Source organism: Chiloscyllium plagiosum, unplaced genomic scaffold, assembly GCF_037043375.1.
Source record: "Chiloscyllium plagiosum isolate Xiang-an unplaced genomic scaffold, Cpla_swu_hap1 HiC_scaffold_2, whole genome shotgun sequence".
NCBI lineage: Eukaryota > Metazoa > Chordata > Chondrichthyes > Orectolobiformes > Hemiscylliidae > Chiloscyllium > Chiloscyllium plagiosum.
Window position 1 is genome coordinate 80,380,935 of NW_028270140.1, and position 144,179 is coordinate 80,525,113.

Consider the following 144,179-nt stretch of genomic DNA (forward strand, 5'->3'; position numbering starts at 1 on the left):
ATTCTTCTGGCATTTCTTTATACCCTATTACAGCTTCCCTGGCTTCTGACTGTAACTCTCAAAATCTCACTAGCCAGATTGTTTTTTATCATGATAAAACAATCTGTGCAGATGACCAATATTGTTCGCATCTGGAATATCTTTGTAAAGGAGGTAATTGATTATACAGATATTTATGCCTTAAGGAATGTCCTACGAATGTGAAAGTATACAACTTTAATTCCTCCAGCATATGCACATTTCAAAACTGATTCCATTATCTTTGAAAATCCTTCTAGTACAGAGGAGAGTGCCTCATTCCTTCATATAATTACTGACCCTGTAAGGAAATTATGGGAGCGTGTGATTTGTGAGAATGTGGTTTAGTCAGTGGGCCATTAATTACGAGGAAAAAAAGATATTCATAGGTACGATTTTTCACTCCCCTCATGATTGCCAAAAATAGCTCTTTGATTATATTTTTTCTTATCCTCAATGTCTGTAGAACTGGACAGCAAGGAAAGCTTTACTTCAACACCATGAGTGCACAATTTATAGATATTGTGTCATGACCACCAGAGTGTTCAAAGTATCTTTAGAAGTGAAGTTGACCGGATAATTTGAGTGAGTCATGGCCAACCTCAAGATATTTATCACCATGTGCTGGCCACAACAAATTCTATTTATACTGCACATTTAAGAGATCACATCAAGGAAAGAATGTAAGTATGGAACTAAAACAAAAAATTCTCTATGCTTTTCAGGTTTCATGTGGTTAAAAAAAATGTGCTGAAAGGTTTGGACAGTCAATGGCATAGTTAAGAGGTTGAGAATTGTACTGTAAGGGTCATGATACAAGAGGAATATAAACCTCTTCCTCAATTCGAGTGTTGACTCATTCAGCCATGCTGCTGGGGCATGTGCTGAGGGAGGCAAGCGCAAAGCAAAAGTCTGGCCTCTCTTTACAGAGTTAAGAGAAAAATTAGATGGAGAAATACCAGAAGAAGGTTTCCATTCATTTTGTAACACTTTGAGGCAGCTAAGACTGATGGGTAATGGCCCTAGCAAATGCAAAAGATCCATGCTCCTCTTGCATGAAGAGGAGATGTAATATTTTATGTGTTCTCTAAAGCTGCAAATCATATCTTGGCAAGAGAAAAACAATCAGGATATTTAAAATATTTTATTTCTCAGCAATTAATGTGTAGTGGTTGCAAAGTGTTGCTCATGGTAACAACTCCTTCTGTCCCATATGTAAATTAGTCCATGAAATGGAGTAACCCATGTTTATATCAGCATTCAATAGAGTTGGGCAACAAAAACCCTTTTTATAAAGTCAACTAGGAGAAAGTGAGGACTGCAGATCCTGGAAACTTCATGAATTAATATTGATGAAGTAGCATAAAAGAAAAGCCATTTGTACTAGGTTATGAGGTTTCATGAGTTGTATACTTATGCATTTCCTTGAAGTTACCTGAGGTTGCTGTGGGGATTACGGATTTAAATAATCAACACAACTGAATGATGATTTAGAAAAACAAATAATTTGGTATTTCTTTGTTCATCCTGAAGGTGGTGATTCATCTGGTAGCAGTCAGAACCTGTTGAGTATAAAGAGCCAGACACTAACTCTTCTGTTCTTCATTCAATGTCAAATGCACTATCCAAGACCACAAGTTGAATAGGGAACATGAGAGTGAATTCTGTTTCACATCTCTAATTATTGAGTCCAATTGAGTCCAATTGTAGCATTCCCCCTATTCCTGGATGAGAGTAATCGAGGTCTGCAGCACAGAAAAAGATCCTTTCCAGCCCATCGAGTCCACGTGAGTCAAAGATAACATCTAACTATTCTAATTCCATTTTCCAGCACTTGGGCCATAGACCTTGGCATCGGAAGCACACATCTAACTAATTCTTAAATGTTATGAGCGTTTCTGCCTCCACCACCCGTACAGATGGGAGTTCCAGATTGACACCACGGGCTGTGTGAGAAAGGTTTGCCTCACATCTCCTCTCAACCTCCTGCCTCTTACCTTCAAACACCGCCCCCTTGTCATAGATCCCTCCACCAAGGGGAAAGATTGATGCATGTTTACTACTATCTATGCTCCTTGTAATTTTCACATCTCAGTCAAGTGCCCCTCAGTCTCTACTGCTCCAAGGGAAGCAACCCCAGTCTGTCCAATCTCACTTTATAATTCCAACTCCCCAGCCCAGGCAACATCCTGGTAAACCTTCTCTGCAATAAAATAACTTGATACTGTACAGCACAGAAATGGGTTGTTGGGTCCAAAATCCAAGTAGTGTTTTATGCTTTTTCTTAAAAGATCAACTAGTTCAGTCATGTTATTATTGAATTGAGGAACCACTAAGGTAAAAACAACCACAGTTGTAGTTATGTACAGGCCTTCAAACAGTAGCCAGGAGATGGGGTGCAAGATACACCAAGAAATAGAAAAGATGTGTAGAAAAGGTAAAATTACAGTGATCATGATGGATTTCAATATGTAGGTGGACTGGGAAAATCAGGTTGGTAGGGGATTGCAAGAAAAGGAATTTATGGAATGGATACCCGATGGCTTTTTGGAGCAGCTTGTGGTGGAGCTCTCTAGGGAAAAGGCAATCCTGGATTTAGTGTTGTGCAACGAGGCAGACTTGATAAGGGAGCTGAAGGTGAAGGAACCCTTAGGAGACAGTGATCATATTATGATTGAATTTACTCTGCAATTTGAGGGAGAGAAGATAGAATCAGAGGTAATGGTATTACAGCTGAATAAAGGTAACTGCAGAAACATGAGGGAGGCGCTGGGTAGAACTGACTGGGAAATGAGTCTAGCAGGAAAGACAGTGCAACAGCAATGACTGGTGTTTCTGAAGCAATTCAGGAGACGCAGCAGTGATTTATCCCGAGGGAAAAAGAAGCATGGTCCAAGGAGGATGAGGCAACCATGGCTGACTAAGGAAGTCAGGGATAGCATAAATGCAAAAGAGAAAGGATGTAATGTGGCGAAGGGCATGGAAAACCAGAGGATTGGGAAGCTTACAAAGACCAACAGATGGCAACAAAGAATTAACGAGGGAGAATATTAAATAGGAGGGTAAGCTAGCTAGTAACATGAAGGAAGACAGTAAGAGTTTCTTTAGATATATAAAGGAGAAAAGAGAGGCAAAAGTGGACATTGGGCTGCAAAATGACACTGGAAAGATAGTGGTGGGGAACAAGAAAATGGCTGACGAACTGAATAATTACTTCGTGTTAGTCTTAACAGTGACTAACAAGTAATATCCCAAAAATTCCAAAAAGAGTAATATCCAAAAAGAGGGAGGGACCAGTGCTGAGTATGGCAGCCATAACCAAGGAGAATGTGCTAGGAGAAATGAATGGCTTGAAGGTGGATAAATAGTCTGGACCAGATGGACTACACCCCAGAGTTCGAGGGGAGATAACTGAAGAGATAGTGTTAGTGGTGATCTTTCAGGAATCATTAGAATCAGGAAGAGTCCCAGAGGACTGGAAAATCGCTAATGTGACACCCAGTTTAAAAAGGGAATAAGGCAAAAGATGGAAAATTACAGACAGATTCACCTAACCTTGGTCATGGGTAAGATCCTGAAATCCACTGTGAAGGATGAGATTTCTGAATACTTGGAAGTGTATGGTAAAATAGGGCAAAGTCAGCATGGTTTCATCACACCTGACAAACCTTCTAGAATTCTTTGAGGAAGTAACGAGCAGGTGAAACCATGGAGAGCCAATGGATGTCATTTACCTGGATTTCAAGAAGGCCTTTGACAAGGTAACGCACAGGAGGCTACTGAGTACGATAAGAGCCCATGGTGCTAGAGGCAAGGTGCTAGCATGGATAGAAGCTTGGCTGTCTGGCAGAAAGCAGAGAGTGGAGATAAAAGGGACCTTCTCAGGATGGCAGCTGGTGACAAGTGGTGTTCCGCAAGGCTCAGTGTTTGGGACCACAAAGTTTCACTTCATATATTAATGATCTAGATGAAGGAAATGAGGGCATTCTGGCTGAGTCTGCAGATGATACAAAGATAGGTAGAGGGACAGGTAGCATTGAGGAGGTAGGGAGATGGCAGAAGATTTGTACAGGTTAGCAGAATGGGCAAAGTAGTGGCAGATGGAGTACAACGTGGGAAAGTATGAGGTCACACTTTGGTAGGAAGAATAGAGGCGCAGACTATTTTCTAAATGGGGAGAAAATTCAGAAGTCTGAAGTGCAAAAGAACTTGGGAGTTCTAGTCCAGGATTCTCTCAAAATAAATTTGCAGGTTAAGTCAATAGTGAATGCCAATTAAGGTATTTATTTTGGGAGAACTTGAATATAAAAGCAGGGATATACTTCTGAGCCTCTATTACACTCTGGTCAGACCACTTTTGGAGTATTGCAGTTTCAGGCCCCATATCTCTTTAAGGAGGTATTGGCCTTGGAGGATGTTCATGAAAATGGTCCCAGGAATGAAGAGCTTAACATATGAGGAACATTTGAGGACTTTGGGTCTGTACTCAATGGAGTTTAGAAGGATGAGGGGGGATCCAATCAAAACATACAGAATACTGATTGGCCTGGACAGAGTAAATGTTGGAAAGATATTTCCATTGGTAGGAGAGACGAGGACCCGAGGGCACAGCCTCATCGAAAAGGAAAGATCTGAAAGGGGATCAAGGATTATGGGGAGAATGGGGATGAGAAACTTATCAGCCATGATTGAATGGTGGAGCATTTTGATGGGCTTATGGCCTAATTTCTACCCCTATTTCATATACCCCTGTAGATGGGATTGAATGTAGATTGCCTGGCACAGAGGCAGGAACATTACCACAGTATCACATGAGCCCTCTATTGAGCCACTTAACATCTGACAAGGAGGGCCAGGGAATGACTCCACAAGGAACATTGACATAGCACAATCTTACAAGGAATGAAGCACAGTTCTACATTGTATGCATTTCATATTGTTAGAAATGCATTGTTAGAATTGTTGGAATTTATAGCAAAAGATCAAAGTGTTATACGACGATACGATGTATTAGACAAACCTAGATGGCTGTTAAGTTTTTAATCATTTAGAATGGGGAAGCAGGTTTTGATTGATTAATATGTAAATCCCAGAATTTCTTTCAAGTCACAGCCCCGAGATAAGTTAAGATTTTATCAGTGGATAAAAAAAGTCACATCTCAGCTCAGACAATGCATTAAAAGTGTAAGGTTAGAGTCTGTCTGTATCCCAAACTGGAGTTAGACTGGTTGAATTAACAGGTTGACCCTGATCGACATCTTCAGAAAATCAAACATCTATGCCTGTGGTTTGTGAAATGCATTGTGAAAACCACTTAAGTAATCTGCTGGAAAAGCACAGCAGGTCAGGCAGTATCTGAGGAGCAGGAGAATCAACATTTTGGTCATAAGCCCTTCATCCAGGATGCTGCCTGACCTGCTGTGTTTTCCAGCACCACACTCTCAACTCTTATCTCTAGCATCTGCAGTCCTCACTCTCTTTCACTTAAGTAATCTGGTTTGTTTTGGTATCATCTTTTATTTATTCCTTAACTGTCTGTCCTTTGTGTGGATGGACCTGAATGGGTTTATAGCATAGGTAACAATTAGATTAATTTGTTATTTAATTCTTGCACTGCTATTGTGAAATAAATTGCTAAGCCTATTGTTCAAGATACAAACCGGTGACTGGATGTATTTATTCACATAATCTAGGATTGGGGTTAATTTTGAGGGTTTTGAAGATTTTAATTTTACTGCATTATTGGTTGATTTGGTTCTGCTATCTCCATGTCGGAACAACATGTCGGATGCTATGATTGATGTTGATTTAAACTTTTATTGTGAATGCCTGTTGAAAAGCTTCATGTTGTTCATAAGTAAAGCCCAGCTTTCTCTGACAAATATAAAACACTGACTCTGCCCACTCCAGGTGAGGCTGCAGTTACTTTTCATTTGCAGTGCATATTAATGACTCATATGAACATGGAAGACCATACATCTCATGTATGATATAGTGAGACTCAGCCTGGTAATCAAGGGGTGTCTCAGAACCTCCACATCCCTTTCTTTCCAGCTTTCCTGGGTCAGGTCTTGAATATTGATCCTCCAAATGTTTCCACACACCACCTGGAATTGTGTCTTTAACTCTCAACATCGACCCTGAACCCCAGCCTTAAATTTTAGTCATGCCTACCATCATATTGCACAGTGAGGTCACATTGGTGATAGGGTAACATGCCTCCCTCAATATCTGTTATTCTCCAAAGTGCTTCAAATACCCCACCCCCAATGAGATGTCAAGTTTGGTCCCTTCATAATACTTGTATCCTTTATAAGCACTGTTGCCTCACAGCGCCAGAGACCTGGGTTCAATTCCTGCCTCAGGCGAGTGACTGTGAGGTGTTTGCACATTCTACCTGTGTCTGCATGGGTTTCCTCCAGGTGCTCCGATTTCCTCCCACAGTCCAAAAATGTGCAGGTTAGGTGGATTGGCCGTGCTAAATTGCCCGTAGTCTTAGGTGAAGAGGTAAAATGTAGGGGAATGGGTCTGGGTGGGTTGCGCTTCGGCGGGTCGGTGTGGACTTGTTGGGCCGAAGGGCCTGTTTCCACACTGTAAGTAAGTAATCTAATCTAAATAAGTAATCTAATCATAGCTTACTGCCTTCAAAACACAGAACTGAATCCCCCAGTTTCCCTAAAACAGCAATGGTCCAGAACTCTCCTTTGCTTTCCATTGAGGCGAAATTCAGGACTGACTGCGGCTCACCCTGTCAATGGACCAAATTTAAGGAACCAGTCTCACTAATAAATGACATACTTTCCACAACTGACTCACCCTAAATCCCCTGAATGTTTGTATAGGACCTGCAGGACTGATTGCAGCCCACACCCCAGATGATAGCAATATGGACCCCAAACATGTCCACTCCATGTCACAGAATGTGTCCAAGCCTCCAGACAAAGATCAGTTGATGACATTGACTTACTGCGCAAGGAGCACCTGACTAATGCCAGTTCCCCTTGACTTGATTGAGAACGACTCCCTTTAAACTTTGAGAAATAACCATTTGTTTAAAGTCCATGGTGTATACTTGCCACATAGGCTGCTGGCACATGCTGTCAATGTGAGATTGACCTGGCACTGTATCATTCAGTAGCATACCGACTCCCTTGACTAATCACACGTCACAGCTGCCTGGTTTTGTGTCTGCGCTAAGCAGCAAGCCGACACAGAAATACTGTGAGCCTTTAAGCTCTGGCTAAGGGGGCAAAGTGCAAAAATGGCAACAAAGTTGTAGAAGGTGAAGTGCAAAGACATGAGCAAGCAGCTCTGAGATACACCCTGGTGCATGCATGAAAAGGCTGCCGGCCCTTTGTGTAAAGCAGCATTCCAATGAAAGGTGTTAGTGTGCTCCACATTAGAGCACTGAAGCACAGAATTATCTTGCAAGTGAATCAGAGATGTGTCATAAGGTAATGGCAAGGCTGCCATGTGTCAGATACCAACATTCGTGGACAGTGGTGGGGTGCAGTTCCTGCCCAAGGAGTGTGCCCAGAAATGTTGGTACCTGCTGTCAAAGATAGAATTCCATAAGAGCAAATAGCAAACTGGAGTTGGCAGGTAACTGCTCTGATTCGGAATAGTCACCATCTAGCATTTTATGGACAGGGGTAGGAGAATAAGAAACTGCATATTAGGGAGGTGACACAAAGTAATAATGAGAAGTCAATGCATGCAAATAGGCCCCTCACCACTCACTTGCAAGTACATACCAGTCATTACACCATTGGTAAATAGAATGTTTTACTCTTGACATTAAGAAGTTGCTCACTGGCCATCTCTCATGAATTTCCTAACTTTCTTGTCTATGGCTGCATCGCTCAAGGACATGAAAGGTTCGACCCTACATATTTCTATTTGTTGGGGACAATAGACTTGATTGCAACACAAACAGAAATTACCAGAAATGCACAGCAGTTCTGACAGCATCTGTAGAGAGAAAGCAGAGTTAACATTTCAGGTGCAGTGACCTTTCTTCAGAAGTGATTCTAGCTGGGTAAATGTTGGTATATATGCTAAAGGTGGGGTAAGGAAATGGGGAGAAGTTGACAATAGGTGGAGATGCAGCCCAGAGAGAAAACCACAGATGGATAGACAAAGGACTGGATAAACGCCAGCCTGGGAGATTGAATAACTGGGGGAATATTAGTGGCTGACAATGGGTTGGTTGTGGTAACAGACTGTGATGACAAGGCCTGGTGTGTGCGTGTAGAGACATGGGAGAAGGTGCTCAGGCCTTCAAAATATTGAGCTTGATATTGGATCCTGAAGACTGCAGAGTCCCCAAGTAGAAAATAAGCTGTTCTTCAGCACTGACTTTCGCTGGAGCACTGCTGCAGGCCCGAGACTGAGCTGTTGGTGAGGGAATATGGTGGTGTGTTGAAATGGCAGGCAACAGAAAGCTCAGGGTCACTTTTGCAGACAGAATGTGGGCTTTCTGTAAAGCGGCCAGCCAGTCTGTGGAACGCTGAAATACATAGCTGTCTCTATGACTCTAAATACCGAGAGTTTTGCAATGAAGATCAAACAATGCCGATCTTTAGTTGTGTTCAACAACTTTGCTTTTTGAAGCAGCACGGCAGCGAATTTGAGACTAAGTGGCACCACATGTTTTCTGAGTGAAGGAGATTCTGCCTGATGACAGCCTGCTGACTGGTCGAACTGCAGCATGTTAAAAGCTGTAAGTGTCAGGGTAGCAGAGAGAGAAACATCCAGAGGCTGTGATCTGAAAACATCCATCTCTCTCTCTCTCTCTTTATGTATAGGAAAAAGACAAAGTATCAAGAAAGCTTAAGAGGAAGAATTCTCATTAAAAAAAACCTAGGTCCTCACAATCAAGATTGGTGAATCATGAAAACCCTACAGACACAAGCATGTTGCCATTGCTAAAAATTAAAAGGTCTATGGAAGACAACTCACTCTTGAAATCTAGACATTTATTCTTTAAAACTTGCTTACCCCGCCTATATTATTTTTCAACTCATTGTTTGTGGGTCAAAGGTGCCTGTCTTTTGTATTCTTAAACATGAATGTGTATGCGTGCATATTTGGGGTTTTTAAAGAAGAACAGTTTACTTTGCATAGTAGTAGATTAGAAATCCTATCTTTTCCCTGTTTTTTAAGTGTGTTACAATATATCAAATTATATTCTGTTCATGACAAAACCTGGTGTGAATTATTTTTGCCCTGAATAGTGGTCTGTTAGGCAAATTGGTCATCTTCATATCCTGAATGGTATTTTGTACATTTTGGGAAAGTGCAGCATAATCATTAGCACACAGTCCCCAGCTAAGTCAGAACAATTGATTGTAAGTAATTGACGCTCCAACACTGATCCCTATGGTACACCACCTGTCACATCCTGCTAATGTGTGAACACGTTTTTATATACCCACACCCTGCTCCTTATTAGTCAATGAAATCTGTAAACAGGTTAGTATGTTACCCCTACCTCATGACTCTTACACTGCGTTGTAAGCTTAGATGTGGCACCTTATTAAATGCCTTCTGGGAAACTAAATATAATATATCCTTGGTTCCACTTTATCTTCAAAGAACTCTAAATAAATTAATCAAACATTATTTCCTTTTCACAAAACCACAACTCTGCCTGATTGCCTTAAGATTTTCAAAGTGGCTTGGTGTAAAAATTCCAGCAGATGCTAGGTCAACTGCCCTGTTGATCGCTGCTTCCTCTCGCTTTTTCTTGAATCACAGATATTGGTGCATTGTGTCTACTCTGGTTGTCCACTGAGCACTATGACTTAGTGCCCTTCTTCTATTTGTTAAATAGAGACATGTATCTATTTAAATACTCATCTGAATGCTTCAATTGACTCTACCTTCACACACCTTTTGGCAGTGTACAACAGACACTACTTGTGTGTAATAGACTTTTTCACACCGCATTTGCCTTGTTTGTAAATAAAAGAATCCCAGTTGCTATTTTCCAATCTGATGGGACCATTCCAGAATTAAGGGAGCTTTGGAACTGTAAAACCAGTCAAGTACAACATCAGCAGCCACTTCTTTTAAGGTGCGAGGATGAAGTCTATCACAGCAAGTGGACTTGTTAGATTTAAACAACTTCTTCTGAAGTTCTTCTTTGCTGATTGTAGTTATTTTGCATTCTTCATTACCTTTCACATTCTGATTCACATTTATTTCTGGTGTTATTTGTGTCCTCTATAATGAAGTAGACATGCAATATTTGTTTAATGCATTTGCAATTCTCCGATTTTCCAATAGTAATTTCTCAGACTCACTCTCCGGAGGAGCAGCACCAACTTTTGTTGCTCTTTTCAATTTTGCAATACCTGTTGAATCACTTACTATCTGTTTTTATATTTCTTGTTAGCTTTCCACAATACTCAAATTTCACTTTTCTCATTAATCGTTTTGTTACTCTTTTATGCTCTTTATATTCTATTCAAACAACTGACTTACATCTCCTCTTTGTGGAATTATGTTAGTTTTCTTTCAATTTGACATTATCTTTAACTTCCTTAGTCAGAGAAGGTACATCCTACTCTATGCAAAGGAACCTCAAGTACCCAAAGGACACAGGCGGGGAGTATTTTGTTTGGTTAATTGAATTCCGGATATTTGAATGCCACATAACATAGTTTAACCAACCATCCGGACCTTGCGATCTTGCAGGATAATCCGATATTTGGATAATCGAATGCCGGATAATCGAGGTTCCTCTGTAATCTTTTTCTTTGAAATATATAGTCTTGAGTATTCTAAAATGTTGCCTCAAATGTGTGCCTCCATGTTTGCATGACCCCATCCCGTAACCTGGCTTCTCAGTTCACTTTAGCCAGTTATGTTATCATAACCTTAGAATTGCCCTTATTTAAAATTAAAACGCTAGTCTTAGATCCACTCTTCTTTCCCTCAAACTGACTGCAAAGTTCCATCATGCTATGATCATTGTGACCTTGGGGTGCCTTCACAATGTGGATATTAATTAAACCAATTTCATTGCACATCACAAGATCTAGTCTACTCTTCCAATCTTATTTATCCTATATACATGCATAAAAGCACCCATGGTGATCAGATTTCCTTTCTCACATTTCTTTTTGTACACCTTTCCTTACAATATGATTGCTGTTAGGTGGCTGATAAACCACTCCCACAAGCGATAGCTTACCTTTACTAGCTTCTTAAATGTCATGTTCCCTTGAATATTCAGGTTCCAGTCTTATTCATCTTGTAACCATGTCTCTGTAATGACTATCAATTAATTCTTTTTATTGTAATTGGCACTGTCAATTCATTTATTTTATGATTAAAAACTAGGTGCATTTAAATACAGAGCCTTTTGTTCCATCTTTTCATTTTATTCTGAACTCTATCCCCATTAACTGCACTCTTAGGTTTGTACACTTGTGTGTTCCTATCTCGTTTTGATGATCACTTCCTTTATGGTTAAAAAATCAAAGAAACATAGAGAATAGGTGCAGGAGTAGACCATTTGGCCCTTCAAGCCTGCATCACCTTTCAATAAGATCATGGTTGGTCATGCAATCTCAGTATCCCATGCCCACTATCTCTCCATACCCCTTGATCCCTTTAGCTGCAGGGGCCATGTCCAGCTCCCTCTTGAAAAAATCGAGCAAACTGACCCCAACGGTTTTCTGTAGTAGAGAATTCCACAGCTTCACAACTCTCTCAATGAAGAAATTCTTCTCTTTTCAGTCCTGAGATTACCTTGCTCTCTTGCTTTGTCTTGTGTATTTAATTTACAGAATCTTCCCAAATGCTATCCCTCAACTCCAACCTTAAGTTTAAAGTTCTCTCTATTGCCCTCGTAATATGACTTGACAGAAATGATCCCAAAATAGTTCAGTCAAATACTGCTTCAACCACACAGATGCCACTTCCACCAGTACTATTGCCAAAGTTCCGGAAATGAAACCCATTTCTCCCAAACCAATCTTTGAATCACAAAAGTTGAATGGAGTTGAGTTTACTAAGTGACCATTGGAAGGCATGGAAGACTATGTGGTTCCCACTAAGTTCCAATGGGCTCAAGAATAAATGGTGCCATTCGGTTTATTAATGAGTCTAATTTACATCCCCCCCGCCCCCCAATAAGTGGATGAGTATCTTGCTTTGGCCTGTTCCCAACCTCAACTTAGTCACAGGACGTTCTCCAGTTTCCAACAATTTAACCACGGCTTCCCCTGTGATTAAATGGACCCTGACACCATATTTTGCATTGCAATGGACTGGATCAAATTCCTTTTTATGTTCTCCTTTAGCCCGCACGTAAACATGCTTCTGGTTATCAAGGATAGGTGGGACTGTGGATTCTGAAATACAAACACATCAGCCAATATCTGATTGAATGGTGGAGCAGGTTTGAGGGGCTGAATGGCCTATATGTGTTCTTAATTTGATTTTAAATTGCTAAAGATGTGCAGCAAGAACAAGTTACCTATACGGTATGCATCAGTGGCAAAATAATGTTCAAATCTATTGCAACAATGAGCAATTAGATATACTTTTAATATTCAGAAATATCAGGCTATAAAGTATAGCTTTTCTGGCACATGAACATCATTGAGGCTGTGGCCATTGTTCAGTTAATTTAATCTGCCTTTATGTCTTACATGAAGAATTAGGTGTCGACTTGATGGAATGCTGAAAGCTTCACCAAAGTCTTAATTTAAAATGAACAGTACTGTTATTGTCAGCAGTTCCAGTCAAGGATAACTGATGATGTATTTAACAGTGACTACAATTCTGCACATATAAGTAATACAGCAACTCAAAATTTAACCCAGCAAAGATAATTAACAAAAATCAATACTGTGGACACTTGTCACAGTTTTTTTTCCCAATGTGCATGATACGTCAGAATGGCACAACGTATCAGAACACATGTAAGCTTTAGAAAACACTGATTGCTAAATACAATCAATTTAAAATTCTTTGACCTCACATTAACTCAAGACAATAGGCTGAATTCTTCCACTTTTACACACAGTGTTTTTTGAATGAGATTGATGGCACTGGCCCACTATGACCCTTGCCAAATTTTCACATGCAATCTTCACCTTATTAATTATGCAACCAGCCTCTGCAATCCAGGAAGATTTACAATAATAATGCCAGGCTTGGAGGCTTTGAGTTGTAGGGAGAGGCTGATTAGGCTGGGGCTATTTTCCCTGGAGCTTTGGAGACTGAGGAATGAGCTTATAGAAGTTCATAAAATCATGAAAGGCATGGATAGGGTGAATAGCCAAGGTCTTTTCCCCAGGGTGGGGGAGTCCAAATCTAAAGGGCATAAGTTTAAGGTGAGAGGGGAAAGTGATGTAAGGGGCAACTTTTTCACACAGAATGTGCAAGGGATGAACTGCCAGAGGAGGTGATGGAGGCTGGTACAATGACAACATTTAAAAGGCTTCTGGACAGGCATATGAGTAGGAAGGGTTTAGAGGGCTATGGGCCAAATGCTGGCAAATGGGACTGAATTTATTTAGGATATCTGGTCGGCATGGACGAGTTGGATCGAAGGGTCTGTTTCCGTGCTATATAATTCTGTGACTCTATGAGTGCAGGTTGAAGTTCTTCTGCAGCCTGCAAGAATCAGTGTCTTCTTTCTACTACCTCATACTCTTGGGCCATCACCCTCTCTAACTCTGCCACAACACACGCCTCTCCCCTAGGCTTATGGATTACAATTTGCTATTACATGCATCATGACCACACAATGGCTCTCATCCACTGTGTCCTCCCAAACTATTAACCCTTAATATCCTCTGCATTTCCAATTCATTGGGTGGGGCACTTCACCATCCCTCTTTTTTCTATTCATTGGATGAGGGCAATTTAACTACCCATCCCTAATAATCCTGAGGGCGGTTAAGAGTCAACCACATTGCTGTGATTTGGGAGTCACATGTAGGCCAGACCCTAAAGGGCATTAGTGAACCAGACGGGTTTTTCCTTACCATTGACAATGGATTCATGGTCGTTAGACTCTTAATTCCAGATTTTCTTTCAATGTATTCAAATTCCACCATCTTCAGTGGTGAGATTTGAACCCAGGACCCCAGAACATTATCTGGGTCTCTGGATTAATAGTCCAGTGATAATGCCACGAAGTCATCGCTCCCACCCCCTTCCTTGCTTGCTCCAGATTCAACACAAAACGCTCTTGAATCTATTTCCATCATACTCAGTCCCTTTGTTCACTGCAGGAAACATTGGTCCATGCCCAGACTCCACAACATTCTGACTGATCTATGTGTAATCCTAGGACTTTCTTCTTTAGCAGTGTTTGCTGACACTTAGAACTGCAGGCAACTACGCATACACGTTCATTCTGGAGTGCATGTACACTGACACCACTGCACACGGATGTGTGCATTAGTTTGAACTGGGCTTCAGTGGTGAGGATTGGGTTTCTGGACAAGGGTTGGAAGGAATGCCCCTCCAAAGTGAGAATGTAACAGGGCTCAGAAACAGGAAGGTTGGGGGTGACAAGGTGAGTCCAAGAGCCAGGAGGCCGTCTTCCCCTCTGTCTATTGACCATGCATTAGGGAGACAATGGCCTCATGGTATTATCACTGGACTGTTGATCCAGATAACAGTCTTGGAGGCTGGATTCAAATCCCACCACAGCAGCTGGTGGAATCTGAATTCAACAAATATCCATTTAGTATTAAGAATCTATTGATGACCATGAGTCAATTGTCAGTTCATTAATGTCATTTAGGGAAGGAAACTGCCATCCTTACCTGGTCTAGATCCCCAAACAGTCCTTCCAGATGAGACTGAGGTTAATCTGCCTCTCTTCCATCAGGTGCTTCCAATGTGATCCTTGCTACATCAGGGAGACTGAATGTAAACTTAGGCAACAGTTTGTCTTGCGTCTCAGCTGGGCCCGCAGGGGCTGACAGGACATCCCAGTCACCACAAATTTTAATTCACCTTCCCACTCCCTTTCCAACATGACCATCCTTGGCATCCTCCATTGCCGCAACGAACCAAATCGCAAATTGGAGGAACAACACCTCAACTTCTGCCTGGACAGCCTACAGCCCGGATCAACATTGAGTTCTCCAATTTCAAATAATCTCCCTTCCCATCACTCGACTTCCTTCCCAGCCCTTGCCCCTCCTTTCCACCCCTCCCTGCCACCAACCGGATTCATTCCTCCCATTGACCAACCAGGTCGTACCCTCTGCCTGTCTTCATCTATCCCTTCACCACCCTGTCCCCATCACCCATTTTATTTGCAGCTCCCCTTACACCCACCAGCAGTCCTGAAGAAGGGTTACATCCAAAACGTCAACTTCTCCACCTCCTAATGCTGCCTGGTTTGTTGAGTTCTTCCAGCCTCCTGCCTGTCTACTTTGAATTCCAGGATCTGCAGTTTTTTTTGTCTCTAATCCTTATCTGGTCTGGTCTACATGTGACTCCAGACCCACAGCAATGTGGTTGACTCTTAACCGCACTCCGGGCAATTCGAGAAGGGCTATAAATGCTGCCTAGCCAGTGACGCCTTCATCCTGTGAACGTATGAAGAAAAAAAATGCTTACCTCAGCTCCCTCCAGCTCTTCCTTCCCCTCTGGTTCGCTCCTGGATCCCAATCTCCACCTCTCTCTCTTCCCATGTCCTCCTGATTTTTCACCCTACCCAACCCCTTCATCCTCCCAGCCTGGTCCTGATCGTTTTATCCCATCTCGATCTCTTACGCCCCCTACACCTCCCAGTCTTGATCTCTGATCCCCACTCCCTGACCTCTGCCCCCAAAATTGGCGCATTTAAACCAACTCATAGCACACAGGCATCGGTGTCAGCTAACGCAGCCTATTTCTTTATTCCTTTATGGGTTGCTACATTCAATTTTGTTTAAGTAGTTCAATAATAGTTAGGGAGGCTGTTCCAGGATTTTGACTGAATGAAGCACAAAATATTTCCAGTTCAAGATGGTGAGTGGTTTGAAGGGGAACTTGTAGGTGTAGTGCTTCCCTTGGCTCTGCTGCTCTTGTCCTTGCAGATAGTGGTCATGGGTTTCAAATGTGCTTTATAAGGAGCCTTGGTGCATTTCTGCAGTGCATCTTGTAGAGAGTACACACTGCTGTGACTGAGTGTCAATGGTGGAGAGGATGGATCCTGTGAATGTGATGCCATTCAAGCAGGCTGCTTTGTCCTGGATGGTGTCAAGCTTCTTGAGTGTTATTGTAGCTGCATTCATACAGACAAGTGGAGAGTAATCCATCAGGATTTGAGCCTTGGAGGCTATGAACAGGCTTTGGGGAACAGGAAGTAAGTTATTCCCTGCAGGATTCCTCTCCTCTAACCTGCTCTTGGAGACACAGTATTTACTAGCTTGTCTAGTTCAGCTTCTGGTCAATGGATTGATTGGATTCAGTGATAGTAACACTATTAAATGCTTTGATTCTCCCTTGTTGGATGTGGTCATTGCCTGGCACTTGTTTGGCATGAATGTTACTTGCTACCTTTCAGCCTAAGCTTAAATATTGTCCAGATCTTGCTGCATTTGAATATGGTCTGCTTCAGCACCTGAGGAATCGCTAATGATGTGGAACACTGTGCAATCATTCACGGTCATCTTTACTTCTGACTTGATGATGGTGGGAGGGTCATTGATGAAGCAGCTGAAGATGGTTGGGCTGAGCATAAATACCCTGAGGAACTCCTGCTGGGATATCCTGGAGTTGAGATGACTGACCTCCAATAATCTTACTTTGTAACAATGGAGAACTTACCCTCTGATTTTCATTGACTTCAGTTTTGCTAGGGCTCCTTGATGCTTCACTCCATCAAAGGTCTCCTTGACTTCAAGGGAACTCACTCTCACCTCACCTCTGAAACTTAGCTCTTTGCTCATATTTGAATTAAAAATATAATAAGGTCAGGAGCTGAGTGACCCTGGTAGAACCCAAACTGAATGCCAGTTAGCATGTTATTGCTAAGCAACTGTGGCTTGATAGCACTATCGGTGATACCTTCCATCACTTTCCTTACGATCAAGATAGACTGATAGAGCAATAATTGGTTACGTTGGACTTGTCCTGCTTTTTTTATACACAGGACACGGCAACACAATTTTCCATATTGCTGGGTATATACTAATGTTATAGCTGTACTGGAACAGCTTGGCCAGGGAGAAAGTGAGGGCCGCAGACGCCAGAGAGACTGAGTTGAAAAAGCCTGGCACTAGAGAAAGCACAGCAGGTCAGGCAGCATAGAGGAGCAAGAGAGTTGACTGAAGAAGATTATGCCCAAAACATCAACTCTCTTGCTCCTCGGTTGCTGCCTGACTTGCTGTGCTTTCTGTAGGGGTACAAGACGTTCTAGAGCATAAATCTTCAATACTACAGCCAGAATGTTGTCAGGGACCGTGGCCATTACAGTATCCAGTACTTCCAACCATTGCCAGATGTCACATGGAGTGAATTGAATTGGCTGAAGACTAACATCCATGACATTGGGGATCTTTGGAGAAGGCAGCAATGTATCATCCACTCGGTACTTCTGGCTGAAGATTGTTTCAAATGCTTCAGCCTTATTTTTTTGCATTGATGTGCTGGGCTCCCCCATTATTGAAGATGGGGATATTTGTGCGTATCCTCCACCTCCAGTGATTTAATTGTCCACCACACCACAATTCATGATTGGATGTGGCAGGCTTAAACCTGATCCGTTGATTGTGCAAGTTACTTAGCTCTGTCTATGCTGTGTGGCATGCAAGTAGTCCTGCCTGCACCTGCACCAGATTGATTCCACATTTCCAGGGAAGTCTGGTACTTACTTCTGGCTGCCCATACGCACCCTTCATTGGACTGGTTGCAGTTGACCTGAAAGGTTAATTATGGCTTCATCACTGCAAGAACATGGACCAAATGCCTGAACCCTATGATTGGAATTTGATGAGCTCCGTGTCTGACTGGGGCAGTAACCTCTAACTCTTTGAAGATCCCCCTTAACACCACAAAAGGACCACACCCTTTTGATGTTCTGATATGGGCATTTCATTGAAGCACACGCAGTGTGTTTGCCACATAAGCTCCCAGCACCTACTGTGATACAATTATGTAGCACATCGCCGTAAACAATTTGTCCACCTTGGCTGCTCAATGCTCTGAAACCTGACAAGTTGCCATCTTCTCATGCAAGCCACAGAGGCTGGCAGCCTCTGAGGAAATGCAAACTGAGTGAGATATGTGAAATGAATATGTGTCCCCCTGCATGTGAAGCAACCTGACAGCAGCATGTGACTCACAGATGTCAATGATCTCCAAAATAAAGTTCTGAAGTACTGTGTAACACTCTGATGATGATGTGGTGAAGCTGGTGACTTGATGTTGACTAGCACAGACAAAAGACAGAGGAAGACTGTGTCCATGAAGGGTACAGGGATCTTGTGGTGAAGATGGGGTTGGATGAAGGCCTGGAGAAACATGTAATGAGGTACTGCCAACTGACTTTCATGTTGTGAACTGGCTCCATCTCTTTGGAAAGGAGAGAATTGGAATTTGCGCAGAAATGAGGTGGGTTTAGCCAATGATGAGATGATGATGCATGGAAATAAGGTTGTTGCCATTCATTCGCGAGATTCTGAACTTGTCATTTCCACCTTAAAGGTAATATTGGGAATGCTTTTTCTCAACATTGAGACTCTTGATATTTTTATTTTTGTCATATTTTCCAAATTGCTTCCCATTTGCTCATATTGTTTCAGGGAGAGAACATCCTGCCCTATAACTTATTTTTTGTAATGACATCAGACTAGCTTGCTCGACGTTGCCTGTTTCTACGGCATAGAGCTGACAACCCCCTCATATGTGTCTTGATTTCATCCAGTTCTCATTCCCTTCACCCACAAATATGATATTCACCTCAGGCTGTGCAAGTGAGGCCTAGGGTTCCACTTCTAGATGTCAAGGAGACAGTGACATTACAGGACAATGTCATGATGCTGCTGACCAGCCAGGTGTCAAACTTCTGACACTGGAAGTCTACGGCCAGTTGCCTGAAAACAGTGCTGAATGAATGCTGCAAACTGTGCACTTGAAACTGAGCACCTACCACTGGGTGAGTACAGCTGCAGGTGGAGAGAGAAGAAGCAGGCATCATTTTGCTACTGTGTAAGGGTGATAGCAAAAGCCAACAACAAGAGCAGCTCCTATCGAGAAGAGAACAGCAGCTGCAACGATACAGCAGAGGAAAATAAAGACTCAACAACACATATACAAAAACATTTTTTTTTATTCTGATTGCCGAATTATTTAAGGCAAGTATAAAAAATGAAAGCATTCAATATACACTTTACATAAAATAAACTAGATTACAGCATAAAACAAGTAACCAGGCAACTGCGCAAGTTCTTCCTAAATCTGGATAATTGTAAACATTTAAAACTGCTGAACTAGTTCAAGTAATAAACAATCACAGATGTCTTCTTGTATGGGTGGGTGGAAGAGATTATGTAGGCTATGGGGTAATCAGCCATTCAATATCATAAAGACATTTTATATTCACAGATGCTCATTATTTTCCATTTCAAACCTGTACATTATATACACTCACACACACACGCACACACAATCACAATGGGCATTCTTATAACCCTTAGAGCCCTCTGTATGTATAATCTTCACAATAAACAACAATGCAGTGGACATGTGAATACAGTTAGCACACAGACGCATTTAAATAGTGTCTAAGTGTTTTCAAGGGGTCACCAAGTACACGTAAACACTGTACCAAAGTGTTACTGTCACAATTAGCCTCTCTGAGGGTCTAAATGCCACAACCAGTTCAAAGGAACACCTACCCAGAACAGTATGCTCTACAAAACCAAGCAATTGTCATCTTTTTGTTGCTAACATTTTCAGGAAACGGCAAAGTACTGTGACAACTGCCACCAATAATCGACCCTGCATTTGTGAGCCTGGTTACCAATACAAAAAAAACCAAAAGGAATATATTTAAACAAAAGTTTAATTACAGCAACATTTGTAACTCAGTTATAAAATTTGCAATTTACAAATATGAAATGACTGGTTTCGCCTGACATCAAGGCATTTCAAATCAACACCATGGAACTGATGTCTGTATAAACCTTTTCTTCATGTGATCCAGTCACATGATTATGATTCAATATACACTCATGAGGTCATCATTCCCTGCAGAAGAAAAAGCAAGACAAAATGTCAGAAAGGATTCTAGGAATAGGTCAGCCTGTTAATTTGCTAAGTAATGCATCTACACAAAGTACGAGAATCCCAGGTCTGATATGCAATTTGATTTCCAGCCATTAGCCGTTCTTGACCAAAGTAGCCACAGAGATGCTACATTCAGCCTCACTACTCTGGGTTAAGAAGGGAAGGGTCAACCAGGATTGCTGGTCCTGAGTGAACTTTGCCAAAATGACTTGTGGACATTGCATGTCGCTGGGGTGAGGTACAGCTTTGGTCTAGTTGCCCAAACCATGTTCTCAAGTGAATAATGGCCACTTGAAAAGGATAGTGGAAAAAATCAGAAATCTTAGAATCCCTACAGTGTGAAAACAAGCCCCTGGGCCCAACAAGTCCACGTCGACCCTCCAAAGAGTATCCTATCCAAACCCATTATTCCACATTTACCCATGACTAATGCACCTAACCTACACATACCTGAACACTATGGTCAATTTAGCATGGTCAATTCACCTAACCTGCACATCTTTGGATTGTGGGAGGAAACCAGAGCACCCAGCGGAAACCAACGCAGACACAGGGAGAACATGCAAACTCTGCACAGTTGCCTGAGGCTGGAGTCGAACTCGGGTCCCTGGCACTGTGAAGTGGTAATGCTAACCGCTGAGGAGAAAGTGAGGTCTGCAGATGCTGGAGATCAAAGTTGAAACTTTATTGCTGGAACAGCACAGCAGGTCAGGCAGCATCCAGGGAACAGGAGATTCGACGTTTCGGGCACAGGCCCTTCTTCAGGAATGAGCAGAGAGTGTTCAGCAGGAGAAGATAAAATGCTAACCGCTGAGCAACCATGCCATCCAAGAGCAATTCAACCTCAATCAATGTGCATCAATCCACAGGATTGGTCACTGTGTATGAAACAGGATTTGGGTGGCATCACTCCTTTCATAAGTAATGGATATTAGGTCCAAGTGGAGCACGCTCACTACCCCATGGCCTAGAGTCATAGAGATGTACAGCATGGAAATAGACCCTTCGATCCAACCCGTCCATGCTGACCAACTATCCCAACTCAATCTTGTCCCACCTGCCAGCACCCGGCCCATATCCCTCCAAACCCTCCCTATTCATATACCCATCAAAATGCCTCTTAAATGTTGCAATTGTACCAGCCTCCACCACTTCCTCTGGCAGCTCATTCCATACCCGTACCACCCTCTGCGTGAAAATGTTGCCCCATAATTCTCTTTTATATTTTTCTCCTCTCACCCTAAACCTATGCCCTCTAGTTCTGGACTCCCCCACCCCAGGGAAAAGACTTTGTCTATTTACCCTATTCATGCCTCTCATAATTTTGTAAACCTCCATAAGGTCACCCCTCAGCCTCCAACGCTCCAGGGAAAACAGCCCCTATCTTTACTATCCTATCAACCTGCGACTCCACTTTCAATGAGCTATGAACCTGCACTCCAAGGTCCCTTTGTTCAGCAACAGTCTCTTGGACCTTACCATTAAGTGTATAAGTCCTACCAAGATTTGCTTTCCCAAAATGCAGCCCCTCCCATTTATCTGAATTAAACTCCATCTGCCATTTCTCAGCCCATTGGCCCATCTGGTCAAGATCCTTTTGTAATCTGACGTAACCCTCTTTGATTTCCCATGCACAAAGCCATGTTGACTATCCCTAATCAGTCCTTGCCTTTCCAAATACATTTACATCCTGTCCCTCAGGATTCCCTCCAACAACTTGCCCACCACCGAGGTCAGGCTCACCGGTCTATAGTTCCCTGGCTTGTCCTTACCACCCTTCTTAAACAGTGGCACCACGTTTGCCAACCTCCAGTCTTCCGGCACCTCACCTGTGACTATCGATGATACAAATCTCAGCAAGAGGCCCAGCAATCACTTCTCGAGCTTCCCACAGAGTTCGAGGGTACACCTGATCAGGTCCTGGGGATTTATCCACCTTTACCTGTTTCAAGACATCCAGCACTTTCTCCTCTGTAATCTGGATATTTTGCAAGACTTTACCATCTATTTTCCTACAGTCTATATCTTCCATTTCCTTTTCCATACTTGACCGTGAATTATTTTATTCCAAGTAGCTGAGTGCCAAGTAACATGTGCATTTGAGCAATGCTGAAATAATACTCCATTAAATTTTCAGCCTTCCATTGACCTCTAATGTGGCTGTCATGAAATTAGATAGAACCAGCCCACCAACATATAACTAACTAGCAAAAGGAACTGCATTGAAAAATGCATGCTTAAGGCACATTGGTCTTTGGATCTTTAAATTTGTGTTAAAATGCTCAGTCTCGTGTAAATTGTAGATGCAGGGGTTGGTAGTGCTACATAACAGGAATGAGGAGGAGATAAAGGTATTATATTGAGAAAGAAAGAATTATCCAGGAGCTAGTGACATTTTTGGAACAGCTCCACTTCTCAGGAACAAATGCGTGGAAATGTAGAAAATTTAGAGTCAGGTCAGCAATTTTTTTCCCTCAGGGTTGTTTTGTTGTTGGCTGTCCCTCAGTCCTTTTGAGGAATGTTGGTCAGGTCACAAGTAAATATGATATCCTTAAGGAGGCCTGAAATAGTCGCTGGACCCTAACTGGATATTTGAACGTGCAAACATGTGTTTCAAGTACAGGGCCATGTGCCCACAAACTTCAGCTAACAGCTGTCGGGAAGGTGATGGGAGAACATGGACACTGACACCAATATCTACTGCATCAACACACTTCAAAAGCCAGCATTTCACAGAAAAATACGTTTTTAAAAAAATATATACACCTCACCTTCTCTGAGCAGGGAAAATGGCGGATGCAGAAGCCTGCGCAGCCACCTGCTGACCGGCAACGATGGCAGCGGATGCCAGCCCTAAAGGAATTAATGCAAGCAGAGCCAACATTTAGAGTTAGTGGAACATGTAGCAAACACATACTAAATACTGCAGCTGGAACTGACAAGAACTGTAACACTGACAGCATAAAATATTGAGTCTGACTGCGGATTTGCTAGATTAAACTACTACCTTTAGTTACACTGTCTGAATGTTAGGAAGCAGGGCAGCTCTGAGCTTGCGTTCTCTGAGAGATACATTTTCACTTTTCCAGCATAAAAATACCGTGAGCACACAAAATTTCATGCCATGAGTTCGTGGCAAATGAGGCTTCAGATCAGCTGCATGCATTGGGAAAATATACCTTCAGCTGGCATGCTTCAGATTATAGTGTCACTGCTCCAGTGTTTATATTACACCAATACCAAGTTATGTTGTTGCTCATTTTTCATGTGTTATCACATCAGTTTCTCCCCTATCCCTTGTCTCCTGAACAGGGTGACTTACTTTATCATTGCCACTGGCTTGTTCCCTTGTACCGTGCCACTATTATTAGCTTAGGCAGTGAAAGTCAGCAACTCATTTAGCTGCAGGAGATGTCCAGGTCACATTCAAGTTTGCTCTTCAGCATGTTTTAATCAAGCATCGGTTGCATTATAGAAGACAGGGTTGAGTTCTCTCTGTATAAACCAGGGGACTTTAAGTCTAATTGTGGCATGCTAACTGTTACATTAGCTACGTACTGCTAACTCAGCACAGATTAGGAATCCAATCTGGGCCCACATCCATGTGGCTCAGCTACGAGGTGCAGAAACATTCTAAATAGCCAGCGACAATTACACCTTTTGAATTATTTTGAAGTCACAGCCAAATTTAATGTGGAGCAAGTTTCTTTTAACTCACAGTTTGGCTCACCTGAAGTTTAAACTATTGAATATCCCACAGTTTAAAAAAAAAATAAAATGTAATTTGGATGTTTGCTAAGAACTCTGTGATGCAATGCCCCACCCACCCACCTCCTTCATGCCTCAGACTAAAAGGACAACTGAGATCAGAAACTTGGAGCATTTAAGGACCAAAATGCGCATCTGTCTGCAAAGCTATTTGTTGGAAAAATAGATGTTAATGATTTTTTATCATCAATGTAACAGATAAACCAATAGGGGAAACTAAAAAACACATTTATAAAACAATAGTTCAAGCATTACAATGTAATAGTCAGCTTTAACAAAATGAAAAACCCAATGGCTCAGTCAGGTTAGTACCTTGATATGGGTCATATTGGCCTGGTATTAGAGGATAGCCCATTCCAACATGCGTGTGGTGATGGGTGTGTACATGTCGCTGTGCAAAAGGTGAATGACGCTCTCTCTCTCGCTCAGCTTCTCTTTCGCGTTCAGGTGCAGCCTTTTCAGCAGGCTACAGAAGAAAAAAATTGCAACGTTTCACAAAAAAAACAGTTTTGCAGAGTCAGGCTAATTACAATATAAATTACCATCTCCGACTCATCGCACCAAATATTTAACTCGTACATATTAATTAAGTCGCTCAACTTAACATTCTACATGCATGCTAATAAAGCAGGAACAAACTTGAAAGGAACCAGAAAGCCATTTTTTCTCTGTTACCAAAGTCATGAAAAGATAAAGGGAGGCATCGATCTATAAAAATGTGGTTGTGATTTACTGAGTAAAGATTGATGAAGGAAAGAGATCCTGATATTTCAGTCTTTTAACAATGCTAAAACCTGAATCAGAAATTACTCCAGGAAAACCAATCAATCAACCTGGAGCTCAGTTGTATGCCAAATATGGACATTTCTATATTGCTTGAAAATATACCCAATCAACATGTAAAGATTGTGGCTTTGGAAAATATTCCTAAAACAAGTTAAAGACATGAAGATCAACCATATGTTGAGAATTGATTGTGACTATTTGAGACTTTATTTCACGTGTCCTCTATGGATCCCTTTATCTGCATGTTTTTACAAATGTGGTACATCAAGCAGGACATGTTGTCAAAGAAAGTCATAAATTATGAGTTTTATATCTGAGTTTATTGCACCACAGCAGTTTTTATGGTGGTTTTCCCTGTGCAGATTGTCATGCTCGAACAATTTTGGCTGACGTTCGGTCACCCTACTCACCCCAGGAGATTTGCTGCGATACTGGTTGGCATGCTGCTGAAGCAGGTCGAGTGCCTTGGATTCAGCCGCTGGTTTAGTGTTCACGTTGGGACTTGTGCTTGATTTCTCTGTTTCCTCACGGCTGGACATCTTCCCATAGACAGGGTAGTGAAACCCAGGAGAGAGGTATGCCCCTGTTTGATACACACAAATAGGTGAAGTCCTCCCAGAGTTTCAAAGAACGCCCTGTTTGAATGCCACCGACATCAAGATTTTTTGTCACAGATCGGGTTTGCGAGCATTCAAAACAGAGGCAGAAGTCAACCATTTGGCCCCTGAGTCAGCTCCACCATGTTACTGAGATAATTGCTGTTCCAGCAAGGTCTGGCAGCATCAGTGGAGATGGAAATGAGTCCAGTGGATTAGGTCTGCTTCTCTCTCCACAGATGCTGCTTGACCTGCTGAGTTTCTCGAGCTTGTATTTTCAGATTTTCAGCATCTGTGGTATTTTGCCTTTACTTCATGGTTGATTTTTTTGCTTCAATTTCACATTCCTATTGACTCGTCATAACCTTTTTATTCCCTTGTCTGACAAGAATCTATCCACCTTTACCTGAAATAAATACCCAATGACCCATATCTCCATTGCCTTCTGAGGGAGAATTCCAGAGCCACATAGCTCTGAGAATATGTTTTGCCTCATTATATTCCAGAAGAGGAAACCCCTAATTTTACATCAGTGACCCCTTCTGACTCACCCTTTCCACAACCACTGGGTTAAGACCATTCAAGATCTTAAAAACTTCAATCAAGTCACCCCCTCCCAGTCTTCTCAACTCCACTGAAAACAAGCCTAACCTGTCCAACATATCCTCAGAAGACAACCCACTCATTCCAGATATCACTGGAGTCAGCTGACTCATGCATTTGAACACCTAAACCTCTCTGCATCTTGGAATTCTGCAGTCATTCTCCATGTAAGAAATATTCTGATTTCTCATTCTTCCTGCCAAAGTGAACATCTTCACACTTACCCACATTATACTCCATCTGTCAGACTTTTGCCATACAACCACCAATTTAAACTCAGAAGTAAGTCATTTAGTCCACTGAATCAGTCCCCCCCCGGGGCAGTGTGCTCATGATTAATCTGGCAATCCTCAACACCACTTTCCTTCCTTTGCTCCCCCCCCCCCCCGACCCATTGATTTTCTCACTGGTTAAAAATCTGTCAATCTCAGCTTTGAACATAATTAATGTCCCAGCCTCTGTGATAAAAGAACTCCACAAATTCACTGCACTCCGAGAGAGGATATTCCATCTCATCTCTGTCTTAAAATGGTGGCTCCCTTACTCGAGAAGTAATGCCCTCTGGCTTCACAAGGGGAAACAATGTTTCCACATCCACCCTGTCAAGTTCTTGGAGAATCTTCTATGTTTTAGTAAGGTTGCCTCTCAGTTTCCTAAACTCCACTGAATACAGACAAGCGCAATCAACTCAATCTCTACTCATTATACAGCCTCTCCATAACCGGCATCAGCCTAGTGAGTCTTTTTTGAACTGCCTCCAATATCAGTATATCTATCCTGAATAAGAGGCTCAAAATGTTCAAAGTATGTGACGCTATGGTCTGCATAGTTTTAGCAAGATTTCCTAATCTTTATACTCCATACTCTAAGAGATAAATGTCAACATTTCACCTGGCTTCCCTACTACCTGATGAACTTGTACAGTGGCTTTTTGTGATTTATACACAAGGAGTTATCGCTTTATGCTGTAGCTGTCTGCATCTTTGTCCATTTAAATAATACCTAGATTTCTCATTAGTTTGCAGGTTAGGTGTAGACATGGGGTTATGGAGATAGAGCAAGATTCTCCTTGGAGGGTCGGTGCAGTCTCAGTGGGCCAAAAGGCCTCTAGCTGCACTTTAGGGATCCTGTGATTCAGCTCCTTTATTCGTCCTGCCAAGTGCATGAACTCACATTTTCCCATATTATATTCCACAGGTGTAGTTTTTGCCCACTCATTAATTGGCCTACATCCATCTACAGACTTTGTGTCACCCATGCCTTCCCACCTACTTTCCCTGTCACTCAGTCTATCTGTATCTGTGTCCTCATTATTTCTTCTTCACAGCATACTTGTCTTCCTACCTATCTTGGTGTTATCTGAAATTTAGCTACCATGTCTTAGTTCCCCTCATCTAAGTCATTGACTCAAGTTGTAAAAAGTTGAAATCCCATCTCAAAGCCCTGCAGGTCTCCACTCATCACATTTAGAGAAAGACCCACTTACACATATTCAGCTTCCTGCCAGACAGCTGTACTTCTTTCCGTCTTAATATGTTACCCCCTACATCATGAGCTTTTATTTTCTGCAATAATCTTTGACGTGACATCTTATCAAATGTATTCTGAAAATCTAAGCACAATACATCTACAGGTTGCCTCCTATCCACAGTGCACATTACTCATTCAATTAAGTCCAATAAATTGACTAAATATGGTTTCCCTTTGCATGCCTCACTCTCACATTTCTATTCAATTACTTTTTCACTCAATACATGCCGAAATCACTGGCTTAATTTGGGCTGTATAATGCTAGGTTCTGTCAGCCCAGCAACGTCTGAGACAAATGGTCACCGAAAGAGCCTGGACAGCAAACATCAGCTGGTTGTTCAAAGTGCATGCACTGAAGCACAGTGCAAATCTCCAGACTTTGGGAATCAGAATCCAACAGCATTAGTCATCACTATATTTACCTCTTGGAAGCCCAGGAAAAGTAAGGCTTGTTGTAAAGCCCTTATGTTTACCTGGCTGAGATCTGCCCAGCTCTGTACTGGGAGTCAAAGGCTGTCAAACATAGGAAAAAAGAGGAGTTGTGGTCACAGTCAGATCAGCCATAAACTTACTGAAGAGCAGTGCAGGCTAGAGGGGCTAAATGGCTTATTTCTGGTCCTAATTAATGTGTTCACATGTACAGTATGATTGTACTGAATGGGAGCCAACACAGGATCCTCTTGGTTTGTTATTCGTAGTTACACCCGGCAATTACTGAGATTTTCTTTCTATTCTTTATCTCTAATATTTTTTTTTCACTTTCAAATTCTCTTATGACCTCAACTATTATGAACCAAAACTTTCCATAACCTTTTGATTCTTCACACATGTATGCAGACATATAAATGACACACTGACAGACAGAGAGACACATGCACCCGCAAGCACACACTGGAATGACCTACCTGGGTAGCTATGCATTAGCACTGGAGACACTGCTCTGTAGGCTGGATCATACATTTGTGAATAAGGATTATAAGCGTGCAGGTATTGAATGTAAGATTGATGCTGATTCATTGGTGATGAGACAGCAACACGAGCTCCTCGAGACTCCTTTGCAATGACAGGAGTCTTACGATCATCAGTTTTATTTTTATGTTCCTCCAGTGAGAGAGACTGCGATTCAGCCCGTTTGGCATCTTTTGGCTCCTCTTTTATGTTAGTTACTCCCATAGGAATATTAGATACATTTCCCTCTTTGCTGGATGCCTTAATTGGACTGTCTTCTTTCTGCTTTTTCTCTCGCTCAAAATCGTCCATTTTTTGCTGTTCCATGTACTTTGGCTGGTAAACATAATGGGGCCATGGTCGGCTATCTGGCTCCTGTGTATAATCAGAGAACATGTCACCGAGATTTCACATTCCATCACCTCATTAAATCCGTGCAATAAAACTCTCCAATTACCTTACACTCTCGCGCACACACTCATACACATTTCTATATTAAACTGAATATAGAAATATAACTGTCTTGCTAATATGCCATGTTCACATTTATTGCTAAATATATAGCAATCAAGCTTCATCCATTGTGCATAAAGGATTCTGCTCACCTCATAGGAATTACCTGGAATGGACTTAAAACTGATTTCTTAAAGCTTTCCATGAAGTATGGAACCGAAGAAATATTTTTCCAATTATGTTTCTTTCTTCTATGCAGATTAGAATCAAGGAGAATCCAATTACAGTCATGATAACTAGCTCATCTGCTCAATCAATACTTAAAGGTCCTTTGGGCACAATTTTATATGAACAACCTATAAACTTTCTGCAGATATCTTGAAACACATTACATAAAAGTGCAACTGAAAGATTTGGACATGTCCTTTTACACCTAAAAGGTGATTCAATCACTATCAGTAATCAATTTAAGCTAGGTTGATTTTCACTAGAAACTGAATCGTAGTGTGTAACTGGAATGCTGTAAACATAGAACAAATTTATTTGACACTAATAATTCAAATAAGTGAACTATCAAAGATTTCATAGAGTAGAATTCCTACAGTGTGGAAGCAGGCCATACAGCCCATCAAGAATGAAGAGCATTCCACCCAGACCCACTCCATCCCTGTAATTCTGCATTTCCTATGACTAATCCACCTCACCTATATATCCCTGTACACTATGGACAATTTAGCATGGACAATCCACCACACAAACATAGGGAAAATGTGCAAACTCCATACAGACAGTCACCCAAGGGTGGAATTGAACCTTGTTCCCTGGTGCTATGACGTAGTAGTACTAACCACTGAGCCATTGTGCCATTCTCAAATCAGCATTCTGATTCTAGGATACAGTGGAGGAAAACAGGCTGCATATCTTACGGCTAACCTCAATCCAAATACCCATTTATCCGTATCACTAAATATAACAGAAACCTATCAGTTAGTAATTAGCATTTTCAGAAGAAAATCTGTGTAGAAACGTTAGCTACCTTTAATGCAAAGGAATTTCCTTGCCAAGAAGTAGAGAATGTCTAGAATTCTCTACCATAGACAGTGTTGAAGCTAGATCACTGAAAATATTTGAAAAGAAAGTAGGTAGATTTTTGAAATATTGAGGAGTTGAAGCCCGGGGAATACCAGCCATGATTTTATAGAATGTGGGATAGGCTTCAGGGGTTGAATGGCCTCCTCCTGCTCCTATAGCTTGCGGTCATATGTTCACTCCTGAAAGATATGGCTAACTTTTACATGATTCTGGATTAGTGGTGCTGGAAGAGCACAGCAGTTCAGGCAGCATCCAAGGAGCTTCGAAATCGAAGCTGCCTAAACTGCTGTGCTCTTCCAGCACCACTAATCCAGAATCTGGTTTCCAGCATCTGCAGTCATTGTTTTTACCTCGTTAACTTTTACATGATACCCACCAATCCTAGACCTTCCTAACCAATGGAAATACTTTCAATCTATCCCATCCTTTTCCCTCCTTAATACCTTGGACACTTGGTGAAATCATGAATTAACCTTCTCATAGTGCTCACTTACAGGCCTCACCTCACTACAACTGGTAGTCACCTAGTAGCAGGAGGGGTCTCATCATAGGAGATGCCTGTGCAAGATTCAGGAGCAGGTTCATCCTTCAAAGACACTCAAAGGCCTGAACAAAGGACCTAGTATTGGGAAGAGAGACATTGCTGAGAACCAGCCCTCCACCTTTGCAGCAAAACCCTATCCCCCACAGTCGCCATGCTGTGATGCCCTTCCTGTCGTCACTCCCCTGTAGTTTTGGTTCCTCGCTGACTGTGGGTGAGTGCATTACTGCCAGTTCCCCACAGTGTGCTGCTGGTCACTGAAGATTATCTCAGTGGGCAGGACTTCTGATTCTTGATCTTTGATCGCCATGAAAGGCCTCTGTTAAGTGCCTGACTGGGTCTTTCTACAAACTACATTAAATCCTCCCCTGAGGAGAGACACAAGACTGGTCACAGCGTTTCAGGTTTGGTCTAAGGCAACACTGCAAAGCTGTGGCATAACCAACACCCCATTTTTTTTTGGTCTCTCTCTAGATATATCGATCATCATTCATTAACCTGTATGATTACATTCTGTAAATGTTCTGACATTTTAATTAACTATGTACATGGACCCCAAAGTTTCTTTGAACCTCAACTGTTTTTAGCTTTTCATTCTCTGTTCAATCCTTTCCAGTGGGTGTGGAAAATCCCACATTTACTTATTTTGAAATCCATTTGCCACATCTCTGCCCATTTCAATTTATTGATATTTCTGTCCACTTCTAGCAACCATGGTTACAAAGTCACTTATCTCTCTGTCATTGTGAAGTTTGAATCTCTCATTCAGTACTTGGGTAATTTCAGTTACAAGAGACTAACTTACAAGCTCTCTGCATAGCTGAAACTGGTTTCCTTACTTAGATGGCAGAATTCTTTTCCAAAAAAAACATCAAACACTAACAGCCTTCAATGCTGACAATTTACTCCACAGCAGGGAAGCATCAGAGACTAGCATCAAACTCATTTCAGCCACTAGTCAAAAAGATGTTTTTCAGCAGAGACTGCAGCACAGAAATCAGGACAAGAGGTTTTCCCTACACTGACAAGTGTGATCCCAGTGGTAATAATTCCATTATGATCAAAAATGAACTCAGTGAACGGGATTTGAAATTGTAATCTTATTTCCTTCCCTTCATCCCATCTTCTCTTTGGGACCAAAGCTTTCAGATGGCTTCATCCTAAACTGCAGAATTCCCTCCTTAAATGTCTCCATCTCTTCACATAACTGTCCACATTTATAAACTGCTGTTACAAACCTTTCACCCAGGCATTGTGGCGTGGCATCAATTCCTTCATCTATTTTCACTTATTGTACTGTAATGTGTTGTGTAGCAATTCTACATTGAAGGGATTTTACAAACACTGTAAAATGTACGGCAAACGTTTTTTTATTAACCAGCACCTGATGGGATGTGCCATTTGGTCAAGTGGTCGACATAATCAATGTAAAAACACACATTAAAAAATAGAAATGTAATGCAGGGGATATACACATCAGTTAATTTCAGGATATGTCATTTAAGTAAAACTTTCCAGCACAGAGCTTTTCATTCTCACCCCGAACTGACTACTCAGGCATCGTGATAATACAGTAAACTTTGTGGTACTTAAGTATATAATTTTGGCTGGTTTATTGAGAGTGCCTGTTCATAAAGTGCCGATTAAAACAAAGCTTGCTTTAATTTTATTCACCCTGACCTCAACTTCAAGCAACAAAAACTTAAGTTTACCTGTTTAAAGCGGATGGTGGGGTCCACTCCTGTCTGCTTCATAGAATCCATCACAGATTTCATTTCCACCGCCTCCTTGATGAGCTGGTGATTCTCCATTTGCTTGGCTTTAAACCCGTCCATTGTCAGTTGTTGTTGCTGCTGCAGAGGCTGAACGTGTGATTTCCCTAGCTCATCTGCTTTGTTAGCGATACCAGGTTTTGAGGAATCTGACAGCAAGAAGGGATCCTTAGCTTTTGTGCTACTTTTGTTTGGCTCAGGGGTAGAAGGGGCTTTTGAGATTGTGGCGGTTGGAATATTTTTCTGTTTTAATTCATCTTTTCCCAGATCCTTCTGCTGCCCTTCACCTTTTCTTTCATTATCTCTACTCAACTGCTGCAGTTTCTGCTCTGCAAACCGCTGCTCCTCATAAAATTTTTCATATTGTTGCCTGTAAGAAGGGTTTGTCATTATTGATTTCTGGTCAACGTAACATAAGCCATATGCATATTGTCCATAATACAGTGACTGAGCAAGTGCTGGATGTCTTTGTGTAATAACAGATTGGTGCTGAGCCTGGACATTTACTGCACTTGTGTCACTTTTTTTAACATCCAAAACCTCCACCTTCTCCTTTTTCTCAGCATCTTCATCTGCCTCTTTTTTCACTTTGATGCTCTGGGCTGAAGAAAGATTTCCAGTCGTGGCATTACTGACCTGACTAGGGTGCATGTAATTAGGAGAATAGTAAGGCTCGTAACCATGGTAAAAAGGTGAATGAGTCTCTTTACTTTGTGCTGGCTGAGAAGAGGCTGAGGAATGAGTTTTTACAATAGTCTCCTTGGAGGAAATTGTATCTGCAGGAGAATTAGTCTTTGACCTTGCACCCTCTGACCTGCTGTCAGAGCCACCATCATCAGCAGCATCAGAAATATCAGAGTAAGCCGGGCTGTTTGTTTTGGTAGCGGTCCCATCACCACCATTTTGTGTTAAAACATGCAATGGTGTCATGGGAGATTGTCCATTAACCAGACTGCTGCATTCCAGCCTACAGGCACTCCCAATAGAAGGGCTGGGTGCATTGTCTGTGAATGTGTAAACCTTATCAGCCTCGGCTTTTATGCTGGCCATTCTGCTCTCCTGAGAGTCACATAAACCATTCACAAGCACTTCATTTTTATTGAGATGCTCTTTTAAAAAATGTGCAGTCAGCTCTTTTGCAGAAGCCTTTAAATCCTCAGGTTTCCCGAGCTTCGAGTCCATCTTGGGGCTGACTGTCTCTTTACCTTCTTTGTCTTTCAGCTTTCGCTTCTCTTTCTTCTTTTTATCCTTGAGGGAGGACAGAGCTGGGTTTACCACGCTAGGTTCTCCCATAATTGTAGGCTTTGGTTGAATAGGTTTCAGCGGTGGACTCTTTGGTGTTGCCTGGACAACTGTTGTAGTCAGAGAGGGTAGCCCTGGTATTGTTCCTGCAGTGGTGGTTGTGAATGTTGCTGTGGGAATAGCAATCAGCTGTGGTGGGGGAGGAGCCGGAGCAATTGGCCTTGTTGTTTTAGGCTTTGATAACGTTTTGTCCACTTTGCCATTGTTGCTCTTTTTCCCTTTTTCTTTGTCACCCATATTTTTCTTATCTATGACCCCTTCCACTTCAAGTTTGGGCATTTCTGAAGCAGACCCACCATCAGGAACTGAGCAGCTTTCCAAAGCTGCAGTCATGTTGGAAATCACAGGAAGATTATTCAGGTCGTTATGCAGTCCTTTCCTTTTACTAGCATTCTTCCCAGATTTAGAGTTGACTATTGGGCTCTGGGCAGCGTTAGCCAAGTCTTTGCGGCCCTTTGGTGTCCCTGGGGTGCTAGTGATAGGTGACGGAGGAGCTTTCATTGGATCGTAACTCAATCCACTGGCAGAAAGCAAGCTGCCATTTCCTGGCTCAGCAGGTTCAACACCAATTGCCACGTTACTCAAAGCCTCTTCACAGTCTGACATTTTGTCTTCAATGTCCGGCTCAAATTCCAATTTATTCTCAGGATCTAAATGTGCATGAGCCTGGTGGTATCGCAAACCATTGATGTGCTTGTACTTCTTACTACAGTTTGGATGGGGACAGTCAATTAATACGGGAGAAGAGCAACCTTGATCCACAAAAGTAGTCTCGGGCTTCCCCTGTGGGGTGGTTGGAGTGCTTCTCGAATTTGTACGGACCCTCTTCCCGGACTTGGTATCCTCGGAGCTGGAGTTCAGGTCCAACTCCATGGGTGGCTTGTTCTTCCTTTTGGTAATGGGGGAAGGGCTGGTTTTCACATCCTCCATGGTACAGTTGGGGGGTGTCCTACGCCCGCTCGTGTTAAGACTCCCCCGCCGACCTTTCCCATTCGCCCCGCCTCGGTTCTTGCTTTGCATGCCCCTGGACTCTGTAAAACTGGCTTCATTCATCGGAGCGCTAGCCACAGACCGCGCCCTTTTCCCTCGCCCTCGGCTGGCTCGCATTTCAAAGTCACTCGTGGGCGATTCACAAAACCTGTGGAACATAAAGTACACTTCAGGTTAGTATTAGCCAGAATCGTGAACGTTTGTAGCTCAGTCAAAAGTAAATGAGGACCAATAAGAAACAGAAAAGTGACCGTTAACACAACTTCCTTTTCATTCATTCACAGGGTGAGGGTGTTGCTGACCTGAGCAGCTGTTCCTAATATCCTCTGAGAAGATGGTGGTGAACTGCCTTCTTGAGCCGCTGCAGTCCATGTGGTGTCAGCATACTCACAGTGCTGTTAGCAAGCGGGTTTCAAGAATTTGATCTGCTAACTATGAAGGAACTGTGTTACAGTTCCATATAAGGATAGTGTGTGGTTTGGAGGAGAAATTGCAAGTGATGGTGTTCACATGTATATGTTGCCTATGTCTTACTAGGTGTTAGAGGTCATGGGTTTAGAAGTGCTGCCTAAGGAGCCTTGTTGCAGTGCAAGTTGTAGATGGTAGACACTGCTGCTGCTGTGCATTGCTGGTAGTGGGAGCAAATGTTAAAGGTGTTAAACAGGGTGCCAGTCCAGAGGGCTGCTTTGTCCTGCTTTGAGTGTTGTTGCAACTGCATTCATCCAGGTAAGATGGGGAGTATTCCATCAAAGTGCTGCCTTGTAGATGGTGCACAGACTCTGGGGAATCAGAAGGTGAGTTACTCAACACACAATGTCCAACCTTTGACATACTCGTGTAGTCACACTGGTTTCATGACTGATTCAGGTCAGTCTCTGGTAACTTCCAGGATGTTAAAATTTAGAAGTTCAGAAGAGAAATGCCAGCAAGGTGCCCCATATGTTTTCAGATAATGATTTTATATTAGATTGCAAATGAATGGTCAAAAGAAGATGTTTGCAATAATACGCTTTTTTTAAATATAAAGGGCTCCCTGAAGACTCATCAATTTCTATCAAATCCTGATAGGAAGACTGAATAGTCGTGGGATACAGGCTAGCTCTTTTAATCCGGGAATCACGTACAAAGTCAATTTTGGCTAAAAAGACGAATGATCCCACTTTTGTCTGTTAGGTCATTATATTGAATGAGTCTGGCTAATTTCAACACTGGGACTACCTTACAATAGAAACATTATTGCTTTATAAATGGCAGCCACACATGCTGAATTAATGGAGCTGAACCAGATAAGGAAAAGAAGGAAAGAAACCTTGGATTAATTACAGACAAATAACAATACACATAAAATGTTTAGCATTATGTCTAAGATTAGTAGAGTTATAATTCTGAGGCTGTTATGCAAAACTTTGACTTTATTATGGTCAGACTGTGCCTTGAATATGGCACTCAGGTTTGTCATTAACAGAAGAATCACAAAGCTAATCCCAGAGGATAAAGTATGTAGGCAATTTAGAAAAGCTTGAATTCAACCTTCAGTTGAAAAATACAGGCTATTTACATTTCCAAATTGATGAAAAAGGTAAGCAATGAACACAACTGAAAGTGAAAATCAAAATTGCAGAGCAGGGAAACAAAGGCACAAACGAGGGAAATGCAAATTCAAAATTGAGGTCAGGAAGCACTTCTCAGTCCAAAGTTCTTCCAAGTAGGGCAGTAAGGTCAAAACCCGTGCATCATTCAAAAATCCATTAAATCAGAGTGATAGGGTGGTTTAAGTGTTAATGAATATCAATTGAGTGTTAATTGTATTCAAGTGAGAGACATTAATTGGAAACACTCCTGTGTTTTTAATATATGAAAGGGCCACGATGTGAAATGTGTGTCCCTGTATTCACTTAAAGGGTTTTATTTAAAAGATCAGACACCAATGCCCTATTTTTCACTAGCAGTTTATTCAACCTTTAACAGTTTTCCATGTAAGAACAAGATAGATGGGTTGAATGGTCTCTTTTATCTTTCGAATACATATTCGGTATGAAGTTTTAATCAATCTGTTCAGAAATGTTGTGAGACACTTACTGAAGAGGTGGGACTTGAACCTTGTGGCCCACTACTATGATGCCCTCACATGCTTGGTACCATGCTCTATTGACGACACAAAAGTTACCAGCAACTAGGAGCTAGGGATATGCTTTCTCCATGTAGGATATTACAACCAATTGGGGCAGAAGGCCCAGGTTAATTTCTGAACAGTTTGATTAAAACAACTGCATTAGCACTAGTAAAACTCTTCAAAATTGTGATTTGGAAGAGCCGATGTTGGACTGGGGTGGACAAAGTTAAAAACTGCACAACACCAGGTTACAGTCTAACAGGCATCCAAATAAACCTGTCGGACTATAACCTGGTGTTGTGCGATTTTTAACCTTCTTCAAAGTTGGGACAATTTCAGGTTGTGCCATGTTGAAGTCTAAAATCCTTCTCCAATTTGCATTAGGATTTCAAATACCTTGAAAGCAGGCTTACCTTGGAGGTGCCCAGTCATGTTTAGTGCAGTCCAGAAGTGTCCCAACATATGTTTTATTTCGCCAAGTCACATTTACCACTAGAACACCTGCAGTAGATATGAGAAAAAGAGAAGTATTTTTTTAAAAATCCAACATCTTTACAATGGAAGTCCATTTTACCGTTTCCAGTCATGCACTTAATGCACATTTGTTTCTGTGGCTGTGGTTTTGCTTTCTTCCTCTTTCTGGCTTTGCTGACCTCAAGTCAAGACCGACAGGAAATTGTTTTTTTTAAGTGTGTAATCGAGATACGGCTGACAGAAGGAAATGGTTCTTGCCACGTCCTGCTGTAAAACGGCAACACTCACCTCTTAATTTTTGCTGTTATTACACGTAATTGCTTTTGCTTGGCAAGCTGCCAGCACACACTGAGTCATGCTGCAGAACTAAAAAGCTCTCTGAGTTGACCATAAGCAATCTGTGAACTTTTCCTTTTTGGGTTCTTGGTGAATGAAGAGATGGGTGGGGTGGGGGTGGGGTGGGGGAGGGGGGTGTTTGGAGAAAGGGAGTTATGAATTAAAAACCCAGTCAATGTTGCTACATGATGATGATTGTATAATGCAGCACAATTAAAAATGGCAGGAGGAGGATATGGGATTTATGTAAATTTAATCTTTCCCCAACAGAAAGATGTGCATCAATCAATTAGACACCTCCTCAAAGCTTTAATTCACATTTCCTTCCTTCGATGTCTGAATTCTTGCCAGAAAAAAGGTTATTTTTCTTCTCAAACAAAATCCATGCAAGTAACTCAGTTGCCAAATGATTTTAAATTGACTCCTGCACAAATTACAACTCAATGCAAAATTGTTCGTTTCAAATTATGAATTTAAAGTTGAATGCTGTGAACACTGTTATACACAAATTCTGGGAGAGTAAATAAATGGCACCCAACGTAAGACCCATCACTGGAACTATTTTTCTATGAATTAGCTTTCCTTCATTGCCTAAACGATACACAATGTTAGTTTGCTGGTGTTTAAATTTACATAAATCCCATATCCTCCTCCTGCCATTTTTAATTGTGGTGTATAATACGATTGTCATCATGCAGTAACATGGACTCTGGGTTTTTATTTATCTACTCAATTAGAACTACATATCATCATTTGATATGATTTATTTTTCATATCCCCTTCACCACTCTGTGGGTTTCTTGCAAACAAATGAAGCTCTTCAAAAATGAAGAGGAGAAAAGTCAAGGACCAAATGATTTCTCGTCAGTTTTTCCTTACCTGTACATGTACAGGATAAATTTTTCAAAATAATCTCAGCACTGACAACACATTTCTCCTTATACAGTATGGAATGTAAACTAATTTATATTTCACTCCTACCATAAGGTTTGACCTTTTTTCACATTCAATTACAAACAAATATTTTAAATTTTATTTTAAAAGTATGCATTTTGTCAGAAGACATCAAAACTACCTTTATAGCCTTCAGTTATCGAGAGTTTAATCTGTACTGAATAAAACCACAAAACATCTATCTTACACTGCAGTCACGTGGAACAAAACAGATTTCCCAGCTGGGTTTCCAAGGGCCTGTAAGCAGAACAATCCTACAATTTAATTCCCCAAATGACTGACAAAATGCTACTGTGGAGAAAAACCTAAACATACCAGTATTCTTATCTCTACGTGACACTGGTGCATATTACTAGGTGAGAAAACAGGTCCACTATATACTGTATTACAGTAAAACAGTATTGTGACTGCAATCAACTTTTCTACTACTGTCCATCCCCCATAAAGAAAAGCCCCCCATCTGGAAATTCTATGAAATAGGGCATTCTCAGACTACTTGGCCTTTTTTCCTCCTTTTACAATACTAGCTATGGTATCACAGAACTCTCAGCTGCGTTAAATTCTTGAACATGTCAACAATATTTACAACACTAATGCATTTGTATCGCCAGAGGGTTTTTTTTGTCTCTCTCTCTCCCTGGACCCATCCCAGAGATTGCTAGTTCCAGTCACTACTGACTGCAGCAGCGCAGCTGTGGCAACAGAGAGGAGAAAAACTCAGAATACAAACATATAATTAAAATACCCACCACTCCCCCACCCCGCTAAAAAAAAGCTTTAGAATTTTGAAGAGAAAGGGACAAGCAAGTCCTTTCAGAGCTGCGGCAATAAAACCGTGGAAGACGAAAGACCAGTGAAGACACTTAACATTTGTCTGCAGTGAAAGTCTTTGTTTAAGCATTTCCCTTCAGGGTTTTGTGTTGCCAAACCAAAGGAGCCACTTCATTGGCTTGCTCCTGTTGCGAGCGCTGCAAGCTGATTGGTTCCTCCTCAGCTTTGCAGCACAGAACACAAAGAGAGAAGCTTTAGCAAAGAGATGGGTACCTTGGAGAAAACACTGCAGCACCATAAGCTGAACAATACTGTTTCTAGGCTTTCAAAAAAAAACCCAAATGAGAACCTGCAAAGAAATTTACTTTTCCTTCATCCCTGACTTAAAGGCTGCCCTGTCGCTTTTGGAATCACATCAAACATGAATATAATGGCTAATAGTTCAATCGACCAAAGAAGGCATAAAAAAAGAATCGGTTTGATCAATTGGAGCCTGCTGCCAAAACTCATGCATCAAATTAACCTTTCCTCACATGGATACGGCTAACGATAAATCAACACTCCACAAACCAGCACCTTATCCAAATCGGAGATTTTCCACAGAAACCAGCAAGCCTGCAGCTTATTGTTGGAGGAGCTGTGCCAGGTCCGGAATTCCAAATATCCTCACGTAAACAGCCTCTGACCTTCTCTTTTTAACTGCTAGGTTACTGAAGCATGCTGCATGCCGCCATGGCTTTTTAACCACAGGACTCATAAAAATTACACTGTTAAATTACAGCCATGAACACCATACACTGAGGCCCTGTCAGAGCTCCACTGAACACTTTCAATCTGTTTGCTATGACAAATTTAGCAGCGGAGTGCAGTAAAGAATCCTTTCGTAGCTCACAGACCAAACAACTGTAAATGCCTCTCAGTATTTAGATAATGTCAAGACAAATAAAGCTTCATGGAAAAGTGCAGGCTGCCAAGCTTGTCCGGCTTTCCAAAAGGCAAATAAGAACCGACTACCAAAAACATGTTTTTCTTTAGTGACAGGCTGCACAAGGTGTGGAGAGTTTACAATGTTTTTCAGATGTGGAAACAAAGCACCAACTTCACTGACATCAAAGTTACTTTTGGCTGACAGTTCTGTGCACTGGATGAACAATGGGCCTGTGTCCCATTGCAAAGGACTAAGTTTTTAAATGTGAACTGGTAGTGGGTGGGCATGATAAATACTCCTAGTTAAATGCTGTGTAAAAGCAAGGGAATTAACAGAGTGTAGGATCTTACTTTTTTTGTGATGGTGGAACAAGGTACAGCAAAAGGTAACTTGGAAGCAGCAATATCTCATACATTTAGCCTGGTGGCCTGTTGGACTACAGAAGAATTTGAACAAATGAGCAACACATTTCCTACTGCTCAAAAGTATGTTACAGTAAACCTGCTTCAGAAGATGCAGACATCTGAATTTGTCCCCAGCACGGACTAGGTTTGTCAAGAGTTTCACAAGTATTAATTTCAGCATTGTGATTGTTGCCACCAACAGGAACAGGAACAGGAACATAGCATCAGTTCCGACCGCAGGCATCAGTTGCACTATTGAACCCCAGCTCCTCCCTACCCACCTCCCACCTGCTACACTACTCCTTCCCACTCCCTGTTACTTGTGTTTTTCAGGAAATGGACAGCCAGAAGGAAGAGCCACTAAGAAGGAGTTGAGGTTTGGGGGTCAAAGCAGAGTGTGCAATGGAGCAGCAGGAACTGGTGAAGAGAGTGGGTGATGAAGAAAGTAGTGAACAGTTTGGGCTAGAGTACAGATCAGGACAGAGAGGTAAAGGAAGCAGTAGACAGTACTGAGCAGGTAAATTCATGACAAGGAGGAGGAAAAGGGGAATTAATAAAGGGAATTAGCAAATGTAGTCTCATTTGAATATACTTTAGGATTACCTCATAGATGCAAGTGTAATATCTTTCAGAGCATGTAAGAGTGCAGGTAAGATGCAATCACTGCAAGACAAGTGACTGGAAACTTCTTGGAAGTCATTTGTGCTGAGCATATCTTTAGCTGCATTTCCTTGCTGCCAACCTTCACTACAGCCTGGGAACAGCTTGGGGATGGGAACTACTGAAGTCACGAATCTCTACTCTGTTCAATGTACTCTTTACAGAATGTCAAGAAAACTCCATTGTTAGGCTCGGACCCCTGTCCCGAGGACGCAGCTTGGTTTCTGGCCATTCTTGTTAAAGTGACGTTGTAGAATTGCTATGGATTTTAGGAGCCTGCATTTTGTATCAACCAGACTAAAGATGCTGTATTGAAGATTATAGGTCTGCGTAAACTAAAGGTAGTAGCAGGAGCAATCTGATTTGACAAATGTAAAATATCACATTAAAAAAAGCATAAATAAGTGTATTTATATTATTTTATATTTCTACCAATATACTATGTAAGCCCTCTAAGAACATTGCAGATATTGCTCTTATACACTTAGGTACTAAATAATTGTCTGGGCAGAACACATCTAACATGAAGATCAGACGTCTGGAATTAAGCACACCTGCCCAAATGTTCAAATGGAAAATGAATGCCATACAGCTCGTTGCAATTGTGAAAGGCTAGCATTGGTACATGTGGATGCCTCATGTCTTGTATGACTAATGGTTCTTTAAGAACTGCAGGAGTTCCTTATAAAAGTACAACACTCTTAAATATAATTGTGCTGCACAGATCTGAACCTTTAGGTTAGAAAAATGTCAATTATTGCTCAGAGTCAAACTATATTGAGTACAAAGTGGTGATTAGTAACCCCTTGTAATGCTGAGGACAAAGCTTATCTGAACAAATAATGTGTTGCAGTATAGTGGAGGGCAACAGCACAAGGAGAAATAGAACGAAACACTTTATGCTCTGGTACACATCATGCTATAAATTGTAGGGCTGACTCTGTCATTTGTCTTTTGTGAAAGGATGGATGAACACTACTAGATTATTACTGATCGGCTCATGACTACATCTGTTCATGTACTAAAAACAGAAGGGGAATTTTTGAGAATAATCTGACACAGTAGATGTTTTACTTACAAGGGGTACACACATTAATGTTTAGAAAAAAAATTACATTTACTTTCACTGTTTTTCGGGCTTTGAAAACTGTGAAGTGAGTTTCTGGTTTGATAAAAACATACCTAATGACAGACGTTTCTGTCACTTAAAGCTTAAGAATTGGACTGCATATTGACATTTAGGGAAAGAGTGAATTTTAATAGGAAAACTCTTGCAGTTCTAACAGTAGAAGGCATACATCGTACATCAAGGCAGGATTTCACAATAGGAAACAGCTTCCTAAAATCTCAGCAGACTCCTCAAACGAGCACTACTTGCAAGTTCCCAGGTGAATTCCTAAATTTCCTTCCTAAAATTGCCATCTTTGAGTTTTAGAGAGGGAAATTTTATTTAGCCAGGCTTTCCAATCGTCATGCACAGCCAATCATCTCACGACTATGCATGGACATACAGTGCAACATCAGCAGCTACCAAATTGTGCAAAAGCATGATTGAATAACATTTACTTTTGCTAAAGATCTGAACTCAGTTATATCTCAGAGAATATCCAATTTCAAGGAAAATCAGCAAGTGACAAAGTTCCAGTCTTAATAAACACTCAAAAATGCAAGCAACCTCCACCTTCTGGTTAATATATTTCCTATTATCTTTAAATTATGAAACAGGACTCTATTTGCAGCCCTCCAGGACAATGAGGGTCATATCTATTTGACAAAGTCTGCGTCTACCCATCTCAGCCTGTATCATGTGAACAAATGAAAAATTGCCACCAGCCACCAAAGCAACATTTGTTAAATTTCAGCACAGTCCCCTCCCCCACCCTTGTCTGTTATTTTCATGTGAAACTTGTTCTCAGCTGCAGAGAATACTGTATCCACTGAAACAAAACTCCAAAACATAAAACAAGGAAGAATGTTTGCCTCTGGGGACTTTGTGTTCCAATGCAGTGAGATTTTCACCATTGTCATATCTTTGCAGCCTTTGTTGTGCAGCTTGATGTGTAATATTGATCAAAAAAAATCATTGCAATGCTACGAAAACTATACTCAAGCTTATTCATTGCTTAAAGCATAGAGACATCTCTCAGTGGTTCACTAACGTCTGACTTTAAAGAAAGAGATATGCCTTAACACTCTCCCAATTCATATCCATTTGCAGCCATTTATTTTGTGGCAAGAGATTGAAAACTGTAAAGAAGACATGGAAACTTTTGAATGTGGACGTAATTATCAAGTTAAATTATCCCTTTTCTGCTACAAGATCAACATTCCCTAATCACTTGGTTGCCATATCGAAATAAACACACAATCACTGCGCCAACTTACAACTAGAAAGTACGATTTGTTTGTGTCTCAGTATTCTGAATTAAATTCAGATTCTTGCTAAGTATATTACAAGTGTGCTTGAGAGAAACCTATAAAATTGATGAGCAAGATCTATGGTTAATAATCCATATCATATCATTAAAAATTGCATTAATATATATTGAAAGCTTGCTTTTATTCTACAAGTATCACATCTTTTTAAGATATTCTCAAGTGTCTTATGCGCAATGGATGACATTTTCTGTGCAGCAATCACAGTATTTTTATTCACTGGCATAGCCATCCATTTTCACACTGAGAGGCCCCAGAAATACCAAATGAGAGAAATGACCAGTTGCCCTGGTGGACAATTCCTGGTGGACATCAAAAACTGCCAGTTCTGGACTTGTGCGTAACATGCATGTTAATAGGTAGATGGATTTGAACTTCAAATCTGATGTTACAGCTGCATTGTGCAAATTTACAAAGGCCTTTATGTAAATCATTATTTAAACAGTCCTGTCACAGATTGTGAGTCTTAATTTAGCAAATGCGTTCAATCGTAATACAGCGTAAAAGAGCAAACAAAAAATAAAACTGCAAATTAAGAATACCATTACATCTGCTTGGATGACAGTAATTTTGGTTTATTTTACATCCTCTTTTGGCAAACTAAACCGGAAAATGTTGTTCAAATTACACATTGTCCAGAATTTGGTACATCCTTGACAAGGACACACACCCAAAACATGGGGTTCTGGAACAAGAATTTAGACAATGCATGTCTTCAGGGAGGTAGTCTTGTAAATTCAAAGAGAAGTTAAACTACAATAGTGCTTCTTAAAAAAAGTCACATTGCAACAGCAAAGCACAATGGTATTTTTGTGTTTCTCAAAACTTGTGCTAAATGCCACTCCGAAATGAAACCTGCTACAAGAGTTTTGGCTTGTCCCCTATACAGTTCAAGGCCTTTCACCATCAGTTGTATTCTTTCATTTCAAGAGCTGACCTTTCAACTTTTTCTTGAAGGTCTTCCACTCTCTGTAAATCACACACACAATTAAATATCAATATCCTATCCATATTAATAAGCCTTATTGTGCTCCATGGATGAGTGGGAAATGGTACCATGGCTGAGGCTGCCCCTCCTCTATTCCCACTGCAATATAAAAGCCACAACCGCCCTTTCTTACAGCCTTTCCTTACTTCTACAAGGCTGCACATCAATTATCATGAACACTCACATGCAGGGCTTTCATCGCCTCTGTCATGGTTGCTTCCTGCAGCTTCATTAATTATAGGATCACTGCAACTGTTTATTGTAAGAGATTTTGTGCCATTATCCGTCAAACCAATGCTTCCAGGAGCTGAATCTTTTCTCTCCCTCACAACCAAATTCAGTACTGCTGTTACAAATGTCTTCCAAACAGACATATACCTAAATACATATCAAGCCTTAACAGATCGTGTACAATGTGAGGAAGGAGATTTAAGTATTTTAAGTTTTTAAAGTAAAATGTCTACCCCGTGATTGAAGTGTTATTGTTCCAAATAGACAAAAACAAGTCATGTTTTCTAACTCTGCTCCTTAACTATTTCTTAACTTGTCAATCTGACCGTTAAGACTTAAAGACTCTTACATCCTGCATGTCACTATCTGGTGAATGTGACTTTTTGCAGTGATGTTAAGTCATTTATCAGAATACAACAAGCTATCTAAATGCCTTCCCCTTGTGCATCTTCACAGGAAACATACAAAAATCAATAAGTTGGACAAATTGTTTCAACAATCTTAATATTTTGACACTTGTTTTTTTTAAAATAAAACTTCTTTTGAAAGCCTTGTTTACGAAAATAAATTCTGGAACATGACACTGTTTATAGTTCCAGAGCTACAAGGGTTCATAGATTCCAACATGCCTGAAAGCCCATTAATGTCTTTTTTAAAATGCTGTACAATTTGTGCCAGCCCCAGGCTCTTTTTCAATCAGTTCCAAATGAAACAAAAAGCATTCATAATTCCTCTTGGCACCCAGCTGCTGTCTTCCTAAATCAGCACTCTCTTAACCAGCTCTTTATTAACATTGCCAAAGAAATAACTTCTTTTAAAATGCAATGCCTTGCTGACCACAGACCTAAAATCATATTTATCTTTAATACTACAAAACCAAATACAAAAAAAAGCCTTTTATAGAGTCATAATGTACAGCATGGAAACAGACCTTTCAGTCCAACTCATCCATGCAGACCAGATATCCCAACCCAATCTAGTCCTTTTATATTTCAGAAAACTTTCTTACGTGCTATTAAACTGCAAACCTCACCATGTTGTAACTTTTAAAGAAAGGTCCTGCCTGGTTGTTCAGGTAGATGCAACAGATCCCAGCAGCGGAACTTCCCTCTGACCATCGCCAACGTTTATCCCTCACCCACCAGAAGAATTAGCATTAGATTTTATTGTCATGTGTACTCAAGTACAGGGATACAAAAGTGTAAAAAGTCGCCACTCCCAGCACCATCTTAGGTACAAAGGTACCTAGATACAAAACCATTGGTAGAAAAAAATAAAGTTAAAAGTTAAACAGGATGCAGATTAACTGGTTATTTATCTCCTAAATTTTGTGGGACCTGCTGTACAACTTATCTGCTGCAGTTGCCTAAGTTACAACATTTGCACTTCCAAAGTAGTTCATTGGTTGTGTAATGCTTTGGGATCACATCAAACTGTGAGAGGTAGCATAAAAACTCAACCTCTTTCTTCCAATGGCCTTCATCATTCGAGTATTTCTACAAACAACCTCTGCTTTTCCCTCTTTTGAACAGTCTAATCTCTCCCATTACTTGTGAAAAATGTTCAGAAAACATAAAAGTGACTTATGATGCTCCTAATTATCAAGATTTTGCCCAGGTAAAGAGAGGGTAATGACAGATAAATCAGTAGATTTGAATGGGCTCATATTGCAAGGTTATGGACATTACTGAAATGGTAAGGAAAGGAGATTATCAAGTACATTTTGTTCACTAATCTCCCCTAAATCCACAGTTTTAAGTCATAATTACACTCTTAGATGAAAGTCGCCAAACAGCTGTATTTACCATTTCAACAAGAGTTTAAAGTGAAAACAGCTACTGTGCATGCTTTATTTTGCTTTCAACAATGGTCTGGATTGCACATCAATGCCAAGAAAAATTCGTTCAAATGCTGTGTCTTTTCCTGTATGCATTTGTTTAAATAAAAGTCAATATTAGGTATGCAATGGACAGTGCTTTACCATGCTACAGTCCCTTATGCCTTGCATTCCAAAGTTCTTCATCCTCAGCATAAAATTGAACTACAAGTGCTTCAATCATGTGCTTAGAGACCAGAGCTTTTCTGTAAACAAGACTAATGGAGTGCAACTAATAGACTTCTCCCGGAGCGTGGTTAGTTAACAGAGTCTTTGTCAGCACTCACTGATGCAAAGTCGCCTTTTGCTTGGATAGTAGAAAAAGCACTATTCCTAGAAAAGCCTTCAGTTTGTTGGTTACAGATTGACTTGCCTGAATATATGTCAGCATTATACAATCAACACCTATCTTCTTCATAGAACACATGTACAATTCAAAAACTCAACTCTAGTTACCACAGTCTCCCCCAAGTTCATAGGCAGTACAATTTAATACTATAGTGTTAATTGACCATTTATCTCATACAATGCAATTGGGCAGATTTTGTTTTGCAGAACAACCAGTCACTTCAACCCGATCCTAGCAGTAACAATGCTCAAATGAGGTTTGGAAATGGTGGGATGAGCAAGCTTGATCAGTATCATGTTTCTCAGGGTAGATATTTTCTAGTCAACTTGTTCACAGATATTATTCTACACTTTCCTGGCTGGGTAGTAAGGACACTACCATTACACCACAATAACCTGCTATTTCTTACTATATTTGGCTGCTCCAAGATCTTTTATATTACTTACTGTGTGCCAAATGCTATAGCATACTTCCTGCCCAGCTTGATAAGTCTTATCATACATTGCTTGGAAGGTCCCCACTGCAGCAATATCTTGAGCTAAGCTTTACATGTTAATTGATATCCAACCCTCAGCTAACTGTTCAGAAAATGCTGAATTCTGGCTAAATCTTCCAGAAGATTCAGATCTCTAAGTCATATTTTTCTTGGTTTTCAATTTGAATTTACCATCAGCATAGATATTGGAAGGTCTCTAGTCTTGCATATTGTGGGCCAAGGATCCTGTGCTATTTTTGATGTATTCATGAAACAAGCTGGATTTCTATAAAATGTGTAATTAAATATCCATATTCCCTTACACTGCATAGTCTCTGCATTTGTCACAGTATCTTAGAGATGCATAATACAGAAACAGACCCTTTGGTCCAACTCTTCCATGCCGGACAGATATCCTAAATTCATCTAATCACATTTGCCAGCACTTGGCCCATAACCATCTAAATCCTTCCTGTTCATATACCCATCCAGATGCCTTTTAAATGTTGTAATTGTACCAGCCTCCACCACTTCCTCTGCCAGCTCATTCCACACACGCACCATCCTCTGCGTGAAAAAGTTGCCCCTTAGGTCCCTTTTAAATCTTTCCCCTTTCACCTCAAACCTCTGCCCTCTAGTTTCAGTGAGACTTATTTAGTGTTCTTACCTGCAGTCTAGATTAGTTCCAAAGTCCAGCAATGCTAATTTCTACGGCAAGTAACATTTTCTGCCTGTTCAAGAGTACTGCTATTATAATGAAAGTAGTTGGACCTTGTGGATCCTCACTGTCGACATACACTATGACCAACAAAATACAAAGACTAACCTGGGCAGACTGTTATGGGTTTCATAACAGTTTCATAACTGTTTTGACTCTTTATCTGCCAAATCCACATCAAAAAATTAAAATATTTGTAGCAGGTCTCTTTTGGAGTAGTTATAATGTACCTATCTCTGAGCCAGGAGGCTTGGGTTCATTTTCTACCTCAGGACTAGAGGGCTTGAGTTATAAGGACAGGCTGGATAGACTGGTTCATTGCAGCATAGGAGGATGATAGGTGACGTGATAGACATTTATAAAATCATGAGGGGCATAGATAAGGTGAATAGCAAAGTTCTGTTCCCTTGGGTACGTAGAATATAGAACAATACAGCGCAGAACAGGCCCTTTGGCCCTCGATGTTGCGCCAACCTGTGAACAAATCTAAGCCCTTCCTCCTACCAGCATCCATGTGTTTATCCAAGGATTGTTTAAATCTCCCTAATGTGGCTGAGTTAACTACGTTGGCAGGCAGGGCATTCCACACCCTTACCACTCTCTGTAGGGGACATATTTTTAAGGTGAGAGGAGAAAGATTTAAAAGGGACCTGAGGGGCAACCTTTTCACACTGGGGTGGTTTGTATGTGGAATATATTACCAGAGGAAGTGATATATGCAGGTACAGTTACAATATCTAAACGACATTTAGACAGGTACATGAATAGGAAAGGTTTAGAAGGATCTGGTCCAAATGCAGGCAAGTGAGACTAGTTAATTTTGGGAAACTTGGTCAACATGATGGAGTTAGACCGAAGGGTCTATTTCCGTGCTGTATGACTCTATAAGTCTAAAACTTCCAAACTCTAAAATTCTACTTCTGTTATAGATCCAATAAAAATCATATGGGCAGTTCATTAAAATCCTAAAAGCGAATTATGACCATACTGCCAGTGGTCATTAGAAGGTTATTAAACAAATAAGCCATAAACACTGGGCAAGAATTTTCATTTTGGATGCAACTTGCAATCTCGGTGCAAATAACACCAGAGTTGCATTGGTTTCCAAAAGTGATTCCTTGTGCTTAATTTAATATTTAAGCTTATCTGCATTTCACCGAGTATAATGACTTTCAGGAACAAAACTTAAATTTTTTTTACACAGCTGGTATAATTTAGAGTGGTAACCTGGTGAAGTCGTATTGGCAAACCTGAACATGGGTCCGTCACAAAAAGTATTTTCAGCAAATATTTCAAGTCAAGCAGCCATAATATTCATTGATGTAAGATATAATTTACTAAGGAAAATGCTTTGCTTAATTTATAAAATTTTTAAAAAGATTCCCATTGTGTGCTTGCACCTTTCAAAAAGCTTTCTTTTAAGAGCCCTTTTGAAGGCTATAAATGGGCACACACAGTGGATACTCACAATGATGATAAGGAAGAGCTGAGTAGGGTCTGATAAGAAGATACCGACTCCCACAGTCGATTGCTTTGTATTCAGTAGTTTCACTGCCTCCTCTTTGGCCTGGATAATGGTAACAGAATAAACTGCTACAAAAATCACTCCCTGCACTATGCATTGACCACAGGAGTTAATATATTTTCTATTTAAAACATAGAACAGTACAGCACAGTACAGGCCCTTCGGCCCATAATGTTGTGCCAAGCGTTTATCTTAATCTAACCTACACACCCCTCAATTTACTGCCGCCTGTGTGCTTGCCTAGCAGTCGCTTGAATGTCCCTATTTGTCTGATGTTCCCCAATACTGATAACCAGAAAGTAAAATCATCTCACTGGGGTTTCACAGAATTCATAGTTTTGTTTAAATGAACACTTAGCTGGTAGGCAGATTGCATTCCTATTGGCAACACTAATTTGTACACATAACTCAAACCAAGTGAACAACATCCAAGACCAAAGCAAGATTTCTGTATAAATTATTGATTACACTTTGCCCTCATCTCAAACACTGGCCCTGCAGCTGATAAGCTAAACCCTGATGGCATATCAAGCCCTTACAGAACAGGCAAGAACATTATTGCCTTGCACGAGGGACAGCAGTGTGAGAGCCAATCAATCAGGCTTGTGACAGCTTTTACAGCCTCTTTACGCAGCCCAATTTGGCCTGCAAGATTCTTTTGTTCGCTTGTCTCTTTCTTTTCCTCAAAGATTTACCTTACATTTGCAGAAATACAACATCATTGAAAATAGAAGAAATCTTTTTTTGTTATGAGCATTAGTATAAAGATTAAATTCAAAATGATAATAGCAAATTCGCAAGCTGCAAAATTAAATACTATTTTAAAATTTAATGTCATGAAATAATAAAAATCACTGTGAAATGCCTTTTTTTCCCTCTCCAGCTCCTTTTGCATAAACAAAGGACAAGCAATTTGAAAAAAAAACAGTTGCAATGCAATATGTCTGGTTTAACATTAAGCCCGAAGGTTTGAAGTTTGAGAGTGGAACAAACATTTGAACAATACTGCAATGTCACAATCAAGCATCAATCCCCAACAGTACTGATCAAGAGGGAAACCTTAAAAATTTTCAATAAATTGTAATCAAAATAGGAAATCTAATCCAGTTTGTACCCTTGTAGACACAAAATTGTACCAAATGAGGCTGGAATGAAGTGCAGCAACCAGGAGAGGTCAACTGAGCAGATCAGGTTCTAACAGTAAAACATATTTGCTTGCAGAGGAACAGGATAAAAGTACTCCTGGATGTGGCTGTCACAATAGATCAGAGGAAAATATTAGGAATGTTTTTTTGTTCAATCTCAAGCCTGCGTTGAATTAGTTGATCTTTAGTTGACTTGAGGCAGTAAAATTGGTCACAGCACTTCCACATTCGAAGGGAACATCAACCACTGTTCCTGCTCCTGATTGCAATACCATCCAGTGAGCAAATGAAGATAGGATCATGCTCAGCTGTCAGACAGCCTGCCAACATTCAACGTCAAGGTACATACATGAATAGTGGTTGTCTTGACCAGAGTCCAAGGGACGCCTGTGAAACTATGAACCTGAGAAGGAGTGAGCACCTTCAATAAAGTGGGGTGGGGTAGCATGCGTGTCAATGAACACTTTTAATTCAATCACGTAATAAATAGATCAAATATTTATTTAATTCATTCCACTCCAACTTAATACACGAAAAAGTCCATTCATGGAGCTATATACTAAAGCAAAGGCAAGCTTAATATTTAACCGTCCAGGTTTGAAGCAGCAATCAGGATTTGAATAGGACACAGATGCTGTCTACAATAAAGTGAAGGCAGCTGATAATATATATCCTGCCTTGTTTCAGTGCCTGTCACACCTGCTTCATTTGTTGTGACCGAGTCCTCCGATAAGACATGACAGCTCATTTCAGCAAACCTGTCAGCCACTGAATCCATGCAATCACTGGAAGGCAAAGGAGGGACTCTGCATGCCAACTTGATCCAGCTTTCACTCTGTTCAACATTAACTGACGACACCCATGGCCATACACTAAAGATGGCGTACCAATTCCTGCTCAACTGAAACAAACTTTTGTTTATCTTTGCACACAAATCTAAAAAGCTGTGCCCTGTGAACAAAGCGACTGAATAAGTAGAAAGTCTCAAATATCAAGACAGAAGTAGAAACTATTATATTCACAGTGCTATAAAATAGTTGGCTTCATTTACAGCAACGTTTCAAAGACTTCACAAACACCAGAAATTCTACTATCTAGAAGAACAATGGCCCAGATGCACAGGAACAATATTTAGCATTTGCAAGTTCAAACCATTCGACATGACAACTTGGCACTGTATCATACTACTGATCCAAAACCATGGAAATCCCTCCCTATTTGCATATTAGCATGGTGGGGTGTACCAACAACCACAAGAACTGCAGTGGTTCAAAAAGATGGCTCATCAACACCCAAGTGAGGGCAATTACGGGTGGGCAATAAATACTGGCCTCTCCAGCAATGTCGCACATGAACATTTTATTGCTCGAAAGCGAGTGGACAAAGTCTCAAAGATCTAGTACCTTAGTTGCAATTACTTTAAAATAAACTGAAGTGGAATTTCTCCATTGTATTATCAGAAGACTTTCAGTGATCCACAATTTTTATTTGTTGATTCATTTTTCAAGCACATACTGAAGTGTGCATGCGCTGTTAAAAAAAATAATTTGTTTTCTGCCAGTACACTATAATATCCTTCCTGAAGAATGGACAAGTCTGATGGGGTATTTAAACAGATTAGTGGAATTCAGCTGGCCTAGAGAACAAGAGCTTCCATCTGTTAAATCCCCCAGATAGAGAGCAGCCTGTCTTTTGAACTGTCACTCACATTTGAACCAATGGTTCAAAGAGAAGGTGGGGGTAATGGGATGGAAGAGCTGTCGCCAAGCGTGCTCCAATTGCATTGGGTGCCGATGAGGCTGAGGTAAATGCTGCAACAATCAGTAGGCCAAAAACAAAACAAAATTGATCCACACTGAATGAAACTTATGATTTTCTGTCACATCAGCAAGTTTCAGACAGTTCATTCTGTCTGCGTATGCTGTGAATTTAATGAACAGCTAGGTTCAACGCTGTTTGTAAGAGCAGACTGACATCAGTAGCGCATGAGTTCTATTCAGATGCTGAGCTTTGGTACAGAGTTGTCACTTTTTTCTTAAATAAATCTGCAGATGTTCTACAGAAACAGCTATAAAAAGGAGCTTCTTAAAACAAAGCCAACAGAGCAGAAAGCTATTATACCATAATGGGTGTAAAACTGTGGCAGCCCTGAGGCAATTTCGCTCAAAAGTGATTGCACATTTTCATACTGTATCTTTAATGCCAACATTATAAAACTGAATGCATTTCATTTCAATGCCACACAACACTCCTCCAATTACGAACAAGAGTGACTTGTTAAAATCCTTTGAATCCTGAACTTTCTTTATTTGGACAACATATCAGGCTTTGATTAATGTCTGTTTAATTTATTCCTGAATCCTGTGCTCACATATTCCAGACAACATATTATGCACACAAACCTATGGCTGGAATCTTCTGGTGGCGACAGCGATCTTAGCTGCCAGCTGCAGAGCCAGTGAGAGCGCAGTATCTGCTCCACCTCGAGAAGCCCCGTCCCATCTTGTGCCATTCAGGCATTCAACAGGCAGGCCATCCCCCAACCTGACCCTCACCCTGGGGTAGATATACTGCCTCCTGCCATCTAAACAGAGGGGGAGGGGTATTGGGCTCTCAGCAGCCCCAATGCACGGTCACTCGATCACCAAGTGTCATTGAATAAGGGGGAGCTCCTTCCCACCCCCATGCAAACACACCAGCTTTCACTATCTGCTTCCAACACTCCTCAATAAATTAAGACTTTGCCAGAATAATGCTTCTTCCATACATACATGTTCAACACTACTTTTGCTGGAAGCAGTAGTTTTTCAGAAAACAAAGCATTTGAGGCCCAGAGCTTTGCATCTATATTGATAAAGCTCGTACCAAATCAAATACTCCTTCATTATTGAGTATAGGAGTTGGGACATCTTGTTGCAGCTGTAAAAGACAGTGGTGAAGCCACACTTAGGAGGGCTGCATGCAGTTTTGTTCACCCTATATAGAAAGGATTATTATTAAACTAGAAACAGTGCAGAAAAGATTTACTATGAAAGTGCGTGTATGGAATGAGCTGCCAGAGGAAGTGGTGGAGGCTGGTACAATTACAGATTTAAAAGGCAGCTAGATGGATATATGAATAGGTTTAGAAGGGTTTAGAGAGATATGGGCCAATTGCTGAACAATGGGACTAGATTAGGTTAGGATATCTGGTCGGCATGGACGAGTTGGACTGAAGGGTCTGTTTCCGTGCTATACATCTCTATGCCTCTATGACTGTACTTGGACTGGCGGGTTTGAGTTATAAGGAGAGGCTGGATAGGATGGGACCATTTTCCCTGGAGTGTAGGAGACTGAGGGGTGACCTTATACAGGTCTATAAAATCATGAGAGACATAGATAAGGTAGATAGCTACCAGCTTTCCCTATGGTACGTGTGTCTAAAACTAGAGAGCAAAGAGAGCAAAACTAGAGAGGGGAGAGATTCAAAAGGGTCTAGAGGGGCAATGTTTTCACACAGAGGGTGGTGAGTGTTCGGAATAAGCTGCCCGTGGTAGTGTTTGAAGTAAGTACAATTTCATCATTTAAGGAATATTTAGACCGGTACATGGATGTAATAGGTATGGAGGGACATGAAACAAACACAGGCAAATGGGACTAGTTTAAATTGTGAAAACTGGGCAGCGTGGGCAATTTGAGCTGCTGGGCCTGTTTCCATTCTGCATTCCTCCATGATGCCATAAGCGAGGGAAAAAAAATTATTGTTCCGACCTTCCCATCCAAATCAGACATAATTGACGGGATGTGGATCTCAGATTGTCTTCACCATTTGCTCATACTGTACCATCTGATTTGACTCTTCAAGCTAATATCTAACTAAGTCAGCCAAGACATCAAATTAGCTTTTAAGGTGGAAACTTTTACAGTGGAAAGAACCATGATTAAAAATGGGATAAAATCAAGAGTCATGCAAGGCTATGTTACAAACAGGTGGGACACAGCTCAGTGTTCACCTGATGGGGTGTATATAATATTAAACAGTGCTACTGAGTATTTTTATTGCAACAGGAATGGAACTGGAAAGCCTGGCTGTCTTCAAAACATCCCAACAAGTAACTTATTGACCTAAGTGTCATCATGGTTACTTAGGCAAATATCACAATCAATTTTACACAGAGCAAGATCTCATAAATAGCAATGAAATGAAACGATTAAATAATTGGTATTGTTGTTAATGGATTGGTAAATGTTGACCGTGGAAACTACCGTGTTCTTCTCTGAATGATGTAATTGGATTACTTATGCACACTTGGACACAAAGGTACCTGATTAAGAAGTTAAAATAAAGGACATTAAAATAGAGTCCATTATGGGAGGAATTTAATGCCCTCCCTCCCCTGTGTTGAGTTTGGTGGCAGGGGGAATTTAATTGGGTGGGAGGCTGGTGGGTGGAAACTGCCTTACTGCCACTGACCCAATTAAATCAGGACAGCCTTTCCAAAGATAATTATGGTGTTTATGTGGACTATAAATGCCACTTAAGGCTATCATTCTGTCAGCACTGGCATTCACCTATAGTGGGAGATGAGGTCTCTCCCTGCATAAAGTCATAGTGGGGTGTTGGGTTTGGATGGGATGCTCTTCAGAGGGTTGGTGCAGAGTTAACTGGACGATAGTCTCTATCTGCACTGTAGAGAGTCTATGATGACCTCCCATGACACTGACTCTAAGACCTTCTCCCACCATGAGTTCCCTATACTTGGGTCCATGGTGAGCCCAAGCCTTAGTGCCACCTCCCCGGTGGCACAGTTGACCAATAAAGAGCTGCTGGCTTTGGTCTCAATCGAAGCTCTGAAGTGGAGGGATTTCTGTCTGCAGATCCTTGATCCCAGGAATGGCCCACTTCTGCCTACTTAAGTGTTTCAGTAGCACACAATGCAGGGAGCAATAAAATATGATGGAGAAATGGTGGGGGGGGATTCTTGCTAGCTCTTCCAGCTGGCAGCCTGTCACCCTCCAGTAAATACCGCTCCTGTGTGTGTATTTTTGTTAAATATGAAACAATTTGACATTCTGATAAATTGTCCAGAATTAAGTGCATGTGCCTTTGTACTGGAGGCAAGAAGATGTAACAACACCATTTGTTACAATAAAAGGTCACAATAACAGTACGTACTGAACAATAAAATTGTTCTCAAGCACCCAGCTTTAACACAATACAGCTTGACTCTGCCATCTGCACTGGCTACTGTGGTCTCTCAGCTCCCAACACAGCAGTATGAAAAAGGTAGAACTTGAAATAAAAATCCTCCTTTGAAAATTCTTGAGGCAAATGTATAGTTAATACAATATTATATAAATAGCCTGACTTTGTCCACATGTTTAAATCTCTGCAGATTAATGAAGTGCTAAGCATTTATTGGACGCCATCAGCAAATGGTGTGTGGATATAGTCAGCTTCTGCACAAGCTGTTTAGAGGCAAGTAGATGTCATGGACTTTATGACTTTATACCATACTAATTAAAATCAGTTCAACTGAACCTGAAATACGTAATTTGCATTGTTCTATTTATTATTGAGGCAGATTGGGTGGCAGGATGCAGTTTTAAAGAAACGTTACTGACCTGATTAGCTGACAGCTTTTATACAACGTTGGGGGGACAGTAGTATGTTGACACATATCAACCACAGCAGCTAATCTTCACCTGTCTATGAGAGCGACATGCTGCCAAATTACACACTGTGTTCCAGTCTGAAGCAGAAAAAATTCTAGATGTCCAAGCTTTACAAGTTTTCAATTTGTAAAAAAGAAAAGTGCATGTTCTTATATTGATGTGAAAGTGCTTGTTTCTTTCTGTTTGCATAAATGTGCATGGTATGAACTGCAGTTTTTTTGGTCGAGAGGACTCACTAGCATTGGCGTCTGCATCTGCACATTGGATGGAGTCTAACTTACTTCATCATTTCTACAAAATTGGGACTAATTACATTCAAGATTTTCATCAATTTTCCACTTACACAATGCAAATTCGTTTTGAATACTGCAATACTGTTTTATATATGAAAAAAGGCTTTTTTTCTGTTACTGAATGCTATATTTGGTGTGCTCAGCATATTGCCCTTTTCACCATGTTGTCATTTATTCGATTCCCCATGTTTTCTGATTGGGCCAAATGCCTATTCACCGCTCATTTTTCAGTTCTAAAGAAGCTAATGTCTGTTCTCCCACAGCTGCTGACATGCTGTATTTGTTTCCAACATTTTCCGTTTATGTTTCAATTTCCAACATCTGCAGTACTCTTCTCTTTACACAGTATCCAGTACCTCGTTTTTAAAACAATTGTTATAGGAAGTATTCTCAAAGGAGCAATACCTAAATCTCTCCCCGCCTCTTAGTGGGTCACTCAGAGAAGAGCTTGAGAGATTCACATTGCTAAACGTGATCCTTGTTCCAAACTTTTAACTTTAACTAATGATCTAATAACAATTCCAGTCAGAAAATATCTTTAACTGCCTCCTGCTGATTTAACAGGAAAGCAATGATTATGATGGCTTACAATGATCAGAATAGTGACTTCATATATCTGCACAGGCTAATGTTGTCATCTCCCCAGGCTAAGGTATTCAATGCTATCAATGAAAAGCGGTATTTGAATATGCAACTAAGTGCAGTACCACAATTTGACAAATCAATGTTCATTACGCTACCATGACAACACAACACCAGCAATTGCAATACTGGAATCAGCAACTGTAATGGACCCAAACATCAATAGAACAGAACATTAGTGTTATACAAGGAGCTAAAGTGAAGTCACTTTGTTATTCAACACGTTCCTGTACATAGTCCACCAGGCTTGCACCTGAAGTCATTGTCTGCTGCAGCCAATCTTATAAATATCAACCACACCTTGCTCATGCCCTTATTTCAGTGCTATTCATAGAAATCTACATCAAAACACAGCATGCTCAAAATTAAAAACAGATCAACCAATTAATGCACAATTCTTCCAGTGAAGACTTACAGTGACAAGAATATCTTTTAAATTATTCAAACTTTCTCCAGGTAGTCATGGCTCATACTTAAGTCCTAATAGAGAATTTGACAAGCATTTCAATTTTCGGGTAAATTTCTGTCTTCACGAGCTAGACCTCAGCACAGCAGGTTTCCAACTCATTGTGGAATCCCATCTGACCTTCACTCCATTGAAACGAGAATAAAGAAAACCGAGCAGCGATCCAGTGAGATAATCGCTCAGGCAAGGATGAAATTGTACTGTTGAGCTTATGCTTGCTAATATTCATGCATTTTGAGTGTCAGCAATTGTTGTTGCAGTGTCATCAGGAGCAAGAAATGTAGAAGGCTGTTAAAAGCAGAACCATGAGGTATTCTGTAGAGTGTCTCTACTGTCTATTCAAACCAGACATCTTCCTATTCTTCATGGACTGCTAGGGGCCAAATAAATTTGCTGAGACATCAGGATAGCTCACGCTTCAGTTAATCTCATCAGGGTCTTCCCGCATTCTTTATCTTTCATTTTCCCAGCTTGAGCATTCCCATTAAGGGATCCTCTAAACCACAAGACCACCCACTCCATTGGTGTTTACTCTTGTTTAGTTTTCTTTGAGTAAACACAGCAAAATGTATGTTTTATGGATCCTCCTACCACTTACACAGCTAGGGAAGAACTCATTTGTACGAGTGACTTTAAAAGGCAAGCTCAAATTCCAGCAAAAATGCCATCAACGCAGCACCACATACCTCATACAACCCAAAGACAGTTACTAAGGCAAGTCTGTTGGCAAGAATCATGTCAAATACTTTGAATACTCTGTCTATACAGGAAGAGCAACTTCTGGATTCCAAAAGGCAATGCAAACAGTAAAAGAAAACTCATGGCGAGCCAGGTGCAGCACTGCTGTGCCATAGATTCCGAGTCCAAAAGAACATTTTGTATGAGCTGTGCTTGGATGAGCTCTGTGCCAGGTATACTAGAAGCTGGACACATGAAAAAAAGAATTGGTGAAATGTATAGTGAGGCAGTCTGCAAGAAAACCCTTCCAAAAAAGTTTCCATTTTACAGAATTGTCACTATTCTAACAGTTTGCCAGGGAACCCAAGATGGAATTCTATGCCAATGACCCATCTCCCAATCTCCCCTCGCCAAAAGGGCTGATGAGGATCCAGCCCACAGAAGCTCCCAACCCTCCTGTCATTTCATGATCAACTGGCCATTAATTTGCTTGAGGCATGAATTCTGCCTCTGTCTCAGTTGCAGATCTTGCTTCAGAAAACTGCCAGCCAAATGGATGGTCAGCAGCTCTGTGCTCCCAGTAATGTCGGATGAGCACAGTGGTCACTGCTGACCCTTTGGGCAGTCCCCATGAGGATTCATACAAGCTCAGAATCCCAACAGTGCAGATAGAGGCCATTCAACCCATCATGACTACACTGATGCAAGAAAGAGCATATCACCCTATCCCCGTAAGCCCATATTTACTTTTGTTAACCCACCTAGCCTGCAAACAACGGGGAAATTAAGCACAGCAAATCCACCCGACCTGCACATTTTTGGACTGTAGGAGAAAACCGGAGCACCTGGAGGAAACCCACACAGAGACAGGGAGAATGCGCAAACTCCACACAGGAGTTACCCAAGGCTAGAATCAAACCCGGGTCCCTGGCGCTGCAGTCAAGACACCAATGTAATGAATTTCATCAAGGTCAGAATGGGAGTTTGAAGGGTGGGGGCTTCCAATGGGCATAGCGGACCGGCGAAGGAGATTCCTCTACCTCCTTGTTCAACACCAACTTCCACCAATACAACACAGGCCTCCACCTGTTGTGGGTAAAATACTGGTGCTCCTATCCCTCAGTAGGCCCAAGGATAGGAGACACTGGTAGCTCTCCTGCTTCCCATTAAAATTTCACAGGTCAGAGGTGGGTGAATACAGTGGAGTGTAAAATCTAGTGCCTGAGCATGTTGACACATGTTAAGAGTGGACTGGCTTTACCAAGAAATAAAAGTTCACCTTTCACCACTCAAACAATCTTGAGTCTGATGGATTCCTCAGGTCTGTTCGATGTGAGTCCTGTTGTTCTATTGGAAAGGAGGTAAGTAGCAGCAAAATAACTGAATATTGACAAGAAACGGGATATTCAGAAAAATCCATTAAATTGAATGGTCATGATCAAACCAAATTCATGTGTAGGCTTCCAGTGCACTTACTTTTAATTATGCACGTACAGTAAAAAAAGTTTCTCAAAAGGTCTTTATAAAAAGACAAGTTTACAAGATATTGAGCTATCTGTTTTTCAATATTTGTACAATGTTTGGCAGCACAATTTTTCACAATACTATTCCTGGTAACATGTGTAGGCAATATATACATGGGTTGAAGTAGTGAATAGCTAAAAAATTCCCCACCACAGAGATACAGCTGTTCAAAAAGACAACCCTCCACCACTTCCAAACTTTTGTGGGGTACTATGTGCCAACCTTATGTCCAAAACCAAGAACTGAATAATAACTAAAGCCTTGAATACTGCCAGATTATTATCGGGGCTTTTTTGGTTGTTAGAAAATATAAATGCTCTATTTACTGAGGAATGCGAGAAAGAGAGAGAGAGCAGAAGAAACATGGATACATACACTTCCACAAAATATCAAATATAATAATCATAAATAAAAGATCATAAACTGACACAAACAATCTTAAGACATCTTCATCCTCACTCTTTATGTTCAAATATCACTGAGCATTAACAGCAAAGCCTATTGCCCATCCCTAATTGCCCCGAAAAAGGTATGGGTGAGGAGTACTGTCAGATTTATGGCTATTCCTCGCCTCATTGCTAACAAGGTACAGTGGGTCCCAAAATTCTTTGGGGCTTCTACCAATCTGTCACTGAACTCCAAAGACATCATTAGATCTCTAGGGATCCCCCATTCTCCTTGTAGAATTATCACAGGAAGCAATTCTCGGAATTCCACTCTCTAGCATTCACTTCTAACCCTCGTCTGTCCAATGTCATGTTCCCTTTGTACAGAAATTACTCTTTTCTCTGCCCCCTTTCCTTCTCAAAACTGTAACAACCCGTTGGCAAAATGAAGACTACATCTGCTTTAGCAAAGCCCACTTATCCAACCCAGTATTATTAAATATTGTTTTCTAACTCCAAACTTGAATATTCTCAGCTTTAAAACGATACATTAATCATAATGAAATACACACAGAAACAAATATATTGAAACTAAAGGTCATTCACAAGTTATGGAATTTGATCCCATAGCAACAATAAGAAAGGAATGAAATGTGTTCATTTGCTGAGTGACTCTTATGTTATCCAGATTGTCATAGATAGTGATTCCACTGACTCACAAGGGCAAGACAGTGGCAGATTTGCTAGCAAGCAGTACAAAAAGCCCACGTCCTCATGTAATTGCCTGTAGCTGTATACTTTATTATTCAGAATATTTTTTAAAAATCTCTCATCAGGTTATTGTGCATTTACTGTTGTTCATTGAAATACAGCATTATATCCTGTTTTGTTTCTTAAGAAGCAAACATGCAGGAAACATGATTAGAAATAACATTTCCGCCAATCACAGCTGCCTATTGAAAGTTGTATCATTTATCAAAAGAGTTTAACTCACAACTTAATTGATAAGTAAGATGCTGCATCACATTTTACAGCTGATAAAGGTTTAGAATAAACTGATCCCATGGGCAATATTATGTCAGGTACTTTGTGAGAGGGATTTTTGTCTGCTTACATTGCAAAAAAAAAGCAAGAGGTTGGCGATTTTTCTTTTAAGAAGCTAGCACTCAGTGGCTGTTCAAAGTCTGGTTGACTTGATTTTCAAGCAACAGCTGCTGTTTGAAAGGAATGTTGGCTATTTGTAATATTTTAATCAGAGTCAAACATTGAGTGGCAGTGGGCAGCATAGTGACTGAGTGGTTAGCACTGCTGCCTCACAGCGCCAGGGAACCGGGTACGATTCCTGCCTCAGGCGACTGCCTGTGTGGAGTTTGCACATTCTTCCTGCATCTGCCTCCGGGTGTTCCGGTTTCCTCCCACAATCCAATGTGCAGGTCAGGTGAATTGGTCATGCTCAATTGCCTGTAATGTTAGCTACATTAGTCAGGGGTAAATATAGGGTAGGGGAATAGGTCTGGGTGGATTATTCTTTGGAGGGTCGGTGTGTGTATTTGTTGGGCCAAATGGCCTTTTTCCACACTGTAGGTGATCTAATCTAATCTGATTGTAAGATCTCAGTGTAATTTTGTTCTTCTAGCAGGTAAAATGGTGAATCATTAAAAAATGCTATTTTAGACTGCTCTAAATTGTCCTCCAATTCTGACTTCACGTAAATCTCCTCAGTCACTTATCCTCCTTCCTTATCCTTTAAGTGCCCATTTCTAGCTTGGTTCTGAGGCAGAACTGCCTGATCTGTCCAACACTGTCCCCACCCAGTTCTCTTCCCCCATCAGCAAGCAGTCAGACACCTCTCATTGAACAATGGCAGCTTGTCGGAAATATTACAGTAAAGTACATTCATTAATATAGCTTGGATCTCTACTGGAGCCAAGGAGAAAGCAATCATCCATCTGATGTGTACACAAGCCAAAAAATGATCTTGGTGTCCTCAACCTCATACAATGTCTACTAAAATCAAGATTTTTGAAGCACCATTCACTGCATGCCACTCCTGAGGACAATTCTGAGGCTAAGTGCACTGTACATGTCTTATAAGACTTGGCTCACACAAGACCCAGATCAACTCTCATATAAACAGCAACAGAGACTGCCCACATTTCTTAGAAGATTAACTATTATCCAATACTATTCCATTCATAGTAAGGTTTTCTGTCATATGACAGAAATTAAATAGCATCCAAACGTACCAGCTCCTAAAGTCAGGAATGACCAGTGAATTCTTCCTGAACTGTAACTGGTAACTGAAAGGAAACTTGTGTTTTCAGTGTCTCCAGTAAGTTATTCAATAAACGGACCCAATTACAACATCTAAAAGGCACCTTTATGGGTACATGACTAGGAAGGATTTAGAGGGATATGGGCTAAGTGCTGGCAAATGGGTTGGGATTAGTTTAGGATATATGGTCGGCATGGACAAGTTGGACTGAAGGGTCTACTTCTGTGCTGTACGTCTCTATGACTCGAAATGCATTGTTGCTCCATGTACAAATTTGAATATGCATTGCCAGCCTAATCTGCCCATGTTGTCAAAAAGCTACTGTTGCGGTTTCTTAAGTGAAACTGTAAGAGAATAAAGCTCATCTTATATTCTAACACAGAGCCTACAAAAGCGCATTGATGGCATTTCGATTATTTCTGTGAACAAGGTTTCGCCAATGCGGCGACTGTAAAAAGCAAACCAGGGACAAAACGCCCTTGCACTGCACTGAAGATCAAGATGATCAGTGATAGCCAGCATGCAATTCCTTAGAACAGATTATTCATACATGTCTACGGCCTCAGAATGCAGTAAAATCACAAAGGCACAATCTAGGATAGGTCACTGTCACTCAGGGAAACCAGCCACAACAGCAAGAATTCCAAGTTGTTCCAAAAGGCCTGCCCTTCCTTTGTAGGCATTCATTTCATTAATAGTGAAATAATTGCCCTTTTTATCCCTGGAAGAAAGGAACCAATCGCAATCTTCAGAGAATTATTCTTCACAACAGCCCTGCTGTGAACACAGCTTTTGGTTTTGTATTTAATGATTCTTCTCACATTTCAGCATATTTATCTAAAGGACTCTCACCTTCCCACCTCCCTTTTTCAACTGGCATAAGGTAACAGAAGATGAGGGAGTGTATTTTATGGTGCACCATGGTCTCTGAGCCTGCCCTCCCGTGCCAAGGTGGGGAGGCCCTCGATCCTAACAGCTGCAGCACGACAGTTCAACCTTGGTCCCATGAGTTGTTGCTGTATTGAGAGGCATCTGCCTCAATTGTGAGACCAAGTATCTAACTTGTAGTCTATTGAATAACTCACCTTTCACTAATCTCCCATTTCCCCCATTGCTGGCAGATACACTATGCTGAGAAGCCCAGGTACATCTGGGGTTTGCGATTGAAGCGATGGGGAGCGAAGGTGACGGACTACATATAGCAGGAAAGGAAAGTGAGCTTCAAGGGGCTGGGTGCAAAGACAGCTGGTTAGGGTGCCTCTGATGGACCTAAGGGACCTTTGAATGAGGTTCCCTAGTCCATTGCCTGACACCAGCCCACACAGGCAAAACTGCCAGACTCCTTACATTGACTGTGTCCCTCCAAGCCTGTATAAAAGACTCGCAGTGGTGGGATGTAACCCATACCCAGAGATTCAATAGGCCCAAAGGCAGGAAGGACACCCAATGCATCCCTATCACTCAACTGCATAATTTCAGACAGGTTGTGGTGGATGATAGGAAAGCCACCCATTGGAACTATCAGCGCACTAACATGGAAGTGCAAAATCTACTCCATAGTTTCCACAGAGGTTTCAATGGTACAATGTTCCATTTGATCAAGAGAAGGCACACTTCTGTCAATCATGGATCCCACTTTCCAACAAGGGAGATGTCCCTACAACTGAAAACAAGTCCTACTTACACTCATTCAGATGATAATCAGCTGCCGAAAAGGGGCATAAATAAATCCTCACACTTAGCTCACATGCAGTTGGAAATATTTCACACAGAATCAAGGTCAAGGGGTTCCAAAATGGTCACCAGGATAACCAAGCCCAATCATGCAAAGCCTTTTAAACTTCCCCCATAAAACTGAAAACAAATTATGAGCTTTGCTAGCTTCAAACTGTCTGTACAGATGGAGCCTGCTTTCACAAAAGACTTCCCTTACACTGCAAGACGACAGCAGTTCTCAAAGAATCTGCCTCAGGGACACCAAAACATTTTCTGTAGCTCATTTCCTGTCACTTTCTTGTCTAGACTGGTAAAGAGGCCTCAAAGCCTCATTGTTATCCTCCCCCATAGTAACAATATATTCTCCTGTGCCACTGAGATCTTTTAATACAGGACAAAGCCCAAAACACTAAATCATACAGTCAACATTTTCCTTTAATGGACACATTTGCACCTAGCAAACTTAGATGAACCAAAATGTAAAGGATCATGAACTATCTTCTCAGCATCCTGCAGGATACATCCCTCCTTGTGCATTCAGAAGCCTTTTGCACCTCACCACTTAACAAGCTTTGACAGTGGCTCTGGCTACCAGAATACCCATTGAATATTGAAATGTTTAAGGCACTAAATATTAATGTGCAGGATCTGATACATTTCATTACAATTGCCTATTATAGAGTCATATAGTCATAGAGTTATACATCATTCTTCAAAACATGATTACAGGCCCAACCTGTCCAACCTTGCCTCATAAAATGACCACTTAATCCCCGGAATCACTCAACTGAATTGTTTCTGAACTGTTTCTTGTGCAATTATATGTTTTATTAAGGAAAAAAAACTGTACTCCAGATGTCATCTCAGCATATCTCTTTACAACTTTAACAAAACCTCATTTAATGCAAACTTCATTTGCATTCCTAATCCTTCATTCTAACCTTTTAGGGTTCACTTACCAACACACCCACGTTCGTGTATAAATCCACTGTCTCTCCCTATTTAAACCATTCTTCCTCCAAAGCATACAATTTCACACTATGCCACATAATACTTCATCTGTCAAATTTGTCCTCACTCACTTAAACTATCCTTTTGCACAGTCTTTATGCCCCATGACTTTTAATGGCATTATCATTGCTGAGTCTCCAATTAGCAACAGCCTGGGGTTGCCACTGACCAGAAACTGAACTGTACTAGCCAAGTAAATAATGTGGCTACAAGGGCAGGTCTGAGGCTAGGAATCAGGTGGGGTGTAGCTCACCTCCTGACTCTGAAAGCCCATCCACCATTTAGATGGCTCAAATCAGGTTCAAATCAAACCAGTTACTTGAATGAACTCGAACAACACTCAAGAAGCTTGATACCATCCAGGAAATAGTAGTCTGTTCGATTAGCACTACATCCACAAACATCCACTCTTACCACCATCATTGCTCAGTAGCAGTAGTGTGTAATTCTTACAAGATGTACTGCAGAAATTAAACAAAGACAGCACCTTCCAATCCCACAGCCACTCCCATATAAAAGAGCAAGGAAAGCAGCTACACGGGAACACCACACCTGTAAATTCCCCTCCAAGCAACTCTGCATGCTGACTGGGAAATATATCCCTGTTCCTTCAGTGTCACTAGCTCAAAATCCTAGAGCTCCCTGTCCAATGGCTTTCTGGGTCTACCTACAGCACACAGACTGCAGTGGTTCAAGAAGGTAGCTCACGACCACCTTCTCAAGGGCAATTAGGGATGGGCAATAAATACTGGCCAATCCAGCAATACCCACAACCTATGAATTAAAGCGTTCTCTTCACATGTCTTGATATCATCAGCAACTTTACAACCTGTCCCTTCATCCAAGTTACTGATATAGTATGCAATCACTGTTGCACCCCAATCCAAAACTGACCTATATTAACTTCCTCATTGCTTTGTGTTAATTAATTAATTCTCTCTCCATATTATATGTTACCTATAACACAATGTACGCTTATCTTATGTAGTAACATTTGATATTCTACCTTGTGCCTTTTGTAAATCATGGAGACCATGTCGACAGATTCCTCTTTATCCATCTTCCTTCTTATTTTCTCAAAGAACATAAAAATTTGCCAAATACAATTTCCTTTTCAGAAAACTATGTTGACTCTGCATGATTGCATTCAGACTTCCTAAGCACTTTGTCATAACTTCCTTAGTGACAGATCTATAACATGGCCCAAGGATACATAGGAAATTAAGTCGTGAACAGGACATGAGGAGGCAACAGAAAGATTCTTGTAAAAGTCGGAAGCAAGATTCTTGTAAAAGAAAGGTTACCAGAAGTAGGCGGGATTGCAGATTTGAGGTTACAATCAGATCAGCCATGACTGGGTAACATAAAAAAATAGGTGGAAAGGCTAGAGGTGAGGATGCAGAGGGATATAGACAGGTTAAACATGTGCAAAAACTTGGAAGATGGAATATAATGTGACAATGAATCACAAAAGGTTAGTGTCCAAGTTCTATGAGAAATAAGGAAAACAGATGGAATGCTGGGCTTTATGTCAAAGGAAGTGGAGTATAAAAGTAAGGAGGATTTGCTAAAGCTATACAAGGCACCAGTCAGGCCAAAGCTGTGAAGAATTTTCAAGCTCTTGTCTTAGGGTGATACGGTGGCTCAGTGGTTAGCGCTGTTGCTTCATAGCACCAGGGACCAAGGTTCGATTCCAGCCTTGGGCAACTGTCTGTGTGGGAGTTTGCACATTCTGCCTGTGTCTGTGTGGGTTTCCTCCAGGTGCTCCAGCTTCCTTTACAGTCCATGTGCAGGTTAGGTGAATTGTTCATGCTAAATTGCCCATATCCAGCCAGATGGGTTAGCTATGGGAAACGCAGGGTTGCAAAGATAGGGTGGGGTGAGTTTGCATCTGGATGGGATGCTCTTCAGAGGGTTAGTGCAGACTTGATGGGCCAAATGGCCTGCTTCCACACTGCAGGGATTCTGTCTAAGGAAAGATATACTGGATAGGATTTAGGTTTAGGAGTTGTCTTATGAGAAGAGTTGACTACATTGAGACTGTACTCACTGGAAGAAAGATAGGTACTCTTACTGACATACAAGATTCTTAGGAGGAACTTGACAGCATAGATACAGAAGAGTTGCTTTCTCTTTAAGAAGAGTCGAGGACCAGAGGGTAAAATTTCAGAATGAGGGGTTGCACTTTTAAGATAGAGATGGAGTCATTTTTTTCTCCCAGAGGGTTGTGAATCTTTACTGCAGAGGGCTGTTGAGTCTGGACAGATTTTTAATCAGTATGAGACTCAAGACTTATGGGAAAAGGCAGGAAACTGGAGTTGAGAATTATTAAATCAGCCTTATTCTCAATGAATGGTGAAGCACACTCAATGAACTGAATTGCTTACTCCAGTATCTAATTCTTGGGCTCATATTTGCCCTATGATGGCTGTCAGGCTAACTGATCTGTGGTCTTCTACTTTGTGACTTGCTCCCTTTTTGAGTAGCAAGTTACTACTGTTATTTTCCAATCTGAGATTACCTTTCCAGACTGTAGGAAATTTTAGAAAAATTATAACTGATGTATCCACTATCTTGGCAGCAATTCTTTCAAGATTGCAGAATGAAGTCACAATCAGGCTCAGCCTTTCGCACTGATAGTTTTCTCAGTATCCTTTTCTTAACAATTATAACTATTTTAATTTCCTTCAATGAACACATCCAATTACAACCTTCCATTCATCAGAAGGTCAGAATTGGATGTGTTCGCTGGTGATTGCAAAATGTTCAGCGACTTGTGCAAATCCTCAGATATTGAAGCAGTCCATGTTCAAATGCAGCAAGACCTGGACAATATCCAAGATTAGGCTGATAACCCTGCAAGTGATATTCATGTCATACAAGTACCAGGCAATGACCATGCAGAATCAAATTATCATATCTTGACAATCAATGGTAATACCATCGCTAGATCCCCCCCACTGTGAACATTCCTGGAGTAAGTACTTAACAGAGTCTGAACTGGACAGCCATGCAAATAGTGTGGTTTTAAGAACAGTAGATAGTAGGAGTTCTACAGTGGCTAAATCATAAGCCCATAAGAAATAGGAACAGGAGTAAGCCATTCAGCTCTTCAATAGGATCATGGCTGATCTGATACTCCTTACCTCCATTTCCTGCCCTATTCCCATAGCCTTGATTCCTCTATAACTCATGCCTCCCAAGAGCATGCTCACCATTTACAAGGCAGATGTCAGGAGTGTGATGAAATATTCTCCAATTGTATGGATGAGTGCAGCTCCAGCAATACTGAAAAAGCTTGACACCATCCAGGACAAAATAGCCGCATTGGTTGGCACCCTATCCACTTCAGCATTCGTTCCCATCACCATTGATGTACAATGGCCGACACAAGATTCCTGCTCACCCTGAAACACATGAAGGCTCCTAAGACAGCACCTTCTGAAACCAATACCCCTTCCAACTGGAAGGACAAAGGCACCAGATACATGGGAACGTCACCACCTGCAAGTTCCCCTCCAATCACAACCCTGATTCGGAAATATATTACCATTTCTGCAGTATTGCGAAGTCAAAATCCTGGAACTGTCTATGAGAATAGAGAAACGTCTCAAAGTTACAAAACAATGAAGATGGAACAAGTATTTTCCACACCTTTAGGATAACGAAATATCACACAGACACTATAAAATGTGGCAAGTGGCATATGGCGACTTCAGGGCAGATGCTCAAAATCCTGGTTGCAGAGACAAATTGTAAGGAGGGTTTGAAAGGAGGATTGCAAACTTTGCAAAGCCTATGAAAGTGACTGGGAGGAGATTAAAATTCAAGATACTTCGAAAGCTTGAATAAGAGCAGTGCAGATATTTTTGAATCCAATATTGTAAGAATTGTGGGATTGGAGAAGTTCACTTAGAGAATGAGGGTCATAACTATGGAGGGATTTGAAAATAAAGATGAAAATTTTAAAGCTCACGGTTTTTCTTAAAGCAGGACCAATGTAGATAATGAGAACAGACATGATCAGTGAACAGGATTTTGTGCATAATAGGTAATGAACAGCAGAGTTTTGAATGACTAAGTTTACTGCTGGTAGCATGTGGGAAATGAATGAGGAATACACTGCATCAATTTTGCATTTCAGCAGCGACAGAGTTTATACAGGAGTGAAGCTGGATGATGCCACAGTGTTGAAACAGATAATCTTACTGGCAGCATGGATGTGACTGAAAGTCCACCTTGGCATCGAATCTGAAACCACGGTTTGAAAATGTTAGGCTCAGTCTCAGAGAGTTGCCAGGGAGAGGGACGGCATGGATGGCAAGAGATTAGAATTTGTGATGGAAACCAAAGGTAATGGTTTCAATCTCCTTAATATTTAATTCGTAGAATTTTCTGCTTAGCCAGTACTGGAAGTCAGACAAGCTCAATGAAGAGTCAGTGAAGGGATCAAGGACTTTAGTGGTTAGAGGAAGCTGGATATCATCAGGCTTAATGTGAATAATGACACTGAGATGCATATGACCATATACTGGCAAAGTGTCATTTTTTTTGTTGAGTTTCATGGAGGGTTTCTCTCTGCTGTCGGCTATGTGAAGAGGCAGTGAGAGCTAGAGACTTCCACATCAGGAATGCTTGGTGTTGCTTCGATCCAGGGGATTGGTTAGCTCTGTTGGCTGGACAGCTGGTTTGCAACGCAGAGTGATACCAACAGCACAGGTTCAATTCCAGCACCTGCTGAGGTTACTGTGAAGGTCTCACCTTTCTCAAACTCTCTCCTTGCCTGAGCAGTCCACAACCATCACCTCACTACAATTAGACAACAGCCACGTGGTCCTCTAGGACTATGGCAACTTTGGTACAATGGGAATCCGCATATTGATGAAGTGAAATTAGCTATGACTGAGTGTAATAATGCGCAATAATCCCTGTCGATAGGCCTCTCACCACTCACCAGCGAGAATCTTGGTTCCACACCTGAAACTTAGGTGAAAATGATAAAATCAAAAAAGGCCTTGATCTCTTAAACAATTCCTAAAAATTTCTCAGCACAGCAAGTAAATAACAAATAGGTGAAGGAGAAGGATTGGAGGACACCAGGAGTAACTAGGTGGTAATGGGAAGAGAAGACACTGATGACAAATCTCTGGCTACAATTAGAAATATGAGAAAAGAACTCGACCCAGGTGAACGACGGTGCAGAACCGTCAGGAGAGAGATGATATGCATCACTATGTTACAGGATCCAGGGACCATATTCCTTCAGTTAGCTCCATTGTTGGTTAACAATGAAATTGGTTATCGTTGGTAATCTTCTTTACAATTCAGACAACTGTTAAGAACACTGCATAAATTTTATGCTAATTATATTAAAAGATCGATGGCAAGATTGTGGGAAATGTACTTAACTTAGCAAAAAATGGATCTCTGGTTTCTATAAGAATCTTTGACAAAAGCAACAGGGCCATAAGCCCCACAGGAAAAGAGAGGCCACACAACACTGAGCTTAGATCTGAAAATCACTTGTTTACTAAGAAGTTACTTCAACTACTTCACAAAAATATACATCTGGTCATTTTTATCTGTAACTGAACATGAAGAAAGTTATACAATTGGAAAATACCACAGATGCTGAAAATCAAAAATAAAAAGACTGAGCTGTAAAAGTAGGTCAGGAAACACCCGTGGAGTGAGAAACATTGAAATTAACAGCAAACAGAACTCTGCACATATGTAGAGTAACTTGGAAATCCAAAAGTTGCAATTCGTAATGCCATACTTCTCCAGAGTTTGTGCAATAGTAGACCTCACAGAATGCAATCACTGGGGAATTTTTGAACTGGCATGAACTTACACTTGCATCCTGCTAAACTCACTGTAAAAACTAATGAAAAGCTTTACACCTTGTTGAATGAGATGTAACTAACGTTTAACAACACCCTAACTTCATAATTACTTATGAATACCCTCACTGACCCTGAAAAGCTTTATTTTATACTTGTGAGACATCAATTTGTTCCACTATAACAAAACATTCCACGATTGTTTTAAACTCTAGTTTTATTCCATCATATTTAGTTATTTCACCAGCTGAAATTTCAAGTTAAGTTTAAAAGGATTCAGTACTTTTCCACTTTTTAATTAGTTGTCTTTCCAGCTATATCAATGTGTCTGGCAGCTCACCTTGCTTGATGACATCGCTGCACACCTGCACCAGATTCATGCTAACATCACAAAAGGTGAAAACCACGCCAGAAAAAGTTGCTCTATCTTTGTTGACTGGTCTTACAAGTGTAACAGCAAATAACATTACTCTCGGTCTGACACATTTTACCATTTTTTTGACATGCATTTCACTTCCCTCATTGTGCAGTAACATCTGGAGCAATTCTTTATTGGGCCTTCAAAGCATGGAGTGTGAGTGACGTCATTTAAGTAGCAAATTTCAAGGAATCTCAAAAAAAATGCAAACAGGAAACAAAGCAATAATGCAAAGTTAAAAATCAGACAACCCCAGGTTATAGCCAACAGATTTAATTGGAAGAACTAGCTTTCGGAGCGCTGCTCCTTCATCAGGTGATTGTGGAGAATAAGATTGTAAGACACAAAATTTATAGCAAAAGGTTACAGTATGATGTAACAGAAATTATATATTGAAAAAGATCTGGATTATTTGTTAAATCTCTCAACTTTTAGAATGACCACATTGGTTTCAATTCTTTCATATGTAAATCCCAAAACCTTTTTTTAAAGTTACATTCTCAGTGAACTTTAACAATAGGTACAATGTCAGCAATAATGAAAATTGACTTCCCTAAGAATTTCATTTAACATCACTTTATGAATACTATATAAAATCAGGGCCAGTTCTATTGCTCACCAGATATCATTCATATCATTGCTGCTAAAAGTCCAGTTACATCTGATTTACAAGGTTCAACGTCTTGTCCTTAAGTGATTACCAGCACTGGAGATGGTTCACAGCAAAGTCTGTGTTAGTAATCTGACGGAAAGATTGTAACTTCAGGATTTCTGTGCTGGAGTACACATGCTGCACATCCTGAAGTTGTTATCAGTTTGGATATTAGGGGCTGGATAGATTGAATTAAAGTCGAAGATTGATAATTTGCCGGCATCACCTTCAGCTTACCCTCCTGAAACATTTGGGCACTAGTTCTCTCTCCGGAGATGCTCGCTGATCTGTTGGGGATTTTCAAATTTTTCCATTTCTATTTTTAAACAACTGTTCTTGAAAATCACAACAGTTCACAAAGCATACCCTTCTCGTAATTTGTTTTACATGCAAGCTTCCAGTGAGTTGTGCATAAACATAATGAGGCAGTTGACAGGAAATGTAATTTTATAATTAGCCTAGCCATAAAAAAGAGGATTTTTTGAGAGAGAAAATTCCATCCTCCACATTTTAAGGCAGTAAAGTAAGTTAGATTGGAACGCCAAAACTGATGAATAAAAAGTCTTAGCATGAAAACAAATACAACACAGAAGAAACATTTCTCAGAAATATTATGTGATTAATTGCTGTAAGATTTACTTTATGATATTTTACTCAGCTCAGTTATACTTCAACATCCAGTGTCCTCTTAAAATCTGGGACCATGTTATAAGTTAGTGATTAACAAAAACAACTTGTTTTGTATTTTATTTTTCATAGAACTGGCTTTCACTATATAACAGGATCGATCATACAAAAGCTACTAGTTTGAATAATTATTGAACATAAATTTTAATAAATGGTTTATTAACAGCCGTAGATCAACTGAAGAAGTTGTGAAAAACTGCTTTCTCCTCTGAGAAGTTTAGTAACATTACAAGCTAATTCAATCAGCATTGCTCAGTGCTTTTCCTGTCTAAACTGATTTGTATAAGCCACAAGCCAAAGTAAATGATGCCTCATAATTTCTGTAAGACTCACTTACTTCCATTCTTAACACAAGCCCACTGTCAAAGATAACAGCTCCGATGTCTAATTTGGACAGCGCACCAACTACATTCCTGAAGTACACACCATCTTCAAAAGTACTGTGTGCATTTGAAACTTAAGTAATTTCAACAGAAACATAAAATCAGCCCTGAATTCCAATGAATTTGCAATGGCCAGCTGCCAGGAAACCAGTCTTTTTTGCTAATTGGATCTTTCCGCTGACTTATGTTACAAATCAGTACATTTACTTTGGAGCTATCAGATACACATGATTGCAAGACTGCCACATTGAGTACCACCAGCTCAAACATCTCACTAAACCACATCTAAAAGAAGTTAAGTAGCATACTGAACTCAGGAACACAGAGGTCACGAGACCACTCAATAGGAATCCTGTTGTGCAGGAATTACTGCTTTAAATTGCAAGGGTACAGAATGTATTCTAAGAGAAGACTCAGACACCCATTACCATGCCTAGTTTAGTAGCACCACAACAGATTGTGTCCTGAAGGACTAAAGGCCCTTTTGACAAATTTGATAGAATGAACAGGAGAGGAAAACCTCCTCAACCTTGTTTTCAGCAATCTACTTGTTGTAGAAGCATCTATCTACTGCTGGCTGGGGCCGGTTTATGATAAAGAGTGATGCCAGTGTGGGTTCGGGTTCAGGTCCAGTACTGGCTGCAGTCATCATGAAAGTCCAGCCATCTCAACCTCAACCCTCGCCTCAAATTTGGTGACCCTCAGGTTAAACTCAACGCCAGTTATCTCTGTCTATGACTAAGCAGTACCAGAGACTATAGGATTTTACCTTTACTTGGTGGGAGTGATCACTGCACAGTTAATATGCAGATGAAGTTGGTGAGATGAAGACACGCTCTACTATGCTGCGAACGTCTACCACTATGTATGGACAGATCCAGCAACTGAAAACAGGCATGCATGAGGCAATGTGGACCATCTTCAGCAGCAATATTATCCCCAATCATAACATGGCCCAGAAAACCCCTCAGTTTACCATAACCATCAGGCTAGAAAACCAACTGTAGTTCATTGAGGAGTTTTGGAGAGCATGCCAAGAACAATGCCAGGCATGTGAAAATGAGGTACCAACCTAGTGATGCTACAATGCTGAACTTGCTAATGCACAGAAGCAATATGCCATAGTTATCTCACATCCAACAAAATAGTTCAAAACTCTCTAGTTGTGAATGGTGCTGAACAATTAAACAACTGATTGGAGGAGTAGCCTTCCCATCTTCTATAACAAGGGCATCCAGCACTTCAGTATAAAAGACAAGGTTGAAGCCTTTACAACCATCTTCAGTTAGGATCATCTCAACCACATCTGATCCTCATCATCATGGAAACTAATCTTCAGCCAAATCAGCCCTTTAGTGATGAAACAGCTGAGTGCATTGTGTGTTTTAAAGGCAATGGGCCTAAAAGCTGCAGAACAAAATACTCCTCAGTCAGGCTGGTCCAGCTACAGCAGCTGCAACTGCCCAACTAAACAGAAAAATGACCAGGTGAACATACTCAATCAGACGATTCCCCATCACCAATTCCCCAATGACAGAAGGCGTAGTCAACAGTGTGACCAATCAGTACTTACTCATTGATGCTCAAGTTTGGATTCAACTCCACACAGCAAAAAGAGCTGAATTCCAGAGGCGATCTGCATGTCGCTGCCATTCTCAATGAAGTATCATTCGACATACTGTGGCAGCAATAAGTCCTAAATTTCTAAACTGAAGTCAATTGGAATCAGGGAGGAAATTGTCCACTGACTAGAGGATTTGCTATCCAAAGAATGTTACTGGTATAGTTGTTGGAAGCCAAAGATCTCAGTCCATGGACATCGCCACTCGAGTTCCTCAGTTCCTACTGCCCTTTTGTCCAAGGATTTTCAACAATGTCATCAATAACCTCGTCCATTCAAATGGTGATGCTCACAGACAACTGATGTTCATTTCTATTTACAACTCTTCAGATAACAAAGCAGCTTGTGTCCATGTGCAGCTAAACTGAGATAACATACAAGCTTAAGCTGCTAAATTGGGAGTAAGATATGTGCCACACAAATAGCAAGCAATGACCAATTCCAACAAGAGAGAATCTAACCATTTCTCAATGACACTACCATCCCTCAACAATCAATAAGGGTCACTATTGACCAGAAACCTACAATAGCAGGTCAGAAGCTGCAGAGAACAACTCACCTTCTAATTCCCCGAAGCCTGTCTATCATAAGCAAGGCCCAATGTGATGAAATACACTCCACTTGCCTGGATGAGTGCAGCTCCAACAATCTCAACATTACCCAGGATGCAACAGGCCACTTGACTGGCAGCTTAAACATTCATTCCCTCCAGTATTGATGCATCACACCTCAGACACAGTGCAAAACTAGCTCAGGCTCCATCAACTGTACTTTTCAAACCTGTTGTGTTCTATCTCCGCAAAGACAAGGACAGATGACACATAGAAACATCAACATCTCCAAGTTGCCAAGTTCCCTCTAAATCACAAAATCTTTATTGGAGATATAATCATTGCCACTGGATCAAAGTCCTGGAACTTCCTTCAGAACAAAATATGTGTCAGAATTTTCAGCACTTTAAGAAGGTGGTGGACAATTGAGGGAAGGAAATAAATGCTGGCTTTGTTAGCAAGTCACAAGTTAAGAATAAATAGAAAATAAGTGGTCAGCCAAAAGCTAACTAAGTATTTTTATAGGATGCAAAGAAATATTAAAATAAACATTGTTTTGTGGACCACTTGCATAGTCACTCACCATACATTTTATGATTAACCAAACCATTTACCAAAAAGTAATGAACAAAGTAATTTGAAATATGCACATTTCCTGAGCCATTAACAATCCTGGATGTGCCTTGTCTGCGTTTTTTTAAACAAAGGATTACCAATGATTAATAGCACAATTTCAGTATTCAAACTTATTGAAATGAAAATTGGCTGTCATCCATATTTCAAATTTTTAAAAATAAAATTAGACAGCAACAATTAAAAATACAACATGGTGACAATGAACAGTTCTGATCCTTATCTAGAACTGAAACACCAACCCACCCAACAGCAAGAACAGGCAATCAGAATTCTCCTTCAAAAGGAAAACTGGCAAACGGCACTGGGGTTTTCTCAGTGACCTCGTGTTGTCACTTCCTAACTGGCCTTCCCCAGGCAGAGGCCATTAACGGCCTGTTATTTTATGTATACTTCGAAGCAAATTTGGCTGGACTTCCTTCCCAGGAGAGTTTCGTGCGCCTGTAAAGAGAGACAGGCTGCAAGATGGGTTTTTTTCTACTTTTGTTTTAAAGTGTGAGGGTGACAGTGTTCAGTGATGACCAACACATCACCCCCATCACCATGAAAACTTGCCAATACCGCCTGCTCCTTGAAGAGCTGGTGGGGGAGATTGGGCAAGTTTCCAGCTGAATCTCACAGCCCCAGCACTGATGTCTCAGATTGCCATCCTCACATACAGTCAGCTTCTGCGTCCTACAGACTGCTAGTTGAAGCTTATTTCTTGGGGGATTCTATGGTGAGAAAGCGAGTTGTCTTTATCTTCTTGTCAAAAGGAGAGATGGGGAGGGTATGTTGTTGGGACTGTGCAGGGGAGGTCAAAGGCAATGGCAAAATGATGGTTTTCAAAGGCCACCCTCTTGCCTGCCATAAATGCCCTGGACTGAGGTAATTGGGGCCACCCCCCTCCCCTTCAAGCCCAGCAGGCAGGTCACCCTGGCTTCCAACTCAGGCATCTAACTATCTTTCTCGCCCACCACAAAGGCACGTGATCCTGAAGTTGGCTGGTTGAGGCCATAAAGTGGCCATTCTTGACTACCTAAGGGCCTGAATTAGTTATTGGTGGAGAGGGTTGTCTTTAAGCCTCCTATCCAGGTGTGATGGCGTGAAGAGATATGTTTCTCTCTAAAGTCAACTCCTTCCATTATTCCCCCTTCTTCCCTTCTCCAGGGAGGTAAAAATAATGCCCATAAAGTCACTGGATTTTCCATTCTTGACCCCTATCTTTTTATATTTTCACATCCTGTGCCATCAGCCATCTGACACTACCTGAGTTGGAGACAGCAACAGTATCACAATAAAGCAATTCAGACATCAGTCATAAATTATTCAATGGCAGATTCTGTTTGTTCAACTAGCAGTGAGAAATCCTGTGCTGTAATGTTCTCTGTAATTTCAGTAACACAATTTCCTCTCTATTTACTAACCTATTCTCTACCACTCACCATTCTTCACAATAGGCTAGCAGTTTCGTCTGTCATCACTTAACACCTTCAAACTCACTAATTTTTTTTATTATGACTCTGAATCAGTCCCTTTACCAGACTAACATACTCAAGTCTCCAAGCAAATCCCCTCCCCCATAACAACTGGGCCTCATTATCCTTTTCAAGCTACAGCACACCCACGGGTTTGCAGATTGAGACGGTCAGACTGTCTTGTCTGGCAGACTCTCTCCTTCTCTCCCCCTTTATTCCTTTAGCATTTTCTTAGTGATGAAATATTTTTGTTGTGTATGTACAAGAGGCACAAGGGACCTAGCATTGAGCTTCTGTGTCTGGCAGGTGGCAGCTAATGTGGGCCAGCTACATATTTCATACAAATCCACAAGATGTTGTTCACAATCCATCCAGTCACAACTGGGCATCACACCAAGCTGTGGGGATGCTTGTTTCTGAGCTATGTTTAAACATTGGAGATAATCCTAGGTACCAATAAACACTAAAGCAGATCTACTCTTTTGCAATTAGTGTTAGGAAAATCAAATATGTTAATTCAATGCAAAAAGCACGTAGGAAAAATTCAACTTGTCTTTCCCTGAATTAACAATTTAAATCTTTTTCTAATGTTATACATTTGACTTTAGCAAACAGCTTAAATATAATGAACAAAATGACATGGAAAAGCACTATCATCGTATTCGCTTAAAATCGCATTACATATAGTAAAACATATATTAGCTTCTAGTTTCATGAATACATTGAAGCTCACTGCTCATGCAATTAAATCCATTAATGTATCGCAAAATTTAGCTCAGTATGCAAGACTCTTTTCTGTGGTTACATATCCCTATGCTGCAGCGATCTTCACAAATATTCACATCATTGCTACAGTACGCAAACACTATTAAAGCCTGACCTTTTTTGTTTAAGAAAAATGCTTTTGAAAAATCTTGCCTTTCCTCTCCATTCACACTAGATAATCGGAGCCAGAAGAAGGTCTGACAGTTTATGTAATGGTCTCCTGAGGCAATTTGTCATGCCAGGTATTAGCCATCTTCTGGAGCTTAGTAGCCCATTTGTTTCCTTTTTGCTGTGTGCAAATGGTTTAACAAACAGAGCTGGAGAAAGAATTGCCTTTCATTCGGTTTGACATCTGAGCTGTTTCTACAAGTCCATTGTACTGGTTCGCTTAGCAATTCAAGCCTTAGGCAATAGCCCTCTCCAACCTTCAAATTATCACTCCCGATGATTGGAACTTTTGCATAATAATATCCTCTGCTTCGCTGGCATTAGTAAAGAACTGATCGTCTTTTCACTAAGAATGCGGGACTCATTTGTTTTCTACTGCCAACAGGCTAAACCTTGGCACCTTTCTCTCTTCTGCCTACACTACACTTTTTCATATTTATTAGCAAAGTGCCCTAGACCCAATAACACAAAGGAGTCAGAATGGCCACAGGCAACATTCCAGACAACCATACTGAGCAATCCCAATCTATTTTAAAAAGATGGAAAGAGAAAAACTGCCTTACAAGAGCATTGCACCAATTTAATCCCCGATCCAGTTTTCACAACAAAAGCAAACCTAGTTTTGCATCTGAATCCAAAGCACATCTTTTTATACATTTCTGCCATTATTTCTATTTGAAGGACAGCAGAAAAGACCTCACTCTTGCAACATTTAATTAGCTCAGTATGTAATTTAATCCTTTGATAAATATGGGGAGCATATTCTTGATTATTACTGTTCATCCACTGAGGCTACTAATTTACATGATTCAATTATATTTTGTTTGTTACTGTTTGGTCAGTGAGGGAGGGAAAAGCTTTTGTGTGTAATTTCACTGTTATCGAACAGATTTAGATAGAGGATTACTACTTCAACTACACAGGGAAAAAAAAACCTTCAGACTCAAGACAAAAATGTAAGAGAAAATTACATCTACACTGAGATGCAGGGATCGCTTTCTCCTCAACTATTAATTCTAATCAAGCATAAAATATTCAATGGGTCAGAAGGGTATTTGATTCACCATGAATAACTCCATTAAGGTCACCACAGGCTTTCTTATTGCGCCACAAACAGCCACACATTCTGGTGCAGGAGGAAATCGTTTCCAGGAGCCAAGTTATTTTGAACACACTAGCGTCACATTTTGTATTGAATTTAGAAAAGCCCCCAGCTATTTTTAACATTAGTCACTGACCATGTGAAAAAAAAGCTTCTTTCTATTACTTAACACAAAGAATAAGTGTTGTATAAAGTGCAGACACTAAACCAGAGCTGCTAACCACAAACATGTTCTAACTTTAACTCTAACTTTCTAAATATTAATTGTTCAGGCGCTAAATTCCAATTTCCTTCTGCATGATGAGAACAGAACACATGACACATCTTTTGTAATGAGGGCTCCTTTGCCCCCAGCACTGTATCATCCCTGAATATACTGAGGAAAACCTGAATTATTCAGTTCTCCAATTTCAGGAAACATATAATGAAAAATATTACAATATTTCACAGTAAACCAAAAAAGAAAGCCTACTGAACAATGCTGCACAGTCAGGTACAACGCCGCAGAAAAGCACCGAAAGGTTACAAATCCACAACCACAAGTGCAGAAGGGGAAGTACAAGTTTCTCCAGACAAACTGATTTTTTTAACTTTCTGCATGACCCCTCCCCCCCCCACACCCCCAGCCCCAGGTGCTGAAATTCACAACTCGAAACTGCCAAACATACAGTTAACAGCCGTGTCTCAGTACTGCCTTTAAGCGGGGGTAAGGGACTTCAAATGATGCAAGCTTTGAGCGTTAAATCTGCTTTTACATGGCACAGAGTCCTGAGCTAGTAGCACAGCTAGCAAATTGTAAACTTGTTGGAATTCACAAAGGGCAACTTTCTGTAATACTTTCGCGGTGTCTCTACCACTCACATGATCTCACACAAACATCTTGAAAACTGGACTCAAATATTGAGCCCGAAATCATGCGAATACCAAGGTCCATCAGCTCACAGCTAGGACTGAGTTAGATGATTTCAGTTAGGGCTGTCGTTGCTGCAAATGAACATTAGGTGAGTGGGGAGAAATAATAAAGTTCAGGTTCCTGACCCGAATTAGTCATCAGTCAGAAAGTACACTGGTTGATATTAGGTAAGGGAGGATTGAGCTTAGATTTGATGCCCTCTAAGTTCAAACAGCTTTCCAAAACACACTGCCGAGAGTCACACTTAAAGGAATTCCCTGTTTTGAAAAGATGACTTGCAACTGGGAAATTGTATTCCAGTAAAAATTAGTGTCATTAAAAATTGTCAGGAAATAAGGGGGACAAAAAACTGGAAGAACAAAATCTATTCCTGGTTGCCAGCAACTTACCTCAAAGCAATTCCTTGAACTATAACTGAAACAGCACAGAAACAACTAACTCTGCCCATTTGATTCATGTTGTACACCACTATCCTCCCAACTCCCTTCAGCATCAACTGACATTTACAGAGCACCGATAACATGGTACTTGGCAGATACTTGGCAGAAGAGATACCAAATAAAACTTTGACACCAAAGCAAACAAGGAAATTTTAGGGCAAATGACTTTAAGTTTTGTCAACGGAGGTTTTAAGGAATATATCATGAAAAGAGAGGTAGAAGAGAGTTGGGTGGGTTTCGTGGGGGATTTTCAGAGCGAATGTCCTTCTTCGCTAAGGCCAAAGCCAGGATTGGTGCAGTGACAAAAATCAAAGACTCCAGAATGGAGGGTCACAAATATCTCAGAGGGCTGTAGGGATTGAGAAGGTTGGGGAGGAGTAATCTTAAGGAAGCATTTAAAAATGATAGGAATGTTAAAATGAAGAGGTCACTAAAATGGGTCTGAAGTGGGTCTCAGAATACAGGATGATGGGTGAACAGTACAAGCTGGGATATAATAGCAGCAGTTTAGTATAAGAAGGCTGGAGACACGCTGGGATAATGGGGTTTAGATGGAACACATCTAACATCTGAGGTTAGATGATTCAGATGATTTCACAGTGGTGGAAATAGGTGGTCTTAGCAATGACACTGATCTGTGGTCAGAAGCTCATCTCACAGTCAAAATAAATCACCGAGGTGCTGAACAGTTCAATTCAACTTCAGACAGTTGCTAGACAGTGGTAGTAGACTCAGTGGTTACAGAATAGAATTTGTAAGGGGGAACTCAAGATAATGTCTTAATTTTTCCCAGTGCTTAGGGGGAAAGATGTTTGCTCATGCAGTACTGAATGGTGGACAAGCTCTTGTCCAATTCTATCTGTGCAAGTTTCCAGCCCTATGTGTGCTTAACTTTCCCTTCAATCCAAACCTTACAAGCTGACACAAACTTCACCTGGTTACTTAAACATGCTGCCTCAGATGTTATCACAAAATATATAAATGATTTAAAACCTCTTACCTTCCTCAGTTTCATGCCACACAATCCCTTCCAGGTTTACACTAGTTCCCGGCTCACAAGGTCCAAGGCATTCCGGCTCAGTCACTACTCCAACCTCGCACGTATTTATACCCATTGAACGAGTCCTTACTAAAAGCTGCTCAACTGGTGCAGCTATGCTAGATGAAGATGGAAAGTAAGAAGGCAGAATCTGAGGTGGCATGCTCACAGAGATTGGTGGTGGAGGTGCAGGCACAGTGAACAAGGGATCAACCTGGAAAAAAATTAGAAAAACGTTACCCATGTGCATCGATAGAATAACAACTTAATATACAGAATTTAGGACTTAGTTCATCAGTTTTTTTTCTTGCTTCAAGTAAATTTTAGCACATCCCAACAACTTTGCCATAAACAAACATTTTTTCATACTCATACACAATGGAAAGTGTCATCCAACATTCATTGCCAATTAATATACTTATTCACACATTCTGTTGTTTTAAAAATGTTAATTAAGTCATCATAAATATAGTTAGTTGCCTTTGGAAAGCATGTTGAAGTCTGCAACATTAAGGAACGATAAGAACCATCAGAAATAATCAATTTTATCCTCTTATTCCTCAGCAAAGAAAATCGTACTGTGTAAAAAGTCACAATTAGCATGTGCAAAATATCAATGACCCCCACAGGAAGTTGCATTTGTGAAAGTTCATACTGTGTGGATTTTAATGAGATGTCTGGAGTCTTGCCTACGAATGAGAGCCCTGCAGCACCTCTTTTAGGGAAAACCCAATGAATTGAACTGATGGGTCTTCAGTGAGTTCAATCCTTTGTTCCCCATTTGCATGCATGGGGAACAAAGTCACTGAACAATTATAAACAAAATTATTCTGCACTACCTAGCTGCAACTTCCTTTTTGGAGGGATTGCAAACCTCCTCCTTCTGGAGGTCTATACTAAAATTTCTTCAAATTTTGACAATGATCCCGAAAGTATGGCATAGTTCCGACCTTTGATCATTTGAAAGGAGAGTCAGTGAGATTGTCAACTTATTTCTCTATATACACATCCAACAGCCATTGGGATGAGTGCATGTGACTACAGAGTCATAGAGGATTAAGTCACAGAAAAAAACCGTTCTGCGCTGATCAAAAACAACCTAACTATTCTAATCTCATATTTTAGCACTTGGTCCATAGTCTTCTATGCCTTGGCATTGCATATGTGTATCTAAATACTTCTTAAATGTTATGAGGGTGTCTGTCTCTGTTACCCTTTCAAGCAGTGAACTCCAGATTCCCACACCCTCTGGGTGATAAGAATTCTTCCTCACATCCCCTGCAAACCTCCTGCCTCTTACCTTAAACCTATGTCTCCTGGTCATTGATCCCTCCACCAAAGGGAAATATTACTTCCTGTCTATGGCCCTCACAATTTTACACACCTCAACCTTGTACTCACTAAGCTTCCCAAATTCTGCTTGCAAGACCTCATCCCTTTTCCTACCTACATCACTGTACCAACATGTACTACCATGGCTGTCTGTTTGCCCACACCTCCCCATCCAGCTACTCTGAAACACCCTGACCCTGGCAAGAGGGGGGCAACATGCCATCCTGGAGTTTCCTTTGTGGCCACAGAAACACCTATCTGTTCCCCTTACAATTGATTCCCCAACTCTATAGCCCTACTGTTCCTTTTGTGCAGCAGATCTCCTCTCATGGTACCATGAAGGTTGCTCCCATTGTTCTCCCCTGCACAGTCATCTTCCTCAACAGTTTCCATGAGTGTATCCACGAGAGAGTGGGGTAGCTACAGGCATTTCCTCTACTCTGCCTGTTCAGTCATCACGTGAAGCCCCCCCCCCCCCCTCACTGAACGCGTTACCCAGCAGCACAGATGCACGACAGTGAATTTACTTTGAAATTTAGCTGCAGTTGGGCACTTCTTGCATACATGGTCACCAATTTACTGTATATAAATAAGTAATAGGAGCAGGATCTTCACCTTCTTTATATCAGACCTACGCTGATTGAGGCCTCAACTTCACGTTCAAACTTCCCCTGAAAACCAATGACTCCCTTGTTAGTCAAGAAACCATCAGTCCCAAAGACTCATGACCCTCTGAGAGAAACAAAATCCTCCTTATCTCAGCCTCATAAACAGGAGACGCAAGCTTTTTGCAACTCTGACACTTAGTTCTGCTATCTCCTTGTGGGAGATACTATCCTCTCAGGATCACTCTGTCAAGCCCTGGTCAAGTGATGGCATCAGCTACAAAAAAGGCATAAGTTATGAAGCACTTCCAATCCATTCTGATGACTTAAAATGACTTGCAAGAAAGGACAAAGGGTGGTGCATGAATGGAATGAGATGCCAGAGGAGGTGGTGGAGGCTGATCCAATTACAATATTTACAAGGCATCTGGATGGGTACATGAATAGGAAGGGATTTGGGTCAAATACTGGCAAATAGGACTAGATTTATTTAAATCTGGTCAGCATGGACGAGTTGGACCAAAGGGTCCGTTTCCGTGCTGTATATCTCTATGACTCTACGACCCTATGGCAGCCTCAGAGTGCATTAATAACTATTCTCCAGCATAATTCTAACCCCACCATTAGGCACAAGGAATGTCTGCACCTGGACAAAGATTATTACATTTGCTGGAAAAATCACACTGTAGCCCTTCTGTTCTACTTGCACTGATCTGTCACATTCATTGTATTTTACATCAAGGGAGAAAAATGAAGCCCATACGATTATTATGGGTTTGACATGTCATGAAATACCACATAATGAAGAGCATGTGACATCCTATTTAATGGATCAGCCATTATGTCTGCAACTTGTCCACTCAGATTAGGAGGCTTCTAAGAGTCAGGACTGCAGTAGGTAACAGCTCATCGTAAGCGCAGGCATATTCTTACAATCCAATTCACGCGGATCACAGTAATAAAACTGTCGATTGGCAATGGTATTACATTCTCAATATACCAACCCAGTACTTTGTAACTTAATACTTTTAAAAGGCTCTGATATCAGGATCGAATCTCTCCTTCCCCAACAAAGCAAGATTTGCTGGAACACATAAAGCTCCAGGGAAAGACAGTCATCATGTTAATACTGAAAGACACATTCTTTGATGAAACCTTCCTTACTGTTTATTGAAAAACCATTTCAAATCTTACTGCAAGGAAAAGACTGTAATCAAATGTAGCCCTGCGGAGCTTATTATAAGACATATTTTTTCCATGCGCGTCGGCAAAATTCAAACTGAATGAGAATAAAAAACAAGAGACACACGTCATTCAGTGTAAAAACACCAACAATGTGCCACTGATGAGGCAATTTCCATGAGGCAGCACACTAATACCATCTGTTCCACAGAGCAAATTAAGTTCTTTTAAATTCCCACATTAATTAATATAGCACACCAAAAATAAGCAAAAATAGCCTAATTTTATTTTTAAATGTATCTACTTTTGAAAAGTTGATTTTACAGTGCTCCCTCTCCCTACTCCCATATGCTGTTTTCATATCCAATCCTACTGTGAAGGCAATTAAACGCACAGTGCCATTTTCTTCATGGTGGTTGCAGGGGGAACTGAAAGTGGGGTGGGAATCAGCCAAATATAAAACATTAGGTGTACAAATCTCAAACCACTGAACACGACAGTCTGTTAAAACAGGGAAAGAATGTTAGAATCAGACACTGCTTTCCACTGTGTTACTCTAATGTGATTATTCCCAGGTGTTATTGTATAATGACCAAAATTCTGGCAATTCATCACAAAAGCCACAGTGGAGCGATGAAGAGAGAGGGACAACATGTTAGGTGATCTCTCTCTCCAGCGCGCGCACACACACACACTACTACTACTACTTAGAGTGCAAGCCTTACTCATCGCATATTAATACTCATAATACAAACTGCATATTTTTCAATTTATGCTGCATTGTGCTATAAAATATTTTGATGACCACCAACCTGTTTAAAACTATAGAGTTTTAAATAATGCAAGGCTGAAGAAACATTCCAAAAATAATTATACTAACTATTTACAACTAAATCTTTTACGCATGCTTTAGTGATGCTGTTAAGAAATGGACATCACTCTCCAATATCATTCTTGATTTGAGTAACTTACATTATTTTCTTTGTTCCAAGCATCAGAAAAGTGTTTGGGCATTTTGTAATTACCTCAGTCTAATAGCAAAGCTTCTACAGAATATTTTCTTAAAAAGGTGACATTAATTTAACGATAAGATATTACAGTCCCACCACCAATCTAATCATTAGTACTCCGACAGTAGTCATGTGAACACATCAATTATGGGTAAGTGCCAAAAGCTCCGGAGATCCAGCAGATTAACAGGCAATCCTCTGTTTTACAAGCGCACATCAAAAGGAATATTAATAAGAGGAGGGGGCGGTGTGAGTGCTTGTCAGGCTGATTCAGCCATGGATGTAAAGCATTTCCTCCAGCCTTTTCCACGAAACTATCCCATGAAAGAAACTGGCAGTGACTACAAAGTCTATAGCTTCCACCTTTTCAAAAGCACTGTTGCGATCACTGTAACATTTAAAATCGTAAGACTCCGGAGTTACTATTGTCCTTATATTCTAACAAGCATTTAGAGGCTGGGTACTTTTAAAAGCATTTGTTTTGTTTCATCCCATTATCATTCCTTTTTCATGACAGCGCTCAGTTTTCTGAAAACATAAAGAAACCAGAAGTATGCATTGAGATAATAGCAGTTAAGGATGCTGACTCAAAACATGACAAAACAACTGTAGTCATATCAAGGTGCAAATTCTTCATGTACTGATGTCATGCACTGATAAGGTAGAATTTGTAATGAGTGTCCTGAAATTCAGACAGTTCCAGAGTTTTATTATTTAATACTTGGGGGATAATTTTATCTCAGTTGTGTATCCATAATATCGAATAAACTGAATGTTGTAAGTCTTAAGCAGACAATGTTGACTTAAATTACATGTTTGCCCCATCTTTAGGCGGTGAATAATAATTTTGAACACAGATGGCTTTTTAAAATTTATAATCTTCAGTGCTCTTTCAGCCCACTCTCAGCGTCCAATATAAACTACCAAATGCACTATCACCAAAATTTGTGTAAATCTATTACTTTCAGCTAGGATACCATTGGTAACTCCCAGCAGGACAAATAATTGTGAGTTTTTCACCCTCCCTTAAACCCTATCGCTAATACAGCTCTAATGACCTGGACTGCAACACTTGCTCCGCACAGTTACCTCCTGATTTGAATTCATTGCAACAGATTTACAAGGTCAATAGCGTAAGTCAGCATTAAACATGTAGAGATTTTAAGAGACTTGGAATGTTGAGCACAGAAAAGCATAAACTGTAGCCAAAGGGTGAGCATTGAAGAAAAGAACGAAAAAAATCGAATGCTTTATTCTTCATAGCATGCAGTTACATAATTGTTTCCAAAAACAGGCCCTCACATTTTACATATTAAGGTGTGATTTTTAATTCCTTTTTCAACAGGAAAACAATACAATTTTCCTCCCTAATTAACGGTGACAATCTCGAAAAAATACACATCTCAAAATAGTGCAGTACCAAGTTTCATTATCAGGTAATTAATTATGGAAAAACATAAACAATTTTTCATTAAAAGGTTAGCTTTAATGACTCCCTGTCTCTTCATAGAGAGAAATGATGTATAGATTCAGTATGCTCATCATGAATAGGCGTTAAATTCGTCTTCTAACAAACAAATATTCAAACAGTGGTAAAAATGTGATCGGCAGTGCTGTTTAGTCCTTGCTTAGTAGATTGTTCTGGTATCTGTAATTAACATATGGATGCAATCTTCACATTCACTCAATTAGTCACAGACGTTGTGGGTAAGCTGAGAAAGCAAATGCTGCTCATCACAAGGATTTACAGCCACAAGCACCACACAATAAGCTCAATTCTTCCCATTATGCATGCACAGCCAGTAAGTGCAAACCATTTTTTTCTCCCTCCTCCGTCTCCTAAATGAGCACGGGTTCTGCACAAAATCTTTAAGCAATATTCTCTGTCAGAGAAAGGAATTAATTCAGAACAATAATGCCTTTCATAGCAACTGTACTCAGCACAATTAGTCCAACCAGTTTTATGTTTCCTTTAAGCTATGGAGATGCAGCAAAGCAAATGATTCACTCATGCCCACAAAAAGAACTAATATAAATGTCACCCAACACTGGAGGAAAGGATAAAAGTACATGTTTAAAAACCAACCCTTCTAAATATAACTTATTCTGGAAAAAGAAAACAAAGTGCTTCTTCTGAAAGATGGTTCACGGAAAATGGAAAATCCCACACCCCACACTAATTTTCTCTCCCCTCCATGGAACCTTCTGTTCGATGCTTCTCAAGTACTCATTCTTCATTTGCAACTGCAGATTCTTAGCAACAGCAGGTTATTTCAAAAGAAAGGCATCACGGTTAAACCTGCTTCTCACCTATTGTCCACAAGTGCACACTCGCCGGTAGATTGTATTATTATCAGAACCAGAATCCTGAGGTGATATCGCTGCTCCTTGGCTGAGGAGCACTGAGGGAAACTGTGACAACAAGCATTCTCCCTGAAGTATTATCCCACTGAGATCAGGTAATTTAGCACAGAAGTGAAACAAAATCTGAAACTTTCCTAATCTGCACAACTCAGTAAAACAAGGCTTCTATTAATCCACTGAGGCCAAAGGGAGTTCCTCTTCAGATCTGCAAACTTCCTGATTCCACAAGCATTCTTGCACCTAAGCAGGCAAATCTTTTTAACATAATAGTAACAGATAAGCCCCTACTCTTTGTATTGCAATAACAAGGCCTCTCATAGCACCACTACCTTTGAACAACAAAATATTGAAACTTATGATAGAATGCACCTTTGTGTCTGTTCCCAATTTTGACTAAATATTCCTCAACATCAATTGTCTGTAGCTTGAGGAAACTTTAAGTGCAGTGTAATGTTCAATTAACCATTTTTGATTGTGGCAGCCTGCCAGGGCAGGTCTTACAACAATCACATGGTCCATTTTGTGACTAATAGCTCTTAATAATGCTCTTAATCGTTGCTGAGTTAGTACATTATTTGGCGTGGTGGGGGATGGGGAGTTGGAGGATTAGTATTGCTCAGAATTGAATCATACTCTTCCAATGGAATTTTAGTTAAAGAAAATGCTGCCATCCTATTTCAGCTTCAAAAGTTGAGGAAATTATCAAGCCCACTCTTCCTGATGATTTAATAATATTCTAGGTCTGTTTGTAGTGAACAGTGAACAGTGAACAATAAAAATACAAAAGTAATTTTATACATAATTGCTCCCATTCTATGCAGCTCCACCCAATGGACATTTGTGGTGGGGTTGTAGGAGGTGTGTGCAAGTTGATAAAAATAAGTTAAAGAGCCATACTTTTGTTTGCAAAACAGTACATTCAGTTAGTGTGTTTAATAGATGTTATAATGAAAGCGATTTCACTCAATCTGCCACAGATTCTGATGTGGACTTGTTGGGCCGAAGGGCCTGTTTTCACACTGTAAGTAATTTAATCTAATCTAATCTAATCAAATTACCGTGCGGACTAAAATATTCAAAATGAAGGTTTCTGGATAGAAATGACAGGATTTACCAAGATAAATTCATTCTTTTAAGACCTAAATCATTCTTTGCTATAACCAATGAAACTTTCAAGGAAGTTATTCTCGAAACGTGGAGTCATTTTAGCTGTTTGAGTAAATGGGAATGGTGTCAACTTTTCTATACCACCTGCCCAGACACAGAAAACAAAGTTTGTCTAAAATTTAGGGTGGACAGGTATATTTTGTAGAGGTGGGACAAGGTCTCATAATTCTTGAGGATCCATGCCATTGATGCAAATCTGGCATTAGAAAACCCCTATTCTCCCAAATCCAAATTGAAGGCTCCATCCATCTCCCTAGTATAGCGTCAACTTTAACTGGAATGGTCTTTTTGGCCCCAATACTTCTCCCAAAAGTGAAGCTCGTCATAGATGCACCACCAGATAGCCCCCAGACCCTTCTGTGCCAAATAAATCACCAAAAAGGAAACATCTTTGCTCTCAATAGAGACTCTGCCCTTTCAGAATAGGATAATTGATCATCTTCAGGATGAATCACCTTATTTGAGCAAAGTATTGGGATCAATTTGAATATCTCATCAGAACAAATGCTAGTTCTCAGCTGTTGCAAGTAAACAGCATTATTCCTGAGGTAGATTTAGAATTTCTGTGTGTACAACCCAAAATCTCATCACTATAATTCTCACCACTATAATTCAACGAGCCATGGCAAATGGGTCAGAACCTGTTTATGGTCACCCAAAAATTTTGGCTCTTTCCCGTGTGAGAATCAAGTTTCCTGCACTCGCTCAGGCCTCTCCACAATTTTTCAGAGGGATGGGGAAGGTTTCGCCTGGCCTTCTCACTCTTGTCCCAACTAAGACTCTTGAGTGGGCAATTCATGACCACGTGGGCCATTTGCAACCTAGCCTCAATTTGCAGGAAAAGATCAGGGGTAGACGGGAAGCTTGAAAAGTGACCTTACTCAGGTCCAGGTGAGGTAGGAATTGGGGTAGGGCTCCTCCATCGGCGGCATCCATCGACATTGAGTGCTCGCAGCAGATGAGGTGGGACTTCCTCAGTAGTGAAGGGCAAAACATCCATCTCCATGTATTAACACTCCCAGTGTTGTCCAGTATTGGCAGCAATACATCCTCGACCAGCTGTTCAGGTATTGGGCCAGGAAACCATCCCAATAATCCTGGTCCTGGTCTTTCGACGAGTAAACAACAAAACAATGGGTGAGCTTGTATTTCTGAACACAAAACACTGAACCTCATTGCATATTGACCTCCTCCGTTCTATCTAACATTAGAAACAGGACTCACAATGAAGTGTCATCTGCACAGTTTAATTTGGCATCATTCTGCCGAATTGACAATAGTCTTGGTGCAAACATAAAACAGAACTGCTAAAAAACCCTCACACAATATTGAAGGGCATGTCAAAAGAAGTATTGTTTACACATGTAGCATTCAAATTGTTCAATGCAGCTTAGATAGATACTACATTCATTTGCAACACCAATAACAGTGCAGTGTAATAATGATGAGTTTTACCTCTGGAAAGAAACATTTCATTCCAATTAACCGTAAAAGCATCAAAGAGAGAGCAGTGCAGCAGTGCAAAAAGCTCAGCAGTGATTCACAATACAAATTAATGCTCGCATATGGTAATTAGGCCACTGATTTATGGTGGTGCATGGTAAGTGCAACCAATTACAAAATGCAAAGTTGCAGAGGCGCTACTAATTCAGGAGAAAACTTACAGGAAGGAATTATGTTAGTTATCACTAGCAAGAAATGCATTACTGCATTTCAGTTATTGAAAAGCCTTTGAATTCCATACTTTCTTCAGTAAATGAAAAAGAATTACATAAGGCTCAAGTATTCAATGTGACTGTAAATTTAAGCGTTTGATACACAATCGTTTGGTTTCAAAATTTACAGTCCATTTCAAATTTTTATACATCATAGCCAACCTCAGCAACTGTCCAGCAACAAAAAAAGAATGATCACACCACATAAGCATAGCCTGGTCCAACAGCTATTCACAAAATGTCAAGCACGGCAAATTAATCGCTTCAGATCCTAGCTACCCATTAATACAGGTCACTAATTAATTAGGGTGCTGGAACAATGGCAGATTTACAGCATATAACGTTTTCTCCAAAAAAAAGTTCAAATCAAAACTCGAGGATTTACTTTAATTTAATGGAACAATTTTTTGTAATTGTTCCATCCGCCTCCACCTGCCCTACTCTCTCCACTGTGCTTGTAAACTCACTTTGCCAATAACTGGTGCCCAACAGCTAGAAGCAGCTTGGCTTGACAAGTTTTCGTCAGCTTCTGAAGGTACTCTGTCATTGCCCATCCCCCACGCTTTGTTCTCCTGAAAGCACTTACTGTGCAATGAAGAATTGCCTTTACCCATTAAGAATGTATTTTGTCTTCTGTTTTGACTAGAGTACGGGGTGAAGAGGCACAGACTAGAGACACCTGAACAGAAATTAGGAATGCTATTGCATTTCCAGCCCAACTGCATCCAATTCTATCTCCTCCTCAGCCTCATTTCAAACAACATTTGGCTAACAAATTGGACCTTCTCTCTATAAACAAATGATCTTGCTCTACAATTAAGCCATTCATACACTTCTCTTCAGTTGGCCCTCATCCAACTGCAAGCTCATTGGCTCTGTTATAATTTAGTGTGGTTAAAAAGGCAATAAAGCAAATTTCAGCTTCATATGACTGTATATGATAAGGACAGCATCATCAAGCTGACAGAGTAATGACTGTGATTGTCTTGATTACTTAACCCTTTGCCTTCCAAACACCTTTTTGACAAAGACGATCATTTCCCTGACAATAAAATTCTGAGGCACCCATCTTATTAAATATCTATTTTTTATCAGTACAAATGTTCTAGCCTGTTAGTTAACTAATATGCGGGTTTACCATCCATTATCAACAGCAGGTTTTGCTCCTAGATTATTTATTAGCAAAGTGAAATCTCGATGTTGCTGCATATTTAAAACATAAATTTAAGCTTTAGGTATATGCGTACAACGTAAGAATTATACCTGCAGTACAAGCATTTACATAAGTATCCTGCCTTTAATTATTTTACACTTCGAAATGATGAGTTTATTTGGCCTGTCCACGTCCAGATTTGCATCAAAAATCTATCTCTGAAATCGCCACCCTCTCCCTACTTTGATGACATCTCTGCAGATGTGGGATCAACCTGAAATTCTATCTGATCTTGAACCAAACACCCAATCTCACCATCATCAAGAATGCCTCATTTAACCCCCAAGTCATGACTCACCTCTGCCCCATCTCAGCCCATCTACCACTGAAACTGACAACAAGTGACACAAATTCATTGGGGGGAGGGTGGGGGGGGGGAATGCTTGGCCCCTGGAACAAACATTGGTTTCCTTCGCAGCCATAACCCATGGTGGCCAGGCTGAACTGGCTAACTGAAGGACATGCACCTCTCGCTTGGGAGTGGGAGATGGTGGGAGGAGTCTCACTCTTGGCAGCTGGCACCCTATCACTCCATCACTCCTGGTAGTACCAGAGCTCAATAACAGACACTGCCAGGATTGTAGGAAAAGGAGCATGCCTACCATGGTTTACAGTGGTAGGCATTTCTAGACTCCAGGGAAGGACAGGTCATGGCAAGTAGGTGCCATGTTCTGTCAGGCTGGCAGACTGGAATGAAGAGCAGGGTGGTATCTTAGTAGAGTGACCCTGATGCACACAGTTTTCCTGTCTCCTCCCCGAGTGTGATGACCCACTTCCTTTCTGCCTTTGTGATGTTTAAAAATGGGCTGCCTACTCCTGTCTTTTAACAAGTTCGATTTCCCCTTCATTACTCACTTACATATGGTGGGTGAGCTGCTCATTCCAGCACCTGACCATCTTCCATTTTGAGGGATGGGCAGGAATGTAGTGGCTTGGTGCACCCGCCCTATTTTACATGCAAACCCACCCTCCTTGAAATTACACCCAGTAAGGCTGTTTAATGTTCAGCTCTGTATCCCTGCAACCTTCAGACATGACCATTCCAGTATTATTCTGATTGGTACTGGAAACAAAAAAAACCCACAGCAGGTCAAGCAGCATATATGGAGAGAGAGAGCAAGCTAACATTTCAAGTGTAGATGACTCTTCATCAGAGTCTTATTCTGATTGATCTCTGATCCTCCATATGCTTTACTAATCCAAACTGTTGCTGCTCATAACTAAGCCCAATTCATGCAAAAACCCCTATTCTTGCAGTTCTATAATCAATCTAAGGCAAAAAATTAAAGATGAGCAACTTTGCATTTCAACCACACCATTGCGTCCACCCCAACCCAGCCAGCTCTATATCCTTCTTCAGCAAAACTCCCTCTAAATTCTCTGTTCATTTACATTCTCCACATATGTCCCCATCACCTCCATTTGCCCTAGTATTGGGGGCCATGCTTTGAATCCATGCTCAGGACCTTTCTCCCTAACTAATGCACATCCCAATTCATTGATATGATCATTGTATCAGTGCTGCAAGCATTGTACTAAGAGCAAAAATTAAAATAAACTTCAGTGTTGTGATAATCTTGTACACCACATTTATTGATCCAAGGGAACACCCCTGAGGTTCAATATACATTGTGCTGCCCTGGACCCTTGAATGTTTGCACTGCTCATGATTTATGAATGTCTTCGGCAGAAGCTGTAAACAGCAAAGCCAATGACAGTAAAGAAGATGGCAGTGGGAAGCAAAAAACTGACAGCTTTAAAAAGCCAGAGGCAATTTAAGTGCCCAGGGACTGGAATTAAAAATGTTACACTAATCACACATGACTTCTCCCATTACAGAATAATAATAACTCAGTTTATTTTGCTTTCGGTATTTTAGTAAAATGAAATATGCCATCCATTTACCTCCTGATAAAACAAAGTAATCTTTCACTAGCTAACCTCTAATTTTAAGAATACGATCTCATCTTTGGAACACTGTTAGCTTTAAATTTATCAATACAGGTCTCCCTTGGCTTTTAAACGCAACCAACATTTTACAACTGAAACTGCCTAATTACAATGTTCATCTGCATGTATGCCTTCTAGAGTTAACTATTTTTGCTACGTACCAAGTTCCCTTCTACCTTTTGACAAGATTCTATTTAATGTTAAGAATCCTGATCTTTAAAGCTTAATTTCCAAGAATTAAGGTGGAAACAGAATTGTTACAGAGAGAAGTGAGAAATACTTAAGTCCACAAAGAAATTGCTGCATGCACACTCATTGGCTGATTTTCAATTTTCAAAACAAAACCACTAATTTCACAAATGTTTGTGCAACCGCAGTAATAGCCATTCCACCTTTCCTAGTCTATCAGGTGTCTCTGTACTATTGTTTCACACTAGTTTGTCTACAATTATTTCCGATTCTTCATTTTCCTTATTCAGTTTGTACAACTGTGTTGCTTCCTAAATCAAAGCTGGATATAGGCCTTCTGAATAGAGCAAAATATTATCCAGAACAATTCATTTCTTTAGTAAAGGACTTCCGTGCTAACATTGAAATTGTCTCCTGACATTCGCGTTCTTTGCAACTAATCGTTTGCAACAATGGTACGCCGTAACTTTATTCACCAGGAAGTTGAACAGCTCCCTTTGTGCATTAGTAATATATTATTTTACAACAGGAGATTGGGCAGTGAAAGATCAAGGCTGAAGATGAAAATGGAAGAGAGGGATGGGTCTTTTGAAGCCCTTTTGACATTGCCTTACAAAGGCAAGATTGTCCAAAATCAACGCGTGCAAGACAAAGAAAGAATCAACGTTGCAAGTAAGGAAAGGAGACCAGATTTATTTATTCACAATGAATGTATGAAGAAAATTAATCTAATAAGGGTTGCCGCCAGAATTAAAAGTACACAGGCATTCTCCAAGATACAAAGACTGAAAGAGCTTGCAGAGAATGCTAATGTCAGCAAGGAGAGTTCTTACAGAGGAAACAGATTGTATAGGATAATATAGCGATGGTGTAATGGAAACAGCTGCTTGCTTTATATTCCGCTGTCTGGCATCTGCTACAGCATCATGGGAAAGGCTGGTTTAGAATTTCGACAGCAAATGTAAATTCAGACAACTAGCCAAACAGCAGGATGCAGAATGGGCAAGGAGAGTAGGGTCAACTTTTTAGAAACTCAGATTGAAATAATGAGAAAACAGATTCCAGTCAAGCTTGACTTCTGAGTACTGGGAAACATTACTAGAAAGCTGTAGATTTAGATAAAATATCCCATCGGGTTTGGGTGTCATGTCTGGACAGTAACAATTAATAATGACAAAGAAATATACAGGAGACTTAAATACTGCATATTATTTCTCCCTAGCCTCTGCTTTTCTATTTAGGGTATAGTAGAGGCCTGCATAAAAATTTGATGAAATGCTTCACCTGTCAATGCAAATCCATTTAGACAATATTCAATGCTAAATGCACCGCATGCGAAAACTTCAGGAGAAAGTTGAAAAAAATTAAATACATCCTTTGATAAAGCTAAACCAGTACAAAGCCATCTGGTTCTATTAGGGTCAAATTTGAGAGGGCAAAAAAAAACAAATTTATTAAGATGCTTACCCAGTGTCTTTGAGGAAGCATGTCCTTGTACAGTCAGGAATGGGATTTTTCAGCCTCTTACTCATTGAAAACATACTTCTTGTTCAACATCCGTTTAAACAGTTGGAAAAAGGTTTCACATCAAATGGCTTAATTGTCTCTCATTTATTTAATAAAGTGTAAAATATGAACTGGAAATGTGAGAAATTGAAGAGGAAACACCTAGATCCATTTTTTTACATGAAACATCCTCTCTAAATTAAACGCAAATGCTGAGTTCTTGACTGTATTTCTAACTGCAGTGAAGCTCAACTTCGAAACACAGAGTATAATAGTCTCAATCTCTCCATTTGTCAAGGGACCACTAACCATTCTGGTCTTTAACAAAGCAACTTTTAAAAAGTTAAACAGCAACAGAGCTCATTTAACTTCATATGAAACAGTAAACAATGGCAAAATATCTATCTAGAGTGTATTCTACAATCTGTTTTCCAGTAATCTAAACTACAGATTTTTATATGTTTTATTATTTCTATTAAACCTTTTGTGTGGTAAAATAAAGGTTCCTTTCTAAATTAACATTTAAACATTGCCCAATGTTAGAAAAATTGAACAATTTAGTTAAAACCTTGAACAGATACAATTCACATCCCCTGCTAAACCTACTAATGGAACAGCAATTCTGACATGTGACCCCAGAGAAATGCATCACCCCTCCCCTCACGAATCTGCTTTTAGCTCCCAAAAAATGATACAAACAGCCCTATTGTCAGCCAATCCACATTTAATCCATGCATTAATGTCTGAATAGTTTTACAACCTTTCATTCAAATGCAAAGGCTTTGTTCAACTTGCCAAGACCATTTAGTTTGGATTAAAGGGAAAAAAGCAACAGACACACTGCACTAAAAACCATCATGGACACAAAGCAGCCTTTGGTTATTACTGCTGTCCTTCTACTTTAATACCCTTTAGTGGCAAATTATCACTTGGCCTGATCTTCTGTTCTTCACTAACAAAGGTTATCCAATTTGAAGATCTCGCCCCAGTTAATGTTCCAAGCTGCTGAATTAAAATCCTGGTTCAAGCAGCTATTTAACCTGCTGAATAAGCTTTTCGGGCACATTTTTCACAATGCGTAAATTGAGTTTCCTTTCAAAAAGTAGGATATATGACTTTCAGCTGGTCAAAAGCACACATGCACAGAGTTTCATTCTGCTTTTTCATTCTCCATACGGAGCTGCAGTGTGGAAGAAAGGAAGAGAAAGAAAATGTACAACCTACCACAGTATACATTTTGAACAACCTCAAACAATTCCATCACTTTTTTGGGAAACACAGAGATTGTCCATGTGACAAAATGCTATACCGTAAATCATGTATTATGTTAACTTAAAATGATAGTGAAAGTTGGATTTGACATTTTAATAGATTACCACTGTTGTACTTGAAAACTTGACAGATTTTATTTTACTTGTGGAGTCAATCTCTGTACATACAGATACTTTCAGCCTATGGCTTTCAATAAGGATTGGAGAGTTTGTGTTTGTCAGGGTTTATCTAAGCTCAAGGACGAGCTTTATGCTTAGCTGGCTGCAAGATTTGATTACACAGATGGATTTCCTATCTCACTTCCATGCTACTTCATTTTAGATCCTGTGTTCAACTAAAACTCTACAATCAGGGTCATCTTCTGCTACTGACAAGTAACAGATTCCACTGAGAGTGAAAACATATGAGAAAAACACAAAACTCTAATTTCTCATTGTTTATACAATGAGATCTACACATATCAGATACCCTGAAAAAAAATCAGAATATGTTTATTTTTAAAAACTGCAAAGTCCAAATCTTTCCAGCCCATATATATGTGTGATACAAATAGTAGTCATTGCGCCAAAGTGGGTGTTATCTTAACAATATTATTTTTGCTTTTTGAAAAACACATCAAGCTGTAGAGAACAAAATGACCTGAAATATTTTCTTTTTCAAAGAGATGTAGACCACCACAGAGAAAAAAAAATCTTTCCTAAAATGATTCAGGATAAATTGAAATTAAGAATGTCATTGCTGTGATTTGACATCCATATGAAAACACACCATTATGCTTCTAATTACCTTGACCCACATGGGAAAAGCAGGAATGCATTATGCGCTAATGATCACAACTAGAGGTCCTGCCTTTTCTTTTGCAAGGAACGGGGAAGATCCTCCCTGCAGCTTCACTATTAACATGTCTGTTTCCTGTCAGCCCACTCAGAGATAGTGTCATTTATCTTGGAGCGGCACAAGACCAGTCATTAGCCTCAATAAAAAGACCTCGAACAAAGAACAGTGATTGCTATCCATTGCTCAGAGTCTGCAGCCAAAAAACTAATTTCTTTGGGGGATGGGGGCGTGGAGACATTGCAATGAAGTACTCACACACCAACCAGCAGCAGATTTCTCCTAATGAATGTTGATTATTGTAGATGATTTCAATAACCACATAAAACACCAGGCTTGAACATTTTAACAATCAACAGAATTTAATTTTAAACAGGAATAGAAGATGTAGGAAACAATCCAGTCAGTCAGACAGCACTGGCGGAAAAAAAGTCAGCATTCTGATGAAGAGTCCCCACCTGAAATATTAATTTGGCTGTTCTCTCCACAGATGGCAACCTTTGCAGCATTATTTGCTCTGTGATATTACGCTCTATTTCGAGTTTAGCATCGGTAATGTTTGATTAAACAAAATTTCCATGGCAAAGATCAATGAAGGTTTGTGAAATAAATAAAGATGATGTATGTGACTTGATGGAAATGAATGGCTGAAGGGGACGAAAGGTCGATTCACATTTCAGACTCCATAGTCATAGGGCTGAAGCTTACAATTTTTTTGGCAAACCACTAGTCGTGTTGGGTTTGGTGGATTGATTCTTGCTGTAAGGGTGATTGAGTTTTCTTGCCATTTATGTGAGTATCATGTCCGATTTCCATCACATCTAACGTACGCTGTTCCCACAACCCTCCATTCAGTGGCATCCCTGGTACCGACACACAATACTTATAAGGTCATTGCGCATGGGATAAACCCTGCCAACTGGGAGTTCCTGACATTTACCCCTGACATGACACACAGGGGTAATTAAATTAGGCCCTCCACCTCTTTTGCAGGCATGGTCCTGAAACTCGTAGTGGATGTGCGCTGCACAAATGGGGCCTCTTCTTGCCCCAGGACCACAAGTGGAGGCCATGACACCAGATCATTTCATGTTGAAGGACTTATGCCCTAAATGTTGATTCTCCTGATCCTTGGATACTGCCTAACCGGCTGTGCTTTTCCAGCAACACACTCTCAACTCTGATCTCCAGCATCTACAGTCCTCATTTTCTCCTACTAGATCATTCCAGTCTGCTCCAAGATTACCATCCAGGTTAAATGCCTGAAGGAATGTCCAGCACTATAGGAACAAGTTCACTGTCCTTCTTCACTCTGCCACCATAACTGCTCCAATACCTCATCCTCACTATCTCTGCTTTGGATTCACCTCCAACTGAGGCTCATGCCCCAACACTCTCACTAATGGATTGAATTATTTCTCTACTAACCCTCACTCACCTCAATGTGCAATACCACTCACTCTTTATGCTGCACACTCACTCACTCAGGAAAACACCAACAGTAATAGCTGTGACAGCCATTAGACAACCATACACCCACTTTCATCTTCCATGGTACCTGCCTCTCTCTTGTTTCAGAATCAAAACAGTCCTCAATAGGGTCTAGACCAGTGGTGGGAGAAAGTGAGGACTGCAGATGCTGGAGATCAGAGCTTAAAAATGTGTTGCTGGAAAAGCCTTTCTTCCTGAAGAAGGGCTTATGCCCAAAACGTCAATTCTCCTGTCCCTTTGATGCTGCCTGACCTGCTGCACTTTTCCAGCAACACATTTTTAAGCTCTAGACCAGTGGTATGCCACTATTCATTTGGCTCATTACCCCTTATCAGGAAAGGACTCTGACTCTGACTGCCTGAGCAGAGCCTAGACTAGTATGGGAGCCTGCTCTCAACTTACTATGCAGGGACCCCATGTGCGAAGTCTATACCCTTGCCTGGACCTGATGCCTACTGACACTTTGGCTTGTTTCCTGTCTTCATGCTGGCACTAAACAACACAGCACAATGGTGACAATTTGAGCATGGCATGTGTAACTGAGGTGGCAATGCACAGGAAAGCAAGGCAATGCAATGCATGGCAGGGATATTGTGGACATCCAGATGGACTCAAGAGTAAGAGAGCACTATAACAGCAAGCAAAAAGACAGAGATGCAGTCAGCCCCAGTCCATGAGGTAGCATGTGGCCCTGAGCACAAAGTATCCCTACTGCAGCATCACTGTAATGGTTGCACTCAAGTAGAGAAGTGTCCTATAGGTGGATTAGAGATGTGCCACGAGGGTTTAAAGAGGCTGGTGCTCATGTAGGACGTCACTGTGTATGTGTGGATGGTACCCCTGGGCAATGATCGAGATGTTGGCATCATGTCCAACAAGGATGGCCTTTGGAACAAGCAGCAAGTTGAACCCACCAAGAACCTGCCCTGGTTTCCACGTCAAGATTTTCCGACTCAATGGCGGTGAGGTTTTTTTTCATTCATTCACAGGATGTGGAGGTCACTGGCCAGGCCAGAATTTGCTGCCCAACCCTAATTTTCTTGGAGGGCAGTTAAAAGTCAGTCACACTGCTGTGAGTCTGGAGCCACATGTCAACCAGAACCAGGTAAGAGCAGCAATTTCCTTCCCTAAAAGACATTAGTGAACCAGGTGGGCTTTTCCCAACAATCAGCAGTGGATTAATGAATAAAAGCAGAAATTGCTGGAAAAGCGCAGCAGGTCTGGCATCATCTGCGAAGAGAAATCAGAGTTAACCTTTGGGATTTCTCAGAAGCAAAGCATTAACCCTGATTTCTCTTCACAGATGCTGCTCGAACTGCTGAGCATTCCCAGCAACTTCTGCTTTTGTTTCTGATTTATAGCATCTGCAGTTATTTTGGCAATGGATCACGATCATTATGAGACTCCAGATATTATTGACTTCAACTTTCATTGAAAATTCCAGCATTTACCATGGCAGGATTTGAACCTAGGTCCGGAGAACACTAGCTGGGTCAATGGATTAATCACCCAGTAACAATACCATTAGGCCACTTCCTTCCCCTGTATGATTAGTTAAGATCACAACCCATGGCAGGTTGGACTGATAGCAAAGGGTTGAACAAGCAATAACAAACATCAATTGAGAACTCAACCCGGCCTAACAAGGTCTCACCACACCACTTGAAAAAAGCATATAAGATGAGCTAAGATGACCTCGATGTCCAGGTGGATCTTGCTGAACACCTCGCCCGATTCTGCGATCATCTCACCATAGCCCACATTGCTCAGGTACCACCAATCGCACATGAATAGCTGTGTCCTTATACCACAAAAGGTCCATAGCATTTAAAGAATACACAAATATTTCTTCTCCCAGAAGACCTGGGTGACTTACTTTCCCCTAACAGTCCTCAGAAACCTGTAACTAAAACTTGGGAGCTTCAATTTTGGTTAATGAAAAGGTGTGCATTTGTATAGAGCCTCTTATGATCTCAGGAGATCCTTAGGCATTTCACAGCCCACCTATGTACGATACTCCCTGCCGTAACATATCAAAATAACTATTATGGCATAAATATTAAATTCATAAAATTGCACTTTACAATACGTTTTGATGGTCTCCTTTTAAAATTATGTGTAACGGTATGATTTTTGAAAGCATACCACCTTGCAAATAAAATTTTAAAAACAGCTTATTAGCAAAAAAAAATCTATAGCAACTTTGGTCTCACAGATCTTGGGAGGTCACAAGTTCGTCTAGAAGATTCTCAGCAGTCAAAGGCCACCAGCTCATTCACCCCTTCCGAAAAGCTCTGGTCACACTATTCAAAGTTACAAAGCATTAAGTAGACTGAAGAGTTTTTTGTTCTACAAGTACTCGTGCTAGTTGTGGTACCATTCACCAGCCAAATCTCTTCTTGCAGAGTTTCGAGTCAGCTTTTAAACCGCTCACATTCAACAAATCTGTCCTTTGTTTTCTTCATTAACGACTGCTTACCACTTACAGTCCTTTGCTACAGACTGTAACAGACAAGTAACAGCAGTATACAAAGAACAGGAAGGTAAATGTATGTTTCAATCAATTAATCAGCAGGAACAAAGTCTAGCACAAAAGGCACAGTAGAAAATATGCTTCTGGCTGTAACTTGCTCTCAATACTATTCCTTTCCATTTATTGGTCTAATGCAGCTAAAAAATAGTTGCTAGCATTAATGTATGTCAAGTCATTTGTGAATGCAATTCTCAGCTGTGAAATGTATCATTGCATCACTTTCAAAGGGTGACAAATTCCACCCTGAGATATTAACAAGCCTTATGAGAACTCTCAAGCCTGCACTCGCAGCATGTTTTTTACAGTCAACTGTCAGTCCCAGTTAGAAAACTACAATGTGGTGTTTAAAACTGGTTTGGTTTTTCAGTTGTGCTCTATATTCCAGTAACATACTTTAACAATTAAATTAATTAATCTAGCGAGTGATTGTTCACATCTTTAATGTCCTACCTCAAGCAAATAAAATACATAATTCTATTTCATTGACTGGATAAATGAAAGTGCAAACTTTTATTTACTTCTGGTGAAGGACTGGGTATTGGCAAGCCTTTATTAGCTAATCCTATATTAGAAGGATTTTGCCAACTACTAGGAGTGGTTACTGGTCCTGCCAAGTCTACTTAAATCAGACATGTTAGCAACAGCTAAACCACAAAAATGGGCTACATAGAAATAGCTCAAACAACTCAAATTATAGGCTGCTTTTTACTTGAGCAATACTTGGAGGGAGTGGCAGGTTTTACAACATACTTGTGGTTTTATGCATAAAAGGCATGCAGAAACAGAGTCACAAAAATAATTAGTTTTAATAGGTTCCAATTTATCATGTTTTACATGACTAACTGCAGCAAACGAATAGAATAAACAGACCAAGAATAAACCTGCAAACACATTGCAGAGATTAACCAATGACTATAACTCATAAGAATTTAGCTTATACATTTAGCAACCTGCTACTCACACAAGTTTAGTTGGACACATTTCTCTTCAACCTCATTTAAACCAGACGAACGTATAAACGTATAAATATTTCACAGCTTGTTACAATACGGTTTAACAAAACGTGCCTTCACCTTTCAAATAAATAACAAGTACAAGACACAAATGTATACTTTAAAAGCACAGGTTATGTATCAGTACCATTTCATTTCCTTCGAGTCATATATTGTGTATGCTGCAGATTTAAATTTGAATGATCTCTGGAGCAGTCAAAAGGAAAACAGGCTGTGCTAGAATGAATAGAATGTGCTTGTCAATTATATCTGGGAAGAATCAAGACAAGCAAGTGGCAGTTCGATACTGGACATTTTTGTGTATGACCCACTGACTGAATATCAGCAGGCACTGGTTTTGAACACTGATTTGATTGTTTTGAGGAATAGACACACTAAAACATTTTCCCCAGGAGACTATTTGAGGTATAAATAAGGGAGAAATAAGAGGAGTGAAAGCACACCACTCTAATCTCTGTTGCCATGACACCTGCCTCTAGGATTTGAAAATGTACAGATTGCCTGCTAAACAAAACTGTTGAATCTGAACATTTGGCTGAAAGATTAAAAACGCTTGGGGGTGCAGGGAGCAATGCTTTCTGCATTCTACACAGCCAGCGAATTCAATCAAATGGTCTTGAAACTTTAACCACAGTCATTGTGAAGAACAGATTAGAGCAAGTTATCTTGATATTTAAAACAGATTAAAACGGCTCCCAATTTGCAGTCTGCTGGAGACCAAAATAAAACGATTTGATTGGGGAGTTGTCATGCATGTCAAACAGTTTGCCAATCTCTCCTTCATTCTGAATCTGTTTAGATATCCTTCTCATGACTAATAGACTATGGAACATTAGCCTCTGCACCTTACTTTTAAATCTTTATTAACATCTCAAATGTCTCCTTGAAACTGTTCCACCAGTAATAAAATTAATCAAATAAAATACCGTTTTTCAAGCCAACCAATCTTGCTTCTGTCTAAAGTTTCCAACAGTAGTATCAGCAGAATTGCAAAGGTCACCACCTCTACAAGCTAGGAATTCACTTTATTATACACAGGAACAAAATTCTCTCTGACACAACTGACCAATTCCCATTACAGGGAATCTATTTATTGAGTCTAATGGCAAGGAAAAGGCTGAAAAGTGGACTACAAGGTACCCGACAAATTATATTAAAAGGAAGTAATTATTCTGAAAGCACTCATCTTCTTATGTTTTCTTCACTTAAACTCATGCATCACAAAAGCTTCATTGTTCATAACAATGCAAAGCAGTTTTAGAGCCTTGATCTAAACATGCCTATTAAAAATAAGAAACTTGCAGAACTTATTCAGGAATAGTGAGGGCATAGTTTGTAAAACTGTTACCTTCACTAAGTGTCTTTTCACTTAAAATAGCACAATTCCAATGACACTTCCCATCACCACCACACCCTCCCAACCCCAATAATTATCCAGCAAACAATGGATCAGAGCCTACTGAGAAACTCCATAGTATTTGGATAATCACCAACATATCAAAAGCCAGGTTGCATACTAACAATGGAAGCAAAGGCCAAACTTCCTTTTCACACTACATCTACAAAACCCATGTTAGCAAAATGTCAGGCATCATATCGACCATCTCTGCATCCCAAGAAGGCAAGGTTAGTTCAGCTTTTATGAAGACGTTTACTGTTGTATTTGATTACAAAGCACCTCCCCCATCCTTCAGGCAAATAGTAGTGATTACAATAACCTCATTTCTCTCCAGCTGCGGCTGTGATTCCGTTGTTTATGTATATGTATAACCATAACACCAGCCTGTTACTTAAAAAAAGCGAAAATGTTGACGTTCTCACTTATTCATGCTTACCAAAAAAAGCTGCACCATAATTGTTATTGCAAAAATGCATTATAATTTGATGTGTTTGGGACACTTGTTAAGGAATGCAACCGCAAAGTATTTTATACCTCCAACCACACTAAAATTGGCGGATGGGTCGAATTGAAACATCAAAAATATTGTCCTGATATTTAAGTCAGCCATGGGAGATTCTCAGTTTAGTGCAGCAATCATATCACATGGAACAAAGCAATCATTTTAAAAAAAACAAAGAAATCATCAATAACTTTTTTTTAAAAAGTGCAAATTACCTTATCAGTTTTCAACTTCTTGATGGGTCGGACACTCTCCTCGTCATGCTCTTCATCATCCTTTTTCAGAACGACAGGGTTGCTCAGTATTCCTGACTCCAGAGTGGTTTTAATGTCCGGGATACGGGCTGTGGGCTCCCCGCAGCACTGTAAGGAGCTGCTGCCGCTTTTGGCACCGAAATTAAAGAGATGGGCAGCGGGTGTCACGGGCGCTGACATCGGGTGCTGTCCAGGGTGCACCCCCACCTCCTGCTTATTGCCATCCTTGCGAGACCTGGCAGCCTCCTTATCCCGCTTCGAGCCTCCCCTGCCCGTGCCCTTGCCCGCTTTCTCCTCTTTGTTTTTAGTGCAATTGCCAAGGGCAGTGTTATTATTAATGTTATTGTTATTATTGTTGCAACCAGCGCTACCGCTGCCGCTGTTGCTGCTGCTGCTGCTGCTCACTGTTTGACCCAGGGCTGAATTCATGCCAGAAACCTCTCCAGGGCGCCCTTGAACTTCCTGCCTCTTGCCAGCACTGCTAATTTCAGGAATCCCATACAGTGCGGCGGAGGAGAGAGATTTATTAGCATCCTTGGAAGTTTTGCTTCTTTTCACTTTGGATTTGCCAGTCTCCTTGTGGGGATTGCCAGGGGGAGGCTGGACCGAAGAGGAGGTGAATTTGAGGCTCTCAGAAAGGGCTGAAGCTGCTGTGACACTGGCCCCGCAGTCCTTGCTGCTGCTGCTGCTGCTGCCACTGCCCGGGGCTGCAATGCCGCCGCTGCTCGAACTCGAGTTATTCATCTCCAATTTCTGCCTGTCTTTCTCCAGATCCGCGTCTAGATCGATGATCAGATTCCCCACTCCGATCTCCCAGTCATCGCCACTGTCGTAAGTATCAACCGCGTTTGAATCAACACCTTTACTCGTAGCAATGGAACTGTTCACTGACATCCTGAAGATGGGATCGCTTGGATAAAAACTGGATGAACTTCGCTGCTTTGGATGTGGGAGGACATTCGCTTCTCCGCCACGTGTTTCAACCCTCTCATGTGTTTATTTTATACAGAAAGAGACAGAGAGATAGATATTTCCCTTATTTTCGACTCACACGATCCACACGCACGAATAAATTACTTCCTGCAAAAAGATAAAACTAATGAATCGGTTGTTGGGTGAGACTAACATTTTGCTTTCTTTCCTCACTCTTTTTTCAGCGAGTGAGTCTGATTTGAATTTCCCAATATTAAAAGACAATCCGATTACATGGCTTTAAAAGAATATATATATATAGGTCCTTACAGTCGCCCTGTTTCATTGTTGACCTTTGTAATTTCACACCAACCCAAATGAGAGAGGATAACCAAACAAAAAAACACATAAAAGAACATACGGTGGGGGGGGGCAAAAAAAGACACAGACTTGATTTTTTTCTTTTGCCAAACACGAACATCTGAGAAAGTTATCATGGTGCAAAAGAGACGCGTTTAAAAACATTGCTGGAAATGGATCACCGCCCGTTCGCGCTCCATGAGCTCTGCACCAAGGTGGCCTCAGTGACCGCAAATGAGGTTGTTTGACAAAGATCAGTGTAACCATTCAAAGTCTGAAAAGCATGCATCATGGGTAGCTGCAACTCTTACCTTCAAATCATTCAAACATCTCTTCCCCGCATTAAACCCCCTCCCCACACACACAAAAAAAATTGCAACATTTCCCCATACATCACCATGCTGCACAACTTGTGCTAATATCAGAATGGAAGAAACATTATAAACCTCATCGCCAAGTCAATGTTTCACTTCGATCCCCTCCTCCTCCTTTCTCCTGGCACACAATCCGGATTCCGTGCCTTTTCCCAGCACGAAAAAAAATTAAAGTCCACACTCGCGTCCCGAGCAACAATAGCCACATGCATGGGGGTATACATTGATTTCTTTTTTTCAAGAAAAAGATTTGATATACAGGTCCAAAAATAAAAAAAAAATAAAGTTTCCAAACTTCACATTCCGCCTTAACCGCACACTTTTGGAAACATCGTGATCAGTAAATGATTATAGCACACAGAGAAAAGAAAGGAAAACTACAAGCGTCCGGTTGAAAGAAGACAGAATGTGCTAACCCTGGGATAAATTAGGGAAGGGTAAAAAAAACCAGCAGAAACCTGGACTGGATTACACATTTTGTCCGGACGTGGCACCATCGTCTCTCAAAACAGTGTCAAACATACAAATTAAGCGAGGAAACGACGCCAGTCAATCATGTGGTAATTTCATAATCGACAGCTTCAAATACAACAAGACGAGGACAGGGGGAGAAGGAAAAGGGGGTGGGAGGGGTGCTGGGGAGAGGAGGAAGGAGTGAAAAAAAATCTTATATCACCAGCACCGGTTTGTTGCAAACGTTGACGATTGTCTGCTTACCATTTTTTTTGTCATCTTGTACTCGGATTAGGAGCTACACAGTTTAATTAGCTGGCGTTTAGAGCTAAAAGCTGTAATGAATTGTTGATGGATTTAAAGGGGGAGGTTTCAACAACCAACCATCTAAAAGCAGCTATTTTGTTACTGTTCGAGCTTCAATCACGTGAATCCAAGATTCCCTGTAGCTTGACGTGAGAACAAAAATCGGTGACAAGCGTATCAGAAAACTGATCTCGCCTTAGAGAGAAACAAAATCGGGGAAAACTTCAAATCTGTAATTTTGATCGAGGGAAGGAGGGGGGTCAAATCTCTTAGGGAGCTCTTATCGCCTGGGTGAGATTAAACACAAATCTTCAGAACACGCTGCACGTTCTTCTCATATCAGCAATAAAAAAGGGGAGGGGAAGCGTTCGTGATCGACAGTTGTAAATGCTTATTAAAGTCAACTTCAGCAAAAAAAAACTTGCAGCTATTTACAAGCTCAAGTTAGCACGGTAGGTGTCACGAGGGACTAACAGCCAAATTTGTTTCCTCTTTTAAAAACCGTGGAAGTAAACCCAAAAAAAAGGAAACAGCACCCGGACACAATTTTCAAATCAACAAGATGAATCAAAACTCTTATCGTATTCAGTAATCTCCTCGAGTTTGTTCAAAATTGGGGACAGGGAGTAAAGTTTTATTTTTTACAAAAAAAGAACTTTGAAAAGCGCTTACTTGTCTTGCCAAAAGAGACGGTTGTCTGGTGGAATTGGTAAAACTTCACACTCAGGTTATTGCACAATGTACTTACGATCGGTATTGGTTCGGTTTTGCCCTGGTCTTCGTGTGATATGAAAATGCATTTGTTTGTTTTACATCAAGTGCTGTGCTAATGTGACTGCCTGTTCTATACCACTGTGGCTGTATGGCGATGTGTGCTCGCTGGGTGGATTGGCTTGTCCTCGCAGTGTCTGTGTTTTTTTTTGAGTGGATTAGCTTGTCCTTGCAGTGTCTGTGTGGATTGGTTTGTCCTCACATTGCCTGTGCTTTTCTGGGTGGATTGGCTTGTCCTCGCAGTGTCTGTGTGTTTTGCTGGCTGAACATTAGTGTCTGTGCACCAGACCCGGCTCTCTCCTTTGTTTCACAGACATTCGCCCTGCAGCCACTCAGAGCGCAGCTTTTATGAAACTGAGCTCAATCATTGGCTGCGCGTTTTCCCATCTCTGTGTATGTGTGTGTGTGAGAGAGAGGAGCTGAGCTTCCAGCGCAAGAGTCAAGTCAGTCCCTGTGTGTCAAAGGAGCTTCCAACAGAGTCAGCACTAGAGCATTCAACTCTCAGCAGTTGAGCGTTTAGCTAGCAGCGCCTGCAAAAATCAGACACTTTCACCCTTGTCTCGTTAAAGCCCTGATCAGGTAGCAGTACCTTAATCAAGCACCCAGCTGAACCAGATCCAAGAAACGTTGGGCCCACTGAGCATAAAACAAATAGTTACATTGACTTTCTGCTTCATCCAGAACATTATACGACGGAAGGCACACATTTAGATTTTCTTCAGCCCTCATCCAGAACGCTTAGGTCATGGGATTTAGATATGCAGTAAAATGTAACCACCATCCAGATAATTTATATCATGCCTATTTACAGTTATAGCGATCTGTCCTTAACCAGAAATTACTTTCTTGTTCACCCAGAAAATACAGATTGAAGACAATATTTAGACTAATAGTCTTTGCAGCACCCCAACCAAAACGATAGCCCACCACTTTACTAAACATTATACTATCAAACATTGAACTTTAAAATCAGAAAGGACATCACTTTTCCTTGTATGCGGCACGTTTTTCAAAACATCTTTATCCGGAGTGTTTTAAAAGCACGACAGCTGGAAGCATTCACTCTAATCTTTATAGAATGGTTTCCCTCTGTGGTGTTTGTGTTGTCCCTAAATTAAACATGTAAGAATTTTTGCTCTGCCAATGTATTTTAATTGTTCAGCAATTACAAGGGAACAGCGGTATCTTTGAAGAACAGTGACATTGAATTTTTAAAAAAAGTTTAAGATACGCGGACTCTTGTTCTATTACCTCAGGCCAAGCAAGATGGATATTTTGCAGTGAAAAGATTATAAAATGCCTACAGTGTGGAAGCAGGCCATTCGGCCCATCTCCCCTCCGAAGAGCATCCCATCCACCCCATCCCTGGAATCGTGCATTTCTCATGGCTAATCCACCTAACCTGCATATTTTTGGACTGTGGGAGGAAACCGGAGGAAACCCAAGCAGACACGGGGAGAATGTGCAAACTCCACATAGACGGTCGCCCGAGGGTGGCATTAATGATGTTAGAGGCGATTTGCAGCACTCCTTAAAATAAAGCTTTCCATGTCTTTTTTTTTCTTGTGCGCCAGATTTTATAGTGTGCCCATATATGGCGATTTTGTTTACATCTGTGGATGTTCCTGTGCGTGTCTGTGTTTGTGTATATGTCCAGAAAATTATTGTATGTTATGTCTGGGAATTATTTATACGACCTGTGGATGGTGTTTGTGTGCACATTATGTCGGTTGTCATAGCTGTATCTACTTGTGTGTATGCGTTATATTTTACATTTAAGCATACTTAAGCATCTTGGCGTGTGTCTCTCTGTAGCATATGACTTGAGTGTAGTGCATGGTGTCTTACTCTCTGGTGGATGCCTTGCATGATTTTTATGCAGACCTCTGTCATGTCATTTAGATGTGTTTGAATTTCGATTATAAAACGTGCATGATTATAAAACGTGTCAATTGTGTCTATCAATGCGAATCTTTCCGTTTTTATTTTTTCTCTGTATTTCTACCAATGTGCATGTTCACGTGTGCCCATTCCTTTTCGATACGTATCTAAATGGAAGTCTTCTCTGGCACAAAGACTAATCTGTCTGAAATTCACAAACCAGAGTCAGATCTGAAGTTATCCTGGTTTGATGCGGCTGGGCAACTCCCAGATTTGATCAATGGATAGGCGCCTGGTCTGTGCAGTCTGTGTTGTGTAGTGTCTGCAGCATATAATCTGTGGTATGGTGTGTGTTTACTGCATGTGTGGCAAGTGAACCGTATGGCGAATGGTGTTTCTCTGACGACGGCTTGTGTGTTTATTCCTCTTTGCTATTTGTCCTTGCCCTTAGAGCCCCCTCCCCCCAACCGATAACACATGGGAAATAATATTTGCAGAGCAAACGTTTGCCCGAGTACAGAACATGCAACAAGAAGCTTTTCAATGCGAATGCCCAACAATCAATGTTGCCTCTTTGGGGGCAGGGTGTTAAAATATTATGTCGCATTTGGCAGCGATCACCCTAAGTCTCTGCAACCGAAAGTCAGCCCGTGTTTAGCTGAAGAGCAACCTTCATGCTTCACTCACATTTTTGCCATAAACACATTCTGCAGAGGTCGTAGTCGGTGTTTCGTAATAGCTTCTTTTTGTTGTGTGTGTGTGTGGTTGATAACAATGTTTCTGTTTGGACATGTTGAGCGTGTTTTATTTTGAGCCCGTGGCAATGCATTAAGCAGCGATCATTTCCTCATTCTTCCACTGAGTGTTTCTACAAAGGAGACTGAGTGGGGGATGGGCAGCAGCAAAGCGCACAATAACCTCACTGGCGTCTGGGAAGCCACAATCCAAAATATGTTTTAACAAGAGCCATTGCTGGTTTCTATCAATGGATCATTCCTGTTTGCTCTGATTCATTTATGTATCTTGCTTGCTACAACAAAATCCTTTCAAGAGGTTTCACCCTTTAAAATGATAGAAATGAAAGTTTAATATTTGCCTAGCCAATGAATAGCAATGTATGATGTATATCGTGAGCATGCAGAAGTGGCACGTTATCACACGCTAAATCTTTCTTGTCTCTCAGATTATAAATAGACAATAACGATGTCAGGGACAGCCATAGGCTCTCTGTTTAATTATCCACCATACTCTTTCGTCGACCAGCATTTTTACTTATATTTTTACAATAAAACAAATTTATAAAATATTCTTATCAACACTATTTTGCTTTCTAAACAGATTCAGTTTACGTAGATACAATTACTATGGCATCTGTATATACGCCATTACAATAATTTAATTATTGTTTGTTCACATAGTTTTTAAAAATGAAATGGCGTTGTGCAACATTCATATGATCACAATGATTTGTTTAGCTGTTCACTCGCGAGTGAATATTGGAGATTCTAAATTGCAATGATTCTTAAAGATATTAATTTTCTGTTTGTCCTCAATGTCTTTGCATGTTAATTCATGTTCTGTATTTTTGTGAGATTTTACTTTTTTAGCTGTATGCAGATTTGTGAAATATGATTTTAAACTATATTGTAATATTATGAAATGATAGAATCATAAGAGTATAATAGTACCATCCCATCCGTCAAATTTTACTCCACAGGAGTCATCTGGTCTAATTCTGATTTGCTCATTCCCGCTTCATTTCATATTACTTTCTTTCTCAAGCAGCTTAATTTAGGAATATTGCTTCTCTGATAGTTTCTGCCAGACAACTCCACATTTTAACCACCCCCTGTGCTAAGAATTTAGTTTCTAATCTCCTGTGTAGTACATCACATTATCAGCTCCCATTTGTCTGTCTTCTCGATTTGAGTGCGTGCCACAACACCTGCAGAAATAAACCCTGAGACCCTGGCTCCCTGTCCCCTCCTATAAGGTTGATTTCATTGTACTAGCAAAGTTGCTCGTAGCGTTAGCCTATGAACCCAAAGTGTCCAAGCTAACATAATCTGGCTTCATGCCCAAATGCTATTTATTCTCTGATTCATACCAAATTACTGTATTGCACATCTGTCCTTTTCTTCTTGCAGTGGTTGAATTTCTAAGTCAAGATACTGGATCAAGTTCAAAAACCAGATTTGTGCACGGGGTTGGGGGTGGTGGTGACTGGGTAATCTAATGTCCCCAGTAACATTCAATTGAGTGCACCTTGGGAAGCAATTAATTCCTTGCCAGCTTTGTCAATTGATTCAATGTAATTGAAACAAAAAATTCACTGAGTACTCACAAACTGCTGTTGATTAACATTACTGGGAATGTTGTGATAAGACAGTATTGTTTTCAAAACCTATAAATGAAAATCTATCTTGTCTGTTTTCAACATTTTTCATATCAGTTTAAAATACACAATTCTATAAAAGAATAATAATTTAGAAAATATAAGGGGAATAATATGTTCCTTGTGATTTTAATTATTTTAGTTTTTGATGCATTTCCTGTTGTATTTTAGTAGTGTATTTGACAACTGCAGCTGATTATTCATGTTTGATTTCATATTCATTTCTTTTTGGAATGGAATAGATACCGGAAAAAGTGCAATAGATTAATTGAAATTTTAGTTTTTAGAAAAGGTCTTGCACATCTCATGACTGTCTTTACACAGTCTGATAACAGTTTGATTTGCAGCAAAGCAACATTTCATTTCCACAATCACTCTGCAGTACAGCTCCAGCTACATTTAGACTGGAAATGCATACCACCCTACAATTGTTCATTGTCACTCAGTGACTCCCTGCATAACAAAATAACCCATTTTCTTTCCTTACCAAAACTTTCATTATGACATTTTTTTGTTTTCAGTATCAACACTCAACAAGTCCAGTTATATCCTAATGCAAATGATTACAGAATAAAGTTTACTTTGCCCCAGTAATGATTTGATCCAATCATAGACAATCATCACCTTAATTAATGCAAACTTCTGGATTTTGTGGAATAATCACATTTTTCTCAGGGTGAGATGGCATTTCAACATCAATTTGTCTTGAATTGTCATCAGTTTATATTCTAAGGTAGGATCCACTAGAAATAACATTGAGAGTGATCAAGTATATTCCCCTTTGATCCTGCTACCAGTTTATCTCAACAACCTGGGCTGGACTCACATGTAGTAGAAATGGAAAGATGTTATCACAACTTCATGAATTGTTTATTCCCAATGCACTTGTAACGCTAAAGGAGGAACAGTAACTTATAATGATGTAGTACCCTTCAACTGACAAACGTTCCAAGACATTTTTACAGGAAATCAGGGAAACAATGCAGGAAATGGGAGAGGACATGGTGGAAGTGATAAAGCTTATGGTTGCCAAGATAGATTTTGAGCAGGCTTTAAAGTGGGGGTGTTTAGAAGTGTGCGGTGGGGTGGTGCCTGGAGACATTGGTATTGATAATGGAGGGAGAGGAGGATATACCATAGAGAAGAATCAGAAGATAATAGAAAATGGGGTTTGTAATGGAGTTTGGAGAAAGATGTTTGTAGAGTTTGCAATTAAAGATTATAATTTTATTTGGAAGAAGTAATTCCAAAGATTGATGTGCTGAATTTAGTGAAGACAAAATGATCATTGATGTTGTGGATGAGTTGAAGATTAATTAGGGCAGAGCGAGTCTTGAAATGACGAAGACATGGATGAACACTTCAGTGGAGGTGAATATACAAGCAGGATGAAGACAGATGATATTTTGCAAATGACCTTCTGGAGTCTTATTGAGAGACCAGATGTCGGGTTTAAAGACCTTCTTATGGTGGAACAGTATTTCAAGGTGTACCAACAAATCCAGCTGGTGAAGCAATCAGACAGATCAGAAAAGGGCTGTCCAAGATGGCAGTGGGGTAGCAGAGCTGCATTTGGGCTCTTGCCCAGGGCTCATCTGCTCCCATCTGCTTTTTCTTTTTTCTCTTCTGCTCTTTGTCTTTCTTTTTTTTCTCTTTTGTTTCTTTGTCTTTGGTGGGCTAGTTGGCGGCATCTGTGTGGCAGCAAGAGCAGGCTGTACATGGAGTGGCAGCAGTCTCCTGGTGGTTGGAAGCAGTTGGCGGGCATGGCACCTTCCAGCAATTGGAGGCAGCTGCAGCAAGGACATCCTCCCAGCGATCAGAGCCTCCCAGCAGCAGCTCCTCCTTCAATTGAAGGCAATGGACTCTCAAGATGGTAATGCCAGCAAAGAAGGGTGGGATGCTTGGTGTGGGAGAAACCAGGCCTGTCAGGGGAGCCATGGCCTTCTGGTTGCAGAGTGAGCCAGGGTTCAGCATGGGAATCAACGTTGTTGGCAAGATGGGCCAGCAGTGAAGAGATGGCACCTAACGATTGGCAACTCATACAATATGAGTCCATCCCAGGTGGCAGTGAGGCAGTGGAGGAAGGGTGCCGGCGCAAGTGTGATTGGTGAGCCAGCTCAGGACTCACCTGGAGGCAGCGAAATGATGATAGACTCTCTTTCAGTTATGTCTTTTTACTGTTCAAACTGGTGCTAGATTGCAACAACAGTGGAAGATTTAAATGTATTTTATTGCATTATTCACTGTAAAATGCAAGCGACAATAAATCATTCAAATTCAAGAAGGAATGAAATCTGCACTTAAGGAACCAAACATGATTGCTTTCACTTTGTCTATGCTAAATTGAAGAAAATTATGAAAGTTCCAGTGTTACTTAGCAAATCCCAGCAAGTTTATTTTAGTGTTTCATTTTATAGGTGAAATCGGTAGTTTGCACATAATAGCTAAATGCTAGGCAGTAAGTAACCAATTCCAAACATTGTCCTTTGATGTGAATCTTTTGATCAAATTATAAGTTTTTCACACTGTTGCTGGGTAAAAATCCTGAAACTTTCTTTCCAATAGCACTGTGGGTGCACATACACCATACAGAATGCAGCAGTTCAAGAAGATACCTCACTATTACCTTCTCAAGGGCAATTAAGAATAAGCAATAAATGCTGGACCAGCCTGTGACACATATATACTGCGAATGAATAAATGTTTAAAAATTATTGAGAGATTCTCAGTCCCCACACGTTTCATATCTTGGACATTATACCGGTTAAACTTGAATCGGGAGAATTTAACATTTTGACCGATTGAGGCTCAGTAATGAGAAACCCAGAAATCAGAAAACTTGGCTTTCTCTATGTGCTGTGAAGCTCTAACCTCACAACGTGTGCCAGACATCACTTACAGGATCCCCTCTCAAAGTCTGCCTGTATCTCACATTACTACCCGTGAGATGGCAGCCGGTTTCCATGGTAGCGCTTCGGTAATCCAGACTCAGGCATCCTAAGCACATGGCTGGCCCAGTGGAGTTGATTTTAGATGATCATCGCCTCAATGCTGGTATTACTGGCTCCTTCAAGGATGCTGATGTTAGTATGTTTGTCCTCCCAGCTGATGTAGAACAACCATCTCAGACAGCGTTGATGATACTTCTCAAGACCCTTGAGGTAGCATCTATACATAGTCCAAGTATAGGAGCCATTTAGAAGAATCAGAACAATGACTGCCTTATATACAGTGATCTTTGTGTTTGTACAGATGTTGCGGTCATCGGCGACTCTCATCCTAAGTCCAAAGGCAGCGCTTGCAGATCGGAAACAGTATTGAATCTCCGCATCAATGTCAGCCTTAGATGGGAGATTACTTCCCTGGTTGGGAAAATGTTCCAAATTTGGGAGGATTTCTCCACTGATCTTAATAGAGGGATAGACCTGAAATTTCCCTGGCATGGGTTGGGAAAAGACCCTCCTGATTTCACAAACCCAAATGTAAGACACCCTGTTTCTAGCTTGGTTCTTCAATATACTGATGTAAAAAGAACATTTTGTACACATTCCAGGAACTTATACCATAGTACTAAGGATGGTTCTGGGTCCACTGTTGTTCCTCATTTATATCAACAATTTGGATGAAAATATAGGAGGAATGATTATAAGTTTGCAGATGCGCTAATATTGATGGTGGAGGTGGGTGGTGAAGAAGGCATCTGGCATGCTTGTATTTATTGGTCAGAGCATTGAGTGTAGGAATTGAAACATTATGTTGCAGCTATACAAGACATTGGTGAGGCCACTTTGGGAATACTGCATACGTTTCTGGTCGCCCTGCTATAGGAAATGTTGATAAACTAGAAAGGGTACAGATTTACAAAGATGTTGCTGGGACTGGACGGTTTGGTTTATAGGGAGAGGCTGGACAGGCTGCGACTTTTTAACCTGGAATGTTGGAGACTAAGGGGTGACCTTATGGAGGTTTATAAAATTATGAGCAGCATGGATAGGGTGAATCACCAAGGTCTTCCAAGGGTACGCAATTCCAACATTGGAGGGCATAGATTTAAGGTGAGAGGAGAAAGATTTACAAGGGATCTGAGGGGCAACATTTTCACCCCAAGGGTGGTGTGTGTGTGGAAGGAGATACCAGAGGAAGTGGTAGAAGTGGGTACAATTACTACATTTAAAAGACATTTGGATAGGTACATTAATAAGAAAGGTTGAGAGGAATATGGGCCAAATGCAGGCAAATGGGTGTAGTTCAGTTTTGGATAACTGGTCGGCATTGATGAATTGGACCGAAGGCTCTGATTCCATGCTGTATGACTCTATGAGTCTCTATGATTGAGAAGTTTCCAGGTTGGTGGGGTCTATTGTAAAAAAGGGAGAAGGAGCAAATATCTCCAATGGCTGACATGGCAAGAGGAGGCAAGCAGGGATTACAGTACAAAATGGGGACCCTGTCCTCAGGGAAAGAGAGCCCAACCTGCTGAAGGATCAATCTTTAACCCCAGCTCCCTTGGCTTCTCCTTCCCCTTCCCAATCTATCTCAAGTCCTTTTTTCCTGAATTCCAGAGAAGAGTGTCAACTCCTAACTCCTGAAATCTAATCTCACAAGCTAGGGCAAGGTGGTCTGTTTTTTGTCCACAAGCAGGGCATGTGACCTTAGGGTAAGGCACTGTCTGTTCTTAGATGTGAAAGTCTGTTGGATCTTCGAAGATGGTTTATTATGAGGAGGGATTTAATGGCAGTGGTGAGATTTAGGTTCAGGAGGAAATTTCCGGTGCTGTCCTTGCCTTATTTCCATTGCTGGGAGCCACAGTTCAATCTACAAAGCAAGAATCCAAGGCTTCAAAACCATTTACCTATTTGAAGTGTCACCCTACCCCCTGGGAATGGATTGACTGCTATCTCCTGGCTCTATCTGAATAAAAGCTGCAATCTTGCAGATTAGAATGGCTTCTCAGCACACTTTCATTTTTTGGCAAGTCCTCCTATCTCCAATCAGATCCATAATACAATATCCCCAAGTTTCTGGAAATCCAGTTATGGAGCCAAAATCTAAGGAGTTCGATAATTCACACTATTTTCTCCCATTCTTGCCCCTTTCAGTCCACACAAGATATCTAGGCTCCTCTAATTCTTCTTGAGAATTTTCAATTTTAATCTCTATCCCCTTAGCGGCCATGCCTCCAGCTATTTAGGACCTTAAGTTCTTAAATTTCCTTTCTAAAACTCTACCCCTCCATTGCTTTCTTCTCCTGCAAGACAATCATTAAAACCTGTCTCTTTGACCATGTGTTTGACCATCTGCCCTATTGTGGTCTCATGAGGCTCGAGTGTCACATTGTGTTTTATAACACTTCTGTGTGGTGCTTAAAGATGTTTTTGCCATGTCAAAAGTGCAATATTAATACTCTTTGCTCTCTATCGCACCTTTAAGTTAGAAAATGTCATGCACAGGGGAACTGTACAAGATGTGAAATGCGTAGGGTTTAAGCTGTTGCACATCAGTGATGATATTGGTCTGAATGCATTTAAAATAGAAAACTGATTTGGTAAAATAAAATATATCCAGAGCAAACATTTGCAGTACGTGCTGAACTCCACAAAAAAAATTATGATTGCAGAATTAGAGTACCAGATCTCCTCATTATAATATTCCTTTAAATATTGAGCTATAGGGAGAGGCTGAACAGGTTGGGGCTGTTTTCCCTGGAGCGTCAGAGGCTGAGGGGTGACCTTATAGACGTTTATAAAGTCATGAGGAACATGGATAAGATAAACAGACAAGGTCTTTTCCCTGGGGTTGGAGAGTCCAAAACTAGAGGGAATAGGTTTAAGGTGAGAGGGAAAAGATAAAGAAGGGACCTGAGGGGCAACGTTTTCACTCAGAGGGTAGTGTGTGTATGGAATGAGCTGCCAGAGGGAGTGGTGGAGGCTAGTACAATTACAGCATTTAAAAGGCATCTGGATGAGTATATGAATAGGAAGAGTTTAGAGAGATATGGGCCAAGTGCTGGCAAATGGGACTAGATTAGGTTAGGACATCTGGTCGGCATGGACGAGTAGGACTGAAGGGTCTGTTTCCATGCTGTATATCTCTATGACTCTATGTGGAATAGTAGTAAATCTTATCTATCTCATTTTCCAAAAGCAATATAAGCAGTATGTACAACTGTCCCAAACTAGCGAGACCCTTTATCTTTGCAGACAAATCGAAGAGTAACTTTGAGGATGACTGGTGTGAAAAGTATTTGAAAATCATATCTCCTGCCCTGAAGCAGTCTTTCTAACCTATACAATATGAAATGGCAATTCATGTAATGGATTGAATTGAATAACTGTAGCAATGGTCTTGTCCAGTGGCAATGAGTAACTTTACTTTTCTAGGAACCGTCATGGAATTAAATTGCAATCATTCACCTTGGCTACTTGCTATTAGGGTTCCTCGAAACGTTCAGGATGAGAATCCTAACTCCAAGAGCTGCTGACTCATTAGAGGCCAGAAGCTCCTCAGACTCAGCAATGTTGTTGGAAGTAGCGCCACTTCCACTATTGCTGGAACTGCAAGAGCTCTGTGACAAAAGACAGTAATGAATGTCCAAGGGAAAGCTAAGTGGGGAAGTACATGGAGGGCCACTCAGACACCAGCAAAGGAAGATAGGGGTGACTGTGGAAGGTACTTGCATGTTCCCACAAGGTGGGTAGGGGTATTGATAGGGAGGGTGACATGGCTTGTCTCACACCATGCTGAGTGTGGGCGACAACCAGGTGGTCATAGCCCCAGTCCACAGACAGGGTGTCAGCTTTTACTGGATGGGCAACACATCTTTTAACTATTATTTACATGGCAATAAATATAATATGGTGTAGTTCCTAATGTTTATAGATGGGGAGGCAATGAGTGAATGAGCAAAGAATAAAAGGAAATGTGGCAGAGGTATTTATTCTGACCTTCTATAAATCCCTCAGTTTCACCTTTCCCAACTTATATGCACTTTGAGACAATTAATTCCAGTGCAGGACTTCAAACACAGTCTTCAGGTTACAGGATCCTCCTGCGCTCTCTGTTCTATGTTATCTTTAAACACCAAGTAGAGAAGCAGTATTGAAATGCTGGAAGCATCGGGAGTACATAATGGGATGCCCACTTGCTGATTCTGCAGCTCATTACAGATATGAATACGTGAACATGTATTATGCTACATATATTTAAAGATACTTCTAGGATTAACTCCTTTTAAGTTGCATGTGGGTTCAAAGTTTTAAGTGGAGTTGCTGTTATAATTTGTGTAAGAACATAAAATAGGAGCCTTTCAGCCCCCTAAGCCTGCTATGCCTTTTGTAAGATCACTAGCGATCTGATCGTCAACTCAAATCTTCTCTCTTGCCTTTTCTCTAGAACCTCTGACACTGTAGTAATTCAAGAATATGTCTATCTCAAATTAGAGCATATTCCATGACTTAGACCCCACAAATCTATTGGGTGGATAATTCCAATCATTAATGACCCTCTCAGAGATGGAATTGCTCTTCATCTCCATCTTAAATGGGAGATGGAGCATTCTGAAAATTCTAGAAGTCAGCCGAGGAAGGGAAAACAACTTCTCAGCACCCACCCTGTCAGGCTTCCTCAGAAGCACATATATTTCAATAAAATCACCTATATTTCTTTTCAATTTGTCTAGCTACCCAATGAAACTTCACCCATATCAACAACTTTTATGACAAATAAACAAGGTATATTCAAAGAAAATGATGAGCAGAATTTTTCACAATGCCCCCATGGGTTTTTTCTCACAACTGTGACGGGGAGTTAACATTTAACACACGAGTAGTCCAGGACAATTCTGGGAGTGAAGTTAGCAAACCCTACCTGTGTTCGCCCTGCTGAATGACTCTCATTGTATTTAATCCGAAACACAGTTGCTGCTGCCAACTGAACAAATGCTCTATGTATGTGAGCCAATCACAAATGTGGATTAAAATCCTGTGCATTGTGATTGGTTGCCAAGGTGAACTTGAGGGTTCCAGCTCTTTTGGCTCTGGGGATTGTGTTTTGTGGCAATTCGGGTCAATGCCTTTAATACAAATCTAGTTGCAGCTTTGACACAGAGGCAGCTTGCATTTGTAAACTGCCTCAATTATTTTAATACACTGGCGATTCATCACTTGATAACTTCAAAGAGAAAAATATTGAAATAATTTCATTCTGCTTGGTTGTTTTGCATTAAATAAATATCATGTTAAAAAGTTATATAGGACGTTGTTGTTTCAAGAGAGTTATAATTAACATGAGGATTTGACCTGAAGAGAAACTGATAATGGGTGTAATCTTGTCCAAAAACACAGTGCATATAAAACCTGTCAAGACTTGTCAGATCACAGGAAGAACTGCAGTGTAAAATGTACCCTAAAGCACTCTATTTTTGCTCACTAGACTGTGGTTAATGCTTGTTTGTCCTGACTCAAGTTTTATTAATCACTCATTTTTTTTATTAAGATGAATGGTACAGAATAACCAGTTTTAACAACTCTTCTTAACCTCAGTAGCTTTACAAAATTCCTCTCAAGTTTCCCGATTATTTTTCTGGTCAAAATGTATTCTTAAATATATACTTAATAGCACACATCTGCAAGTTACTTCCCATTTTGTGGTTGGAACAGGAGAACATAATTAAATTGTTATATATGTGACTCCTTTATAAAATTTAAGCAGTGTATGGCTCAAATATGGGATTCTCTCCAGTGTACTGGTATTTCATGCTTCATTGAGGGATGATTTTATCCTACAACATATGCTGGTTAGATTAAAATGTCAATAACTTTGTTTTATAACTCTTCCAATAAACTGGAGAAGACTAATTTGACTCAGATGCAGAAGTCATAGTTGATGAGGAATAGAACTGTGATCAAAAAAAATCACAATCTCAGCAATTTAATGAATTTTTGATAAGCACTGAGCTTAAAGGACCTAATCAACTTCAAAGTGGATAATAATCAGGAGAAAAGTGGTTCATTGTTCCGAAACTTGATGCATATATAAATTATATTGAAAATGTCAGAGGAATTTTCAACACCATATAAAGCCTCCAACCCATATTTATGGTAATCCCATGGTATTGTGGACCTCTCAATTCTTTGCAGATTGGCATTGATCACTCTCATACTTCTCAGCCTGAGTTCAATGCTATTTCTTTCATAACTGCTGCATGGAAACAACTCATCTTCAACTAATTCCAACTGCATTTCCAAACTTCCAACTGCCAAGTCCTTGTGCCTCCTTTGATATTCTAACTCTGCAGGTGCGGTTTATTCATTCAATAATCGTCTCCACGCTCAAAGAACCAATCTCTAGTAAAAGTGACATTGTCACCATCTGGTCATTTCCACAGGTTCAGAACTCATTTCCATTCCTTCGAGTCCAAGAGACACAAGATTGAAGTACTTCGGACATAGTTGGATTAGGTATGTATCAATGGCTTCTGGTTGGTTCACATCATGTTCCACCTGATCACGCATTTCTTTACTAAATAACTCGATCCTTTAAGCTCAAAATTGAGGGCTATATTAACTTCAGGCACCTTTCGTCTACTGTTTTCTTGATTACTTCCTTAAACTCTTTATCTATGTACTTACAGCCTTACCTCTAATAGAAAATGTGCAAAGCTGATTAAATTTTTCACCAGGAGGACTGTGACAATAGATGGAAAATAATGAAAAAAAAACTAAAAGGTTTCTCCTCATCCCCATAATTCTTCCAATAATTATTTGAAATCTACCCCTTGGATTATTATCCCCTCTGCTAATGAATATAGCTCTTTCATATCAAGTTTAACACAGCCCCTCAGTTTTATACAGCTCAATTCAATTTTCTGTCAGCCTCCCTGTTCCAAAGAAACCAAGCCCAGCCAACTTAATCATCCTAATAAGTAAAAGTCTCCATTCCAATAAACATCCTTACGTATTTCCTTTGAAACCTTTTCTAGTGTGATAATGTCCTTTTATTATGGTAACCAAAATTGTACACCATATCTAGCCATGGTTTAACTAATACTTCATATAATTCCGGCAAAACCTCTCTGTTTGGATATTTGAAGAGGAGGCCCTTGAGGGAATGATATGCAAATAGCCAGAATGGTCAGTTCTTGGAACCTTCTTGAAAGATCTCCCCAACGAGTTCAAAAACCTCGCAAGCATGGTCAAAGTTAGTGAATGCATCATCAAATGGCAACACTGACTCACTGCACTACAACCAACACACTCAATGATACACATACCCATCAATAATATGGACTCCTGTTGATTATTCTACCTCATCCTTACACAACAACCACATTGAAGGCTCATAACCATCTCTTGCATCTTTGACATACCAACAGCTATTCAGCTTTGACAAGATGGTTATCACCCAAACGACATAAGATCATCACTAACATTCTCTCCTCTCTCTTGCAGTGCAAGGTGTACAGTGGGGAGCATCTCAGAGTTGGTGGTGGACAATGAGGATGACTGTTGGGACTGTGTGCATCTGCATCATTAAAGTCCTCTGAAGGAGATGGTGCTCCACATTGTGGGATCCGCCTTGGGACCGTTGAAGTAATTTCAGCCAGTTTCCAAGATGATGAGACATTTCTGGTCAATGGCACTCTCAATCCCAGTGCAACCTCATCTTGCTCTCTGATATGGGGGTAGTCATGCCTACAGCGTGAACTGCCAACCGATCAGAGATTGGTGTATGCTCAGCAGTGTCATAGTCAATATTATAGCTGGTGCTGAGAGAACAGCCTTCTCCATTCCCCAGCTAGAGATGCAAGATCAGAGAGGACCTAAAGTTTAGTGATAGGGAGGAGGGATGCTTGGGTTGTGGGGCATTGGTGTTCTTAGTTTGGGGGTCATAGGGTGCAGGAGGAAGGAGTATTGGAAGCAAGTGCAGTGTGTGGAATCCAGTGGACATGTCTCAGCCCAATGTTCAGTCCCTTGATCAGACAGAGACCTGTACCTTATCAGAGGAAGTGGTGGAGACTGGTACAATTGCAACATTTAAGAGACATTTGGATGGGTATATGAATAGGAAGGGTTTGGAGGGATATGGGCCGGGTGCTGGCAGGTGGGACTAGATTGGGTTGAGATATCTGGTCAGCATGGACAGGTTGGACTGAAGGGTCTGTTTCCATGCTGTACATCTCTATGACTCTATGACTCTAAGTGACAAGCTGCCAACACAGGTTATGCTGACAGGGCAACTTGCAGGTGGTAAATTCCAATGGTAGTGAGCTGAGGTCCGTAAGTGGTCTTTCATTGTCTCTGCAAGAGCCTCAATTGGCGGCAGGACATGATGCTGAGCCATGGGCCTTCCTGCTTGGAATTTAATTCTGATGTGGTAAGGAGGAGACAGAGTTTGGGTACACCAGCAGCCCATAATCTTCCATATCTGAAGATTGCCAGCTCCCAAAACAGGTAATTGTGCTTATAGCACAGAAGATAGTCTCAGTCTAACAATGTAGATGCACCCATGCTTGATCTAACAATCGCAGCCATCAGCTTAGATAGTAGCCCTGTGCAAACTGTGAAGGCCTGCACTGGGTCAGATTGGCACACTGTTAGTCACTGGATAGAAGTGGGCATAGGGGGAAAGCATAATTCCAAAAGGGCCTCTTGTGGCACAGTGGTGACGTCCCTACCTGTGAGCCAGGAGGTCTGGGGTTCTAGTCCAATATGCCATAATTGGTTAGAGCAGATTGATTAAAATACCAAGTATGGTTCAAATGCCAGCTCAGTGGAAGATATTATTGCAGTTGAGTTTTGATCAATTTGGATTCAATATCTCAATGAGCAGGAGAATCTTGATGGGCATTCACAATGACATGTTTGGTATATTGATGGGCTTACTTCAGATCCCCTTTGTATTGTCAAAGTGCACAGAGGAGACTGGCTCCAACTTGAAACAGGATTGAAAGCAATGCTTTGAGCATATTGTTTCCAGTTTGGAAATGGAGTGCACACAGGGTTTGCAAATCTACTGGTACAGCATGTCAGCTAACTGTTATCCCAGCTTCCACTGTAATAAACTATCTGGGTGCTGCACTGGAAGCTCAAATTGAGTCATGAAATTTCAGCTTGTTGAAGCTTCCACCATGGTGGCACAAGTCCACACTCTTTTAAACATAGAGATATACAGCACGGAAACAGACCCTTCCGTCCTACTCATCCACACCGACTAGCTATCCTAAATTAATCTAGTCCCATTTGCCAGTATTTGGCCCATATCCCTCTGAACCCTTCCTATTCATATACCCATCCATGTTGTACCCATTAAATGTTGTAATTGTACCAGCCTCCACCACTTCCTCTGGCAGCTTGTTCTATACACGCACCACCCTCTGCCTCAAAAATGTTGCCCTTTTAAAGCTTTCCCCTCTCACCTTAGACCTATGCTCTCGAGTTTTAGACTTTCCTATCCTGGGGAAAAGACCTTGTATATCCACCCTCTCCATGCCCATCATGATTTTATAAACTTCTGTAAAGGTAACTCCTCAGCCTCCAGAGCTCCAGCAAAAGTATCCCCAGCCTATCCAGCCTCTCCCTATGGCTCCAATCCTTCAATCCTTTAACTCTTTTCTGAACCCTTTTAAATTTCATAAGCACCTTTCCTATAGCAGGGAGACCAGCATTCAAAGGCACTTACAGACTTACAGCATTCAAAGACACTTCAGATATCGGTCCTTCAGTGGATTACTGGCATTTCCCAGGTTCTGCCTAGGGTGGAGAGACAGTGGTTCCCTGAAACATGAGCCAGTATCCTCTTGCAAGAAAATAGTGTGAAATTCTCTACACAACGCATACACCAGTATCTTACCTGTTGCTTTTCACCCAACCAGCTGAGATAACTACTGCCCATGACAAGATGGTGAAGTCTAGAGCCAGCTCCTCAAGTCTCAGAGCTGCTTGAAGTTGTCCTCCAAAGCCACCTATAGATTCCTCAGTGAAAGTCAGGAATTGTATATAATTACCGGAGTAATATTGAGTATGAGCGCTAGCCCAGGCAAGCAGGCACAAATGGAGTACGTGTGGGTTAATTGTGGAGTTTTGTACATATTATTGGAAATGTTGCTGGATAAGGTTGTAATGGAATATTGCTTTGTTGATAGAATTTACTTCGGAATTTAGTGACAGTGAAGCTGTGATTGTTTGCTGCAGATCTATTGAAAATGGAAGATTCTGGAACAACTGTGATGTGGGGTTCACATCACAATGGAACAAAAATATGAACGTCTGCTCAATTCATCAGGAAAGAAAGGGTGATGGATCCATCTTCTGTAGGTCTTTTATTTCCTTTTATCTATTCTCCCTTGTTCTCGTTATCCTCTCCAGGTCATTTCCAAAGGCCTAGTGCCTTATGGAAGCAATGTTATGATTATATAGCTGACCACCATGAAATTGGAATCATACTCTGGTGAATACTGGGGGTGCTCCTGCTGAGCAATACAGGCAGCAAAGTCAATACTTTAGCATGCTGATGGTTTGCTCCACAAAATTCCTAATTGCTGCATGTTGTCTTCAAATGGTCTAATGACAGTCAGAGTGATTAACAAGGTACCATCCAGTATCCAGAGTCAGAATCTTTGTGATGAGCCTTACGTAGTGAGAACTGATGACTGACAAAGCTAGAAGATGTTGAGTTTTCTGTCATGGCAATTGGCATTCACAAAGTGAATGTGCCTGGTAAGGGGCATTTCTAGAGTGGGGAGCCCTTGCAGTTACTGAACATCTACCTGTTAATGAAAAATGGAGCTGGAAAGGTATAGTGGGTCAGGCTGCATCATTGGAGCAGGAAAATTGACATTTTGGGTTGGGACTCTTCATTATCTGCAGTCCCTACTACCTCCATCTCCCTGCTAATGTCTTACAGAGCCCTGCTTGTACAGCCAACTGCACCCCATATCATTGGCAATTCCAGCAGCCTGGCACATCCAAGAGTTCTTTTCTCCTGCCTAAGAGGATTCACTGGTGCAGCAAATAATGGCAATGGTGACATTGAAGGCCGCTGGTAGTGCCATCATCTGTAAGGCAGCAGTGCAGGATGTAGCAACTGGCAATGTCCAATGATCACCTCTTGGAGGGACATAAGCACGTTACTGTTCCAGCCAGAATGGAGGTACATGTAGTGTGCCCTAAGATGCTTCCTGGCTATTGAGAGCCAACCTGCTCCACACACTGTTTCTTCTCTGTGCAGCTTGTGCCCCATTTTCAAATCATGCTGCAATCTACAGGGACTCTAACTATAGCTCTCATCACTGAAGCAGGCTTTCTAAGTCAATCACTGGAAGTTGGATGATTAGCTCTTTAAATAGTGCTCAAGTCCCTCATGAAGCTGAAGGCATGTCCAGCCAAGAGGGATTATGCAAGTGCACTAACTGGATCTGTGTAGTTTAAAATGGCAGATTGTGCGACAAATCAGCACTACAGGCTGATTGACAATAACAATCACTCTGCATGCCTCTGGCGCAGTCATGGCATTGGTATGAGGGCACTCCGCATAGGCTTGTCAGATATGACCGGAACTGTTTTGACCACCAATGTTCAAATTCAAGCCTTGCTTGGTGCTGCAGAACTGAATTGTGTAGCCTATAGACATTCACAACTCCTGGTTCAACAATAATGAGGCCTGAGACTCAATGTGAGACAATGATCTGTAAATGCCAGATTTTAATCCTTTTTACACGTAAACATACATACCTACCTTAACCTGCTGGCAGGGCATACCAGAAATTTAGCAATACATGACCTCCATTTTGTAGTAATCTGTGTAAACAACCTGCTGGAAACCCAGTCTTAACATTATTTCTACAAAAAATTGTTCAGAATTACATTAATTTTATCTTCTTTTCCCCGTCTTTGCTAAAATGTTTTCTGTTACAGTACTATTCCATAAGCTGAGGGTGTACACTGATACAGTTCAGAAATCCATTATCCAAAAACCTCAGGACAAACTAATTTCCAGATAAAGGATATTTTCAGATTGTGGGTTCAATGTAGTCCGTTCGGCTCTGTTCAGAATCATTAAGGTTCTTTTGAAAAAAACACACTTAACCCCAGCAGATCTAAAAGTGAATGTTTTGCTTCCAGCGTGACCAAACAGTTGAGTCGAACCCGTTGGAAAATACATTTCTCTCTTAGGTCTGTTTGGGTCAAACAAAGTTTTTTTTCCCCCAAGGGCCAGGAATCCAGCTTGTTCTCCAGATCTGATCGTTCCACTTCCAAAAAGACATTCAGTTTTAGATCTTTTCAGTTTTTGGACATATGGATAATGGGTACCTGACCTGTGCCGAGATGGAATGTCAAATGGCTACTTGACTCTTGAGAAAATCATAGTTGAGACCGATCTCTGTACACGCATAATTTTCCAGCAGGGGTCATTCGACATTGGTCAAGAGCTGAAACCCTGATTAACTTTTCCACTCCCTCACCTGGAGGGGGGAGGGGAGCTGCTCAGGTCAACTTAGTGTCTGCATCACTGTTCATCTGGCAGGAACTAACTCAATACAAATCAAACCTTTCTGTTCCACAGTTCAGATGATTTATGAGCATCTCAATAAAAATATCTTTGGAAGATCCTGTTACATCACATGCATTCCACCACCTGTGTACCTCTGGCTCAGCTTTATTAACTTTTTAGGCTATCCCTTGCATTCAAACCATATGCTATGTAATACCACCATTTCATCCTTCCCCCACATCCAGTTAAGTTCAAAGTGAATATTATTTAACTGCTGCAATCTTGTCTTCTTGCATCCCTTCCCCTCTTCGTCCACTGCTAATACCAGAGCGCATTCACTATCGAAAAGACTGACTTCTGAAAATCTCTTACTCTTGCTTCTTTGCATCCTTCTCTCAAGTAGTTCAGAGTTACTAGAAACGTCTGTAGCCCATTTGATCTTTCTCCAACAAATACATCATGCCTGTCTTAAAAAGTTGCGCAGACTCCCCCTTATCCATCCCACAGATCCAATTGCAAACTCCTCAGGCTCACCTCCATAGTCTTTCTTTAGCAGGTTCATCTGCCAAATATATCCTGGCCTAAAACCTCTGCTTCTGAGAATCTGGGTTATGACATATCCTCTACTCCCTGTTTCACCATCAGAGGCTGACTTTTTAAGCACAAGGTGAATATTGTGAAGTTTTCTCCTCAAACCACCTTTCAATCCTTTAAATTTTCCTTAACACATAGTTAACTTTGTTTTTTACCTTCCACAAAATCTCTTCCACTTAGGTCTCATCCTCTGTAAAACACACAAAATAATTGTTTACATTATAGCCAAGGTATAGATACATGTTGCTGGATATCATATCGAGACATATTTCCCAAAAGCAGTGCCATTTGTTAGTTCAGCAATATAATCAAAAGAAAATATGATATTTCCCTCAAATATAATAGTGCAAGGTACTTCATTAATTATGATACACATTAATGGGCCATCCCAAGGTCATGAGCACAAATATGCATTTTTTTCTTTTCTTTCTTCATAATTGCAATAATGACAGTAGTTCAGATTATTCTGAACATTTAAAAATAACAATTGCAATGTGAAATAATTTCAGCCTATAAGAAAATGGTTAATATGTTAATGACACTGTAATAAAATTCAAATACAGTTCTCTATAATGCATAATTAATGCATATATAATTCCAGGAAATTTTAAATGAGTATAATCGTGCCATGATGTGTATCAAAGAAAATTTCTCCATGGAAAATATCTATTGAAGTTTATGAGGTCTTTGTTACAACCAGAGCTGAAAATGTGTTGCTGGAAAAGCGCAGCAGGTCAGGCAGCATCCAAGGAACAGGAGAATCGACGTTTCGGGCATAAGCCCTTCTTCAGGAATGAGGAAAGTGTGTCCAGCAGGCTAAGATAAAAGGTAGGGAGGAGGGACTTGGGGGAGGGGCGTTGGAAATGCGATAGGTGGAAGGAGGTCAAGGTGAGGGTGATAGGCCGGAGTGGGGTGGGGGCGGAGAGGTCAGGAAGAAGATTGTTCTCTGGGACACCCGGACCAACCAACCCAACCACCCCGTGGCTCAACACTTCAACTCCCCCTCCCACTCCACCAAGGACATGCAGGTCCTTGGACTCCTCCATCGCCAGACCATAGCAACACGACGGTTGGAGGAAGAGCGCCTCATCTTCTGCCTGGGAACCCTCCAACCACAAGGGATGAACTCAGATTTCTCCAGTTTCCTCATTTCCCCTCCCCCCACCTTGTCTCAGTCAAATCCCTCAAACTCAGCACCGCCTTCCTAACCTGCAATCTTCTTCCTGACCTCTCCACCCCTACCCCACTCCGGTCTATCACCCTCACCTTGACCTCCTTCCACCTATCACATTTCCAATGCCCCTCCCCCAAGTCCCTCCTCCCTACCTTTTATCTTAGCCTGCTGGACACACTTTCCTCATTCCTGAAGAAGGGCTTATGCCCGAAACGTTGATTCTCCTGTTCCTTGGATGCTGCCTGACCTGCTGTGCTTTTCCAGCAACACATTTTCTGCTCTGATCTCCAGCATCTGCAGCTCTCACTTTCTCCTTTGTTACAACCAGGCATAATCATTCCAATGCTCTCCAGTTTGGCCTCCTGCTCTTTACTTGCCATAAATTTAAGCTGATCTAAGGTTCTGCTGTCTGTGTCCCTAATCACACCAAGTCCAATTTGCCTATTAACTCTGTGCTTGACTTGTTGACTTAGGTTGTCTTAGGTCAGAAGTAGAATAAATTTAAAATAAAATTTCCACCTCAATTTTCATCTTTGAAGGGTACCGTGTGACAAGAAATTCCCTGCTCAAACTGCCTGTCAGAGGAGAAAATACCCACAAAAATGTGATTTTCTATGTTGAGGTGGATTCACAAGCTTCACTCAGGCCAGCCAACCTGGGAAAGAAGCTAGAAGTAGCCATAGTGACTACTCTGTACTGGCCAAACTGTCTGGAAGGCCCATCTTGGTGCTGTGAGACTTTGTCCCAGTTATTTTGAAAACATAAACCTCGAAACTCCCACCCCTCAACTCCCCTGGACAATCCTGATCAGCTATCCATGCCATGTTATGCCTCACATTCATTTGATAAGGTTCCTTAAAGCCCCAATGTCAAGCAATGGCACTTCCATGCCCATTCACACTAACATAAAACCAATAATCTCTCTATCATGACAATGCAGGCATTCAAGAGTTTCCTGAAGAAGGGCTTATGCCCGAAACGTCGATTCTCCTGCTCCTCGCATGCTGCCTGGCCTGCTGTGTTTTTCCAGCACCACATTTTTCAACTCTGGTACTCCAGCATCTGCAGTCCTCACTTTCTCCAATGCAGGCATTCAATCCATGTAACAATTTAAAAATTCCTACTTTGGAAATAGAACCAGTCTGACTCAAGATTGGGATACAGATAGACTCTAACCTCACACCTTTAATACATTGTCTGAGCTGAGATGTCACCTTTTTAAATAAAACCTTAAGTTATCTTGAGAATGTGACTTAAAAGGAGTTCTGGGATATACATATTAATGAATCAAAACCTACAACCCATTCCAAAGGATGAAAGACTTAACAGCAATCTAGGTTTGTTCAATGTATCATTTCAGATGCATGATACTTTGATCTTTTGCTATAAATTCTGTGTCATTTTTGTCCTGCTCCACAGTTACCTGATGAAGGAGCAGTGCTCCGAAAGCTAGTGCTTCCAAATAAAGCTGTTGAACTATAACCTGGTGTTGTGTGATTTTTATGATACTGTGATCGTTTGCTATAAATTCTGTATCTTATGATCCTGCTCCACAGCTACCTGATGAAGAAGGAGTGCTCTGAAAGCTAATACAGTGTACTTCCAAATAAACCTGTTAGACTATAACCCGGAATTGTGTGATTTTTAACTTTGTCCAACCCAGTCTAACACCAACTCCTCCACATCACAGAGAATGTAACAAGCAACGTTAATAGAAAGGGATGGAACAGGAGTAGGTTCATAATCTGAAGGTGTTACTTCAATATTCAGTTCAGAATGACCTGATCCATAGATGCTGCCTGACCCGCTGTGATTTCCAGCATTTTTTGTTTTCAGTACAGATTCCAAGGTCTACACTAATTTATTCCTGTCTCCTTTCAATGTTGACCTCACTTCCTTAACAGTGCTGGTACTCCACCCCACACCTCATGTGCCTTTGATCAAACTTTTTTTTAATCCCGTGATAACTTAATTTCCCCAGGATCTTTTATTTCCCTTTGAATTTCTAAAGTACGTTGAGCCTAAGGGTATTTTTTTACATTAAGGTGGTCATAAAATTACAATCTATTGTTGAAAATAAACTTATTCTTCACAGACCTGTAAAATTGGTCTCTTTAAATAATTTCCTTAAACATGGCAAATGTTCACATGTGTGATATGTTGATTTAGCCCGTCAGTGTGTTTTATTAATTTCATTGTGCAAAGAATTAACCTACAAGCCTTGAAAAACTCAGAGTCTCAGTACCCAATATGGGCTATGTTTAAATCACTTTATGCTTCAAGCTCAATCAGAAAGCTGACTGGTTTCAAAGAGATTACAAGCAGCACATGATGCATGACTCCAAAACTGCCCCATTCATATAAACTGGCAAAATATTTTCAGGCGGAAGGCACCCCATAAAACAACTGTGCACTAAAACAAAACCTATTAGCGGGCAACAAAGCTGGAGATAACCCAAGCAAGAGACTTCTACATTTCTGTTGTTCATAAATGTGCATTTCTAATCTTCCAATTCAAATCCTTCATCATACTTTCAGCCTGCTAATTCTATTTTGACTATGTGATATGCTTTTCATGGTCCAAAATTTTAAGATCCTGGCTGTGTAATTTCTCTTCATAGTAGTTTTGGTACATTTCATTTTGTCATGCATTTTTTTTGCATGGTAGGAGGGTGACGCCTGAGCTCAAACTGCAGCTCCCAAGGACCCTTTAATTCAGTGCATTTCTACTGAGCTGAGAAATAGAAATATGTAGCAAGTCCCATCCCCCCCACAGCAATTCTATTCCACTCCTAACTGATTATGCAGCGACAAATTAACTTGCCTGCAAATGAATAAAAGGTCACGGGGAGGGAAAAAAATCTAATGACAAATGGCCCGCAGCTAATGTCACTGAGACCTATAAAAGCAAATAGTATTGAACAAATTGTCTTTTTTCCTCAGTGAGAGAATGTATTTAGGTCAGGAAATATTTTACATGGTTCAGACAAGGGTCTTATGCTTGAACAGTTAACCTTGATTCTCTCTTTTCAGATGCTACCGGGTCTATGGTGTACATCTTCTAACATTTTGAATTTCTGTGTTTTGAAAGTAAAAATATTTCTTGGAGAAAAACACAATTTAAGCACAGAGTGCTTCCTAGGTTTTACTTATTTGAATTTTCCTTTGTACTTAATACACGTTTGCAAAACAAAATTAACACAGAACAGTATACACTAACAGGGGATAAAATGCTCAGTAAGCCAACCTTTATTTGGCCTTCTCCCCCAGCTGCTTGGCCCACCCCTAGCCTTACAAATCTCCCTGAGCTCTGCAGCCTTCAATTTTAGTCTCTTGTATGTCCCATTGATGGCAATGCCTTCAACTGCCAAAGCCTCAAGCTCTGGAATTCTTTCCTGAAACAATATTACATCGCTGTATCTCTTTCCTTATTAAAGATGCTCTTTAAAATCTACCCTTTTGACTGTATTTCTGTCTACGCTGATAGCTCCTGATATGGCCTGGCGCTAAAGGTGTTTTTTAATTGATAACTCATTTGTGAAGTGTCTTGAAACATTTTGTTTCATTAAAGCTGCTACCTAAATGCAAATTATTGTTGTTATACATCCCACCCAACATGGAAATCAAAGGAAGTGCACTTTGGGTGGGATATATAATGGGTGGGCGAGCCATGATTACTTCCTTTATATCCTGCCAAAACTAGAGTTTTTGCCATAATTCCAACTCCATGTAGTACTAATGTGTACATATAAAAGTGTTACCCTATTCAGTGTCACAGGTGTTCTAAAACATTTTGCACATTTATTTTCTCTCTTTGTGAGGCAGCGACTGTTATGTAGATGAAAGCAGCAATGCTGTTCAAACGCTAAAGACCGGTAATTTTGACTTTTGTGGAGTTCAAAGCCTTGTGTGCCCTCTCAGATTTCTTGAAATGGTTCTATGACGCTATTTTGAGGAAGAGGCAGGTGGGCTGGCTTATATTTATCCCTCAAGTAACAACACGTAAACAGATTTTCTCATTCCCTCTGCAGGAGCTAGGTGCCATGTTTCTGACATTATATCAGTAATTTTGCTTCAATAACGGCACCTAATCAGGTAAGTGCTTTGAGATGCTCTGGGTTTGAAAAGTTTCTCTATAAATTCTAGATTAGATTAGATTCCCTACAGTGCAGAAACAGGCCCTTCGGCCCAACAAGTTCACACTGACCCTCCGAAGAGGGACCCACCCAGAATCATTCCCCTAACTAATGCACATAATACGACAGTAATTTAGCATGGTCAATTCTCCTAACCTGCACATCTTTGGACTGTGGGAGGAAACCCACACAGACAGTTGCCCAAGAAGGCATTGAACCCAGGTCCCTGGCACTGTGAGGCAGCAGTGCTAACCATTGAGCCACCCATGCGCATGCACTTTTTTCAGGTTGAATAAACAATCATGTCCCCAGCATCGAGAGGATTCCCAGCGCTGTTATTATCAATCGACCTGTAAAATCTGATCAAATAGGAGGCACTGCAGGCCATCATCAGCAACAGAATGATATTCTAATCCAACCTGCAACCTCATGGCCCAGCAAAACCCATTCTAACATGACCATCAAGTCAAGCAATCAACCCTGGTTCTATGAAGTGTGCAGGAAGGTGTGCCTAAGCATGCATCAGGCATATCTAAAAATAGGGTGTCAACCTGGAGGAACTTCAAGTCAGGTCTACATGCATACCAAAAGGTATCACCCGCAAATGATAGACAAAGCTAAACATTCCCATAACCACTGGATCAATCTAAGCTGTGCAGTCCAGCCACATCCAGTCATGAATGGTGGTGGAAAAACTCACTTGAGGACAAGGCTTCACAGATGCCTTTTAAATGTTGTAATTGTACCAGCCTTCACCACATCCTCTGGCAGCTCATTCCACACAAGCACCACCCTCTGTGTGAAAAAGTGGCCCCTTAGGTCTCTTTTATATCTTTCCCTTCTCACCCTAAACCTATGCCCTCTAGTTCTGTACTCCCCCACCCAAGGGAAAAGGCCTTGTCTATTTATCCAATCCATGACCCTCATGATTTTATAAACCTCTATAAGGTCACCCCTCAGCCTCCGACACTCCAGGAAAACAGCCCCAGCCTGTTCAGCCTCTCCTTATAGCTCAAATCCTCCAACTCTGGCAACATCCTTGTACATCTTTTCTGAATCCTTTCATGTTTTACAATATCCTTCCAATAGGAAGGAGACCAGAATTGCACACAATATTCCAAAAGTGGCCTAACCAATGCCCTGTACATCCGCAACATGATCTCCCAACTCCTGTACTCAATACTCTGACCAATAAAGGAAAGCATACCAAACACCACCTTCACTATCCTATCTACCTGCAGGTCTACTTTCAAGGACCTATGAACCTGCACTCCAAGATCTCTTTGTTCAGCAATACTCCCGAGAACCTTCCCATTAATTGTATAAGTCCTGCTAAGATTTGCTTTCCCAAAATGCAGCACCACACATTGATCTAAATTAAACTCTATCTGCCATTTCTCAGCCCATTGGCCCATCTGATCAAGATCCCATAGTAATCTGAGGTAACCTTTTTCATTGTGCACTACACCTCCAATTTTGGTGTCATCTGAAAACTTACTAACTGTACGTTTTATGCTCACAGCCAAATCATTGAAATAAATGACAAAAAAAAGCTGTGGATCCAGCACCAATCCTTGTGGTACTCCACTGGTCACAGGCCTCCAGTCTGAAAAACAACCCTCCGTCTTCTACCTTTGAGCCAATTCTGTATGCAAATGGCTAGTTCGCCCTGTATTCCATGAGATCTAACCTGGCTAACCAGTCTCCCATAGGGAACCTTGTTGAACGCCTTACTGAAGTCCATATAGATCACATCTACTGCTCTGCCCTCATCAATCCTCTTTGTTACTTCTTTAAAAAACTCAGTAAAGTTTGTGAAACATGATTTCCCATGTACAAAGCCATGTTGACTATCCCTAATCAGTCCTTGCCTTTCCAAATACATGTACATCCTGTCCCTCAGGATTCCCTCCAACAACTTGCCCAGCACTGACGTCAGGCTCACTGGTCTATAGTTCTCTGGCTTGTCCTTACCACCTTCCTTAAATAGTGGTACTACATTAGCCAACCTCCAGTCTTCTGGCACCTCACCTGTGACTATCAATGATACACATATCTCAGCAAGAGGCCCAGCAATCACTTCCCTCGCTTCCCACAGAGTTCTAGGGTACACATGATCAGGTCCTGGGGATTTATCCACCTTTAAACATTTCAAGATATCCAACAGTTCCTCCTCTGTAATCTGGACATTTTTCAAGATGTCACCATCTATTTCCCTACATTCTATATCTTCCATATCCTTTTCCACAGTAAACACTGATGCAAAGTACTTGTTTACTATCTCCCCCATCACTTGTGGCTCCACACAAAGGCCGCCTTGCTGATCTTTGAGCGTCCCTATTCTCTCCCTAGTTACCCTTTTGTCCTTAATGTATTTGTAAAAACCCTTTTGATTCTCCTTAACTATATTTGCCAAAGCTATTTCATGTCCCCTTTTTGCCCTCCTGATTTTCCTCTTAAGTATACTCCTACTGCCTTTATACTCTTCTAAGGATTCACTTGATCTATCCTGTCTGTACCTGACACATGCTTCCTTCTTTTTCTCAACCAAAGAGGAGAAAGTGAGGTCTGCAGATGCTGGAGATCAAAGTTGAAACTTTATTGCTGGAACAGCACAGCAGGTCAGGCAGCATCCAGGGAACAGGAGATTCGACGTTTCGGGCACAGGCCCTTCTTCAGGAATGCTGAAGAAGGGCCTGTGCCCGAAACGTCGAATCTCCTGTTCCCTGGATGCTGCCTGACCTGCTGTGCTGTTCCAGCAATAAAGTTTCAACTTTTCTCAACCAAAACCTCAATTTCTTTGGTCATCCAGCATTCTCTATACATTTCAGCCTTTCCTTTCAGCCTACCAGGAATATACCGTCTCTGAACTCTCGTTATCTCATTTCTGAAGGTTACACCTGAAACATTGACTTCTGTACCTCCTTATGCTGCCTGGCTTGCTGTGTTCTTCCAGCCTCCTGCCTGTCAACTTTGGATTCCAGCATCTTCAGCTTTTTTTTGTCTCTAACCATCCAGGATAAGGCAGCCTTCTTGATTGGCACCACATCCACAAATTGCCTTAATCACTGATGCTCAGTAGCAGTAGCATGTCCTATCTACATGATGCATTGCAGAAATTCACCAAAGATCCTTCAAAACCCATGACCACCTTTGTCTCGAAGGACAAGGGCAGCAGATACATGGGAGCACCACCACCTGCAAGTTTCCTTCCAAGCCACTCACCATTCTGGCTTGGAAATATATCACCTTTTTTTCAATGTTGCTGGGTCAAAATCCTGGAATTCTCTCCTTAAAAGTGCATGTATTAACAGCAAATGGACTTCAGCAGTTCAAGAAGGCAGCTCACCATCGCATTGCTAAAGGCAACTAGGGATGGGCAATAAACGCCGGCTCAGCCAGCAACACCCACATCCCATGTGTGAAGAAAATTTTGTGGGGAATTTAAGTTGCCTGACATTGGCAAGAATAAAATCAAAAGTAACTGTCATTTTAATTGGTGTTTCTTAAAGTTAATCAATATTTTTCTTTATCAGTAAAACACTTGTGTCTTGTTAATATTGTAATTAATCGAGGAAGAGACAGCCTTTTTATTACAAACCATATCGCATAAGCAAACTGTAGGCATTTGATAGTTCTTTGTTTTACAAAGGTTGAACAGGTACTTTCGTTTTAGTTATCCTGAAGATTAGGGAACAGAAGTCTTTGCATGAAACCTGATCAGCTAACCAGGATGTAAAGCCATTTCGTGATCCTTCAGTTAGTTGTGGATGGTTCATCAACGCAATGTGTAAAGATCAAAATTTCCACCAATTGCTGATCTTGAAAAAAGGTTTCATATTTGACAAAGTTTCTACAGTGTAGTAATTTGACTCTGTTACATCTGCATTTAACAATGTGTTCAACAAGCTTAGCTGGTGCATTTTCATTCTGACAGTGTTTGGATATAGTTTACAATGTATCTACATAACTGCAGTCTCTGTTCTTCACTGTCACCGTCTATTAGTTAACTAGGCAGCTAGGGAGCTTTGGCCATGGTTAGATTGATGAGGATGATGATGAAGTCCTAGCATGTTTTACCCTGAGCTGGCAGATTGCCTGGAGAGCAGATCGTGTAAATTCCTGTCTCTATGACTTCAGCATAATGGACAACATTGAAACCACCAACACGTATTGTAGACAAGGTCGGAATGCCTTTCATTCCTGCAATAATAAACCAGCAAAGCTCTTACTCAGACCCAGTGAAGGAGAAGGTGGTGGGGAGGGGTGGCGGGGGGTGGGGTTAGGTTGGCACAGTAAGTGCGATGAGGTAAGATTGGCGTGCAAAGGGAATTTACATTTTACATTTTCTCTCAGAAAAGGTAGAAACATAAAACAGAGGCAGAAAACAGTATTGCATTAGACTTGAATAGATTTTGCACCAATTACAATCATATCAAGTACTGTACATATTTTCAGTATGTGGATGGGTGTGAATTTAGAATTATGTAATTAAGTACCATTGTCTAGTTCTGCATGTGGAGAATACTGAGAAGATCCAAAAAGGCAGTGACAACAGTATTTGCTGGTGCATTTTCACACTTGGAAGAAAACAACCTATTGAACTCCATTATTATAATCTTTGAAATAAATGCCCCTCCCCTCCCAAAATTGCATTGAAGCACTGGATCAGAATTTCAACCGTAATAACATAAATCACTGATGAGGAGAGTTACTTTGCCGGTTCTCACAGGATTGCAGGTATGAGGATTGGATGTATGTCGATGAATAAAGTTATATTTAGGACTGTTATCCTGTATATCACTTTTTTCACTGAGTCCATGTAATAATAAGGAAATTTATGAAGGATTGCTGGCAGTTCGTCACAAATCAGTAATTCACTTGAAGGTTCTGATGATATTGTAAAACATAAAAATGCAACATGAATGTCAGTAGCATTTGAAAATTGAGCCATTTTCTTATACATTACTACCTATAGTTATGCACTGTAGTGTCACCTCAACCAACACAGTGCAGCTGGCTGCGTATAGAACAGCTAACGATTTGTGATTATTTTCATAATTCCCAGACAGGAAACAGAGACTCGGAGCAGGAGTAGAACATTCAGCCCTTTGAACCTGTTCAACATGAGACCATAAGGCCAGAAGAAAAGGGGACAGGAATAGGCCACTAGCCCCTCCCAGCCTGATCTGCCTTTCATTCGCATCATGGCTGATCTGACATTCCTCACATCCATTTTCCTGCATTTGCCCTCTAACCCTCGATTTCCCTACTGATCAAGAATCTATCTATATCTTAAACATACACAAGGAGTCAACGCCCATTGCTGTCAGTGGCAAGGAGTTCTAAAGACTCCCAACCCTCTGAGAGAAGAAATTCCTAATCTCAGTCTTAAGTCAGTGCCCCTTTATTCTGAGACTAGCCTTCTGGTCCTGGCCTCTCCCATGAGGGAAATATCCTCTTAGCATTTACCCTGTCAAGACCCATAAGAATCTAATATGTTTCAAAGAGATCAACTCTAATTCTTGTAAATTCCAATGAATAGAATCCTGACCCGTTTAACCTTTGCTCATAAAACAATCCCTTCATACCAGGGATCGTTCCAGTGAACCTTATTTGAACTGCCTGCAATAAAATGATATCTTTCCAGAAATAAGGGGACCAATATTTCTCACAGTACTCCAGATGTGGTCTCACCAGTACTTTGTACAATAAGACTTCCCTATTCTTATATTCTAACCCCCTTGAAGTGACAACCAACATTCCATTAGCCTTCCTGATTATCTGCTGCACCATGTGCTAGCTTTCTGAGTTTCATGCACAAGTAACCTCAAATCCCTTTGTGTTGAAGCTTTCTGCAGTTTTTTCCAATTAAATAATACTCTGCTCTTTTGTTATTGCTTCCAAATTAAGCAACTTTATATTTTCCATTTGTCAACATTTTGTCCACTTACTTAGCCTATCAATATCGCATTATAGCTGTCTGTATCCCTCTCACAATTTCCCTGAACCTCTGTTTCAATGCATGCTCCTCTTCTCTCCCAAAACCCACTGAGCTCTTCGTGGTTATAGAAAGCTGTTGATTTCTTTCTTCAATATATTCGGTGACTTGACCTCTCCAGCCATCTGTGGTACAGAATGCGACAGGCTATTTGCCCCATCATGCCTACATCAGTTTGTTAAATAAGCATTATTACCTCAAAGAGTCATACAGATATACAGCATGGAAACAGATCATTTGGTCCTAATTGTCCATGCCGACCACATAGCCTAACCTAATCTAGTCCCATTTGCCAGCACTTGGCCCATATCCCTCTAAACCTTTCTTATTCATATACCCATCAGATACTGTTTAAATGTTGCAATTGTACCAGCTTCTACCACTTCCTCTGGTAGCTCATTCCATACACATACAACCCTCTGCATGAAAAAGCTGTCCCTTAGGTCCCTTTTATATCTTTCCCCTCTCACCCTAAACCTATGCCCTCCAGTTCTAAACACCCCCACCCCAGGGAAAATACTTTGTCTATTTATCCTATCCACGCCCCTCATGATTTTATAGATATCTATAAGGTCACCCCTCAACTTCCGACGCCTCAGGGACAACAACCCCAGCCTATTTAACGTCTGCCTATAGCTCAAATCCTCCAACCCTGGCAACATTCTTGGGGTGTAAATCTCTTCTGAATCCTTTCAAGTTTCCCAACATCCTTCCAATAGGAAGGAGACCAGAATTGCACACAATATTCCAACAGTGGCCTAACCAATGACCTGTACAGCCGCAACATGACCTCCCTGTACTCAATACTCTGACGAACAAAGGAAAACATGCCAAACACCTTTTTTATTATCCTATCTACCTGTTACTCTACTTTCACAGAGCTATGAACCTTCACTCTAAGGTCTCTTTGTTCAGCAACACTCCCTAGGACCTTACCATTCAGTGTATAAATCCGGCTAAGATTTGCTTTCCTAAAAGGCAGCACCTCACATTTATCTAAATTAAACTCCATCTGCCACTCCTCAACCCGTTGGCCCATCTGATCAAGATTCCATTGTAATCTGAGGTAACCGTCTTCTCTGTCCACTACACCTCCAATTTTGGTTTCATCTACAAACTTACTAACTATACCTCCTATGTTCATATCCAAATCATTTATATAAATGATGAAAAGACATGCCAATCATTTGCTTTTTCCTTATACCCCTGTGCATTATTCTTAATCAAATAATCATCCAATACCCTCTTGAATGCTTCAATTAAACCTGTGTCCACCACAGTTCCAGGAAATCCATTGCATATGCTCACTATTTGCAGAGTGAAAAAAAATTCCTCACTTCACCTTTGCCTGTTTTCCACATTATATTAAATTTGCATCTTTTTGTTCTTGTTCTTTTTGTAAGGGGGATCATTTTCTTGTTATCTACTGTATCTAGCCTGCTCTTGGTTTTGAAAACTTCTATCAGATATCCTCTCAGCATTCTTTTCCTTATGGAGAATAGTTCCAACTTCTTTAATCTATCCTCGTTACTGAAGTTCCTTATTCCTGGAATCATTCTTGTAAACCACTTGTGCATTCTTTCTCATGCATTAACCTTCTTCCTACAATGTGTCACACAGAAGTATACACAATATTCCAGCTGAGATTTAATAAGTGTCTTATACAAGTTCAACATCACCTCCCCGTCTAGATTAAATTCCCTACCATATGGAAATAGGCCCTTCAACCCAACAAGTCCATACCGACCCTCCGAAGAGCAACCCACCCAGACCCATTCCTCCAACCTATATTTACCCCTGCCTAATGCACCCAATACTATGGGCAATTTAGAATGGCCAATTCACCTGACCTGCACATCTTTGGATTATTCTATTACTCACAAAGCCAAGAACACTTCACTGTATGCTGTACCTGCTGCTCTCCCTACCTGTCCTGCCATTTTCAACAATTTGTGCACATATATCTTCAGGTCCCCCTGCTCCTCCACCACTCTTAGAATTGAACCCCCTATTTAATATTGTCTTCCAATGTTCTTTCTCCCAAAATGCAACAACTCACTCTTCTTTGTATTGAAACTCATCTGACACCCTACTAACATTTTAATGGCCTTCTGAAGTTGTACACTGTACTTCTCACAGTTTTAAATTCTTCCAATTTTTGTGCCATTTGCAAACTTTGGAATTGTTCCATGCACACCAAGATCTAAATCATTAATATATATCAGGAAAAGCAATGGTTCTACTACTGACCCTTTCCTCTAGATGGAAAAATATCGATCGACAAATATTCTTTGCTTCCAAACAAATTGGCATTTCAGCTGTTGCAGAGCATATAATGCCCCACTCCTGCCCCACTCCAGGACAGAAATACTAGCATGAGATCAAGCTGGTTTACTGAAATGGGAAACATCCCCTACCTTGACCCCCACATCATCTGTTCCCCTCACTCCTTATCCGCTGCTGTCAAAAGTATAAAAGCCATCATTTTTCAACCCATTTCAGTTCTGAAACACAGTTATATCAGACTCAGAGCAAACTCCACAGATGTGCTGAGTTTCTCCAGCATCCACAGAATTTTGCTTTTATTTGGATATTAAGCCTGGCATTACTGGCTGAGGGGACAATGCGCAAAAGAGGAGGAAAGGTAATGCAAAGCAGGGATGCTACAAGCATCCAGGAAGATTCAGAGTGAGTGAACACTATAGCGATGAATGAAGAACCCAGAGGTGCAGTCTGGCCCAGTCAATGAGCTGATTGCATGTCCCTGAGAGCAAAATGTCCTTGCTGCTGCATTACAATGATACAGTCCATTATCAATACAATTGATACTCCTCTCTAAAGCATGGGTGCTCCTGTTGACACTCTGTGGCAATGGTTAGCAAAGTCAGCCCAAATCAGAAATGAAACATTACACTTTGTCTGTATGGTTCACAATTCAACCTTGCTGTATCATCGAGATAGAAAACAATTGGAACAAAAAGAGCCATAATTTTTCAAATGAGCTTCTTCATAAGTAAGAAATAAAGTCTTCTTATGAAAACTCATTTGATAATGATTATCTATTTTAGATCTCCAGATGCAGCACTGATGTGCAGAAACATCTTGAAAATGGATCAGACATGTGCCACGAAGATTCATAGAGGCTGGCACATGTTGGGTGCCAAAGTCCATGGACATGGGTGCATTTGGTCAATGCCAATAGACCATAGCCAAAACTTTGGTGCCCTTTTGCATCGAAGTCTTTTGCAGCAAACAGCAAGCTGAACATGCCAAGCACCCATTTTAGTTCCCATGTTGAATTTTCCCAACGTCTAGTTTGCTTGGTGAGTTTGGTAAGGTCACAAGCTGTGGTGAGTTCCACCAGCAATGGTTGGCACTGCTGCCTCACAGCGCCAGGGGCCTGGATGCGATTCCAGCCTTGGACGACTGTCTCTGTGGACTTT

The 144,179-nt window shown here is 40.8% G+C and overlaps 1 protein-coding gene and 1 long non-coding RNA gene across 8 annotated transcripts; one reads left to right on the forward strand and one right to left on the reverse strand.

The window, feature by feature from the left end:
• Window positions 1-19,300: 19,300 nt before the first annotated feature.
• On the reverse strand, window positions 19,301-109,767 carry znf608 (zinc finger protein 608). 7 transcript variants are annotated; one of them, XM_043711892.2, is made up of 10 exons: window positions 109,044-109,767; window positions 105,852-106,970; window positions 82,321-82,573; window positions 37,185-37,272; window positions 32,307-34,806; window positions 28,466-28,883; window positions 25,242-25,414; window positions 24,358-24,511; window positions 23,049-23,130; window positions 19,301-20,238 (listed from the first exon to the last, which is right to left on the reverse strand). In XM_043711892.2, exons 2-10 carry the CDS (start codon window positions 106,782-106,784, stop codon window positions 20,232-20,234), a joined length of 4,608 nt encoding a protein of 1,535 aa, XP_043567827.2. In that variant the 5' UTR covers window positions 106,785-106,970; window positions 109,044-109,767; the 3' UTR covers window positions 19,301-20,231. The 7 variants fall into 7 exon arrangements, with proteins under 7 accessions (XP_043567827.2, XP_043567800.2, XP_043567792.2 ...); XM_043711865.2 differs by having other exon boundaries at window positions 108,968-109,767; XM_043711857.2 differs by lacking the exon at window positions 109,044-109,767 and adding an exon at window positions 108,254-108,783.
• On the forward strand, window positions 107,899-111,014 carry LOC148151926 (uncharacterized). Its single transcript, XR_015760628.1, has 2 exons — window positions 107,899-108,096; window positions 110,323-111,014. It is a non-coding gene; the product is annotated as an uncharacterized LOC148151926 (long non-coding RNA).
• The last annotated feature ends 33,165 nt before the right edge of the window (window positions 111,015-144,179 follow it).

Bases quoted from the DNA above. Each gene is read 5' to 3' on its own strand.
- znf608 (XM_043711892.2), bottom strand. From the start codon at position 106,784: ATGTCAGTGAACAGTTCCATTGCTACGAGTAAAGGTGTTGATTCAAAC. The intron at 82,574-105,851 runs GTAATTTGCACT...ATTTTTTTCCAG, and splicing joins AGAAGTTGAAAACTGATAAG to GTTGATCCCTTGTTCACTGT. The intron at 25,415-28,465 runs GTAGGTCATTCC...TGTATCAAACAG, and splicing joins GCTAATGCATAGCTACCCAG to GGGCATACCTCTCTCCTGGG.